General features: G+C 39.5%; 7 protein-coding genes and 2 pseudogenes across 10 annotated transcripts; all 9 read right to left on the reverse strand.

Annotated features, from left to right (window-relative positions):
- Positions 1-911: 911 nt before the first annotated feature.
- Positions 912-1,859, reverse strand: LOC119945131 (olfactory receptor 5K1-like). The gene has a single exon (XM_038766158.1). It carries the CDS (start codon positions 1,857-1,859, stop codon positions 912-914), a length of 948 nt encoding a protein of 315 aa, XP_038622086.1.
- Positions 1,860-10,928: 9,069 nt separating this feature from the next.
- Positions 10,929-11,872, reverse strand: LOC119945132 (annotated as a pseudogene).
- Positions 11,873-21,768: 9,896 nt separating this feature from the next.
- On the reverse strand, positions 21,769-30,448 carry LOC119945203 (olfactory receptor 5K1-like). Of its 2 annotated transcripts, none has more exons than XM_038766271.1 (4): positions 30,417-30,448; positions 25,490-25,608; positions 22,709-23,019; positions 21,769-22,130 (listed from the first exon to the last, which is right to left on the reverse strand). In XM_038766271.1, exons 3-4 carry the CDS (start codon positions 23,000-23,002, stop codon positions 21,993-21,995), a joined length of 432 nt encoding a protein of 143 aa, XP_038622199.1. In that variant the 5' UTR covers positions 23,003-23,019; positions 25,490-25,608; positions 30,417-30,448; the 3' UTR covers positions 21,769-21,992. The 2 variants fall into 2 exon arrangements, with proteins under 2 accessions (XP_038622199.1, XP_038622198.1); XM_038766270.1 differs by having other exon boundaries at positions 25,484-25,608.
- A 986-nt stretch (positions 30,449-31,434) lies between these two features.
- On the reverse strand, positions 31,435-32,382 carry LOC119945133 (olfactory receptor 5K1-like). Its single transcript, XM_038766159.1, has one exon. It carries the CDS (start codon positions 32,380-32,382, stop codon positions 31,435-31,437), a length of 948 nt encoding a protein of 315 aa, XP_038622087.1.
- A 13,056-nt stretch (positions 32,383-45,438) lies between these two features.
- Positions 45,439-46,387, reverse strand: LOC119945202 (annotated as a pseudogene).
- Positions 46,388-59,369: 12,982 nt separating this feature from the next.
- LOC119945201 (olfactory receptor 5K1-like) lies at positions 59,370-60,317 on the reverse strand. The gene has a single exon (XM_038766269.1). It carries the CDS (start codon positions 60,315-60,317, stop codon positions 59,370-59,372), a length of 948 nt encoding a protein of 315 aa, XP_038622197.1.
- A 7,901-nt stretch (positions 60,318-68,218) lies between these two features.
- LOC119945134 (olfactory receptor 5K1-like) lies at positions 68,219-73,730 on the reverse strand. Its single transcript, XM_038766161.1, has 3 exons — positions 72,813-73,730; positions 68,676-68,706; positions 68,219-68,358 (listed from the first exon to the last, which is right to left on the reverse strand). Exons 1-3 carry the CDS (start codon positions 73,728-73,730, stop codon positions 68,219-68,221), a joined length of 1,089 nt encoding a protein of 362 aa, XP_038622089.1.
- Positions 73,731-88,263: 14,533 nt separating this feature from the next.
- Positions 88,264-89,211, reverse strand: LOC119945135 (olfactory receptor 5K1-like). The gene has a single exon (XM_038766162.1). It carries the CDS (start codon positions 89,209-89,211, stop codon positions 88,264-88,266), a length of 948 nt encoding a protein of 315 aa, XP_038622090.1.
- A 13,151-nt stretch (positions 89,212-102,362) lies between these two features.
- LOC119945248 (olfactory receptor 187-like) lies at positions 102,363-110,762 on the reverse strand. 3 transcript variants are annotated; one of them, XM_038766344.1, is made up of 4 exons: positions 110,631-110,762; positions 108,765-108,881; positions 103,553-103,645; positions 102,363-103,003 (listed from the first exon to the last, which is right to left on the reverse strand). In XM_038766344.1, exons 2-4 carry the CDS (start codon positions 108,852-108,854, stop codon positions 102,686-102,688), a joined length of 501 nt encoding a protein of 166 aa, XP_038622272.1. In that variant the 5' UTR covers positions 108,855-108,881; positions 110,631-110,762; the 3' UTR covers positions 102,363-102,685. The 3 variants fall into 3 exon arrangements, with proteins under 3 accessions (XP_038622272.1, XP_038622273.1, XP_038622271.1); XM_038766345.1 differs by having other exon boundaries at positions 103,553-103,642; positions 110,551-110,762; XM_038766343.1 differs by having other exon boundaries at positions 110,551-110,762.
- Between the last annotated feature and the right edge of the window lie 4,928 nt (positions 110,763-115,690).

Consider the following 115,690-nt stretch of genomic DNA (forward strand, 5'->3'; position numbering starts at 1 on the left):
TTTTTATGACCCTTGCTTATGACATACAGCATTCAAGACAAAATGTAAATAACTTTACCAAGTTACAATTAGGAAATTTGAGCAGCAGGATCCTTTGAGGATGAGAGAAAAGAAATGATCTCCCAAGTGTTTGCATGTTTTCCCCCTCTGGATTGTAAGCTCTTATAGGCAGGGATCATGTCTATCAACTCTACTGTACTTTCCCCAGCACTTAGTACAGTGTTTTGCACATAGTAAATGCTCAGAAACAATGGATTTGATGTTGAAGCTTTCTTGCTGGAACCCGCTGGGGGTCTGGCTTGAATCTCTAATGTGGTAATTCTCTTTCCTTTCCAAAGGTCCTGTTCTGTTCTCAGACTGAGCCTGATTGATGTTGCCCACAATACAAACTTATTGCTAGCATCTTTGGCAGGAGCCTCGTTCTTTCCTTTAGGCCAGTCTAAATTAGCTGAAAGGAACCAATCTAGTACGGGGTTCCTGGGAGTCCAGCTCTTTTAAAGGCAAGGGAAAAGTAGTCTGTTTTTATCACAATAAGTACCTAGCAGAACCTTCTTTAAAGATATTTATTATTTTGAAACTTTGCAGATGGTAAAACAACCGAGAATACAATTTTTCAGCTCTTAACACATTATCACAATGTGAATACAGTTTTAATTCAGTGTTAAAGATTCCAAAGAGAGATTACGTTTGGTTATCACAAGAAGTGGACCATTTTGAATACTGGAGGATGTAGTCATATTTTTAAGAAAAAAAGATGACAGTTTCTGAAGTGGTTTAATATGCATCCTGTTTGGTGGCAAAGGAGATAGACTTGAGCACCACTCCAAGCTGAATTCTATCTGAACATAGAAACTGCATAGTTTCTGTCTCTACAGGTCACTTACCCTAGGCTCTTCTTTGCAAGAGTTAAATCAATAATTTTCTTGAAAAAATATTTTCCTCTTCATAATTTTTTTCAGGACACTTATTATCTCCTTGTTTCTTATGCTATAAATAAAAGGGTTCAACAAGGGAATTACTGTTGTGTAAAAAACAGCAACCATTATATCCTTATTCTCTTCCTTAATCGAGCCAGGCCTAATATACGTGAATAGAAGGGAACCATAGAACATAGAAAGAGATAGAAAGTGGGAGGCACAAGTGGAGAAGGCTCTTCCTCTGCCTTCTTTCGATTTAAGGCTCAAAACTGTGAAGAGAATGCGAAGGTAAGAGACCAAAGCTGTGGTTATCGTAAAGACTTGAATTAAGCCCGACAAGATAAAAGTCATCAAAATATTAATGTACGGGTCAGTACACGAAAGTCTGAACAATGGAAGGATATCACAGAAGAAGTGATTGATTACATTCGATCTACAGAAAGTTAACCTAAAGAGGAGACCCACGTGAATGATGGAATGAAGGTTACCGGCTATGAATGCTCCTGTTATCATCTGAATGCAGAGTTTCTTGGGCATCATAACAGTATAGAGCAAGGGGTTAAATATCGCTACATAACGGTCATACGCCATTGCTGCCAGGAGAAAGCAATCTGCAGTTGCAGCCAAACAAAGAAAATAAAACTGTACCTTGCATTCAGAGAAGGAAATGGCTTTGTTTCCAGAGGCAATGTTCATCAGCACTTTGGGGATAATGGAGCAGGAGCAGCAAGCATCCATAAGGCCCAGATTGCCAAGGAAATAGTACATAGGAGTGTGAAGCCGAGGTTCCAGCCAAATTAGCATCACCAGCCCAAGGTTCCCCACAATGGTTATCGTATAGGTCACCAACAACACCACAAACAGGAAGAGCTGCAGTCCTGGCTTATCAGTAAATCCGGTCAAAACAAAGTCCATCTTCAGTGTGTGATTCCCCTCAGCCATATTTGACTTCTGACTTTCTGTTGAAGTAGAAGTTGCAGGTAAACATGGAATCTACATAACATGAAATGTTCCTCAACATCTAAAAATCTCAAAGAGCAGAGAGTGGGTCTCTCTGTGAAAGATAGTCTCTAAAAGCAAGTTTTCATGTGCTAGCTTTTTTACTGTGAAATCCTATTTGGTAAGATGTTTTGCTGGTGGAATGCAGAGTAAAACCAGAAATTCTTTGATGTGATAGAAAATTCAGAAATTGCAACACTTCACTTCAGAATAAGCATGGTCTAGTGGTTAGAACACAGGCCTGGGAGTCAGAAGGTCACAGGTTCTAAGTCTGGCTCTGCCACTTGTCAGCTGTGTGACCTTGGACAAGTCACTTAACTTCTCTGTGCCTCAGTTACCTCACCTGGAAAATGGGGATTGAGATTGTGAGCCCCACTTGGGGCAGGGATTGTGTCCAACCCAATTTGCTTGTGTCCACCCCAGCGCTTAGTAAAGTGCCTGTTCATAGTAAGTGCTTAACAATATACCATGATATACCATGATAAGTATTATTATCAATATTTTTCCTAATGGCCACATTCCCATTACACGTATCTATGTTCTCATCTACATTAAAGTATTTAATCCATACCGTAATTCCAAAATAGAGTCATTTGGAGAGGGGTGGGAGGCGAGCAACAAAGACAATTAAAGAGTTGGAAAAAGCCATGAGAAAAAGCAAGAAGAACGGAAATTCCTTAGGAGAAGCAAAGGCTGAGGGTTGATTTAATAGCATAGGCCAAGTGTATGGTAGGTTATCCACCTGAAAAGAAAACAGGACAAGAAAAGTTGTATTTAAGCTACAATTTAAGAGGTTGAGCAAGACATAAAGATGGCCTTCCCTGGAGATTGGAGTACATTTTCTAAGGAGTTGACAAACTACTTCTCTGATGTCCTTTAAAAGCAGGAGAGGCTGTAATCTATAAGGATTAGTTTAGAGAAGATAGAATTTAGAATTGCCAATGTAAGTGTATGGCAAAAAGCAATCTTTTTGTGCACATAATGAAGAAGATTCTGTCACTCGTGAATTGGTTTTCCCAGTCATAATTACACACACCATTATAAACCGCTGCTTCAGCAGTCCTAAAGCCCAGAGTCAGAACTGTGATGCAAAACAGAATGGATAATAATAATAATGATGACGGTATTTGTTAAGCACTTACTATATGCCAAGCACTGTTCTAAGTGCTAATCATTGAAGGTTTTTGAAGTATGTAGCATTGTAGACAGAATGATGACTTCAGAGGAAAGTACGAATGGGAGAGAATAAAGGCCAGGGAGAAGGATAATACAGGAGTTGTAACTGATCTAACCGTGTGCCTAGATCAGAGTGGTGGCTGCCTGGATGGGGGAAAGGAGCAGATCCAGGAAATATTGCGGAGAAAAAATAGACAGGCTTTAGCAAAAGTTGGAATGCTAGAATTGAAAAAGAGCAAGGAGTCGAGGATAATTCTAAGATTTCAGGCATTGGAGACAGGAGAATAGCTGTCGTCAATTATAATAATAATAATAATAATGATGGCATTTATTAAGCGCTTACTATGTGCAGAACACTGTTCTAAGCGCTGGGGGAATACAAGGTGATCAAGTTGTCCCACGTGGGGCTCACAGTCTTAATCCCTATTTTACAGATGAGGTCACTGAGGCTCAGAGAAGTTAAGTGGCTTGCCCAAGGTCACACAGCAGACATGTGGTGGAGTTGGGATACGAACCCAGGCCCTCTGACTCCAAAGCCCGGGCTCTTTTCCACTGAGCCACGCTGCTATCCCTATATTATGAGGAAAAATCACGGGGAGAAGAGGAATTGGGAGGAAAGATGAGTTGTATTTAAGACATATTAAATTAAAGGTGTCAGTTGGACAGCTGCGGGGACATGTATGACAGTTTAGAGAAAATGTGAGATTGCAGGTCCTTCTGACTTCCAGGCCAATGCTCTATAAGTGATCCCTGATTACTTACCATTCTGTGTATTGGTTTTGATAAAGACGAAGTAGATAGTAGCAGGTCACTAATCAGAAATCTTAATTTTAATTGAGAAGCAGCATGGCTGAGTAGAAAGAGCACAGGATTTGGAGGTAGGAAACCTGGGTTCTAATTTTGGCTCCACTATTTGTTTTGTGTGACCTTGGACAAGTCACTTAACTTCTTTGTGCCTCAGTTTTTTCCCCTGTAAAAAGGGAATAAAGTACCTGCTCTCCCTCCCCCTTAGACCGTGAACCTCTTGTGGGAGTCGGACCATGTCTAATACAATTATATTTAACCAGGGCTTAGTACAGTCCTGTGTACACAGTGATGAACAATTATTATGATTACGATTATTTCACCTCATCAGAGAAGAAAACAAATTCCTCATCTGATAAACGGAAAACATCTCTCTCCCATTTGACCTTATCTTGAACATTTGAAAACTATTTGAAAGAAGAAGGCTAAACAATGTGGAGATAGCATTTTTCCAACACAGTGTATGCTCTGAATAAGGATTCAAACATATGTTGAAGATATTTGGAAGTGGTTACCCTGTCTTTTATTTATAAGGATAATTTCATCAGATTGAGGAAATGCGTTTTAGTTGACTCCCACAGCTCTTTTCCAATTCATATTACACTCTAATCCTTGTCTAATTCATCACCTATCTTAGCTTTCATGCAAAGAACTAGCAAAGAAGTATTTCTGATGGAAGATTAATATCTCTTCACAAAATAAGAAAAAAAATATATTCTCACCCAGCCCTTGGAGGGAAATGGTTGACTGGGGTCAGATTCTGCCCTGCTGGTGATTCTTCTTAAATGCTGATGTTTTCAAGCCATAGAGTGTGAATCTCCTCCTCCTTTTGTTCCCTCTAAAGCACTTTGGGATTATAGCCTGAAGACATAGAAACAGATCAATGAAAATGATCATTTTATTAGTGGAACTAAGTTGAAATTTCCTCAGGTCCTCCAAAGGGATTTCTTTGAGGTACATCATTTTATTTCTCCAGGGTATTAGAGATATGGGGACTTGACCCCCAAGACTTCACAGAAATGGCAAAATGGAATGATTAAATGTGCCCTTTGAGATCCTGGGCTCAAGGTAAATCTCACTGCCAAATGTTGTTTGTAGACCAAGGTAGAGATTCCGACCTCACTTTATTGTCTTTTGCGGAGTCCCATGTGTGTTATACACTGCCCATGTACATGTGCCATGCACGCACAGCTTTCCGTGCATTCTTCTGGGGTTACTAGTCCCCTCAGATGCACTATGCCTTTCATGTGTTTCTTGATAAAGGGATTGAGGGAGTTTGGTGTGCAGAGGGTGGGAATGGCATCCCCTGAATTTTTTCTGAATGCGCTTGTCACCCAGAGTGGTTGTCCCTCCCCTGTGCTTCTCCAAAACGTTTCAAAATCCAGCTTCCTGGTGTACGTTTTCTAGGCCGTTCAGGTGGTTGAAAATTTGGCCTTTCTTCAAGCCTTTCTGGGAGTTGGCCCTCCCAAATGCAACCTCCTCAAGTCTAATTAAAAACAGAATTCAGGGTCCCACATCCCCATAAAATTAGCCATAAATGGAACCAATATATGTTTGTAGATATAGTATTTGGACATTGTGTGTACTGTTTGTGTGATTTATGTGACATTTAGGGAGAACACTTTCCCTAATTTTTGACAAAAAAGTCCAGTTTTCAGATGTTTAGAACCCTATCTATAATAGCTACAGTATCAGTTGCCTTTAGGTTTAGCATTTTTACTTTAAGCATTCAGTATTCTTCAACCTCTGCTCTTTGTGCTGAGTTTTGCAACATGGAACTAGGATCTGTATTCATAAGGACCTGTGAAAGGAATGCAAAGACCCTGAGCAAGTTTTATGGTCAGGGGTCCTTCTGCAGAGCACTCACCCCCTACTTCCAAATCACTTGGTACAGATCCTTATGCTCTGTTTTTCCCCTACCTGTAATTTATTTTAATTTAAATAATTTTAACCTACATGTAATTATTTTAAAATCTGTCTTTCCCACTAGATTGTAAGATCCTTACAATCTATGAATAAACAATCAATTATTAATAAATTAATAATGCATTTATATGTGTTTAATAATTATCAATATTATAAATAATAGATATTGTCATTATTATTATCATTGAGGATAGGGATCATGCCTACCAAAGTGCTTACTACAATGCTTTGCACTCAGAAAGCACTCAGTAAATACGATTGATTGATTGAGAGACTTCATAATGTGGCCTATGACATACTACACTGTGTGTTGGTCCAGTGCTCTGCACACAGTAAGCACTCAATAAATGCGATTGAATGAATGTCTGGCATAATGCATGTGACATCGCCTGTGTCTGGGTGACCAGAGAGCCACTCTGTTGACAGGCTATGTATGCAGCCTCCTATAGGGAGGGGCCTATATTGTGTTTTTGCCCCTTCCCCATTATGACTGCCCAACCGAAATAATAATGTTGCCAATGATGGCAGTAGAATATTTGCTAACAGGAAAGCAACAGGATGGAAGCTGGAGGTGATTTGTTACTGCTTTACCTCACATTGGTGAACTTTGAAGGCACTGCATCTAGTTGAAAGGCTCAGCAGCGTGTTACCATTGCTTTCCTGGCAAAAGCCTTCTCCAACACCACATTTCAAAAGAATCGATGTTCTTTCTATCTTGTTTTTTTTTCCACTGTCCAGCTTTCAGATCCATACATTGTCACTGGAACACCATAGAATAGAATTTTTATGGCAATTGTTACATCACACCATTACCATTACCATCACACCATTACCATTCAAAATACAACTGGCCTCCTATTCTCCATCATTTCATTGTGGTGGAATAACCAGGACATCCTCTTCTGATGGATGCCTCAGGGAAGTTGGGAAACACCTAATATAGGGTAGATTGGAGGGGTTTTTTTGAGGTGTATAGCACCGACACAATACATGACACTCTCACTGCATGACTTTAAAATACTCATTCATTCAATTCAATCGTATTGAGCGCTTACTGTGTGCAGAGCACTATACTAAGCGCTTGGGAAGTACAAGTTGGCAACATATAGAGATGGTTCCTACCCAACAGCGGGTTCACAGTCTACATGCCACTGTTATATGTAGCTTATTTAACCTGTATGTGTTGATCACTACAACTGGTGTGTCTTGGATTCTGACAAACTACTTTGAACATTAACATTCTGATTTAAAGTGATTTTTCTTTGGGGAACTGTGGTAATCAAAAAGGGAAAAGGGATTATGTATAAAATGAAGATCAAGTTCCTCCTGGTATAGTGTAAACTCCTTAAGGTTGGGGATAATGTCTGTCTACTCTTTTGTACTCTCTTTTGTGCTTAGTACAATGCTTTGCAAAGAATAAATGCTCAAAAGATAAGATTGATTGAATAATTGATTGGTAAAATACCTGTAACCCTAAGACTCTGAGCCCTCTATAGGACAAGGACTGTATCCATTCTGATTATCCCGTATCTTGTCCCGGTCCCCAGCAGTGTTGGCACATGGTACACACTTAATAAATGCACCATTATGAGTAATGACAATAATGGTAATTTTGGAATGTTTCAAAAAATATAATCAATTTTCTATAAAGTCTTTATTTCTCAGACTGGGGATGAAGGGGTTTTATATGGGGATTGTAATAGTCTGAAATGAAGAATCTATAGTATCTTTGGTGAATCGATTAGTACTATTTATTGAGGGTAACAATAGATGAAGAGCAAGCATACACAACAGCTAAAATGCCTAGAATTAGGGACTAGGGAATCAGCATAAGATTCCCTTCCATAGTGATGCGATAAAGCACCAGAAACAACAAAAATAAAATCAATCAGTCCCTGGGCTGGGCACTGTATTAGAGATTGTGGGGAATCCCAGAGGAAGGCAGGGCCTCGAGGAGCTTGCGTAGGTAATAATAATGGTATTTTTTTTAAGCGCTTACAAAGTCGATTGTGCTGGACAGCAGCAGCATGGGAAAGAGTCAAAGGCAGATGGTCAAAGACAATGGCAGAGGCTCAAGTTTTTCTGCACGGAAGAAGGCAATGGTAAACCATTTCCGTATCTTGACCAAGAAAACTCTATGGATACACATACCAGAAGGACTTTATGACAGAAGATGGGGCGTTCTGAAGAGGGTGCATCCATGGAGTCTCTATGATTTGGAAACAACTTGACGACATTTGAAGAAGTAGATGTGTCTAGCACTGTTATAAATGCTGAGGTAGATAGAAGTTAATCAGGTCAGACACCACCCCTGTCCTACATGAACAAGTAATTAGGAGGGAGAACAGGTGTTGAAGCCTCATTTTTTGCAGGTGAGGGAACTGAGGCACAGATAGTTTAAGTGACTTGCCCGAAGTCACACAGCTGGCAAGTGGCAGAGCTGGGATTCAAACCCGGCCCTCTGACTCCCAGGCATGTGATTTCTCTGCTAGGCTTGATGTGTGTAGAGGGAGCAAAGGTCCGTAATTGAATTCTCTCAAGGACAATGAGTCTTCACTGATTCCCACATACTTCTTCCAGGTTCAGCTGGGGGATATGCCTGGGTAGCTTTATCTCAGCTGTATCTCTAATTTTGGGACCTTTCAGATCTCCTCTTATTCCCCACAAAGAGCAATTCAAATTACACTTTGCCTCAGGCTAAATGGTGATTTGAACTGGCACAATTTTATATGTGCCTTTTTTTGTACAAAGGAGAAAAAGTTCACAAATTGTATTCTTAGTTTTCCACTGGTATTGTCACTTGTGACACTTGGAAATTTATTTCCTGTTTTAAAAATACACTTTTCATACAAGTGAAATGCAAGCATATTAAAGTTTTATGTATAATTCAAATCATGGTGAGTATTCTGCCAAATTCCACACGTTATATATTGTTTATATTAAGAAAAAATATCAATTTAGTCTAACAGGATTTTCCCAGTCCTTTCAGATCTCCAATTTGTTTTTCATGTAGGTAAGGTGACTTAATTTTGGAAGCTGCCTATCTTAGTTATTTCCTCTACTGAACACTAGAGTGGGTCATAAATGGGTGAGGAGAAAGTGAACTGTAAGAAACTGGAATACGATGGGAAGAGCTGATGTGATCAGAGATAATTTTTGATGTTCCTGCAATGTAAATTCATTTTCACAGAGATCAGTCACTGATATTTATTGAGAGCTTACTGCATGCAGTACTTGGGAGAGTATAGTACAAAAGAGTTGGTAGTCACATTTCCTGCCCACAATGAGCTTGCAGTCTAGGACCCATTCATATCGGTCTCCTGTTTTGTAACATCTCCAGCTGTACTTGGTATTTAATGTCCATAGTTATAGAATTGCCTGATTAGCTTGCCAATATAACCCTTCTATTAGCATCTGTGTAGCAAGAATGATTAGAACCCTCAGTACAAGTGGCTTGAAAGTCATTGGGTGTAAACCAATTTGAGCATAAATCTTCTCTGGCCTCGAATACTCTTCCTCCTCAAATCTGCCAGATAATTACTCTCCCCCCCACAACCCTTCAAAGAATTACTGAAGGCACATCTCCTCCAAGAGGCATTCCCGGACGAAGTCCCACTTTCTTTCATCTCCCAATCCCTTCTGCGTCACCCTGACTGGTTCCCTTTGCTCTTTCACTTCCCTCCTTGCCCCACAGCACTTATGTATATATCTGTAATTTTATTCATTTTTATTGATGTCTGCTCTTCCTGTCTAGACTGTGGGCTTACTGTATGCAGGGATTGTCTCTATTGCTGTATTGAACTTTCCCAAGTACTTAGTACAGTGTTCTGCACATAGTGAGCACTCAATAAATACAATTGAGTGAATGAATTTAATCTTCTCTGGTTCCAAAAAATTGCAATTGAAACTAGAAAACACAAGCAGCAGCGTTTTAAGTAGCCCAGCCAATTTTCCTCAGCCCTTTTCATATTGTCCATATTTCATGTTGTCTCTGATGTCAGGCAGTATGCACAGTTTAAAATACCAGGCAGAAAGTTCTGATCAAAATCCTAATTAAAATCCCCATTTGTCTCTACCTGATTGATTTTATTCTCAGTCTAACACCTGACAATTAAATCTGGGCTGAGCACACCCAGATTTACCTACCTGAAACAAAGGCTGAAGCACACCCAGTTTGGGTTTGTCATGTAGGAGTCACAGCTACTCAGATGAAGGCAATGCATGTTTATGACACTTGCTTATGATGTACAGCATTCAGGGCAAAATGTAAATAACTTTACCAAGTTGCGATTATAAAATTTGAGCAGCAGGATTTTTGTGGATGAGAGAAAGAAAAAGATCTCCCAAGTGTTTGCATGTTTTCCCTCTCTGGATTGTAAGCTCTTGTAGGCAGGGATCATGTCTATCAACTCTACCGTATTTTCCCAAGCACTTAGTACAGTGTTTTGCACATAGTAAATGCTCAGAAACAATGTATTTGACGTTGAAGCTTTCTTACTGGAACCCGCTAGGGGTCTGGCTTGAATCTATAATGAGGTAATTCTCTTTCCTTTCCAAAGGTCCAGTTCTGTGCCCAGACTGAGCCTGATTGATGTTGCCCACAATAGAAACGTCTTTGCCAGCATCTTTGTCAGGAGCCTAGTTCTCTCCTTTAGGCCAGTGTAAATTAGCTGAAAGGAGCCAATCTAGTATGGGGGTCGTGGGAGTCCAGCTCTTATAAAGGCAAGGGAAAAGAAGTCTGTTTTTATCACAATTAGTACCTCGCAGAACATTCTTTAAAGCGATTTATTAAGTATTTTGAAACTTTGCAGATGGTAAAACAACCGAGAATACAATTTTTGAGCTCTTAAAGCATTATCACAATGTGAATACAGTTTTAATTAAGTGTTAAAGATTCCAAAGAGAGATTATGTTTGGTTATCACAAAAAGTGGACCATTTTGAATACTGGAGGATGTACTGTCATATTTTTAAGAAAAAAAGATGACTCCCTTTGTGAAGTGGTTTAATATGCATCCTGTTTGGTGGCAAAGGAATTAGAGTTGAGCACCACTCCAAGCTGAATTCTGTCTGAACATAGAAACTGCATAGTTTCTGTCTCTACAGGTCATTTGAAAAATATTTTCCTCTTCATAATTTTCCTCAGGACACTTATTACCTCCTTGTTTCTTATGCTATAAATAAAAGGGAATTACTTTTATGTAAAACAAGGGAATTACTGTTGTGTAAAAAACAGCAACCAGTATATTTGTATTCTCTTCTTTAATCACGCCAGGCCTAATATACGTGAATAGAAGGGAACCATAGAACATAGAAAGAGATAGAAAGTGGGAGGCACAAGTGGATAAGGCTTTTCCTCTTCCTTCTTTTGATTTAATGGTCAAAACTGTGAAGAGAATGCAAAGGTAAGAGACCAAAGCTATGATTATCGAAAAGACTTGAACTGAGCCCGAGAGGATAAAAATCATCAAAACATTAATGTACGGGTCAGTACAGGAAAGTCTGAACAGTGGAACGATATCACAAAAGAAGTGATGGATTACATTAGATCTACAGAAAGTTAATCTAAAGAGGAGACCCACCTGAATGAAGGTTACCAGCTATTACTGCCCCCGTTATCATCTGAATGCAAAGTTTCTTGGGCATCATGACAGGATAGAGCAAGGGGTTAAATATCGCTACATAACGGTCATACGCCATTGCTGCCAGGAGAAAACAATCTACAGTTTCAGCCATACAAAGAAAATAAAACTGTACCTTGCATTCAGAGAAGGAAATGGCTTTGTTTCCAGAGGCAATGTTCATCAGCACTTTGGGGATAATGGAGCAGGAGCAGCAAGCGTCCGTAAGGCCCAGATTGCCAAGGAAATAGTACATGGGAGTGTGAAGCCGAGGTTCCAGCCAAATTAGCGTCACCAGCCCAAGGTTCCCCATAATGGTTATCATATAGATTACCAACAACACCACAAACAGGAAGAGCTGCAGTCCTGGCTTATCAGTAAATCCGGTCAAAACAAAGTCCATCTTCAGTGTGTGATTCCCCTCAGCCATATCTGACTTATGACTTTCTGTTGAAAGCAGAGGTTGCAGGTAAATACGGAGTCTACATAACATGAAATGTTCCTCAGCATCTAAAAATCTCAAAAGTCATGTAGAGGGTCTCTCTGTGAAAGATATTCTTTAAAAGCAAGTTTTCATGTGCTAAATTCTTTACTCTGAAATCCTATTTGGTAAGATGTTTTGCTGGTGGAATGCAGAGTAAAACCAGACATTCTTAGATAGAAATAGAAATTCAGAATAGAATTTTCTGCTAGAAAATTCAGAAATTGCTACACTTCACTTCAGAATAAGCATGGCCTAGTGGATAGAACACAGACCTGGGAGTCAGAAGGTCACAGGTTCTATGTCTGGCCCTTCCACCTGTCAGCTGTGTGACCTTGGGCAAGTCACTTAACTTCTCTGTACCTCAGTTACCTCGTCTGGAAAATGGGAATTGAGTTTTTGAGTCCCACTTCGGGCAGGGACTGTGTCCAACCCAATTTGCTTCCATCCACCCAGGCGCTTAGTACAGTGCCTGCACATAGTAAGTGCTTACCAAATACCATAATTATTGTTATCAGTATTTTTCCTAACATTGTACTTATCCATTGTCTCATCTCCATTAAAGTATTTAATCCAGACCAGAACTCCAAAATAGAGTCATTTGGAATAGGGGTGGGGGGAGAGCAACGAAGACAATTAAACAATTGGAAAAGAGCCATGAGAAAAAGCAAGAAGAACTGAAATTCCTTAGGAGATGCAAAGGCTGAGGGTTGATTTAATAGCATAGTTCAAGTGTGTGGTAGGTTATCTATCTCAAAAGAAGGCAGGACAAGAAAAGCTGTATTTAAGCTACAGTTTAAGAGGTTGAGCAAGACATAAAAATGGACTTCCCTGGACATTGGAATATGCTTTCTAAGGAGTTGTCAAACTTCTTCTCTGGTGTCCTTTAAAAGCAGCAGAGATTGCAATCTATAAGGGTTGGTTTAGAGGAGATAGAATTTAGAATTGCCAATGTAACAGTCTGGCAAAAAGCAATCTTTTTGTGAACATAATGAAGAAGTTCTGTCACTCGTGAATTGGTTTTCCCAGTCATAATTACACACACCATTATAAACCCCCACTTCAGCAACCCTAAAGCCCAGAGTCAGAACTGTGATGCAAAACAGAATGGATAATAATAACGATAATGGTATTTGTTAAGCGCTTACTATGTGCTGGGCACTGTTCTAAGTGCTAATCATTGAAGGTTTTTGAAGTATGTAGCATTGTAGGAAGAATGACTTCAGAGGCAAGTATGAATGAGAGAGATTATAGGCTAGGGAGAAGGATAATACAGCAGTTGTAACTGATCTAACTACATGCCTAGATCTGAGGGGTGGCTGCTTGTATGAGGGAAAGAAGCAGATCCAGAAAATACTGCTGAGAAAAAATTGACAGGATTTAGCAAAAGTCAGAATGCTAGAATTGAAAAAGAGCAAAGAGTCGAGAATAATTCGAAGATTTCAGGCATTGGAGACAGCAGAATAGCTGTCTTGTCAATTATAAGGAAAAATCATGGGGAGAAGAGGAATTGGGAGGAAAGATGAGTTCTATTTAAGACATATTGAATTAAAGGTGTCAGTTGGACAGCTGCGTGGACATGTTCTACAGATAAGAGAAAATGTGAGATTGCAGGTCCTTCTGCCTTCCGGGCCCATCCTCTATAAGTGATCCCAGATTACTTACCATTCTGTTTATTGGTTTTGTTAAAGTGGACGTACAGAGTAGCTGGTCACTAATCAGAAATCTGAATTTTAATTGAGAAGCAGCATGGCTGAGTAGAAAGAGCACAGGATTTGGAGGTAGGAAACCTGGGTTCTAATTCTGGCTCTGCTGTTTTTTTGGTTTGACCTTGCACAAGTCACTTAACTTCTTTGTGCCTCAGTTTCTTCCCTTGTAAAATGGGGATATACTACCTGCTCTCCCTCCCCTTTAGACTGTGAACCTCTTGTGGGAGTGGGACCATGTCTAATATGATTGTATTTAAGCAGGGCTTAGCACAGTGCTGTGTACATAGTGATTTCCAATTATTAAAATTAAGAGATTAAGATTATTTCACCTCATCAGAGAAGAAAACAAATTCCTCATCTGATAAATGGAAAACATCTCTCTCCCTTTTGACCTTATCTTGAGCATTTGAAAACTATTTGAAAGAAGTCTATGAAAATATAGAGATAGCATTTTTTTACCCCAGCATATGCTCTGAGTAATGATTCAAACAAATTTTGAAGATATTTGGAAGGGAAGTGGTTACCCTTCCATTTATTTATAAGGAGAATTACATCAGATTGGGGAAATGCATTTTAGTTGACTCCCACAGCTCTTTTATAATTCATATTACCCTTTTAATCCTTGTCTAATTCATCACCTATCTTAGCTTTCATGCAGAGAACTAGCAAAGAAGTATTTCTGATGGAAGATTAATATCTCTTCACAAAATAAGAAAAAAAAATTCTCACCCAGACCTTGGAGGGAAAAGGCTCACTGGAGGTCAGATTCTGTCCTGCTGGTGATTCTTCTTAAATGCTGATTGTTTTGAACCATAGAGGTGAATCTCCTCCTCCTTTTGTTCCCGCTTAAAGCACTTTGGGATTAAAGCATGAAGAGATAGAAACAGATCAATGAAAATGATCATTTTATTAGTGGAACTAAGTTGAAATTCCCTCAGGTCCTCCAAAGGGATTTCTTTGAGGTAACATCATTTTATTTCTCCAGGGTGTTAGAGATATGGGGACTTGACCCCCAAGACTTCACAGAAATGGCAAAATGGAATAATTAAATGTGCCCTTTGAGATCCTGGGCTCAAGGTAAATCTCACTACTAAAAGTTGTTTGTAGACCAAGGTAGAGATTCCAACCTCACTTTATTGTCTTTTGCGAAGTCCCATGTGTGTTATACACTGCCCATGTACGTGTGCCAAGCATGCACAGCTTTCCTTGCATTCTTCTGGGGCTACTAGTCCCCTCAGATGCACTAAGCCTTCCATGTGTTTCTTGATAAAGGGATTGAGTGGGTTTGGTGTGCAAAGGGTGGGAATGGCATCCCCTGATTTTTTCTGAATGCGCTTGTCACCCGGAGTGGTTGTCCCTCCCCTTTCTTCTCCAACACTTTTCAAAATCCCACTTCCTGTTGGACGTTTTCTAGGCCGTTCGGGTGGTTGAAAATGTGGCCTTTCTTCAAGCCTCTCTGGGAGTTGGCCATCCCAAATGCATCCTCCTCAAGTCTAATTAAACACAAAATCCAGGGTCCCACATCCCCATAAAATTAACCATATATAGAACCAATATATGTGTGCAGATATAGTATTTGGACGTTGTGTGTACTGTTTATGTGATTTATGTGACATTTAGGGAAAACACCTTCCCAAATCTTTGAGAGAAATGTCCTGTTTTCAGATGGTTAGAACCCTATCTATAATAGGTACAGTATCAGTTGCCTTTAAGTTTAGTATTTTTACCTTAAGCACTCAGTGTTCTTCAACCTCAGGTCTTGGTGCTGAGTTTTACAGCATGGAACATGATCTGTGTTCATAAGGACTTGTGAAAGGAATGCAAAGACCCTGAGCAAGTTTTATGGCCAAGGGGTCCTTCTGTAGAACGCTCACCCCCTACTTCCAAATCACTTGGTACAGATCCTTATGCTCTGTTCTTCCCCTACCTGTAATTTATTTTAATTTAAATAATTTTAACCTACATGTACTTATTTTAAAGTCTGTCTTTCCCACTAGATTGTAAGATCCTTACAATCTATAAGTAAATAATTAATAAATTTTTAATGAATAATAAATTAATAATACATGTATGTTTAATTAATTAGTATTAACATAATAAATGGTAAATTCCATTATTATTATTATTATCCTTGAGGCTAGGGATCATACCTACCAAAGTGCTTAGTACAATGCTTTGCACTCAAAATGTACTCAGTAAATATGATTGATTGAGAGACTTCATAATGTAGCCTATGACGTTCTACACTGTGTGTGTCTGGCATAATGCATGTGACATCGCCTGTGTCTGGGTGACCGGAGAGCCATTCTGATGACAGGCTAAATATGCAGCCTCCTATAGGGAGGGGCCTATATTGTGTTTCTGCCCCTTCCCCATTATGACTGCCCAACAGAAATAATAATGTTGCCAATGATGGCAGTAGAATATTTCCTAACAGGAAAACAACAGGAAGGAAGCTGGAGGTGATTTGTTGTTGCTTTATCTCACACTGGTGAACTTTGAAGTTACTGCATCTAGTTGAAAGGCTCAGCAGCGTGTTACCATTGCTTTCCTGGAAATACTTTTACCCGGTTTCTTTATCTTGATAATGTCTTCTTCAATATTATACGACCATTTGACCATTCTCATTTCATATAGGGGATGTTTTCATTCTTAACAACTCCCTCTGGGTTCCCTAATGATGCCCTTTGTGAATTATTTGCAAGTCCCAGGAACTTATTTACCATTACAGAGAGTATTCAATTGCTAATCTCTAGGCACCAAACTTTCAAAAAAGTCACTAGAAGTTTCACAGTCACCACTAATAAGTTTTTATTGGTTGTTATTAATTACATATGGGTTATTCAAGTTGACAGATGATGAAAGTGACAATGTCCAAACTTGAGTATTTCTTGGTGGTTGTATCTTCTTTTTCCAAGATAGATATCCCAGGGAAGTTTGAATAGTTGGGAATCTTATATCTCTTGATAAATAAAATGAAAAAAGAGCTCAACTTAGTTTTTCCTAGGAAAAGATCTGTAATGATTAGTGAATGTCAAGATTACCTTCTCATGAGAGTCTACTATTTGAAACACTGATTTCCTGTCAGAATAATTTTAGTTTTTGTTCTACATTATAGCAAAGAAAATACATTCTCCCATCATTCTGAAAGTGTGACAAGTTTCAACTGTGGGTGTGTGTGTGGGTGGGGGGCAACTGTATCATAAATTAGAATATAGAGATGATCTTAAGCCATGCCAACTCACAAAAGTAAACTAAAATCTCCTTCACACTACAGCAGAACTGAGTTCACTGCTAATTCTGGTGCTAAATAAAATGAAACAGCAGGTGATAAGCATACGATACTCATTTTTGTGGACATTTTAAGGGAGAAAATATCAGTAGATTGTGAGGGTAAATCCTTTAGTGAGAGATTCATGTTGATGAGAAAAGTTAGGGATGTAAGGAGGCACATAGCCATCACACTGTTCCTTCAAGGGGATTGATGCCAAAGACAGAATACTGGGCAGGATGGATCATGCTTCTGACCTAGGACTAGATATTTTGAAGAACTGATAACAAGTGGTTTGTCATAAACACCTATCTCTAGGACACTTTTTCAGCTCTACCACTATCCCTTCCATGTTGTGTGGATTTTGGGGTTGGGGAAGCAACACAAGCAGTATGGGCTTGGCAGAAGAACAGTGTGAATAGATGTAGTGGTGGGTTGTTAAAGCTATAATGGTAAATTGCTGGCAACCTTATGTGTCATTGGCAACCAACCACCTGCTCAAAATAAAGCTTCAATTTTTGCCTCCTAGGTATCCGGAATCCATGACACTTCAGGCAGTGAACTGTGTTTTTTTCCTACCATCGGTTCAGGTGAGTACATTGATTTAACATTTATGTTAATCAGTCATATTCATTGAGCACTTACTGAGTGCAGAGCAGTGCTTGGGAGAGTACTATATAACCAACACATTCCCTGCCCACAGTGATCTTACAGTCTAGAGGGGAAGACACACATCAATATAAATAATTTATGAATATGTACATAATTGCTGTGGGGCTGGGAGGAAGGTTGAATAAGTAAGCAAGTCAGGGCAACACAGAAGGGAGTGGAAGGAAAGGAAAGGAGGGCTTTAGTAGGGAAAGCCTCTTGCAGGAGACGTGCCTTTAATAAGACTTTGATTTGGGGGGAGAGTAATTGTGTGTCGGGGGGAGAGTAATTGTGTGTCGGTTATGAGGAGGAGAGCATTCTAGGCCAGCTACAGGATGTGAGTGAGAGGTTGGTGGTGTGATGACACAGTAAGTGCTCAATAAGTTTGACTGAATGAATCGACGAAATCTAGTTATAGTGAGTAGATTGGCATTAGGGAAGCGAAATGTGTTTGCTGGCTTATACTAGGAGATTAGCGAGGCGAGGTAGAAGGGGGCAAGGTGATTGAGAGCTTTAAAGCCAATGGTGCCACTGTTATATGTAGCTTATTTAGCTTAGCTTATGTAGCTGTATGTGTTGATCACTACAACTGGTGTGTCTTGGATTCTGACAAACTACTTTGAACATTAACATTCTGATTTAAAGTGATTTTTGTTTGGGGAGGTGTGGTAATGGAAAAGGGAAAAGGGATTATGTATAAAATGAAGATCAAGTTCCTCCGGGTATAGTGTAAACTCCTTAAGGTTGGGGATAATGTCTGCCTACTCTTTTATACTCTCTCAAGTGCTTAGTACAATGCTTTGCAAAGAATAAATGCTCAAAAAATAAGATTGATTGAGTAATTGATTGGTAAAATACCTGTAACCCTAAGACTCTGAGCCCTCTATAGGACAAGGACTGTATCCATTCTGATTATCCCATATCTTGTCCCGGTCCCCAGCGGTGTTGGCACATGGTACACACTTAATAAATGCACCGTTATTAGTAATGATAATAATGGTAATTTTGGAGTGTTTCAAAAAATATGATCAATTTTCTATAAAGTCTTTATTTCTCAGACTGGGGATGAAGGGGTTTTCTATGGGGATTGTAATAGTCTGAAATGAAGAATCCATAGTATCTTTGGTGAATCAATTAGTACTATTTATTGAGAGTAACAATAGATGAAGATGAAGCATATACAAAAGCTAGAATGCCTAGAATTAGGGACTAGGGAATCAGCACAAGATTCCCTTCCATGGTGATGCGATAAAGCACCAGAAACAACAAAAATAAAATCAGTCAATCCCTGGGCTGGGCACCATATTAGAGATTGTGGGGAATCCCAGAGGAAGGCAGGGCCTTGAGGAGCTTGCGCAGGTAATAATAATGGTATTTTTTTTAAGCACTTACAAAGTCCATTGTGCTGGGCAGCAGCAGCATGGGAAAGAGTCAAAGGCAGGTGGTCAAAGACAATGGCAGAGACTCAAGTTTTTCCTGCACGGAAGAAGGCAATGGTAAACCATTTCCGTATCTTGACCAAGGAAACTCTATGGATCCACCTACCAGAAGGACTTTATGACAGAATATGGGGCGTTCTGAAGAGGGTGTGCCCATGGAGTCACTGTGATTTGGAAACGACTCGACGACATTTGAAGAAGTAGATGTGTCTAGCACTGTTATAAATGCTGAGGTAGATAGAAGTTAATGAGGTCAGACACCACCCCTGTCCTACATGGACAAGTCTAATTAGGAGGGAGAACGGGTATTGAAGCCTCATTTTTTGCAGGTGAGGGAACTGAGGCACAGATAGTTTAAGTGACTTGCCCGAAGTCACACAGCTGGCAAGTGGCAGAGCTGGGATTCAAACCCGGCCCTCTGACTCCCAGGCCTGTGATTTCTCTGCTAGGCTTGATGTGTGTAGAGGGAGCAAATGTCCATAATTGAATTCTCTCAAGGACAATAAGTCTTCACTGATTCCCACATACTTCTTCCAGGTTCAGCCGGGGGATATGCCTGGGTAGCTTTATCTCAGCTGTATCTCTAATTTTGGGACCTTTCAGATCTCCTCTTCTTCCCCACAAAGAACAATTCAAATTACACTTTGCCTCTTATGCTAAGTGGTGATTTGAACTGGCACAATTTTATATGTGCCTTTTTTTCTACAAAGGAGAAAAAGTTCACAAATTGTATTCTTAGTTTTCCACTGGTATTGTCACTTGTGACACTTGGAAATTTATTTCCTGTTTTAAAAATACACTTTTCATACAAGTGAAATGCAAGCATATTAAAGTTTTATGTATAATTCAAATCATGGTGAGTATTCTGCCAAATTCCACACGTTATGTATTGTTTACATTAAGAAAAAATATCAATTTAGTCTAACAGGATTTTCCCAGTCCTTTCAGATCTCCAGTTTGTTTTTCATGTAGGTAAGGTGCCTTAATATTGGAAGCTTCCTATCTTAATTGTTTCCTCTACTGAACACTAGAGCGGGTCACAAACGGATGAGGAGAAAGTGAACTGTAAGAAACTGAAATATAATGGGAAGAGCTGATGTGATCAGAGATAATTTTTGATGTTCCTGCAACGTAAATTCATTTTCTCAGAGATCAGTCAATGATATTTATTGAGTGCTTAACTACGTTCAGTACTTGGGAGAGTATAGTACGAAAGAGTTGGTAGTCACATTTCCTGCCCACAATGAGCTTGCAGTCTAGGATCCATTGATATCAGTCTCCTGTTTTGTAACATCTCCAGCTATAGTTGGTATTTAATGTCCATAGTTACAGAATTGCCTGATTAGCTTGCCAATATAACCCTTTTATTATCACCTGTGTAGGAAGAATGATTAGAACCCTCAGTACAAGTGGCTAGAAAGTCATTGGGTGTAAACCAATTTGAGCATAAATCTTCTCTGGCCTGGAATGCTCTTCCTCCTCAAATCTGCCAGATAATTACTCTCTCCCCACCTCCCACAACCCTTCAAAGAATTATTGACGGCACATCTCCTCCAAGAGGCCTTCCCGGACGAAGACCCACTTTCTTTCATCTCCCAATCCCTTCTGCGTCACCCTGACTGGTTCCCTTTGCTCTTCCACTTCCCTCCCTGCCCCACAGCACTTATGTATATATCTGGAACTTTATTCATTTTTATTGATGTCAGTCTCTTCCTCTCTAGACTGTGAGCTCACTGTAGGCAGGGATTATCTCTATTGCTGTATTGAACTTTCCCAAGTACTTAGTACAGTGCTCTGCACATAGTGAGCACTCAATAAATACAATTGAGTGAATGAATTTAATCTTCTCTGGTTCCAAAAAATTGCAATTGAAACTAGAAAACACAAGCAGCAGCATTTTAAGTAGCCCAGCCAATTTTCCTCAGCCCTTTTCATATTGTCCATATTTCATGTTGTCTCTGATGTCAGGCAGTATGCACAGTTTAAAATGCCAGGCTGAAAGTTCTGATCAAAATCCTAATTAAAATCCCCATTTGTCTCAACCTGATTTCTTTTATTCTCAGTCTAACACCTGACAATTAAATCTGGACTGAGCACACCAAGATTTACCTACCTGAAACAAAGGCTGAAGCACACCCAGATTTAGATTTGTCATGTCGGAGTCACAGCTACTCAGATGAAGGCAGTGCATGTTTATGACACTTGCTTATGCTGTATAGCATTCAGGGCAAAATGTAAATAACTTTACCAAGTTGCGATTATAAAATTTGAGCAGCAGGATTTTTGTGGATGAGAGAAAGAAAAAGATCTCCCAAGTGTTTGCATGTTTTCCCTCTCTGGATTTTAAACTCTTGTAGGCAGGGATCATGTCTATCAACTCTACCATATTTTCCCAACTTAGTTCAGTGTTTTGCACATAGTAAATGCTCAGAAACAATGGATTTGATGTTGAAGCTTTCTTGCTGGAACCCGCTGGGGGTCTGGCTTGAATCTCTAACGTGGTAATTCTCTTTCCTTTCCAAAGTTCATGTTCCGTTCCCAGACTGATCCTGACTCATGTTGCCCACAATACAAACTTCGTGACCAGCGTCTTTGGCAGGGGCCTCGTACTCTCCTTTAGGCCAGTGTAAATTAGCTGAAAGGAGCCAATCTAGTATGGGGGTCGTGGGAGTCCAGCTCTTATAAAGGCAAGGGAAAAGAAATCTGTTTTTATCACAATTGGTACCTCACAGAACATTCTTTAAAGGGATTTATTAAATATTTTGAAACTTTGCAGATGGTAAAACAACCGAGAATACAATTTTTGAGCTCTTAACGCATTATCACAATGTGAATACAGTTTTTATTCAGTGTTAAAGATTCCAAAGAGAGATTATGCTTGGTTATCACAAGAAGTGGACCATTTTGAATACTGGAGGATGTACTGTCATATTTTTAAGAACAAAAGAGGATGACTCCCTTCTGAAGTGGTTTAATATGCATCCTGTTTGGTGGTAAAGGAATTAGAGTTGAGCACCACTCCAAGCTGAATTCTGTCTGAACATAGAAACTGCATAGTTTCTGTCTCTACAGGTCACTTGAAAAATATTTTCCTCTTCATAATTTTCCTCAGGACACTTATTACTTCCTTGTTTCTTATGCTATAAATAAAAGGGTTCAACAAGGGAATTACTGTTGTGTAAAAAACAGCAACCAGTATATCCGTATTCTCTTCTTTAATCGAACCAGGCCTAATATACGTGAATAGAAGGGAACCATAGAACATAGAAAGAGATAGAAAGTGGGAGGCACAAGTGGAAAAGGCTTTTCCTCTTCCTTCTTTTGACTTAATATTCAAAACTGTAAAGAGAATGCAAAGGTAAGAGACCAAAGCTATGATTACTGTAAAGACTAGAACTGAGCCCGAGAATATAAAAATAATCACAATATTAATGTACGGGTCAGTACAGGAAAGTCTGAACAGTGGAACGATATCACAGAAGAAGTGATGGATTACGTTAGATCTACAGAAAGTTAATCTAAAGAGGAGGCCCATGTGAATGATGGGATTAAGGTTACCAGCTATGAATGCTCCTGTTATCATCTGAATGCAGAGTTTCTTGGGCATCATGACAGGATAGAGCAAGGGGTTAAATATCGCTATGTAACGGTCATATGCCATTGCTGCCAGGAGAAAGCAATCTACAGTTTCAGCCATACAAAGAAAATAAAACTGTACCTTGCATTCAGAGAAGGAAATGACTTTGTTTCCAGTGGCAATGTTCATCAGCACTTTGGGCATAATGGAGCAGGAGCAGCAAGCGTCCGTAAGGCCCAGATTGCCAAGGAAATAGTACATGGGAGTGTGAAGCCGAGGTTCCAGCCAAATCAGCGTCACCAGCCCAAGGTTCCCCATAATGGTTATCGTATAGATTACCAACAACACCACAAACAGGAAGAGCTGCAGTCCTGGCTTATCAGTAAATCCGGTCAAAACAAAGTCCATCTTCAGTGTGTGATTCCCCTCAGCCATATCTGACTTCGGACTTTCTGTTGAAGCAGAGGTTGCAGGTAAACATGGAGTCTACATAGCATGAAATGTTCCTCATCATCTGAAAATCTCAAAGTGCAGAGAGTGGGTCTCTCTGTGAAAGATATTCTTTAAAAGCAAGTTTTCATGTGCTAAATTTTTTTACTCTGAAATCCTATTTGGTAAGATGTTTTGCTGGTGGAATGCAGAGTACAACTAGACGTTCTTAGATGTGATAGAAAACTCAGAAATTGCTACACTTCACTTCAGAATAAGCATGGCCTAATGGATAGAACACAGGCCTGGGAGTCAGAAGGTCACAGGTTCTATGTCTGGCCCTTCCACCTGTCAGCTGTGTGACCTTGGGCAAGTCACTTAACTTCTCTGTACCTCAGTTACCTCATCTGGAAAATGGGAATTGAGTTTTTGAGTCCCACTTGGGACAGGGACTGTGTCCAACCCAATTTGCTTCCATGTACCCCAGTGCTTAGTACAGTGCCTGCACATAGTAAGTGTTTACCAAATACCATAATTACTGTTATTATCAATATTTTTCCTAATAGCCACATTCCCCTTATACTTATCCGTTGTCTCATCTTCATTAAAGTATTTAATCCAGACCAGAACTCCAAAATAGAGTCATTTGGAGAGGGGTGGGAGGAGAGCAACAAAGACAATTAAACAGTTGGAAAAGAGCCATGAGAAAAAGCAAGAAGAACTGAAATTCCCTGGTCAGGAGAAGCAAACGATGAGGGTTGATTTAATAGCATAGTTCAAGTGTGTGGTAGGTTATCTATCTCAAAAGAAGGCAGGACAAGAAAAGTTGTATTTAAGGTACAGTTAAGAGGTTGAGCAAGACTTAAAAATGGACTTCCCTGGACACTGGAATATGTTTTCTAAGGAGTTGTCAAACTTCTTTTCTGATGTCCTTTAAAAGCAGTAGAGATTGTAATCTATGAGGGTTGGTTTAGAGGAGATAGAATTTAGAATTGCCAATGTAACAGTCTGGCAAAAAGCAATCTTTTTGTGAACATAATGAAGAAGTTCTGTCACTCGTGAATTGGTTTTCCCAGTCATAATTACACACACCATTATAAACCCCCACTTCAGCAACCCTAAAGCCCGGAGTCAGAACTGTGATGCAAAACAGAATGGATAATAATAATGATAATGGTATTTGTTAAGCGCTTACTATGTGCTGGGCACTGTTCTAAGTGCTAATCATTGAAGGTTTTTGAAGTATGTAGCATTGTAGGAAGAATGATGACTTCAGAGGAAAGTATGAAAGAGAGAGATTAAAGACTATGGAGAAGGATAATGCCGCAGTTGTAACTGATCTAACCACATGCCTAGATCAGAGGGGTGGCTGCTTGCATGAGGGAAAGGAGCAGATCCAGAAAATACTGCTGAGAAAAAATTGACAGGATTTAGCAAAAGTCGGAATGTTAGCATTGAAAAAGAGCAAAGAGTCGAGGATAATTGGAAGATTTCAGGCATTGGAGACAGCAGAATAGCTGTCTTGTCAATTATAAGGAAAAATCACGGGGAGAAGAGGAATTGGGAGGAAAGATTTGTTCTATTTAAGACATATTGAATTAAAGCTGTCAGTTGGACAGCTGCGTGGACATGTTCTACAGATAGGAGAAAATGTGAGATTGCAGGTCCTTCTGCCTTCCGGGCCCATCCTCTATAAGTGATCCCTGATTACTTACCATTCTGTTTATTGGTTTTGATAAAGTGGAAGTAGATAGTAGCTGGTCACTGATCAGAAATCTGAATTTTAATTGAGAAGCAGCATGGCTGAGTAGAAAGAGCACAGGATTTGGAGGTAGGAAAGCTGGGTTCTAATTCTGGCTCTGCTATTTTTTTGGTGTGACCTTGGACAAGTCACTTAACTTCTTTGTGCCTCAGTTTCTTCCCTTGTAAAATGGGGATATACTCCCTGCTCTCCCTGCCCCTTAGACTGTGAACCTCTTGTGGGAGTGGGACCATGTCTAATATGATTGTATTTAAGCAGGGCTTAGCACAGTGCTGTGTACATAGTGATTTCCAATCATTAAGATTAAGAGATTAAGATTATTTCACCTCATCAGAGAAGGAAACAAATTCCTCATCTGATAAACGGAATACATCTCTCTCCCTTTTGACCTTATCTTGAGCATTTGAAAACTATTTGAAAGAAGTCTATGAAAATATAGAGATAGCATTTTTTACCACAGCATATGCTCTGAGTAATGATTCAAACAAATTTTGAAGATATTTGGAAGGGAAGTGGTTACCCTTCCTTTTATTTATAAGGAGAATTACATCAGATTGAGGAAATGCATTTTAATTGACTCCCACTGCTCTTTTATAATTCATATTACCCTTTTAATCCTTGTCTAATTTATCACCTATTTTAGCTTTCATGCAAAGAACGAGCAAAGAAGTATTTCTGGTGGAAGATTAATATCTCTTCACAAAATAAGAAAAAAAAATTCTCACCCAGACCTTGGAGGGAAAAGGCTCACTGGAGGTCAGATTCTGCCCTGCTGGTGATTCTTCTTAAATGCTGATCGTTTTGAACCATAGAGGTGAATCTCCTCCTCCTTTTGTTCCCGCTTAAAGCACTTTGGGATTAAAGCATGAAGACAGAAACAGATCAATGAAAATGATCATTTTATTAGTGGAACTAAGTTGAAATTCCCTCAGGTCCTCCAAAGGGATTTCTTTGAGGTAACATCATTTTATTTCTCCAGGGTGTTAGAGATATGGGGACTTGACCCCCAAGACTTCACAGAAATGGCAAAATGGAATAATTAAATATGCCCTTTGAGATCCTGGGCTCAAGGTAAATCTCACTGCTAAAAGTTGTTTGTAGACCAAGGTAGAGATTCCAACCTCACTTTATTGTCTTTTGCGGAGTCCCATGTGTATTATACACTGCCCATGTATATGTGCCATGCATGCACAGCTTTCCTTGCATTCTTCTGGGGCTACTAGTCCCCTCAGATGCACTGTGCCTTCCATGTGTTCTTTGATAAAGGGATTGAGGGGGTCTGGTGTGCAAAGGGTGGGAATGGCATCCCCTGATTTTTTCTGAATGCGCTTGTCACCGAAGTGGTGGTCCCTCCCCTTTCTTCTCCAACACTTTTCAAAATCCCACTTCCTGGTGTACGTTTTCTAGGCCGTTCGGGTGGTTGAAAATGTGGCCTTTCTTCAAGCCTCTCTGGGAGTTGGCCATCCCAAATATATCCTCCTCAAGTCTAATTAAAAACAGAATTCAGGGTCCCACATCCCCATAAAATTAGTCATAAATGGAACCAATATATGTGTGTAGATATAGTATTTGGACATTGTGTGTACTGTTTGTGTGATTTATGTGACATTTAGGGAGAATACCTTCCCTAATTTTAGGCAGAAATGTCCTGTTTTCAGATGATTGGAACCCTATCTATAATAGGTACAGTATCAATTGCCTTTAGGTTTAGTATTTTTACTTTAAGCACTCAGTGTTCTTCAACCTCAGGTCTTGGTGCTGAGTTTTGCAGCATGGAACTAGGATCTGTGTTCATCAGGACTTGTGAAAGGAATGCAAAGACCCTGAGCAAGTTTTATGGCTAAGTGGTCCTTCTGCAGAACACTCACCTCCTACTTCCAAATCACTTGGTACAGATTCCTATGCTCTGTTCTTCTCCTACCTGTAATTTATTTTAATTTAAATGATTTTAACCTACATGTAATTATTTTAAAGTCTGTCTTTCCCATTAGATTGTAAGATCCTTACAATCTATAAGTAATTAATCAATACATAATTAATAAATTAATAATACATGTGCATTTAATTAATTAGTATTAGCATAATAAATAATAAATTCCGTTATTATTATTATCCTTGAGGCTAGGGATCATACCTACCAAAGTGTTTAGTACAATGCTTTGCACTTAAAAAGCACTCAGTAAATACGATTGAGAGACTTCATAATGTGGCCTATGACATTCTACACTGTGTGTGTCTGGCATAATGCATGTGACATCGCTTGTGTCTGAGTGACCAGAGAGCCACTCTGATGACAGGCTAAGTATGCAGCCTCCTATAGGGAGGGACCTATATTGTGTTTCTGCCCCTTCCCCATTATGACTGCCCAACAGAAATAATAATGTTGCCAATGATGGCAGTAGAATATTTGCTAACAGGAAAACAACAGGAAGGAAGCTGGAGGTGATTTGTTACTGCTTTATCTCACATTGATGAACTTTGAAGTTACTGCATCTAGTTGAAAGGCTCAGCAATGTGTTTCCATTTCTTTCCTTGAAATAATTTTACCCGGTTTCTTTATCTTGATAATGTCTTTTTCAATATTATACAACCATTTGACCATTCTCATTTCATATAGGGGATTTTTTCATTCTTAACTCCCTCTAGGTTCCCTAATGATGCCCTTTGTGAATTATTTGCATGTTGCAGGAACTTATTTACCATTACAGAGAGTACACAATTGCGAGTCTCTAGGAACCAAACTTTCAAAAAAGTCACTAGAAGTTTCACAATCACCACTAATAAGTTTTATTGATCGTTATTAATTACATATGGGTCATTCAGGTTGACTGATGATGAAAGTGAGAATATCCAAACTTGAGTATTTCTTGGTGGTTGTATCTTCTTTTTCCAAGATAGATATCCCAGGGAAGTTTGTATAGTTGGTAATCTTGTATCTCTTGTGAAATAAAATGAAAAAAGAGCTCAACTTTGGTTTTCCTAGGAAAAGATCTGTAATGATCAGTGTAAAGATTACCTCCTCATGCTAGAGAGTCTATTATTTGAAACACTTTCATTTCCTTTCAGAATAATTTTAGTTTTTATTTTACATTATGGAAAAGAAAATACATTCTCCTATCATTCTGAAAGTGTGAAAAGTTTCAACTGTGGGTTTGGGGGAGGCAAATGTATCATAAATTAGAATATAGAGATGATTTTAAGCCATGCCAACTCACAGAACTAAACTAAAATCTCCTTTACACTTCAGGAGAACTGAAATCACTGCTGAATCTGGTGCTAAATAAAATGAAACAGCAGGTGATAGGCATACGATACTCTTTTTCATGGACAGTTTAAGGGAGAAAATATCAATAGATTTAACAAAGGTAAGGATAAATCCTTTAGTGAGAGATTCATGTTGAGGAGAAAATTTAGGGATGTAAGGAGGCACATCATATGTTAAGGGTAGCCATCACACTGTTCCTTCAAAGGGGATTGCCATCGAAGACAGAATACTGGGCGGGATGGATCATTCTTCTGACCAAGGACTAGATATTTTGAAGAACTAATAACAAGTGGTTTGTCATAAACATCTACCTTTAGGACACTTTTCCAGCTCTACCACTATCCCTTCCATTTTGTGTGGATTTTGGAGTTGGGGAAGCAACACAAGCAGTATGGGCTTGGCAGAAAAACAATGCTGTCGTGGGTTGGTAAAGCCATAATGGTAAATTGCTGGCAACCTAGCATTAATGTCTTCTCCAGAGAATTAGCCCTCCTGAATACGTGTCCAAAATATGCTAATCTAAGTCAAGTCATTTGGCCTTCCAAAGAGCACTTTGGCTTAATTTTCTCCCAAATCCATTTGTCCGTTTTTCAGGCAGTCCATGGTATTTGCAAAAGCCTTCTCCAACACCACATTTCAAAAGAATAGATGCTCTTTCTATCCTGTTTTCTTTTCCAGTGTCCAGCTTGCAGATCCATACATTGTCACTGGAACACCATAGAGCTGACAATTTGTATTTTTGTGGTAATGGTTACATCAGACCATTACCATTCAAAATACAACTGCCCTGCTATTCTGCATCATTTCATTGTGGTGGAATAACCAGGACATCCTCTTTTGATGGATGCTTCAGGGAAGCTGGGAAACAACTAATGTAGGGTAGATTTGAGGGGTTTTTTTGAGGTCTATTGCACCAACACAATACGTGACACTCTCACTGCGTGACTTTAAAATACTCTACATGCCACTGTTATATGTAGCTTATTTAACATGTATGTGTTGATCACTACAACTGGTGTGTCTTGGATTCTGACAAAATACTTTGAATATTAACATTCTGATTTAAAGTGCTACGCATCAGGCAAAAATTCCTCACTCTCGGCTTCAAGGCTTTCCATCACCTCACCCCCTCCTACCTCACCTCCCTTCTTTCCCTCTTCAGCCCAGCCCGCACCCTCCGCTCCTCTGCCGCTAACCTCCTCACTGTGCCTCGTTCTCGCCTGTCCCGCCGTCAACCCCCGGCCCACATCCTCCCCCTGGCCTGGAATGCCTTCCCTCCGCACATCCGCCAAGCTACCTCTCTTCCTCCCTACAAAGCCCTACTGAGAGCTCACCTCCTCCAGGAGGCCTTCTCAGACTGAGTCCCCTCCTTCCTCTCCTCCTCCTCCCCCTCCCCAACCCCCCGCCTTACCTCCTTCCCCTCCCCACAGCACCTGCATATGTGTATATGTGTTTGTACATATTTATTACTGTATTTATTTATTTTACTTGTACATATTTATTCTATTTATTTTATTTTGTTAATATGTTTTGTTTTGTTGTCCATCTCCCCATTCTAGACTGTGAGTCCGCTGTTGGGTATGGACTGTCTCTATACGTTGCCAACTTGTACTTCCCAAGCACTTAGTACAGTGCTCTGCACACAGTAAGCACTCAATAAATACGATTGAAAGAATAATCAAAAAGGGAAAAGGGATTACCTATAAAATGAAGATCATGTTCCTCCTGGTAGATTGTAAACTCCTTCAGATTGAGGATAATATCTACCTACTCTTTTGTACTCTCTCAAGTGCTTAGTATAATGCTTTGCACAGAATAAATGCTCAAAAAATATGATTGATTAAATAATTGATTGGTAAAATACCTGTAACCCTAAGACTCTGAGCCCTCTATAGGACAAGGACTGGATCCATTCTGATTACCCCGTATCTTGTCCCAGTGCCCAGCAGTGTTGGCACATGGTACACACTTAATAAATGCATTGTTATTAGTAATGATAATAATAATAATTTTGGAATGTTTCAAAAAATATAATCAATTTTCTATAAAGTCTTTATTTCTCAGGCTGGGGGTGATGGAGTTTTATATGGGGCTTGTAAAAGTCTGAAATGAAGAATCCATACTATCTTTGGTGAATTGATTACTAATATTTATTGAGAGTAACAATAGATGAAGAGCAAGCATAGACAAAACCTAAAATCCCTAGAACTAGGGACTAGGGATTCAGCACAACATACCCCTCCACAGTGATAAAGCACCAGAAACAACAAAAATACAATCAATCAATCCCTGGGCTGGGCACTGTATTAGAGATTGTGGGGAATCCCAGAAGAAGGCAGGGCTTTGAGGAGCTTGTGTAGGAAATAATAATGGTATTTTTATTAAGCACTTACTAAGTCGATTGTGCTGGGCAGCAGCAGCAGCAAGGGAAAGAGTCAAAGGCGGATGATCAAGCGATCAAAACTCTGATCAAAGACAACGGCAGAGACTCAAGTTTTTGCTGCGAGGAGGAAGGCAATGGTAAACCAGTTCCGTATCTTGACCAAGAAAACTCTATGGATCCACATACCAGAAGGACTTTATGACAGAAGATGGGGTGTTCTGAAGAGGGTGTGTCCACGGAGTCACTACGAGTTGGAAACAACTCGACGACATTTGAAGAAGAAGATGTGTCAAGCACTGTTATAAATGCTGAGGTAGACACAAGTTAATCGGGTCGAACTCTGCCCCTGTCCAACATGGTTGATTTGATGTTGACGCTTTCTTGCTGGAACTGCTGGGGTTCTGGCTTGAATTTATAATGAGGCAATTCTCTTTCTTTTCCAAAGGTCCTGTTCTGTTCCCAGATTGAGCCTGATTGATGTTGCCCAAAAAAGAAACTTCTTTGCCAGTATCTTTGGCAGGAGACTTGTTCTCTTCTTTTGGCCAGTGTAAAGTAGCTGAAAGGAACCAATCTAGTATGGGGGACTTGGGAGCCCAGCTCTTGTAAAGACAAGGCAAACGAAGTCTGTGTTCATCAAAATCAGTACCTAGCAGAACTTTCTTTAAAGAGATTTATTAAGTATTTTGAAACTTAGCAGATGGTAAAACAACCGAGAAAATAATTTTTGAGCTCTTAATGCATTATTACAATGAGAATACAGTTTTAATTCAGTGGAAAAGATTCCAAAGACAGATTATGTTTGGTTATCACAAAAGTGGACCATTTTGAATACTGGAGGATGTACTGTCATATTTTTAAGAAAAAAGAAGATGACTCCCTTTCTGAAGTAGTTTAATATGCATCCTGTTTGGTGGCAAAGGAGATAGACTGGAGCACCACTCTAAGCTGAATTCTGTGTGAACATAGAAACTGCATATTTTCTATCTCTACAGGTCACTTTCTCTAGGCTCTTCTTTGCAAGAGTTAAATCAAGAAATGTCTTGAAAAAATATTTTCCTCTTCATAATTTTCCTCAGGACACTTATTACCTCCTTGTTTCTTATGCTGTAAATAAAAGGGTTCAACAAGGGAATTACTATTGTATAAAGAACAGCAATCAGTATATCTTTATTCTCTTCTTTAATCGAGCCAGGCCAAACATACATGAATAGAATGGAACCGTAGAACAAGGAGACAGAAAGAAAGTGGGAGGCACAAGTGGAGAAGGCTCTTCCTCTGCCTTCTTTCGATTTAATGGTCAAAATTGTGAAGAGAATGCGAAGGTAAGAGACCAAGACTGTGGTTATCGTAAAGACTTGAATTGAACCCGAGAGGATAAAAATCATCAAAATATTAACGTAGGGATCAGTACAGGAAATTCTGTATAGTGGAAGGATATCACAGAAGAAGTGATTGATCATTTTAGAACTACAGAAAGTTAATCTAAAGAGGAGACCCACGTGAATAATGGAATGCACGCTACCAGCTATCAATGCTCCTGTTATCATCTGAATGCAGAGTTTCTTGGGCATCATGACAGGATAGAGCAAGGGGTTAAATATCGCTACGTAACGGTCATACGCCATTGCTGCCAAGAGAAAGCAATCTGCAGTTTCAGCAAAACAAAGGAAATAAAACTGTACCATGCATTCAGAAAAGGAAATGGCTTTGTTTCCAGAGGCAATGTTCATCAGCACTTTGGGGATAATGGAGCAGGAACAGCAAGCATCCATAAGGCCCAGATTGCCAAGGAAAAAGTACATAGGGGTGTGAAGCTGAGGTTCCAGCCAAATTAGCATCACTAGCCCAAGGTTCCCTACAATGGTTATCGTATAGGTTACCAACAACACCACAAACAGGAAGAGCTGCAGTCCTGGCTTATCAGTAAATCCGGACAAAACAAACTCCATCTTCAGTGTGTGATTCCTCTCAGCCATATCTGACTTCTGACTTTCTGTTGAAGCAGAAGTTGCAGGTAAACATGGAATCTACATAACATGAAATTTTCCTCAACATCTAAACATCTCAAAGGGCAGAGAGTGGGTCTCTCTGTTAAAAGCAAGTTTTCATGTGGTAACTTTTTGACTGTGAGATCCTATTTGGTAAGATGTTTTGCTGGTGGAGTGCAGAGTAAAACCAGAAATTCTTCGATGTGATAGAAAATTCAGAAATTGCAACACTTTACTTCAGAATAAGCATGGCCTAGTGGTTAGAACAAAGGCCTGGGAATCAGAAGGTCACAGGTTCTAGGTCTGGCCCTGCCACTTGTCAGCTGTATGACCTTGGGCAAGTCACTTAACTTCTCTGTGCCTCAGTTACCTCATCTGGAAAATGGGGATTGAGATTGTGAGACTCACCTGGGGCAGGGATTGTATCCAACCCATATGCTTGTGTCCACCGCAGCGTTTAGTAAAGTGCTTGCTCATAGTAAGTGCTTAACAATATACCATGATAATTATTATTATCGATATTTTTCCTAATATCCACATTCCCATTATACTTATCCATGTTCTCATCTTCATTAAAGTATTTTATCCATACCAGAATTCCAAAATAGAGTCATTTGGAGAGGGGTGGGAGGAGAGCAACAAAGACAATTAAAGAGTTGGAAAAAGCCATGAGAAAAAGCAAGAAGAACTGAAATTCCTTTGGAGAAGCAAAGGCTGAGGGTTGATTTAATAGCATAGTTCAAGTATGTGGTAGGTTATTCATCTCAAAAGAAGACAGGACAGAAAAGTTGTATTTAAGCTACAATTTAAGAGGTTGAGCAAGACATAAAGATGGACTTCCATGGACATTGGAATATGCTTTCTAAGGAGTTGTCAAACTTCTTCTTTCATGTCCTTTAAAAGCAGGAGAGATTGTAATCTGTGAGGGTTAGTTTTGAGGAGATAGAATTTAGAACTACCAATGTAACAGTATGGCACAAAGCAATCTTTATGCGAAAATAATGAAGAAGATTCAGTCACTAGTGAATTGGTTTTCCCAGTAATAATTACACACACCATTATAAACCCCTGCTTCAGCAGCCCAAAAGCCCAGCATCAGAGCTGTGATTCAAAACAGAATGGATAATATTAACAATAATAATGATAATAATGGTATTTAAGTGCCTACTATGTGCCAAACATGGTTCTAAGTGCTAATCATTGAAGGTTTTTGAAGTATGTAGCATTGTAGGCGGAATGATGATTTAAGAGGAAAGTATGAATGGGAGAGAGTGCAGGCCAGGGAGACGGCTAATACAGCAGTTGTAACTGATCTAACCATGTGCCTAGATCAGAGGGGTGGCTGCTTGGATGGGGGAAAGGAGCAGATCCAGGAAATACTGCGGAGAAATAATAGACAGGATTTAGCAAAAGGCGGAATGTTAGAATTGAAAAAGAGCAAGGAGTCGAGGATAATTCTAAGTTTCAGGCATTGGAGACAGGAGAATATCTGTCTTGTCAATTATGAGTAGAAATCACAGGGAGAAGAGGAATTTGGAGGAAAGATGAGTTCTGTTTAAGACATATTAAATTAAAGGTGTCAGTTGGACAGCTGCGTGGACATGTTCTTCAGATAGGAGAAAATGTGAGATTGCAGGTCCTTCTGCCTTCCGGGCCCATCCTCTATAAGTGATCCCTGATTACTTACCATTCTATATATTTGTTTTGATAAAGAGGAAGTAGTAGCTGGACACTAATCAGAAATCTAAATTTTAATTGAGGAGCAGCGTGGCTGAACAGAAAGAGCACAGGATATGGAGGTAGGAAACCTGGGTTCTGATTCTGGCTCTGCTATTTGTTTTGTTTTTACAGACGAGGTAACAGAGAAGTTAAGTGACTTGCCCAAAGTCACACAGCTAAAATTGGCGGAGTCAGAATTTGAACCCATGACCTATGACTCCAAAGCCCGTGCTCTCTCCACTGAGCCACGCTGTTTCTGTAATATTAGTGACCAGGTAGTAGCTGGTCACTAATCAGAAACCTTAATTTTAATTGAGAAGCAGCATGGCTGAGTAGAAAGAACACAGGATTTGGAGGTAGGAAACCTGGATTCTGATTCTGGCTCCGCTATTTTTTTGTGTGTGACCTTGGACAAGTCACTTAACTTCTTTGCACCTCAGTTTTTTCCCCTGTAAAATGGGGATAAACTACCTGCTTCCCCTCCCCCTTAGACTGTGCACCTCTTGTGGGAGTGGAACCATATCTAACATGATTGTATTTAGCCAGGCTTAGCACAGTGCTGTGTACATAGTGATTAACAATTATTATGATTATGATTAACCTCATCAGAGAAGAAAGCACATTCCTCATCTGATAAAATGAAAACACCTCTATCTCTTTTGACCTTATCTTCATTCATTCATTCAATCGTATTTATTGAGCATTTACTGTGTGCAGAGCACTGTACTAAGCACTTGGGAAGTACAAGTGGGCAACATATAGAGATGGTCCCTATCCAACAACGGGTTCACAGTCTAGAACATTTAATAATAATAATAATAATAATAATAATAATAATAATAATTTTGGTATTTGTTAAACACTTACTATGTTCCAAGCACTCTTCTAAGCTCTTGAAATCTATTTGAAAGATGTCTATTAAAATAGAGAGATACCATTTTTCACCACAGCATATGCTCAGAATAAGGATTCAAACAAATATTGAAGATATTTGGAAGTGAGGTGGTTACCCTACCTTTTATTTACAAGGAGAATTTCATCAGATTGAGGAAATGCATTTTAGTTGACTCCCACAGCTATTTTCTCATTCATATTACCCTCTTAATCCTTGTCTAATTCATCACTTATATTAGCTTTTATGTTAAAAAACTAGCAAAGAAGAATTTCTGATGGAAGATTAATATCTCTTCACAAAAATTAGAAAAAAATGTATATTCTCACCCAGACCTTGTAGGGAAAATGTTCTCTGGAGGTCTGATTCTGCCCTGCTGTTGACCCTTCTTAAATGCTGATTGCTTTGAACCATTCTCCCCATAGAGTGTGAATCTCCTCCTCCCTTTGTTCCCTCTAAAGCTCTTTGGGATTAAAGCATGAAGACATAGAAACCAGATCAATGAAAATGATAATCTTACTAGTGGAACTAAGTTGAAATTTCCTCAGGTTCTTGAATGGGATTTCTTTGAGGTAACATCACTTTATTTCTCCAGTGTGCTAGAGATATGGGGACTTGACCCCCTAGACTTCACATAAATGGAAAAATGAGATCCTGGGCTCGAGTTAAATCAAGGTGGTTGAAAATTTGGCTTTTCTTCAAGCCTCTCTGGGAGTTGGCCATCCCAAATGCATCCTCCTCAAGCCTAATTAAAAGCTGAATTCAGGGTCCCACATCCCCATAAAATTTGCCATAAATAGAACCAATATATGTATGTAAAGATAGTATTTGGACATTGTGTGAACTGTTTGTGTGATTTATGTGACATTTAGGGAGAACATCTCCCTAATTTTTGACAAAAAGTCTTGTTTTCAGATGATTAGAACCCTGTCTGTAATAGCTACAGCATCAGTTGCCTTTAGGTTTAGTATTTTTACTTTAAGCACTCAGTGTTATTCACCCTCAGCTTTTGATGCTGAGTTTTGCAGCATGGAACTATGATCTGTGCTCATAAGGACCTGTGAAAGGAATTCAAAGGCCCTGAGCAAGTTTTATGGTCAGGGGGCCTTCTGCAGAACACTCACCCCGTACTTCTAAATCACTTGCATATGGATCCTTATGCTCTGTTCCTCCCCTACCTGTAATTTATTTTAATTTAAATAATTTTAACTTACGTGTAATTTTTTTAAAATCTGTTTTTCCCACTAGATTGTAAGATCCTTGAGGATAGGGATCATGCCTACCAAAGTGCTTAGCACAAGGCTTTGCAGTGAAAAAGCACTCAGTAAAAACCATTAATTGATTGAGACACTTAATAATGTGGGGTATGACGTACTACACTGTGTATCTGGCATAATGCATGTGCCATTGCCTGTATCTGGGTGACCAGAGAGCCACTCTAATTATCTTTGTGCAGAAAAACTCTGGGCATGTTACTCCCCTCCTCAAAAATCTCCAGTGGCTGCCAATCAACCTATGCATCAGGCAAAAACTCCTCACCCTTGGCTTCAAGGCTCTCCACCATCCACACATCCACCAAGCTAGCTCTCTTCCTCCCTTCAAAGCCCTAATGAGAACTCACCTCCTCCAGGAGGCCTTCCCAGACTGAACCCCCTCCTGCCTCTTCCCCTACTCCCCCTCCCCATTTCCCCTTCCTTACCTCCTTCCCCTCCCCACAGCACCTGTATATATGTATATATGTTTGTGCATATTTATTACTCTATTTTACTTGCACATATTTATTCTATTTATTTTATTTGGTGTATATGTTTTGTTTTGTTTTCTGTCTCCCCCTTCTAAACTGTGAGCCCGCTGTTGGGTAGGGGCCGTCTCTATATGTTGCAAACTTGTACTTCCCAAGCGCTTAGTACAGTGCTCAGCACACAGTAAGTGCTCAATAAATACGATTGAATGAATGAATATAGGTGATGTTTTCATTCTTAACAACTCCCTCTAGGTTCCCTAATGACGTCCTTTGTGAATTATTTGCAAGTTACAGGAACTTATTTACCATTACAGAGAGTACTCAATTGATAGTCTCTAGGCACCAAACTTTCAAAAAAGTCACTAGAGGTTTCACAATCACCAATAATAAGTTCTTGTTGGTTGTTATTAATTACATATGGGTTATTCAGTTTGACTGATGATGAAAGTGAGAATGTCCAAACTTGAGTATTTCTTGGTGGTTGTATCTTCTTTTTCCAAGGTAGATATCCCAGGGAAGTTTGAATAGTTGAGAATCTTGTATCTCTGAGAAATAAAATGAAAAAAAAGCTCACCTTGAATTTTCATAGGAAAAGATCACTAATGATCAGTGAATGTCATGATTACCCCCTCATGCTAGAGTCTACTATTTGGAACACATTGATCTCCTGTCAGAATAATTTTAGCTTTTGTTTTACATTATAACAAAGAAAATACATTCTCCCGTCATTCTGAGAGGGTGAAAAGTTTCAACTGTGGGTGTTGGGGGTGGGGGGCAATGGTATCACAAATTAGAATACAGAGATGATTTTAAGCCATGCCAACTCACAGAACTTAACTAAAATCTCCTTCACACTACAGGAGAACTGAGGTCACTGCTAAATCTGGTGCTAAATAAAATGAAACAGCAGGTTATAAGCATATGATACTCATTTCCATGAACTAATAACAAGTGGTTTGTCATAAACACCTATCTCTAGGACACTCTTCCAACTCTACCACTATCCCTTCCATGTTGTGTGGATTTTGGAGTTAGGGAAGCAACACAAGCAGTATGGACTTGGCAGAAGAACAGTGTGAATTGATGCTGTGCTGGGTTGGTAAAGATATACTGGTAAATTGCTGGCAACCTCGTATGTCATTGGCAACCAACCACCTGCTCAAAATAAAACTTCAATTTTTGCCTCCTAGGTATCCGGGATCCACTGACAATTCAGGAAATGAACCATGTTTTTCTTCCCACCATCAGTTCGGGTGAGTACATTGATTTTACATTTATGTTAATCGTATTTGTTGAGCACTTACTGAGTGCAGAGCAGTGCACAAAGTGCTTGGGAGAGTACAATATAACCAACACATTCCCTGCCCACAGCGATCTTACAGTCTAGAGGGGAAGACACACATCAGTATAAGTAAATTATGAATATGTTCCTAATTTTCCTGGGGCTGAGAGGAAGGATGAATAAGTAAGCAAGTCAGAGTGACACAGAAAGGAGTGGAAGAAAAGGAAAAGAGGGCTTAGTAGCGAAAGCCTCTTGGAGGAGACTTGCCTTCAATAAGACACTGAGTTGAGTTGAGTGTCAAATATGAGGAGGGAGGGCATTCCAGGCCAGCTACAGGACATGAGTGAGAGGCTCGTGGTGTGATGACACTGTAAGTGCTCAATAGGTTTGATTTAATGAATAGACCAAATCTAGGTACAGTGGGTAGGTTGGCATTAGGGAAGCAAAATGTGTGAGCTGGGTTAGAGTAGGAGACTAGCGAGGTGAGGTAGGAGGGGGCAAGGTGAGTGAGAGCTTTAAAGCCAATGGTAAGGAGTTTCTGTTTGATATGGAGTTGGCTGGGCAACCACTGGAGGTTCTTGAGAGGAGGAGAGACGTAGACTGAATTTTTTTTAAAAAATTAGAGACAGGAGGCAGGAGGCAGGGACGTCATTAAGGAGGCTGATACAATAATCAAGGTTGGTTAAGATAAATACTTGAATTAACGTGGTTTCAGTTTGGATGGAGAGGAAAAGTGCATTTTAACAATGTTGTGAAGGTTGAACCAACAGGATGTAGTGATAGATTGAATTTGTGGGTTGAAAGAGAGTCAAGAATAACAGTAAAATTACGGGCTTGTGAAACAGGAAGGATTCAGTGTACCAGAATAGCAAAATCAACTTATTTCAAAAAATACCTAATTTATTTCCATAACTCTTGAGATGTTAAGTTTTTCTCAGGGATGTATTCCTATAGGAAAATCCCCAAGAAATCACCTTAACTTTGCAAGGAAGGGTAAAGCCCCTTGTTCCTCCCAACCCCTTCCCTCCCCTCACCTCAGACTCCCTGCCCTTCATAGAAACAGAGTACTGTAAGAGACTTGTTTCACTGTATCTGGAAAAAACTGTTTTCAGGAAACACTAGGACTCACCCCTGAGAAGGGATGGATTGATTGATGTTCTCAAGGAAAAATAGAATATGTGGGGCCTGTAAACCCTTTCCACCCTTATCGTGGCAAGCTTAAGTTTTGTTTGTGATTTCATCTATGATCTGTGATTCAGCTGAGCAACAGTCATTCCTAATGAATACATCCATTTGCCCATTGGTTCTTTTTCTTGTGTGCTGAGATGAAAGCAGATCTTCAGTGAATGTTACCAAAATACATGCTTCATTTTTCCTGTGTGGACAGGGTTTAAACAAGATTAACAAACCTAATCTGGCACTTGTCATGGCAGATGTGTTTTTAGGAGGAAAATAACCTTGAACATTTAGATTTAAACACATACATGCACATAGATATGCCAAATTTGCTTGAACTATCTGGGTGATTTGAGTCTAGCATGTCTTGGGAGTCTGAATTATTTAGAAAATTGCTAATGTAGATATATCTTATGATTGAGTTCAGGATTAAAAGAACATAAAGTCACATTGGGGTGTGGCAGCAAATGATGTATGGAGGAACATGGTAATGATTGCCTTCTTTGCCATCCATTCTAATAGAGAAGTTTCTTTTCCATTGGATTAACTTCTTATCTTGCCTTCTCTTTGTTGACTGTGGATATAAATATCAAAGAAAAAACATTTATTTCCAAAAAAGAAAGACCTTTCCATAAGTGGAAAAGAAACAGAATTCCTCTACCTACTAAGCTTTCCTTTTTTATTAAATAGTGGTTCACCTATGTGGGAATGGAGACTTGATTGCTAAGGTTTCTCAGATTACTACAGATATAGCAATTTAAAAAACTGCAATTTGTCATCAGGGGGTCACTGGAGATGCAGATTTATGAATAATCATCACTGAAGCTGTAATTAGAATCCAAAGAAATGGATTCTAATCTTTATTTCAGAAAGATCCTCCGTGTAATCCCTTGATCTAGAAAATCCCTTGTTTCCTGATGTCTGGAGCAAGACAAGAAGTTTGCGTTGGTTTAACTGCTCCTCAGGAATAGCTGGTAAAGATCAGGAAATGTGTAAAGTTTAAAAATCAGTTTATTTTCTAAATTTTCAAAGTATAGCATGCAAATCTGCCCTTAATCAATGCTATCCTATCCTATGTCTATCCAGCTCTGCCCGGTTAGGTTAATCTGACTCATTTTGGCAATAGCATTTTGATTACTGGAGAACTGTAGCAGCAAAAAGCCTAGTTTTTTCCAAATACAGCTTGAAAGGGACTGGGTAAGATATCAAATCCTGGCAACTCCTTCCCCACCCCTTCTGGTGTAATGATTTAATTAGGAAAATGATCTACTCAAATCTTCAAACCCACAAATAACACCCATATTGACAATGTTATAATGTTATAAGAGCCCGGGCTTTGGAGTCAGAGGTCATGGGTTCGTATCCCGACTCCACCACATGTCTCCTGTGTGACCTTGGACAAGTCACTTAACTTCTCTGAGCCTCAGTTACCTCATCTGTAAAATGGGGATAGACTGTGAGCCCCACGTGGGACAACTTGATCACCTTGTATCCCCCCAGCGCTTAGAACAGTGCTCTGCACATAGTAATCGCTTAATAAATGCCGTAATTATTATTATTATTATTAGGTGCCATTGAGTCCTTTCCGATTCATAGAGACTCTATGGATAGATTTTCTCCAGATGGTCCTGTCTTCTGCCATAATCCATATTCTTTCTGATGTTTCTTATGTTATTGTTGTTATGGTCTTTATCCAGCTAGCTCCTGATCTGCCCCTTCCAAGTTTTCCCTGGACTTTTCTTGGCATTAGTGTCTTCTCCAAAGACTTAGTCCTCCTGAATATGTGTCCAAAATATGCTAATCTAAGTCAAGTCATTTGGCCTTCCAAAGACCACTTTGGCTTAATTTGCTCCCAAATCCATTTGTTTGTTTTTCAGGCAGTCCATGGTATTGGCAAAAGCCTTCTCCAACACCACATTTCAAAAGAATTGATGCTCTTTCTATCATTTTTTTTCCACTGTCCAGCTTTCAGATCCATACATTGTCAATGGAACACCATAGAATTGACAATTTGTATTTTTGTGACAACTGTTATATCAGCACATTACCATTCAAAATACAACTGCCCTCCTATTCTCCATCATTTCATTGTGGTGGAATAACCAGGACATCCTCTTCTGATGGATGCTTCAGGGAAGCAGGGAAACACCTAATGTAGGGTGGATTAGCGGGGGTTTTTTTGAGGTCTAAGGCACTGACACACTACGTGACACTCTCACTGCATGACTTTAAAATACTCTACATGCCACTGTTATATGTAGCTTATATAACATGTACGTGTTGATCACCACAACTGGTGTGTCTTGGATTCTGACAAACTACTTTGAATAACATTCTGATTTAAAGTGATTTTTATTTGGGAAAGTGTGGTAATCAAAAAGGGAAAAGGGATTACGTATCAAATGAAGATCAAGTACTTCCTGGTAGATTGTAAACTCCTTCAGGTTGGGGATAATGTCTGCCTTCTCTTTTTTACTCCCTAAAGTGCTTAGTACAATGCTTTGCAAAGAATAAATGCTCAAAAAATATGATTGAATAATTGATTGGTAAAATACCTGTAACCCTGAGACTCTGAGCCCTCTACAGGACAAGGAATGTATTCAGTCTGATTATCTCGTATCTTGTACCAGTCCCCCACAGTGTTGGCACATGGTACACACTTAATAAATGCACTGTTATTAGTATGATAATAATAATAATTTTGTAATGTTTCAAAAAATATAATCAATTTTCTATAAAGTCTTTATTTCTCAGACTGGGGATGAAGGGGTTTTATATGGGGATTGTAATAGTCTGAAATGAAGACTCCATAGTATCTTCAGTGAATCAATTAGTACAATTTATTGAGAGTAACAATAGATGAAGAGCAAGCATAGACAAAAGCTAAAATGCCTAGAACTAAGGACTGGGAATCAGCACAAGATTCCCCTCCACAGTGATGTGATAAAGCACCATAAACAGCAAAAATAAAATCAATCAATCCCTGGGCTGGGCACTGTATTAATGATTGTGGGGCATCCCAGAAGAAGGCAGGGCCTTGAGGAGCTTGCATAGATAATAATAATGGTATTTTTATTAAGCGCTTACAAAGTCGATTGTGCTGGGCAGCAGCAGCATGGGAAAGAGTCAAAGGCAGATGGTCAAAGACAATGGCAGAGACTCAAGTTTTTACTGCACGGAAGAAGGCAATGGTAAACCACTTCCGTATCTTTACCAAGAGAACTCTGTGGATCCACTTACCAGAAGGACTTTATGACAGAAGATGGGGCGTTCTGAAGAGGGTATGCCCATGGAGTCACTATGAATTGGAAACGACTCGACGACATATGTAGAAGAAGATGTGTCAAGCACTGTTATAAATGCTGAGATGGATACAAGTTAATCAGGTCGGACACTGCCCCTGTCGTACGTGGGGCTCACAGTCTAATTAGGAGGGAGAACAGGTATTGAAGCCTCATTTTTTTGCATGTAAGGGAACTGAGGCACAGATAGTTTAAGTGACTTGCCCGAAGTCACACAGCTAGCAGGTGGCGGAGCTGGGATTGAAACCCAGGCCCCCTGACTCCCAGGCCTGAGATTTTTCTGCTAGGCCTAATGTGTGTAGAGTGAGAAAAGGTCCATAATTGAATTCTGTCAAGGACAATAAGTCTTCACTGATTCCCACATACTTCTTCAGGGTTCAGCTGTGGGATATGCCTGGGCAGCTTTATCTCTGCTGTATCTCTAACGCTGGGACCTTTCATATCTCCTCTAATTCCCCACAAAGAACAATTCAAATTACACTTTGCCTCTTAGGCTAAAGGGTAATTTGAACTGGCACAATTTTATATGTGCCTTTTTATCTACAAAGGAGAAAAAGTTCACAAATTGTATTCTTAATCTTCCACTGGTATTGTCACTTGTGACACTTGGAAATTTATTTCCTGTTTTAAAAATGCACTTTTTGTACAAGTGAAATGAAAGCTTATTAAAGTTCCATGTGTAATTCAAATCATGGTGAATATTCTGCCAAATTCCACACATTATATATAATTTACATTAAGAAAAAACATTAATTTAGTCCAGGAAGATTTTCCAGTCCTTTCAGATCTCCAATTTAATTTTCATGTAGGTAAGGTGACTTAATATTGGAAGCTTCCTATCTTAATTATTTCTTCTCCTGAACACTAGAGCAGGTCACAAATGGATGAGGAGAAAGTGAGCTGTAAGAAACTGGAATAAGATTGGAAGAGCTGATGTGATCAGAGATAATTTTTGATCTTCCTGCAACATAAATGCATTTTCACAGATCAGTCAATGCTATTTGAGTGCTTACTGTGTGCAGTACTTGGAAGAGTATAGTACAAAAGAGTTGGTAGTCACATTTCCTGCCCACAATGAGTTTACAGTCTATCAGTTATCAGTCTCCTATTTTATAACATCGCCAGCTGTAGTTGGTATTTAATGTCCATAGTTATGGAATTGCCTGATTAGCCTGCCAATATAACCCTTCTATTAGCACCTGTGTAGCAAGAATGATTAGAACCCTCAGCACAAGTGGCTAAAAGGTTAGTGGGTGTAAACCAATTTGAGCATAAATCTTCTCTGGCCTGGAATGCTCTTCCTCCTCAAATGTGCCACACAATTACTCTTCCATTGCAACCCTTCAAAGCCTTATTGAAGGCACATCTCCTCCAAGAGGCCTTCCCAGATGAAGTCCCACTTTCCTTCATCTCCCAATCCCTTCTGTGTCACCCTGAATGGTTCCCTTTGCTCTTCCCCCTCCCTCCCTGCCCCACAGCACTTTATGTTTATATTTGTAATTTAATTCATTTTTGTTGATGTTTGTCTCTCCCTCTCTAGACTTTGAGCTCACTGTAGGCAGGGATTGTCTCTCTTTATAGCTGTATTGAACTTTCCCAAGCACTTAGTACAGTTGCACATGGTGAGCACTCAATAAATACAATTGAATGAATAAATTTAATCTTCTCTGATTGCAAAAGGCTTAAAATTCAAATTAGAAAACACAAACAGCAGCCTTTTAAGTAGCACAGCAAATTTTCCTCAGCCCTTTTCATATTGTCTATATTTCATGTTGTCTCTGATGTCAGGTAGTATGCACAGTTTTAAATGCCAGGCTGGAAGTTCTGATCAAAATCCTAATTAAAATCCCCATTTGTCTCAACCTGATTTCTTTTATCCTCAGTCTAATACTTGACAATTAAATCTGGACAGAGCACACCCAGATTTACCTACCTGAAACGAAGGCTGAAGCACATCCAGATTTAGATTTGTCATGTAGGAGTCACAGCTACTCAGATGAAGGCAGTGCATGTTTATGACCCTTGCTTATGACATACAGCATTCAGGACAAAATGTAAATAACTTTACCAAGTTGCAATTAGAAAATTTGAGCAGCAGGATCCTTTGAGGATGAGAGGATAAAAAAAAAGATCTCCCAAGTGTTTGCATGTTCTCCCTCTCTGATTTGTAAGCTCTTATAGGCAGGTATCATGTCGATCAACTCTACGGTACTTTCCCAAACACTTAGTATGGTGTTTTGCACATAGTAAGTGCTCAGAAACAATTGATTTGATGTTAACGCTTTCTTGCTGGAATCTGCTGGGGGTCTGGCTTGAATGTGTAATGAGGTAATTCTCTTTCCTTTCCAAAGGTCCTGTTCTGTTCCCAGACTGAGCCTGATTGTTGTTGCCCAAAAAAGAAACCTCTTTGTCAGCATCTTTGGCAGGAGCCTCATTCTCTCCTTTCGGCCAGTGTAAAGTAGCTGAAAGGAACCAATGGGGGTCCTGGGGTTCCAGCTTTTGTAAAGACGAGGGAAAAGAAGTCTATTTTTATCAAAATAAGTACCTAGCAGAACATTCTTTAAAGAGATTTATTGAGGATTTTGAAACTTTGAAGATGGTAAAACAACTGAGAATACAATTTTTGAGCTTTTAACGTGTTATTACAATGTGACTACAGTTTTAATTCAGTGTTAAAGATTTCAAGAACAGATTATGTTTGGTTATCTGAAAAAGTGGACCATTTTGAATACTGGAGGATGTACTGTCATATTTTTAAGACAAAAAGAAGATGACTCCCTTTCTGAAGTGGTTTAATATGCATCCTGTTTGGTTGCAAAGGAGATAGCCTTGAGCACCACTCTAGGCTGAATTATGTCTGAACATAGAAACTGCATATTTTCTATCTCTACAGGTCACTTTCCCTAGGCTCTTCTTTGCAAGAGTTTAATCAAGAATTTTCTTGAAAAAATATTTTCCTCTTCATAATTTTCCTCAGGACACTTATTACCTCCTTGTTTCTTATGCTATAAATAAAAGGGTTCAACAAGGGAATTACTATTGTGTAAAAAGCAGCAACCAGTATATCCTTATTCTCTTCTTTCATTGAGCCAGGCCAAACATATGTAAATAGAAGGGAACCATAGAACAAGGAGACAGATAGAAAGTGGGAGGCACAAGTGGAGAAGGCTCTTCCTCTGCCTTCTTTTGATTTAATGGTCAGAATTGTGAAGAGAATGCGAATGTAAGAGACCAAGACTGTGGTTATTGTAAAGACTTGAATTGAACCCGAGAGGATAAAAAGCATCAAAATATTAACGTAGGGATCAGTACAGGAAATTCTGTACAGTGGAAGGATATCACAGAAGAAGTGATTGATCATTTTAGACCTACAGAAAGTTAATCTAAAGAGGAAACCCACGTGAATGATGGAATGAAAGTTACCGGCTATGAATGCCCCTGTTATCATCTGAATGCAGAGTTTCTTGGGCATCATGACAGGATAGAGCAAGGGGTTAAATATCGCTACGTAACGGTCATACGACATTGCTCCCAGGAGAAAGCAATCTGCAGTTGCAGCCAAACAAAAAAAAATAAAACTGTACCTTGCATTCAGAGAAGGAAATGGCTTTGTTTCCAGAGGCAATGTTCATCAGCACTTTGGGGATAATGGAGCAGGAGCAGCAAGCATCCATAAGGCCCAGATTGCCAAGGAAAAAGTACATAGGAGTGTGAAGCCGAGGTTCCAGCCAAATTAGTATCACCAGTCCAAGGTTCCCCATAATGGTTATCATATAGATTACCAACAACACCACAAACAGGAAGAGCTGCAGTCCTGGCTTATCAGTAAATCCGGACAGAACAAAGTCCATCTTCAGTGTGTGATTCCCCTCAGCCATATCTGACTTCTGACCTTCTGTTGAAGCAGAGGTTGCAGGTAAACATGGAGTCTACATAACATGAAATGTTCCTAAGCAACTAAAAACCTCAAAGGTCAGGTAGAGGGTCTCTCTGTAAAAGATATTCTTTAAATGTAAGTTTTCATGTGCTAGCTTTTTTACTCTGAAATCCTATTTGGTAAGATGTTTTGCTGGTAGAATGCAGAGTAAAACCAGACATTCTTAGATGTGTTAGAAAATTCAGGAATTGCAACACGTCACTTCAGAATAAGCCTCATGGATAGAACACAGGCCTGGGAGTAAGAAGGTCACAGGTTCTAAGTCTGGCCCTGCCACTTGTCAGCTGTGTGACCTTGGACAAGTCATTTAACTTCTCTGTGCCTCAGTTACCTCACCTGGAACATGGGTATTGAGATTTTTGAGTCCCACTTGGGACAGGGATTGTGTCCAACCCAATTTGCTTGTATCCACCCCAGCGCTTAGTACAGTGCCTGCACATAGTAAGTGCTTAACAAATATCATACTTATTGTTAATATCAATATTTTCCCCAATAACCTCATTCCCATTATACTTATCCATGTTCTCATCTTCATTAAAGTATTTTATCCATACCAGAATTCCAAAATAGTCATTTGGAGAGGGGTGGGAGGAGAGCAACAAAGACAATTAAACAGTTGGAAAAGAGCCATGAGAAAAAGCAAGAAGAACTGAAATTCCTTAGTCAGGAGAAACAAAGGCTGAGGGTTGATTTAATTAGCATAGTCCAAGTGTGTTTGTAGGTTATCTATCTGAAAAGAAAGCAAGATAAGTAAAGTTGTATTTAAGCTACAGTTTAAGAGGTTGAGCAAGACATAAAGATGGACTTCCCTGGACATTGGAATACGCTTTTTAAGGAGTTGACAAACTTCTTCTCTGATGTCCTTTAAAAGCAGGAGAGATTGTAATTTATGAGTGTTGGTTTAGAGGCGATAGAATTTAGAATTGCCAATGTAACAGTCTGGCAAAATGCAGTCTTTTTGTTCACATAATGAAGAAGATTCTGTCACTCATGAATTGGTTTTCCCAGTCATAATTACACACACCATTATAAACCCCCACTTCAGCTGCCCTAAAGCCCAGAGTCAGAACTGTGATGCAAAACAGAATGGATAATAATAATAATAATAATCATATTTGTTAAGCGCTTACTATGTACCAAGCACTGTTCTACGTGCTAATCATTGAAGGTTTTTGAAGTGTGTAGCATTGTGGGCAGAATGATGACTTCAGAGAAAAGTATGAATGGGATAGAGAAAAGGCCAGGGAGAAGGATAATACAGCGGTTGTAACTGATCTAACCATGTGCCTAGATCAGAGTGGTGGCTGCTTGGATGAGGGAAAGGAGCAGATCCAGGAAATATTGTGGAGAAAAATTAGACAGGATTTAGCAAAAGTCGGAATGTTAGAATTGAAAAAGAGCAAAGAGTCGAGGATCATTCTAAGATTTCAGGCATTGGAGACAGGAGAATCGCTGTCTTGTCAATTATGAGGAAAAATCACGGGGAGAAGAGGAATTGGGAGGAAAGATGAGTTCTGTTTAAGACAGATTAAAGGTATCATTTGGACAGCCGTGTGGACATGTTCTTACAGAAAAGAGAAAATGTGAGATTACAGGTCCTTCTGACTTCCAAGCCCGTGCTCTATAAGTGATCCCTGATTACTTACCATTCTATTTATTGGTTTTGATAAAGAGGAAGTAGCAGGTCACTAATCAGAAATCTTAATTTTAATTGAGAAGCAGCATGGCTGAGTAGAAAGAGCACGGGATTTGGAGGTAGGAAACCTGGGTTCTAATTTTGGCTCCGCTATTTTTTTTGTGTGACCTTGGACAAGTCACTTAACTTCTTTGTGCCTCAGTTTTTTCCTCTGTAAAATGGGGATGAACTACCTGCTCTCCCTCCCTCTTCGACTGTGACCTCTTGTGAGAGTGCGACCATGTCTATGTGATTGTATTTAACCAGGGCTTAGCACAGTGCTGTGTATATATTGATTAATAATTATTATGAGTATGATTATTTCACCTCAGAGAAAAAAACACATTCCTCATCTGATTAAAGGAAAACCTCTCTCTCCCTTTTGACCTTATCTTGAATATTTAATAATAATAATAATTTTTGGAATTTGTTAAGTGTTTACTCTGTGCCAAGCACTGTTCTAAGTGCTTGAAAACTATTTGAAAGAAGATGTCTATTAAAATATAGAGATAGCATTTTTCACCACAGCATATGCCCTGAATAAGGTTTCAAACCCATTTTGAGGATATTTGGAAGGGAAGTGGTTACCCTGCCTTTTATATACAAAGAAAATTTCATCAGATTGAGGAAATACATTTTAGTTGACTCCCACAGTTATTTTTAATTCATATTACCCTCTTAATCCTTGTCTAATTCATCAGCTGTCTTAGTTTTCATGTAAAAAAACTAGCAAGGAAGTATTTCTGATGGAAGATTAATATCTCTTCACAAAATAAGAAAAAATATATATTCTCACCCAGATCTTGGAGGGAAAAGGTTCTCTGGAGGTCAGATTCTGCCCTGCTGTTGATCCTTCTGAAATGCTGATGGTTTTGAACCATAGAGCGTGAATCTCCTCCTCCTTTTGTTCCCTGTAAAGCACTTTGGGATTCAAGCATGAAGACATAGAAACCAGATCAATGAAAATGATCATCTTATTAGTGGAACTAAGTTGTAATTTCCTCAGGTCCTCCAAAGGGATTTCTTTGAGGTAACATCATTTTGTTTCTCTAGAGTGTTAGAGATATGGGGACTTGACCCCCAAGACTTCATAGAAATGGTAAAATGGAATAATTAAATGTGCCCTTTGAGATCCTGGGCCCAAGGTAAATCTCACTACTAAAAGTTGTTTGTAGACCAAGGAAGGGATTCCAACCCCACTTTATTGTCTTTTGCGGAGTCCCATGTGTGTTATACACTGCCCATGTATATGTGCCTGCATGCACAGATTTCCCTGCAGTCTTCTGGGGCTACTAGTCCCCTCAGATGCACTAAGCCTTACATGTGTTCCTTAATAAAGGGATTGAGGGAGTTTGGTGTGCAGAGGGTGGGAATGACATCCCTTGATTTTTTCTGAATGCGCTTGTCACCCGGTGTGGTTGTTCCTCCCCTTTGCTTCTCCAACACTTTTCAAAATCCCACTTCCTGGTGGACGTTTTCTAGGCCGTTCGGGTGGTTGAAAATTTGGCCTTTCTTCAAGCCTCTCTGGGAATTGGGCATCCCAAATGCAACTTCCTCAAGTCTAATTCAAAACAGAATTCAGGGTCCCACATCCCCATAAAATTAGCCATAAATGGAAACAATATATTCATTCATTCATTCAATTGTATTTATTGAGTGCTTACTGTGTGCAGAGCACTGTACTAAGAACTTGGGAAGTACAAGTTGGCAGCATATGGAGACGGTCCCTACCCAACAATGGGCTCAAAGTCTCGAAGGGGGAGACAGACAACAAAACAGAACATGTAGACAGGTGTCAAAGTTGTCAGAACAAATAGAATTATATGTGTGCAGATATAGTCTTTGGACATTGTGTAAACTGTTTGTGTGATTTATGTGACATTTAAGGAGAACATCTCCCTAATTTTTGAGAAAATAATCCTGTTTTCAGAGGGTTAGAACCCTATCTATAAAAGTATCAGTTCCTACAGTATCAGTTGCCTTTAGGTTTAGTCTTTTTACTTTAAGCACTCAGTGTTCTTCAACCTCAGGTCTTTGTGCTGAGTTTTGCAGCATGGAACTATGATCTGTGTTCATATGGACCTGTGAAAGGAATGCAAAGGCCCTGAGCAAGTTTTGTGGTCGGGGTCCTGCTGCAGAACACTCACCCCCTACTTCTAAATCACTTGCATACAGATCCTTATTCTCTGTTCTTCCCCTACCTGTAATTTATTTTAATTTAAATAATTTTAACCTACATGTAATTTTTTTTAATCTGTTTTTCCCACTAGATTGTAAGATCCTTGAGGATAGGGATCATGCCTACCAAAGTGCTTAGTACAAGTCTTTGCATTCAAAAAGCACTCAGTAAATACCATTAATTGATTGATTGGGAGGCTTCATAATGTGGCCTATAACATACTACACTGTGTGTGTCTGGCATAATGTTTGTGACATCGCATGTGTCTGGGTGACCGGAGAGCCATTCTGATGACAGGCTAAGTATACAGCCTTCTTTAGGGAGGGGCCTATATTGTGTTTCTGCCCCTTCCACATTATAACTGCTCAACAGAAACAGTAATCTTGGCAATGATGGCAGTAGCATATTTGCTAACATGAAAACAACAGGAAGGAAGCTGGAAGTGTTTTGTTACTGCTGTATCTCACTGGTGAACTTTGAAGTTACTGCATCAAGTTGAAAGGCTCAGCAACGTGTTACCATTTCTTTCCTGGAAATAATTTTGCCAGGTTTTATCTTGATAATGCCCTTTTCAATATTATACAACCATTTGACCATTCTCATTTCATATAGGGGATGTTTTCATTCTTAACAACTCCCTCTAGGTTCCCTAATGATTTCCTTTGTGAATTATTTTCAAGTCACAGGAACTTATTTACCATTACAGAGAGTACTCAATTGCTAGTGTCTAAAGAACCAAACTTTCAAAAAAGTCACTAGAAGTTTCACAATCACCAATAAAAAGTTTTTATTGGTTGTTATTAATTACATATGGGTTATTTAAGTTGACTGATGATGAAAGTGAGAATGCCCAAACTTGAGTATTTCTTGGTGGTTGTATCTTCTTTTTCCAAACTTTCCAGGGAAGTTTGAATAGTTGGGAATCTCGTATCTCTTGAGAAATAAAATGAAAAAAGAACTCAACTTTGGTTTTCCTAGGAAAAGATCCCTAATGATCAGTGAATGTAAAGATTACCTCCTCATGCTAGAGAGTCTACTATTTGGAACAGTTAGATTTCCTGACAGAATAATTTTAGTTTTTGTTTTACATTATGGCAAAGAAAATACCTTCTCCCATCATTCTGAAAGTGTGAAAGGTTTCAACTTTGGTGGGGTGGGGGGGAATGGTATCATAAATTAGAATATAGAGATGATTTTAAGCCATGCCAGCTCACAAAACTAAACAAAAATAACCTTCACACTACAGGAGAACTTTGGTAATTGCTAAATCTGGTGCTAAATAAAATGAAATAGGTGATAAGCATACGATACTTATTTTCGTGGACAGTTTATGGGAGAAAATACCAATAGATTTAACAAAGGTGAGGATAAATCCTCTAGTGAGAGATTCATGTGGAGGAGAAAAATTAGTGATGTAAGGAGGTACATCATAGACGTTAAGGATAGACATCACACTGTTCCTTCAAAGGGATTGCCATCTAAGAGAGAATACTGGGCAGGATGGATCATTCTTCTGACCCAGGACTAGACATTATGAAGAACTAGTAACAAGTGGTTTGTCATAAACACCTATCTCTAGGACACTTTTCCAACTCTACCACTATCCCTTCCATGTTGTGTGGATTTTGGAGTTGGAGAAACGACACAAGCAGTATGGATTTGGCAGAAGAACAGTGTGAATTGATGCTGTGGTGGGTTGGTAAAGATATACTGGTAAATTGCTGGCAACCTTATATGTCATTGGCAACCAACCACCTGCTCAAAATAAAACTTCAATTTTTGCCTCCTAGGTATCCGGGTTCCATTACACTTCAGGAAATGAACCGTGTTTTTCTTCCCACCGTAAGTTCAGGTGAGTACATTGATTTTACATTTATATTAATCGTATTTGTTGAGCACTTACTGAGTGCAGAGCAGTGCACTAAGTTAAGTGCTTGGAAGAGTACAATATAACCAACACATTCCCTGCCCACAGCGATCTTAAAGTCTAGAGGGGAAGACACACATCAGTATAAATAAGTAAATTATGAATATGTTCCTAATTGTCCTGGAGCTGAGAGGAAGGATGAATAAGTAAGCAAGTCAGAGCGACGCAGAAAGGAGTGGAAGAAAAGGAAAAGAGGGCTTAGTAGCGAAAGCCTCTTGGAGGAGACTTGCCTTCAATAAGACACTGAGTTGAGGGGAGAGTAATTGAGTGTCAAATATGAGGAGGGAGGGCATTCCAGGCCAGCTACAGGGCATGAGTGAGAGGTTTGTGGTGTGATGACACTGTAAGTGCTCAATAGGTTTGATTGAATGAATAGACCAAATCTAGGTACAGTGGGTACGTTGGCATTAGGGAAGCAAAATGTGTGAGCTGGGTTAGAGTAGGAGACTAGCGAGGTGAGGTAGGAGGGGGCAAGGTGAGTGAGAGCTTTAAAGCCAACGGTAAGGAGTTTCTGTTTGATATGGAGGTGGCTGGGCAACCACTGGAGGTTCTTGAGAGGAGGAGAGACGTAGACTGAATTTTTTAAAAAAAATTAGAGACAGGAGGCAGGAGGCAGGGAGGTCAGCAAGGAGGCTGATACAATAATCCAGATTGGTTAAGATAAATACGTGAATTAACGTGGTTTCAGTTTGGATGGAGAGGAAAGAGTGCATTTTAACAGTGTTGTGAAGGTTGAACCAACAGGATGTAGTGATAGATTGAATTTGTGGGTTGAAAGAGAGTCAAGAATAACAGTAAAATTACGGGCTTGTGAAACAGGAAGGATTCTGTGTACCCGAACAGCAAAATCAACTTGTTTCAAAAAATACCTAATTTATTTCCATAACTCTTGAGATGTTAAGTTTTTCTCAGGGATGTATTTCTATAGGAAAATCCCCAAGAAATCACCTTAACTTTGCAAGGAAGGGTAAAGCCCCTTGTTCCTCCCAACCCCTTCCCTCCCCTCACCTCAGACTCCCTGCCCTTCATAGAAATAGAGTGCTGTAAGACACTTGTTTCACTGGATCTGGAAAAAACTGTTTTCAGGAAACACTGGGACTCACCCCTGAGAAGGGATGGATTGATTGATGTTCTCAAGGAAAAATAGAATATGTGGGGCCTGTAAACCCTTTCCACCCTTATCGTGGCAAGCTTCAGTTTTGTTTGTGATCTCATCTATGATCTGTGATTCAGCTGAGCAACAGTCATTCCTAATGAATACATCCATTTGCCCATTGGTTCTTTTTCTTGTGTGCTGAGATGAAAGCAGATCTTCAGTGAATGTTACCAAAATACATGCTTCATTTTTCCTGTGTGGACAGGGTTTAAACAAGATTAACAAACCTAATCTGGCACTTGTAATGGCAGATGTGTTTTTAGGAGGAAAATAACCTTGAACATTTAGATTTAAATACATACATGCACATAGATATGCCAAATTTGCTTGAACTATCTGGGTGATTTGAGTCTAGCATGTCTTGGGAGTCTGAATTATTTAGAAAATTGCTAATGTAGATATATCTTATGATTGAGTTCAGGATTAAAAGAACATAAAGTCACATTGGGGTGTGGCAGCAAATGATGTATGGAGGAACATGGTAATGGTTGCCTTCTTTGCCATCCATTCTAATAGAGAAGTTTCCTTTCCATTTGATTAACTTCTTATCTTGCCTTCTCTTTGTTGACTGTGGACATAAATATCAAAGAAAAAATATTTATTTCCAAAAACGAAAGACCTTTCCATAAGTGAAAAAGAAACAGAATTCCTCTGCCTCCTAAGCTTTCCTTTTTTATTAAATAGTGGTTCACCTATGTGGGAATGGAGACTTGATTGCTAAGGTTTCTCAGATTACTACAGTTATAGCAATTTAAAAACCTGCAATTTGTCATCAGGGGTCACTGGAGATGCAGATTTATGAATAATCATCACTGAAGCAGTAATTAGAATCCAAAGAAATGGATTCTAATCTTTATTTCAGAAAGATCCTCAGTGTAATCCCTTGATCTAGAAAATCCCTTGTTTCCTGACATCTGGAGCAAGACAAGAAGTTTGTGTTGGTTTATCTGCTCCTTAGGAATAGCTGGTAAAGATCAGGAAATGTGTAAAGTTTAAAAATCAGTTTTTTTTCTAAATTTTCAAAGTATAGCATGCAAATCTGCCCTTAATCAATGCTATCCTATCTGATGGCTATCCAACTCTGCCAGGTTAGGTTAATCCGTCTTATTTTGTCAATAGCATTTTGATTACTGGGGAACTGTAGCAGCAAAAAGCCTAGTTTTTTCCAAATACAGCTTGAAAGGGACTGGGTAAGATATCAAATCCTGGCAACTCCTTTCCCACCCCTTCTGGTGCAATGATTTAATTAGGAAAATGATCTACTCAAATCTTCAAACCCACAAAAAACACCCATATTGACCATGTTATAATTATTATTAGGTGCCGGTGAGTCCTTTCCGATTCATAGAGACTCTATGGATAGATTTTCTCCAGATGGTCCTGTCTTCTGCCATAATCTGTATTCTTTCTGATGTTTCTTCTGTTATCGTTGTTATGGTCTTTATCCAGCTAACTCCTGATCTGCCCCTTCCAAGTTTTCCCTGGACTTTTCTTGGCATTAGTGTCTTCTCCAAAGACTTAGTCCTCCTGAATATGTGTCCAAAATATGCTAATCTAAGTCAAGTCATTTGGCCTTCCAAAGACCACTTTGGCTTAATTTGCTCCCAAATCCATTTGTTTGTTTTTCAGGCAGTATTGGCAAAAGCCTTCTCCAACACCACATTTCAAAAGAATTGATGATCTTTCTATCATTTTTTTTCCACTGTCCAGCTTTCAGATCCATACATTGTCAATGGAACACCATAGAATTGACAATTTGTATTTTTGTGGCAATCGTTATATCAGCACATTACCATTCAAAATACAACTGCCCTCCTATTCTCCATCATTTCATTGTGGTGGAATAACCAAGACATCCTCTTCTGATGGATGCTTCAGGGAAGCAGGGAAACACCTAATGTAGGGTGGATTAGAGGGGTTTTTTTTTGAGGTCTAAGGCACTGACACACTACGTGACACTCTTACTGCATGACTTTAAAATACTCTAAATGCCACTGTTATGTGTAGCATACGTAACATGTGCGTGTTGATCACCACAACTGGTGTGTCTTGGATTCTGCCAAACTACTTTGAATATTAACATTCTGATTTAAAGTGATTTTTATTTGGGGAAGTGTGGTAATCAAAAAGGGAAAAGGGATTACGTATCAAAGGAAGATCAAGTACCTCCTGGTAGATTGTAAACTCCTTCAGGTTGGGGATAATGTCTGCCTACTCTTTTTTACTCCCTAAAGTGCTTAGTACAATGCTTTGCACAGAATAAATGCTCCAAAAATATGAGTGATTGAATAATTGATTGGTAAAATACCTGTAACCCTGAGACTCTGAACCCTCTACAGGACAAGGACTGTATTCAGTCTGATTAGGCTGTATCTTGTCCCAGTCCCCAGCAGTGTTGGCACATGGTACACACTTAATAAATGCACTGTTATTAGTATGATAGTAATAAAAATTTTGGAATGTTTCAAAAAATATAATCAATTTTCTATAAAGTCTTTATTTCTCAGACTGGGGATGAAGGGGTTCTATACAGGGATTGTAATAGTCTGAAATGAAGAATCCATAGTATCTTCAGTGAATCAATTGGTACAATTTATTGAGAGTAACAATAGATGAAGAGCAAGCATAGACAAAAGCTAAAATGCCTAGAACTAGGGACTAGGGAATCAGCACAAGATTCCCCTCCACAGTGATGTGATAAAGCACCATAAACAGCAAAAATAAAATCAATCAATCCCTGGGCTGGGCACTGTATTAATGATTGTGGGGCATCCCAGAAGAAGGCAGGGCCTTGAGGAGCTTGCATAGATAATAATAATGGTATTTTTATTAAGCGCTTACAAAGTCAATTGTGCTGGGCAGCTTCAGCATGGGAAAGAGTCAAAGGCAGATGGTCAAAGACAATGGCAGAGACTCAAGTTTTTACTGCACGGAAGAAGGCAATGGTAAACCACTTCCTTATCTTGACCAAGAGAACTCTGTGGATCCACATACCAGAAGGACTTTATGAGAGAAGATGGGGCGTTCTGAAGAGGGTATGCCCATGGAGTCACTATGAATTGGAAACGACTCGACGACATATGTAGAAGAAGATGTGTCAAGCACTGTTATAAATGCTGAGATGGATACAAGTTAATCGGGTCGGACACTGCCCCTGTCGTACGTGGGGCTCACAGTCTAATTAGGAGGGAGAACAGGTATTGAAGCCTCATTTTTTTGCAAGTAAGGGAACTGAGGCACAGATAGTTTAAGTGACTTGCCCGAAGTCACACAGCTAGCAGGTGGTGGAGCTGGGATTGAAACCCAGGCCCCCTGACTCCCAGGCCTGAGATTTTTCTGCTAGGCCTAATGTGTGTAGAGTGACCAAAGGTCCATAATTGAATTCTGTCAAGGACAATAAGTCTTCACTGATTCCCACATACTTCTTCAGGGTTCAGCTGTGGGATATGCCTGGGCAGCTTTATCTCTGCTGTATCTCTAACGCTGGGACCTTTCATATCTCCTCTAATTCCCCACAAAGAACAATTCAAATTACACTTTGCCTCTTAGGCTAAAGGGTGATTTGAACTGGCACAATTTTATATGTGCCTTTTTATCTACAAAGGAGAAAAAGTTCACAAATTGTATTCTTAATCTTCCACTGGTATTGTCACTTGTGACACTTGGAAATTTATTTCCTGTTTTAAAAATACACTTTTTGTACAAGTGAAATGAAAGCTTATTAAAGTTCCATGTGTAATTCAAATCATGGTGAATATTCTGCCAAATTCCACACATTATATATAATTTACATTAAGAAAAAACATTAATTTAGTCCAGGAAGATTTTCCAGTCCTTTCAGATCTCCAATTTGATTTTCATGTAGGTAAGGTGACTTAATATTGGAAGCTTCCTATCTTAATTATTTCCTCTCCTGAATGCTAGAGCAGGTCACAATGGATGAGGAGAAAGTGAGCTGTAAGAAACTGGAATAAGATTGGAAGAGCTGATGTGATCAGAGATGATTTTTGATCTTCCTACAACATAAATGCATTTTCACAGATCAGTCAATGCTATTTGAGTGCTTACTGTGTGCAGTACTTGGAAGAGTATAGTACAAAAGAGTTGGTAGTCACATTTCCTGCCCACAATGAGTTTACAGTCTATCAGTTATCAGTCTCCTATTTTATAACATCGCCAGCTGTAGTTGGTATTTAATGTCCATAGTTATGGAACTGCCTGATTAGCCTGCCAATATAACCCTTCTATTAGCACCTGTGTAGCAAGAATGATTAGAACCCTCAGCACAAGTGGCTAAAAGGTCAGTGGGTGTAAACCAATTTGAGCATAAATCTTCTCTGGCCTGGAATGCGCTTCCTCCTCAAATCTGCCACACAATTACCCTTCCATTGCAACCCTTCAAAGCCTTATTGAAGGCACATCTCCTCCAAGAGGCCTTCCCAGATGAAGTCCCACTTTCCTTCATCTCCCAATCCCTTCTGTGTCACCCTGAATGGTTCCCTTTGCTCTTCCCCCTCCCTCCGTGCCCCACAGCACTTTATGTATATATTTGTAATTTAATTCATTTTTGTTGATGTTTGTCTCTCCCTCTCTAGACTTTGAGCTCACTGTAGGCAGGGATTGTCTCTCTTTATAGCTGTATTGAACTTTCCCAAGTACTTAGTACAGTTGCACATGGTGAGCACTCAATAATAAATACAATTGAATGAATAAATTGAATCTTCTCTGATTGCAAAAGGCTTACAATCCAAATTAGAAAACACAAACAGCAGCGTTTTAAGTAGCACAGCAAATTTTCCTCAGCCCTTTTCATATTGTCTATATTTCATGTTGTCTCTGATGTCAGGTAGTATGCACAGTTTTAAATGCCAGGCTGGAAGTTCTGATCAAAATCCTAATTAAAATCCCCATTTGTCTCAACCTGATTTCTTTTATCCTCAGTCTAATACTTGACAATTAAATCTGGACAGAGCACACCCAGATTTACCTACCTGAAACGAAGGCTGAAGCACATCCAGATTTAGATTTGTCATGTAGGAGTCACAGCTACTCAGATGAAGGCAGTGCATGTTTATGACCCTTGCTTATGATATACAGCATTCAGGACAAAATGTAAATAACTTTACCAAGTTGCAATTAGAAAATTTGAGCAGCAGGATCCTTTGAGGATGAGAGGAAAAAAAAAAGATCTCCCAAGTGTTTGCACGTTCTCCCTCTCTGGTTTGTAAGCTCTTATAGGCAGGAATCATGTCGATCAACTCTACGGTACTTTCCCAAACACTTAGTATGGTGTTTTGCACATAGTAAGTGCTCAGAAACAATTGATTTGATGTTAACGCTTTCTTGCTGGAATCCGCTGGGGGTCTGGCTTGAATGTGTAATGAGGTAATTCTCTTTCCTTTCCAAAGGTCCTGTTCTGTTCCCAGACTGAGCCTGATTGTTGTTGCCCAAAAAAGAAACCTCTTTGCCAGCATCTTTGGCAGGAGCCTCGTTCTCTCCTTTCGGCCAGTGTAAAGTAGGTGAAAGGAACCAATGGGGGTCCTGGGGTTCCAGCTCTTGTAAAGACAAGGGAAAAGAAGTCTATTTTTATCAAAATAAGTACCTAGCAGAACCTTCTTTAAAGAGATTTATTAAGGATTTTGAAACTTTGAAGATGGTAAAACAACTGAGAATACAATTTTTGAGCTTTTAACGTGTTATTACAATGTGACTACAGTTTTAATTCAGTGTTAAAGATATCAAGAACAGATTATGTTTGGTTATCTGAAAAAGTGGACCATTTTGAATACTGGAGGATGTACTGTCATATTTTTAAGACAAAAAGAAGATGACTCCCTTTCTGAAGTTGTTTAATATGCATCCTGTTTGGTTGCAAAGGAGATAGCCTTGAGCACCACTCTAGGCTGAATTATGTCTGAACATAGAAACTGCATATTTTCTATCTCTACAGGTCACTTTCCCTAGGCTCTTCTTTGCAAGAGTTTAATTAAGAATTTTCTTGAAAAAATATTTTCCTCTTCATAATTTTCCTCAGGACACTTATTACCTCCTTGTTTCTTATGCTATAAATAAAAGGGTTCAACAAGGGAATTACTATTGTGTAAAAAGCAGCAACCAGTATATCCTTATTCTCTTCTTTCATTGAGCCAGGCCAAACATACGTAAATAGAAGGGAACCATAGAACAAGGAGACAGATAGAAAGTGGGAGGCACAAGTGGAGAAGGCTCTTCCTCTGCCTTCTTTTGATTTAATGGTCAAAATTGTGAAGAGAATGCGAATGTAAGAGACCAAGACTGTGGTTATTGTAAAGACTTGAATTGAACCCGAGAGGATAAAAAGCATCAAAATATTAACGTAGGGATCAGTACAGGAAAGTCTGAGCAGTGGAAGGATATCACAGAAGAAGTGATTGATCATTTTAGACCTACAGAAAGTTAATCTAAAGAGGAAACCCACGTGAATGATGGAATGAAGGTTACCGGCTATGAATGCCCCTGTTATCATCTGAATGCAGAGTTTCTTGGGCATCATGACAGGATAGAGCAAGGGGTTAAATATCGCTACGTAACGGTCATACGACATTGCTGCCAGGAGAAAGCAATCTGCAGTTGCAGCCAAACAAAAAAAATAAAGCTGTGCCTTGCATTCAGAGAAGGAAATGGCTTTGTTTCCAGAGGCAATGTTCATCAGCACTTTGGGGATAATGGAGCAGGAGCAGCAAGCATCCATAAGGCCCAGATTGCCAAGGAAAAAGTACATAGGAGTGTGAAGCCGAGGTTCCAGCCAAATTAGTATCACCAGTCCAAGGTTCCCCATAATGGTTATCGTATAGATTACCAAGAACACCACAAACAGGAAGAGCTGCAGTCCTGGCTTATCAGTAAATCCGGACAGAACAAAGTCCATCTTCAGTGTGTGATTCCCCTCAGCCATATCTGACTTCTGACCTTCTGTTGAAGCAGAGGTTGCAGGTAAACATGGAGTCTACATAACATGAAATGTTCCTAAGCAACTAAAAACCTCAAAGGTCAGGTAGAGGGTCTCTCTGTAAAAGATATTCTTTAAATGTAAGTTTTCATGTGCTAGCTTTTTTACTCTGAAATCCTATTTGGTAAGATGTTTTGCTGGTAGAATGCAGAGTAAAACCAGACATTCTTAGATGTGTTAGAAAATTCAGGAATTGCAGCACGTCACTTCAGAATAAGCCTCATGGATAGAACACAGGCCTGGGAGTCAGAAGGTCACAGGTTCTAAGTCTGGCCCTGCCACTTGTCAGCTGTGTGACCTTGGACAAGTCATTTAACTTCTCTGTGCCTCAGTTACCTCACCTGGAACATGGGTATTGAGATTTTTGAGTCCCACTTGGGACAGGGATTGTGTCCAACCCAATTTGCTTGTATCCACCCCAGTGCTTAGTAGAGTGCCTGCACATAGTAAGTGCTTAACAAATATCATGCTTATTGCTAATATCAATATTTTCCCCAATAACCTCATTCCCATTATACTTATCCATGTTCTCATCTTCATTAAAGTATTTTATCCATACCAGAATTCCAAAATAGTCATTTGGAGAGGGGTGGGAGGAGAGCAACAAAGACAATTAAACAGTTGGAAAAGAGCCATGAGAAAAAGCAAGAAGAACTGAAATTCCTTAGTCAGGAGAAACAAAGGCTGAGGGTTGATTTAATTAGCATAGTCCAAGTGTGTTTGTAGGTTATCTATCTGAAAAGAAAGCAAGATAAGTAAAGTTGTATTTAAGCTACAGTTTAAGAGGTTGAGCAAGACATAAAGATGGACTTCCCTGGACATTGGAATACGCTTTTTAAGGAGTTGACAAACTTCTTCTCTGATGTCCTTTAAAAGCAGGAGAGATTGTAATTTATGAGTGTTGGTTTAGAGGCGATAGAATTTAGAATTGCCAATGTAACAGTCTGGCAAAATGCAGTCTTTTTGTTCACATAATGAAGAAGATTCTGTCACTCATGAATTGGTTTTCCCAGTCATAATTACACACACCATTATAAACCCCCACTTCAGCTGCCCTAAAGCCCAGAGTCAGAACTGTGATGCAAAACAGAATGGATAATAATAATAATAATGATAATCATATTTGTTAAGCGCTTACTATGTACCAAGCACTGTTCTACGTGCTAATCATTGAAGGTTTTTGAAGTGTGTAGCATTGTGGGCAGAATGATGACTTCAGAGAAAAGTATGAATGGGAGAGAGAAAAGGCCAGGGAGAAGGCTAATACAGCGGTTGTAACTGATCTAACCATGTGCCTAGATCAGAGTGGTGGCTGCTTGGATGAGGGAAAGGAGCAGATCCAGGAAATATTGTGGAGAAAAATTAGACAGGATTTAGCAAAAGTCGGAATGTTAGAATTGAAAAAGAGCAGAGTCGAGGATCATTCTAAGATTTCAGGCATTGGAGACAGGAGAATAGCTGTCTTGACAATTATGAGGAAAAATCACGGGGAGAAGAGGAATTGGGAGGAAAGATGAGTTCTGTTTAAGACAGATTAAAGGTATCCTTTGGACAGCCGTGTGGACATGTTCGACAGAAAAGAGAAAATGTGAGAGTACAGGTTCTTCTGACTTCCAAGCCCGTGCTCTATAAGTGATCCCTGATTACTTACCATTGTATTTATTGGTTTTGATAAAGAGGAAGTAGCAGGTCACTAATCGGAAATCGTAATTTTAATTGAGAAGCAGCATGGCTGAATAGAAAGAGCACGGGATTTGGAGGTAGGAAACCTGGGTTCTAATTTTGGCTCCGCTAATTTTTTTGTGTGACCTTGGACAAGTCACTTAACTTCTTTGTGCCTCAGTTTTTTCCCCTGTAAAATGGGGATAAACTACCTGCTCTCCCTCCCTCTTCGACTGTGACCTCTTGTGAGAGTGCGACCATGTCTCATGTGATTGTATTTAACCAGGGCTTAGCACAGTGCTGTGTATATATTGATTAATAATTATTATGAGTATGATTATTTCACCTCAGAGGAAAAAACACATTCCTCATCTGATTAAAGGAAAACCTCTCTCTCCCTTTTGACCTTATCTTGAATATTTAATAATAATAATAATTTTTGGAATTTGTTAAGTGTTTACTCTGTGCCAAGCACTGTTCTAAGCGCTTGAAAACTATTTGAAAGAAGATGTCTATTAAAATATAGAGATAGCATTTTTCACCACAGCATATGCCCTGAATAAGGTTTCAAACCCATTTTGAAGATATTTGGAAGGGAAGTGGTTACTCTGCCTTTTATATACAAAGAAAATTTCATCAGATTGAGGAAATGCATTTTAGTTGACTCCCACAGTTATTTTTAATTCATATTACCCTCTTAATCCTTGTCTAATTCATCAGCTATCTTAGTTTTCATGTAAAAAACTAGCAAGGAAGTATTTCTGATGGAAGATTAATATCTCTTCACAAAATAAGAAAAAATATATATTCTCACCCAGATCTTGGAGGGAAAAGGTTCTCTGGAGGTCAGATTCTGCCCTGCTGTTGATCCTTCTGAAATGCTGATGGTTTTGAACCATAGAGCGTGAATCTCCTCCTCCTTTTGTTCCCTCTAAAGCACTTTGGGATTCAAGCATGAAGACATAGAAACCAGATCAATGAAAATGATCATCTTATTAGTGGAACTAAGTTGAAATTTCCTCAGGTCCTCCAAAGGGATTTCTTTGAGGTAACATCATTTTGTTTCTCTAGAGTGTTAGAGATATGGGGACTTGACCCCCAAGACTTCATAGAAATGGTAAAATGGAATAATTAAATGTGCCCTTTGAGATCCTGGGCCCAAGGTAAATCTCACTACTAAAAGTTGTTTGTAGACCAAGGTAGGGATTCCAACCTCACTTTATTGTCTTTTGTGGAGTCCCATGTGTGTTATACACTGCCCATGTATATGTGCCTGCATGCACAGGTTTCCCTGCAGTCTTCTGGGGCTACTAGTCCCCTCAGATGCACTAAGCCTTCCATGTGTTCCTTAATAAAGGGATTGAGGGAGTTTGGTGTGCAGAGGGTGGGAATGACATCCCTTGACTTTTTTCTGAATGCGCTTGTCACCCGGTGTGGTTGTTCCTCCCCTTTGCTTCTCCAACACTTTTCAAAATCCCACTTCCTGGTGGACGTTTTCTAGACCGTTCGGGTGGTTGAAAATTTGGCCTTTCTTCAAGCCTCTCTGGGAATTGGGCATCCCAAATGCAACTTCCTCAAGTCTAATTAAAAACAGAAATCAGGGTCCCACATCCCCGTAAAATTAGCCATAAATGGAAACAATATATTCATTCATTCATTCAATTGTATTTATTGAGTGCTTACTGTGTGCAGAGCACTGTACTAAGAACTTGGGAAGTACAAGTTGGCAGCATATGGAGACGGTCCCTACCCAACAATGGGCTCAAAGTCTCGAAGGGGGAGACAGACAACAAAACAGAACATGTAGACAGGTGTCAAAGTTGTCAGAACAAATAGAATTATATGTGTGCAGATATAGTCTTTGGACATTGTGTAAACTGTTTGTGTGATTTATGTGACATTTAAGGAGAACATCTCCCTAATTTTTGAGAAAATAATCCTGTTTTCAGAGGGTTAGAACCCTATCTAAAAAAGTATCAGTTCCTACAGTATCAGTTGCCTTTAAGTTTAGTCTTTTTACTTTAAGCACTCATTGTTCTTCAACGTCAGGTCTTTGTGCTGAGTTTTGCAGCATGGAACTATGATCTGTGTTCATAAGGACCTGTGAAAGGAATGCAAAGGCCCTGAGCAAGTTTTATGGTCGGGGTCCTTCTGCAGAACACTCACCCCCTACTTCTAAATCACTTGCATATAGATCCTTATGCTCTGTTCTTCCCCTACCTGTAATTTATTTTTATTTAAATAATTTTAACCTACATGTAATTTTTTTCAATCTGTTTTTCCCACTAGATTGTAAGATCCTTGAGGATAGGGATCATGCCTACCAAAGTGCTTAGTACAAAGGCTTTGCATTCAAAACGCACTCAGTAAATACCATTAATTGATTGATTGGGAGGCTTCATAATGTGGCCTAAGACATACTACACTGTGTGTGTCTGGCATAATGCTTGTGACATCACATGTGTCTGGGTGACCGGAGAGCCATTCTGATGACAGGCCAAGTATACAGCCTTCTTTAGGGAGGGGCCTATATTGTGTTTCTGCTTGTGACATCACATGTGTCTGGGTGACCGGAGAGCCATTCTGATGACAGGCCAAGTATACAGCCTTCTTTAGGGAGGGGCCTATATTGTGTTTCTGCCCCTTCTACATTATGACTGCTCAACAGAAATAGTAATCTTGGCAATGATGGCAGTATCATATTTGCTAACTTGATAACAACAGGAAGGAAGCTGGAGGTGTTTTGTTACTGCTGTATCTCACTGGTGAACTTTGAAGTTACTACATCAAGTTGAAAGGCTCAGCAAGGTGTTACCATTTCTTTCCTGGCAATAATTTTACCAGGTTTTATCTTGATAATGCCTTTACCAATATTATACAACCATTTGACCATTCTCATTTCATATAGGGGATGTTTTCATTCTTAACAACTCCTCTAGGTTCCCTAATGATGCCCTTTGTGAATTATTTGCAAGTTACAGGAACTTATTTACCATTACAGAGAGTACTCAATTGCTAGTCTCTAAAGAACCAAACTTTCAAAAAAGTCACTAGAAGTTTCACAATCACCAATAATAAGTTTTTATTGGTTGTTATTAATTACATATGGGTTATTTAAGTTGACTGATGATGAAAGTGAGAATGCCCAAACTTGAGTATTTCTTGGTGGTTGTATCTTCTTTTTCCAAACTTTCCAGGGAAGTTTGAATAGTTGGGAATCTCGTATCTCTTGAGAAATAAAATGAAAAAAGAACTCAACTTTGGTTTTCCTAGGAAAAGATCCCTAATGATCAGTGAATGTCAAGATTCCCTCCTCATGCTAGAGAGTCTACTATTTGGAACAGTTAGATTTCCTGACAGAATAGTTTTAGTTTTTGTTTTACATTATGGCAAAGAAAATACATTCTCCCATCATTCTGAAAGTGTGCAAAGTTTCAACTTTGGGGGCGCAGGGGGCAATGGTATCATAAATTAGAATATCGAGATGATTTTAAGCCATGCCAGCTCACAAACCTAAACTAAAATATCCTTCACACTACAGGAGAACTGAGGTAATTGCTAAATCTGGTGCTAAATAAAATGAAATAGGTGATAAGCATACGATACTTATTTTCGTGGACAGTTTAAGGGAGAAAATACCAATAGATTTAACATAGGTGAGGATAAATCCTCTAGTGAGAGATTCACGTGGAGGAGAAAAATTAGTGATGTAAGGAGGTACATCGTAGACGTTGAGGATAGCCATCACACTGTTCCTTCAAGGGGATTGCCATCTAAGAGGGAATACTGGACAGGATGGATCATTCTTCTGACCCAGGACTAGACATTATGAAGAACTAGTAACAAGTGGTTTGTCATAAACACCTATCTCTAGGACACTTTTCCAACTCTACCACTATCCCTTCCATGTTGTGTGGATTTTGGAGTTGGGGAAACGACACAAGCAATATGGATTTGGCAGAAGAACAGTGTGAATTGATGCTGTGGTGGGTTGGTAAAGATATACTGGTAAATTGCTGGCAACCTTATATGTCATTGGCAACCAACCACCTGCTCAAAATAAAACTTCAATTTTTGCCTCCTAGGTATCCGGGTTCCATTACACTTCAGGAAATGAACCGTGTTTTTCTTCCCACCATAAGTTCAGGTGAGTACATTGATTTTACATATATGTCAATCGTATTTGTTGAGCACTTACTGAGTGCAGAGCAGTGCACTAAGTGCTTGGAAGAGTACAATATAACCAACACATTTCCTGCCCACAGCAATCTTACAGTCTAGAGGGGAAGACACACATCAGTATAAATAAGTAAATTATGAATATGTTCCTAATTGTCCAGGCTGAGAGGAAGGATGAATAAGTAAGCAAGTCAGAGCGACACAGAAAGGAGTGGAAGAAAAGGAAAAGAGGGCTTAGTAGCGAAAGCCTCTTGGAGGAGACTTGCCTTCAATAAGACACTGAGTTGAGGGGAGAGTAATTGAGTGTCAAATATGAGGAGGGAGGGCATTCCAGGCCAGCTAAAGGACATGAGTGAGAGGCTCGTGGTGTGATGACACTGTAAGTGCTCAATAGGTTTGATTGAATGAATAGACCAAATCTAGGTAGAGTGGGTAGGTTGGCATTAGGGAAGCAAAATGTGTGAGCTGGGTTAGAGTAGGAGACTAGCGAGGTGAGGTAGGAGGGGGCAAGGTGAGTGAGAGCTTTAAAGCCAACGGTAAGGAGTTTCTGTTTGATATGGAGGTGGCTGGGCAACCACTGGAGGTTCTTGAGAGGAGGAGAGACGTAGACTGAATTTTTTAAAAAAAATTAGAGGCAGGAGGCAGGGACGTCATTAAGGAGGCTGATACAATAATCAAGGTTGGTTAAGATAAATACTTGAATTAATGTGGTTTCAGTTTGGATGGAGAGGAAAGAGTGCATTTTAACAGTGTTGTGAAGGTTGAACCAACAGGATGTAGTGATAGATTGAATTTGTGGGTTGAAAGAGAGTCAAGAATAACAGTAAAATTACGGGCTTGTGAAACAGGAAGGATTCTGTGTACCAGAACATCAAAATCAACTTGTTTCAAAAAATACCTAATTTATTTCCATAACTCTTGAGATGTTAAGTTTTTCTCAGGGATGTATTTCTATAGGAAAATCCCCGAGAAATCACCTTAACTTTGCAAGGAAGGGTAAAGCCCCTTGTTCCTCCCAACCCCTTCCCTCCCCTCACCTCAGACTCCCTGCCCTTCATAGAAACAGAGTACTGTAAGAGACTTGTTTCACTGTATCTGGAAAAAACTGTTTTCAGGAAACACTGGGACTCACCCCTGAGAAGGGATGGATTGATTGATGTTCTCAAGGAAAAATAGAATGTGTGGGGCCTGTAAACCCTTTCCACCCTTATCATGGCAAGCTTCAGTTTTGTTTGTGATCTCATCTATGATCTGTGATTCAGCTGAGCAACAGTCATTCCTAATGAATACATCCATTTGCCCATTGGTTCTTTTTCTTGTGTGCTGAGATGAAAGCAGATCTTCAGTGAATGTTACCAAAATACATGCTTCATTTTTCCTGTGTGGACAGGGTTTAAACAAGATTAACAAACCTAATCTGGCACTTGTAATGGCAGATGTGTTTTTAGGAGGAAAATAACCTTGAACATTTAGATTTAAATACATACATGCACATAGATATGCCAAATTTGCTTGAACTATCTGGGTGATTTGAGTCTAGCATGTCTTGGGAGTCTGAATTATTTAGAAAATTGCTAATGTAGATATATCTTATGATTGAGTTCAGGATTAAAAGAACATAAAGTCACATTGGGGTGTGGCAGCAAATGATGTATGGAGGAACATGGTAATGGTTGCCTTTGCCATCCATTCTAATAGAGAAGTTTCTTTTCCATTTGATTAACTTCTTATCTTGCCTTCTCTTTGTTGACTGTGGACATAAATATCAAAGAAAAAATATTTATTTCCAAAAAAGAAAGACCTTTCCATAAGTGGAAAAGAAACAGAATTCCTCTGCCTCCTAAGCTTTCCTTTTTTATTAAATAGTGGTTCACCTATGTGGGAATGGAGACTTGACTGCTAAGGTTTCTCAGATTACTACAGATATAGCAATTTAAAAGCCTGCAATTTGTCATCAGGGGTCACTGGAGATGCAGATTTATGAATAATCATCACTGAAGCAGTAATTAGAATCCAAAGAAATGGATTCTAATCTTTATTTCAGAAAGATCCTCAGTGTAATCCCTTGATCTAGAAAATCCCTTGTTTCCTGACGTCTGGAGCAAGACAAGAAGTTTGTGTTGGTTTATCTGCTCCTTAGGAATAGCTGGTAAAGATCAGGAAATGTGTGAAGTTTAAAAATCAGTTTATTTTCTAAATTTTCAAAGTATAGCATGCAAATCTGCCCTTAATCAATGCTATCCTATCTGATGGCTATCCAACTCTGCCAGGTTAGGTTAATCCGTCTTATTTTGTCAATAGCATTTTGATTACTGGGGAACTGTAGCAGCAAAAAGCCTAGTTTTTTCCAAATACAGCTTGAAAGGGACTGGGTAAAATATCAAATCCTGGCAACTCCTTTCCCACCCCTTCTGGTGTAATGATTTAATTAGGAAAATGATCTACTCAAATCTTCAAACCCACAAAAAACACCCATATTGACAATGTTATAATTATTATTAGGTGCCGTTGAGTCCTTTCCGATTCATAGAGACTCTATGGATAGATTTCTCCAGATGGTCCTGTCTTCTGCCATAATCTGTATTCTTTCTGATGTTTCTTCTGTTATCGTTGTTATGGTCTTTATCCAGCTAACTCCTGATCTGCCCCTTCCAAGTTTTCCCTGGACTTTTCTTGGCATTAGTGTCTTCTCCAAAGACTTAGTCCTCCTGAATATGTGTCCAAAATATGCTAATCTAAGTCAAGTCATTTGGCCTTCCAAAGACCACTTTGACTTAATTTGCTCCCAAATCCATTTGTTTGTTTTTCAGGCAGTATTGGCAAAAGCCTTCTCCAACACCACATTTCAAAAGAATTGATGCTCTTTCTATCATTTTTTTTCCACTGTCCAGCTTTCAGATCCATACATTGTCAATGGAACACCATAGAATTGACAATTTGTATTTTTGTGGCAATCGTTATATCAGCACATTACCATTCAAAATATAACTGCCCTCCTATTCTCCATCATTTCATTGTGGTGGAATAACCAGGACATCCTCTTCTGATGGATGCTTCAGGGAAGCTGGGAAACACGTAATGTAGGGTGGATTAGAGGGGTTTTTTTTTGAGGTCTAAGGCACTGACACACTACGTGACACTCTTACTGCATGACTTTAAAATACTCTAAATGCCACTGTTATGTGTAGCATACGTAACATGTGCATGTTGATCACCACAACTGGTGTGTCTTGGATTCTGCCAAACTACTTTGAATATTAACATTCTGATTTAAAGTGATTTTTATTTGGGGAAGTGTGGTAATCAAAAAGGGAAAAGGGATTACGTATCAAAGGAAGATCAAGTACCTCCTGGTAGATTGTAAACTCCTTCAGGTTGGGGATAATGTCTGCCTACTCTTTTTTACTCCCTAAAGTGCTTAGTACAATGCTTTGCACAGAATAAATGCTCAAAAAATATGATTGAATAATCGATTTGTAAAATACCTGTAACCCTGAGACTCTGAGCCCTCTACAGGACAAGGAATGTATTCAGTCTGATTATCCCGTATCTTGTCCCGGTCCCCAGCAGTGTTGGCACGTGGTACACACTTAATAAATGCACTGTTATTAATATGATAGTAATAATAATTTTGGAATGTTTCAAAAAATATAATCAATTTTCTATAAAGTCTTCATTTCTCAGACTGGGGATGAAGGGGTTTTATATGGGGATTGTAATAGTCTGAAATGAAGAATCCATAGTATCTTCAGTGAATCAATTAGTACAATTTATTGAGAGTAACAATAGATGAAGAGCAAGCATAGACAAAAGCTAAAATGCCTAGAACTAGGGACTAGGGAATCAGCACAAGATTCCCCTCCACAGTGATGTGATAAAGCACCATAAACAGCAAAAATAAAATCAATCAATCCCTGGGCTGGGCACTGTGTTAATGATTGTGGGGAATCCCAGAAGAAGGCAGGGCCTTGAGGAGCTTGCATAGATAACAATAATGGTATTTTTATTAAGCGCTTACAAAGTCGATTGTGCTGGGCAGCAGCAGCATGGGAAAGAGTCAAAGGCAGATGGTCAAAGGCAATGGCAGAGACTCAAGTTTTTACTGCACGGAAGAAGGCAATGGTAAACCACTTCCTTATCTTGACCAAGAAAACTCTGTGGACCAGAAGGACTTTATGACAGAAGATGGGGCGTTCTGAAGAGGGTGTGCCCATGGAGTCACTATGAGTTGGAAACGACTCGATGAAATATGAAGAAGATGATGTGTCAAGCACTGTTATACATGCTAAGGTGGATACAAGTTAATCAGGTCGAACACTGCCCCTGTCGTACATGGGGCTCACAGTCTAATTAGGAGGGAGAACAGGTATTGAAGCCTCATTTTTTTACACGTGAGGGAACTGAGGCACAGATAGTTTAAGTGACTTGCCTGAAATCACACAACTGGCCGGTGGCAGAGCTGGGATTGAAACCCAAGCCCTCTGACTCCCAGGCCTGTGATTTTTCTGCTAGGCCTGATGTGTTTAGAAGGAGCAAAGGTCCATAATTGAATTCTGTCAAGGACAATAAGTCTTCACTGATTCCCACATACTTCTTCAGGGTTCAGCTGTGGGATATGCCTGGGCAGCTTTATCTCTGCTGTATCTCTAATGCTAGGACCTTTCATATCTCTTCTAATTCCCCACAAAGAACAATTCAAATTACACTTTGCCTCTTAGGCTAAATGGTGATTTGAACTGGCACATCTCCTCCAAGAGGCCTTCCCAGATGAAGTCCCTCTTTCCTTCATCTCCCAATCCCTTCTGTGTTGCCCTGATTGGTTCCCTTTGCTCTTTCCCCTCTCTTCCTGCCCCATAGCACTTTATCAGTGTGGCTCAGTGGAAAGAGCATGGGCTTTGGAGTCAGAAGTCATGGGTTCAAATCCTGGCTCTGCCAATTGTCAGCTGTGTGACTTGGGGCAAGTCACTTAACTTCTCTGGGCCTCAGTTGCCTCATCTGTAAAATGGGGATTAAGACTGTGAGCCCCCCGTGGAACAACCTGATCAGCTTGTATCCTCCCCAGCACTTAGAACAGTGCTTTGCACATAATAAGCACTTAAAAAATGCCATTATAATTATTATTATTATTTGTAATTTTCTTCATTTTTATTGATGTCTGTCTCTCCCTCTCTAGACTGTGAGCTCACTGTAGGCAGGGATTTTCTCTCTTTATAGCTGTATTGAACTTTCCCAAGAACTTGGTTCAGTGCTCTGCACAAGGTGAACACTCAGTAAATACAATTGAATGAATGAACTGAATCTACTCTGTTTGCAAAAAGCTTGCAATTGAAATTAGAAAACACAAACAGCAACATTTTAAGTAGCCCAGCAAATTTTCCTCAGCCATTTCCATATTGTCCATATTCCATGTTGTCTCTGATGTCAGGTAGTATTCACAGTTTAAAATGCCAGGCCGGAAGTTCTAATCAAAATCCTAATTAAAATCCCCATTTGTCTCAAACTGATTTCTTTTATCCCCAGTCTAATACCTGACAATTAAATCTGGACTGAGCATACCCAGATTTACCTACCTGAAATGAAGGCTGAAGCACACCCAGATTTAGATTTGTCATGTAGGAGTCACAGCTACAAAGATGAAGGCCATACATGTCTATGACCCTTGCTTATGACACACAGCATTCAGGACAAAAATGTAAATAACTTTACCAAGTTGCAATTAGAAAATTTGAGCATCAGGATCCTTTGGAGATGAGAGAAATAAAAAAGATCTCTCAAGTGTTTGCATGTTCTCCCTCTCTGGAGTGTAAGCTACTCTAGGCAGGGATCGTGTCTATCAACTCTACCTTATTTTCCCAAGCACTGAGTACAGTGTTTTGCGCATAGTAAATGCTCAAAAACAATTGATTTGATGTAGAATCTTTCTTGCTGGAACCCACTGGGGGTCTAGCTTTAATTTATATTGAGGTAATTCTCTTTCCTTTCCAAAGGTCCTGTTCTGTTCCCAGACTGAGCCTGATTGATGTTGCCCCAAAAATAAACTTCTTTGCCAGCATCTTTGGCAGAAGCCTTGTTCTCTTCTTTCGGCCAATGTAAAGTAGCTGAAAGGAACCAATCTAGTATGGGGGGTCGTGGGAGCCCAGCTCTTGTAAAGTACAAGGCAAAAGAAGTCTGTTTTTAATCAAAATCAGTACCTAGCAGAACCTTCTTTTAAGAGATTTATTAAGTATATTGTAACTTAACAGGTGGTAAAACAACCGAGAAAATAATTTTTGAGCTCTTAATGCATTATTACAATGAGAATACAGTTTTAATTCAGTGTTAAAGATTCCAAAGAAAGATTATGTTTGGTTATCACAAAAGTGGACCATTTTGAATACTGGAGGATGTACTGTCATATTTTTAAGAAAAAAGATGACTGCCTTTCTGAAGTAGTTTAATATGCATCCTGTTTGGTGGCAAAGGAGATAGACTGGAGCACCACTCTAAGCTGAATTCTGTCTGAACATAGAAACTGCATATTTTCTGTCTCTACAGGACACTTTCTCTAGGCTCTTCTTTGCATGAGTTAAATCAAGAAATGCCTTAAAAAAATATTTTCCTCTTCATAATTTTCCTCAGGACACTTATTACCTCCTTGTTTCTTATGCTGTAAATAAAAGGGTTCAGCAAGGGAATTACTATTGTATAAAGAACAGCAATCAGTATATCCTTATTCTCTTCTTTAATCGAGCCAGGCCAAACATACATGAATAGAAGGGAACCATAGAACAAGGAGACAGAAACAAAGTGGGAGGCACATGTGGAGAAGGCTCTTCCTCTGCCTTCTTTCGATTTAATGGTCAAAATTGTGAAGAGAATGCGAAGGTAAGAGACCAAGACTGTGGTTATTGTAAAGACTTGAACTGAGCCCGAGAAGATAAAAATCATCAAAACGTTAATGTAGGGATCAGTACAGGAAATTCTGTACAGTGGAAGGATATCACAGAAGAAGTGATTGATCATTTTAGACCTACAGAAAGTTAATCTAAAGAGGAAACCCACGTGAATGATGGAATGCACGCTACCAGCTATCAATGCTCCTGTTATCATCTGAATGCAGAGTTTCTTGGGCATCATGACAGGATAGAGCAAGGGGTTAAATATTGCTACGTAACGGTCATACGCCATTGCTGCCAGGAGAAAGCAATCTGCAGTTTCAGCAAAACAAAGAAAATAAAACTGTGCCATGCATTCAGAGAAGGAAATGGTTTTGTTTCCAGAGGCAATGTTCAACAGCACTTTGGGGATAATGGAGCAGGAGCAGCAAGCATCCATAAGGCCCAGATTGCCAAGGAAAAAGTACATAGGAGTGTGAAGCCGAGGTTCCAGCCAAATCAGTATCACCAGCCCAAGGTTCCCCATAATGGTTATCATGTAGGTTACCAACAACACCACAAACAGGAAGAGCTGCAGTCCTGGCTTGTCAGTAAATCCGGACAAAACAAAGTCCATCTTCAGTGTGTGATTCCCCTCAGCCATATCTGACTTCGGACTTTCTGTTGAAGCAGAGGTTGCAGGTAAACATGAAATATACATGAAATGTCCCTCAACATCTAAAAATCTCAAAGGGCAGACAGAGGGTCTGTCTGTGAAAGATAGTCTTTAAAAGCAAGTTTTCATGTGCTAGCTTTTTTACTGTGAAATCCTATTTGGTAAGATGTTTTGCTGGTGGAATGCGGAGTAAAACCATAAATTCTTCGATGTGATAGAAAATACAGAAATTGCAACACTTTACTTCAGAATAAGCATGGCCTAGTGGTTAGAACACAGGCCTGGGAGTCAGAAGGTCACAGGTTCTAAGTCTGGCTCTGCCACTTGTCAGCTGTGTGACCTTAGGCAAGTCACTTAACTTCTCTGTGCCTCAGTTACCTCATCTGGAAAATGGGGATTGAGATTGTAAGACCCACCTGGGGCAGGGATTGTGTCCAACCTAATTTGCTTGTGTCCATCCCAGCGTTTAGTAAAAGTGCCTGCTCATAGTAAATGCTTAACAATATATCATAATAATTGTTATTATCGGTATTTTTCCTAATGGCCACATTCCCATTATACTTATCTATGTTCTCATCTACATTAAAGTATTTAACCCATACCGTAATTCCAAAATAGAGTCATTTGGAGAGGGGTGGGAGGAGAGCAACAAAGACAATTAAAGAGTTGGAAAAGAGCCATGAGAAAAAGCAAGAAGAATTGAAATTCCTTAGTCAGGAGAAGCAAAGGCTGAAGGTTGAATTAATAGCATAGGCCAAGTGTGTGGTAAGTTATCTATCTCAAAAGAAGGCAGGACAAAAGAAGTTGTATTTAAGCTACAGTTTAAGAGGTTGAGCAAGACATAGTAAGTGCTTAACAAATGCCATAATTACTATTATTATTATTATTATTATTATTATCATTATCATTATTATTATTATTAAATGACTTAGACATGAGGCAGAAAGGCAAAACCATTCATTTCTGCATTGTCGTATTTACTGAGAGATTTACCTACTCATCAGGCAAAAACTCCTGACCCTCGGCTTCAAGGCTGTCCATCACCTCGCCCCCCCACCTCACCTCCCTTCTCTCTTTCTCCAGCCCAGCCCGCACCCTCCGCTCCTCTGCCGCTAATCTCCTCACCGTTAGGCCTCGTTCTTGCCTGTCCCGCCGTCGACCCCCGGCCCACATCATCCCCCTGGCCTGGAATGGCCTCCCTCCACACATCTGCCAAGCTAGCTCTCTTCCTCCCTTCAAAGCCCTACTGAGAGCTCACCTCCTCCAGGAGGCCTTCCCACACTGAGACCCCTCTTTCCTCTTCCCCTGCTCCCCCTCCCTTTCCCCTCGCCTTACCTCCTTCCCCTCTCCACAGCACCTGTATATATGTATATATGTTTGTACGTATTTATTACTCTATTTTATTTGTACATATCTATTCTATTTATTTTATTTTGTTAATATGTTTTGTTTTGTTGTCTGTCTCCCCCTTCTAGACTGTGAGCCCACTGTTGGGTAGGGACCGTCTCTATATGTTGCCAACTTGTACTTCCCAAGTGCTTAGTACAGTGCTCTGCACATAGTAAGCGCTCAATAAAATACGATTGAATGAATGAATAAAGATGGACTTCCCTGGAAATTGGAATACGCTTTCTAAGGAGTTGGTAAACTACTTCTCTGAAGTCCTTTAAAAGCAGGAGAGATTGTAATCTATGAGGGTTGGCTTAGAGGAGATAGAATTTACAATTGCCAGTGTAACAGCATGGCAAAAAGCAATCTTTTTGTGAACATAATGAAGAAGATTCTGTCACTAGTGAATTGGTTTTCCCAGTTACAATTACACACACCATTATAAACCCCTGCTTCAGCAGCCCTAAAGCCCAGAGTCAGAACTGTGATGTAAAGCAGAATGGATAATAATAATAATATAGTAGTGATAATAATGGTATTTGTTAAGCGCTTACTATATGCCAAGCACTGTTCTAAGTGCTAATCATTGAAGGTTTTTGAAGTGTGTAGCACTGTGGGTAGAATGATGACTTCTGAGGAAAGTATGAATGGGAGAGAATAAAGTCCAGGGAGAAGGCTAATACAGCAGTTGTAACTGATCTAACCATGTGCCTAGATCGGAGGGGTGGCTGCTTGGATGGGGGACGGGAGCAGATCCAGGAAATATTGCAGAGAAAAAATAGACAGGATTTAGCAAAAGTTGGAATGTTAGAATTGAAAAAGAATAAGGAGTTGAGGATAATTCTAAGATTTCAGGTATTGGAGACAGGAAAATAGCTGTCGTCAATTATGATGAAAAAATCTCAGGGAGAAGAAGAATTGGGAAGAAAGATGAGTTCTGTTTAAGACATATTGAATTAAAGGTGTCGGACAGCTGTGTGGACGTGTTCTACAGATAAGAGAAAATTTGAGATTGCAGGTCCTTCTGACTTTCAGGCCCATCCTCTGTAAGTGATCCCTGATTACTTACCATTCTGTTTATTGGTTTTGATGAAGAGGAAATAATAGCTGGTTGCTAATCAGAAATTTTAATTTTAATTGAGAAGCAGCATGGCTGAATAGAAAGAGCACAGGATTTGGAGGTAGGAAACCTGGGTTCTAATTCTGGCTCCACTATTTATTTTGGGTGACCTTGGACAAGTCACTTAACTTGTTTGCACCTCAGGTTTTTCCCCTGTAAAATGGGGATAAACTACCTGCTCTCCCTCCCCCTTAGACTGTGAACATCTTGTTGGAGTGGGACCATGTCTAATTTGATTGTATTTAACCAGGGCTTAGCACAGTGCTGTGTACATAATGATTAACAATTATTACGATTATGATTATTTCACCTCATCAGAGAAGAAAACACATTCCTCATCTGATAAAAGGAAAACATATCTCTTCCTTTTGACCTTATCTTGAACATTTAATAATAATAATAATTTTGGTATTTGTTACGCACTTACTATGTGCCAAGCACTGTCCTAGGCACTTGAAAACTGAAAGAGGATGTCTAATAAAATATAGAGATAGCATTTTTCACCACAGTATATTATCTGACTAAGGATTCAAAGAAATTTTGAAGATATTTGGAAGTGAGGTGTTTACCCCACCTTTTATTTACAAGGAGAATTTCATCAAATTGAGGAAATAAATGCATTTTAGTTGACTCCCACAGCTATTTTGTAATTCATAGTACCCTCTTAATCCTTGTCTAATTCATCAGCTATCTTAGCTTTTATGTCAAAAACTAGCAAAGAAGTATTTCTGATGGAAGATTAATATCTCTTCACAAAATGAGAAAAAATATATATATTCTCACCCAGACCTTGGAGGGAAAAGGTTCTCTGGAGGTCTGATTATGCCCTGCTGTTGATCCTTCTTAAATGCTGATGGCTTTGAAACCTTCTCCCCAGAGAGTGTGAATCTCCTCCTCCTTTTGTTCCCTGTAAAGCACTTTGGGATTAAAGCATGAAGACACAGAAACCAGATCAATGAAAATGATCATCTTATTAGTGGAACTAAGTTAAAATTTCCTCAGGTTCTTGAAAGGGATTTCTTTGCAGTAACATCATTTCATTTCTCCAGGGTGTTAGAGATATGAGGACTTGACTCCCTAGGCTTCACAGAAATAGTAAAATGAGATCCTGGGCTCAAGGTAAATCAAGGTGTTTGAAAATTTGGCCTTTCTTTAAGCCTCTCTGGGAGTTGGCCATACCAAATGCATCCTCCTCAAGTCTAATTAAAAATAGAATTCAGGGTCCCACATCCCCATAATATTTGCTATAAGTAGAACCAATATATGCATGCAAATATAGTATTTGGACATTGTGTGAACTGTTTGTGTGATTTATGTGACATTTAGGGAGAACATCTCCCTAATATTTGACAAAAAGTCCTGTTTTCAGGTGGTTAGAACCCTATCTATAATAGCTACAGTTTCAGTTGCCTTTAGGTTTAGTATTTTTACTTTAAGCACTCAGTATTCTTCAACTTCAGCTCTTGTTGCTGAGTTTTGCAGCATGGAACTATGATCTGTGTTCATAAGAACCTGTGAAAGGAATGCAAAGGCCCTGAGTAAATTTTATGGTCAGGGGTCCCTTCATCCTTCTGCAGAACACTTACCCCCTACTTCCAAATCACGTGCGTACAGATCCTTATGCTCTGTTCTTCCCCTACCTGTAATTTATTTTAATTTAAATAATTTTAACATATGTGTAATTATTTTAAAATCTGTTTTTCCCACTAGATTGTATGATCCGTGAGGATAGGGATCATGCCTACCAAAGTGCTTAGTACAAGGCTTTGCAGTCAAAAAGCACTCAGTAAATACCATTAATTGATTGATTGAGAGACTTCATAATGTGGCCTATGACATACTACACTGTGTGTCTGGCATAATGCATGTGACACCGCCTGTGTCTGGGTGACCAGAGAGCCACTCTAATGACAGGCTAAGTACGCAGACTCCTATAAGACGGGGCCTATATTGTGTTTCTGCCCCTTCCAGATTATGACTGCTCAACAGAAATAATAATGTTGCCAATGATGGCAGTAGTATATTTGCCAACAGGAAAACAACAGGAAGGAGGCTGGTGGTGATTTGTTACTGCTTTATCTCCAATTGGTGAGCTTTGTAGTTACTGCATCTAGTTGAAAGGCTCAGCAACATGTTACCATTTCTTTCCTTGGAATAATTTTACCAGATTTCTTTATCTTGATAATGTCTTTTTCAATATTATACAACCATTTGACCATTCTCATTTCTTATAGGGGTTGTTTTCATTCTTAACAACTCCCACTAGGTTCCCTAATGATGCCCTTAGTGAATTATTTGCAAGTTACAGGAACTTATTTACCATTACAGAGAGTAGTCAGTTGCTAGTCTCTAGGCACCAAACTTTCAAAAAAGTCACTAGAGGTTTGACAATCACCAATAATAAGTTTTTATTGGTTGTTATTAATTACATATGGGTTATTCAAGTTGACTGATGATGAAAGTGAGAATGTCCAAACTTGAATATTTCTTGGTGTCTGTATCTTCTTTTTCCAAGGTAGATATCCCAGGCCTCCAGAAGGCCTTCACAGACTGAGCCCCCACCTTCCTCTCCCTCTCCTCCCCCTCCCCATCCTCCCCGCCTTACCTCCTTCCCCTCCCCACAGCACCTGTATATATGTATATATGTTTGTACATACTTATTACTCTATTTATTTTACTTGTACATATTTATTCTATTTATTTTATTTTGTTAATATGTTTTGTTTTGTTATCTGTCTCCCCCTTCTAGACTGTGAGCCCGCTGTTGGGTAGGGACCGTCTCTATATGTTGCCAACTTGTACTTCCCAAGCGCTTAGTACAGTGCTCTGCACACAGTAAGTGCTCAATAAATAGGATTGAATGAGTGAATGAATGAATGAATGAAAGGGAAGTTTGAATAGTTGGGAATCTTGTATCTCCTGAGAAATCAAATGAAAAAAGAGCTCACCTTCAATTTTCCTAGGAAAAGATCACTAATGATCAGTGAATGTCAAGATTACCCCCTCATGCTGGAGTCTACTATTTGAAACACTTTGATTTCCTGTCAGAATAATTTTAGTTTTTGTTTTACATTATGGCAAAGAAAATACATTCTCCCATCATTCTGAAAGTGTGAAAAGTTTCAACTGTGGGTGGGGCGGGGGCAAATATATCATAAATTAGAATATAGAGATGATTTTGAGAGCATGGGCTTTGGAGTCAGAGGTCATGGGTTCAAATCCTGGCACCACCAACTGTCAGCTCTGTGACTTTGGGCAAGTCCCTTAACTTCTCTGTGCCTCAGTTCCTGCATCTGTAAAATGTAGATTATAACTGTGAACCCCCCGTGGGACAATCTGATCACCTTGTAACCTCCCCAGTGCTTAGAACAGTGCTTTGCACATAGTAAGCGCTTAATGAATGGTATCATTATTATTATTATTATTAAAAATCTTCACACTACAGAAGAACTGAGGTCACTGCTAAATCTGGTGCTAAATAAAATGAAACAGCAGGTGATAAGCATATGATACTCATTTGTGTGGACAGTTTGAGACAAAATATCAATAGATTTAACAAAGGTGAGATAAATGCTCTAGTGAGAGATTCATGTTAAGGAGAAAAGTTAGGAATGTAAGGAGGCACATTGTAGATGTTAAAGGTAGCCATGACACTGTTCCTTCAAGGGGATTGCCATCAAAGAGAGAATACTGGGCAGGATGGATCATTCTTCTGACCCAGGACTAGACATTTTGAAGAAATAGTAACAAGTGGTTTGTCATAAACTCCTATCTCTAGGACACTTTTCCAACTCTACCACTATCCCTTTCATGTTGTGTGGATTTGGGGGTTGGGGAAGCAACACAAGCAGTACGGGCTTGGCAGAAGAACAGTGTGAATAGTAGCTGTGCTGAGTTGGTAAAGATATACTGGTAAATTGCTGGCAACCTTATGTGGCATTGGCAACCAACCACCTGCTCAAAATAAAACTTCAATTTTTGCCTCCTAGGTATCCGGGTTCCATAACACTTCAGGAAATGAGCCGTGTTTTTCTTCCCACCATACGTTCAGGTAAGTACATTAATTTTACATTTATGTTAATCGTATTCATTGAGCACTTAGTGCGGAGCAGTGCACAAAGTGCTTGGGAGAGTACAATATAACCAGCACATTCCCTGCCCACAGTGATCTAACAGTCTAGAGGGGAAGACACACATCAATATAAATAAGTAAATTATGAATATGTACATAATTGCTGTGGGGCTGGGAGGAAGGATGAATAAGGAACAGGGACCATCTCTATATGTTGCCAACTTGTATTTGTACTTCCCAAGCACTTAGTACAGTGCTCTGCACACAGTAAGCGCTCAGTAAATGTGATTGAATGAATGAATGGAAAAGTAAGCAAGTCAGGGGGACGCAGAAGGGAGTGGAAGAAAAGGAAAAGAGGGCTTAGTAGGGAAAGACTCTTGGAGGAGATGTGCCTTCAGTAAGGCTTTGAGTGGGGGAGACGGTAATTGTCTGTCGTATATGAGGAGGGAGGGCATTCCAGGCCAGCTACAGGACGTGAGTGAGAGGCTCGTGGTGTGATGACACAGTAAGTGCTCAATAGGTTTGATTGAATGAATAGACAAAATCTAGGTTCAGTGAGTAGGTTGGCATTAGGGAAGCAAAATGTGTGAGCTGGGTTAGAGTAGGAGATTAGCGAGGGGCGGTAGGAGGGGGCAAGGTGATTGAGAACTTTAAAGCCAATGGTAAGGAGTTTCTATTTGATATGGAGGTGGCTGGGCAACCACTGGAGGTTCTTGAGAGGAGGAGAAACATAGACTGAATTTTTTAAAAAAAATTAGAGACAGGAGGCAGGAGGCAGGGAGGTCAGCAAGGAGGCTGATACAATAATCAAGGTTGGTTAAGATAAATACTTGAATTAACGTGGTTTCAGTTTGGATGGAGAGGAAAGAGTGCATTTTAGCAGTGTTGTGAAGGTTGAACCAACAGGATGTAGTGATAGATTGAATTTGTGGGTTGAAAGAGAGAAAGGAATCAAGGATCAATCAATCAATCATATTTATTGAGCGCTTACTGTGTGCACAGCACTGTACTAAGCACTTGGGAAGTACAAGGATAACAGTAAGATTACGGGCTTGTGAAACAGGAAGGACTCACTGTACCAGAATAGTAAAATCAGCTTGTTTCAAATAAATACCTAATGTATTTCCATAACTCTTGAGATGTTGTTTTTCTCAGTGATGTAGTTCTGTAGGAAAATCCCCAAGAAATCACCTTAACTTTACAAGGAAAGGTAAATCCCCTTGATCCTCCCAACCCCTTCCCTCTCCTCACCTCAGACTCCCTGTCCTTCATGGAAACAGAGTACTGTAAGAGACTTGTTTCACTGGATCTGGAAAAAACTGTTTTCAGGAAACACTGGGACTCACCCCTGAGAATAGAGTGATTGAAGTTCTCAAGGAAAAACAGAATGTGTGGGTTGTAAACCCTTTCCAACCATATCATGGCAAGCTTCAGATTTGTTTGTGATCTCATCTATGATCTGTGATTCTGTTGAGCGACAGCCATTCCTGATGAATGTATCCAGTTGCCCATTGGTTCTTTTTCTTGTGTGCTGAGATGAAAACAGATCTTCAGTGAATTTTACCAAAATACATGCTTCATTTTTCCTGTATGGACAGGGTTTAAACAAGATTAACAAACCTAATCTGGCATTTATAAAGGCAGATGTGTTTTTGGAGGAAAATAACCTTGAACATTTAGATTTAAATATGTACATGCACATAGATATGCCAGATTTGCTTGAACTATCTGGGTGATATGAGTTTAGAGCGTCATGGGAGTCTGAATTATTTAGAAAATTGCTAATGTAGATATATCTTATGATTGAGTTCAAGATTAAAAGAACATAAAGTCACATTGAGGTGTGGCAGCAAATGATGTATGGAGGAACATGGTAACGGTTGCCTTCTTTGCCATCCATTCTAATAGAGAAGTTTTCTTTCCATTTGATGAACTTCTTATCTTGCCTTCTCTTTGTTGGATGTGGATATGAATATCAAAGAAAAAATATTTATTTCCAAAACAGAAAAGACCTTTCTATGGGTGGAAAAGAAACTGCATTCCTCTACCACCCAAGCATTCCCTTTTTTGTTAAATAGTGGTTCACCTATGTGGGAATAGAGACTTGAGTGCTGAAGTTTCTCAGATTACCACAGATATAGTAATTTAAAAAAAAACTGCAGTTTGTCTTCAGGGGGTCACTGGAGATGCAGATTTATGAATAATCATCACTGAAGCTGTAATTAGAATCCAAAGGAATGGATTCTAATTTTCATTACAGAAAGATCCTCAGTGTAACCCCTTGATCTAGAAAATCCCTTGTTTCCTGATGTCTGGAGCAAGACAAGAAGTTTGTGTTGGTTTAACTGCCCCTTAGCAATAGCTGGTAAAGATCAGGAAGTGTGTAAAGTTTAAAAATCAGTTTATTTTCTAAATTTTCTAAGTATAGCATGCAAATCTGCCCTTAATCAGTGCTATCCTATCCGATGGCTAGCAGGGGTAGGTTAATCTGACTCATTTTGGCAATAACATTTTGATTACAGGAGAACTGTAGCAACATAGAGCCTAGTTTTTTCCAAATACAGCTTGAAAGGGACTGGGTAAAATATCAAATCCAGGCAACTCCTTTCCCTTCTTTCTCTACATTAGAGCACTGCCCCTTCTGATGTAATGACTTAATTAGGAAAATGATCTACTCAAATCTTCAAACCCATATTGACAAAGTTATCATTGTTATTAAATGCTGTCGAGTCCTTTCCGCTTCATAGCGACTCGTTGAATAGATTTTTTGCAGACATCCTGTCTTCTGCCATAATCCATATCTTTTCTAATGTTTCTTCTGTTATCGTTGTTATGGTCTCTATCCAGCTAGCTGCTGATCTGCCCCTTCCAAGTTTTCCCTGGACTTTTCCTAGCATTAGAGTCTTCTCCAGAAAATTTGTCCTCCTGAATACGTGTCCAAAATATGCTAATCTAAGTCAAGTCATTTGGCCTTCCAAGGATCACTTTGGCATAATTTGCTCCAAAATCCATTTGTTTGTTTTTCAGGCAGTACATGGTATTGGCAAAAGCTTTCTCCAAAACTACATTTTTCAAGAATCGATGCTCTTTCTATCCTGTTTTTTTTTTCCACTGTCCAGCTTTCAGATCCATACATTATCAATGGAACACCGTAGAATTTACAATTTGTATGTTTGTTGCAATTGTCACATCAGCCCATTACCATTCAAAATACAACTTCCTTCCTATTCTCTATCATTTCATTGGAATAACCATCCATTGGTGGAATAACCAGGACATCTTCTTCTGATGGATGCTTCAGGGAAGCTGGGAAACACCTAATGTAGGGTAGATTTGAGGAGGTTTTTTGAGGTCTATGACACCGACACAATACGTGACACTCTCACTGCATGACTTTAAAATACTCTACGTGCCACTTTTATATGAAGCTTATTTAACACGTATGTGTTGATAACTACAACTGGTGTATCTTGGATTCTGACAAACTTCTTTGAATAGTAACATTCTGATTTAAAGTGATTTTTATTTGGGGAAGTGTGGTAATCAAAAAGGGAAAAGAGATTACCTATAAAATGAAGATCAAGTTCCTCCTGGTAGATTGTAAACTCCTTCAGGTTGGAGATAATGTCTGCCTACTCTTTTTTACTCCCTCAAGTGCTTAGTACAAAGCTTTGCACAGAATAAATGCTCAAAAAATATGATTGATTGAATAATTGGTAAAATACCTGTAACCCTAAGACTCTGAGCCCTCTATAGAACAAGGACTGTACCCATTCTGATTATCCCGTATCTTGTCCCAGTGCCCAGCAGTGTTGGCACATGGTACACACTTAATAAATGCATTGTTATTAGTAATGATAATAATAATAATTTTGGAATATTTCAAAAAATATAATCAATTTTCTCTAAAGTCTTTATTTCTCAGACTGGGGATGAAGGAGTTTTATATGGGGATTGTAATAGTCTGAAATGAAGAATCCATAGTGTCTTTGGTGAATCGATTAGTGATATTTATTGAGAGTAACAATAGATGAAGAGCAAGCATAGACAAAAGCTAAAATGCCTAGAACTAGGGACTAGGGAATCAGCACAAGATTCCTCTCCACAGTGATGTGATAAAGCACCAGAAACAACAAAAATACAATCAATCAATCCCTGGGCTGGGCACTGTATTAGAGATTGTGGGGAATCCTAGAAGAAGGCAGGACCTTGCGTAGGTAATAATAATGGTACTTTTATTAAGTGCTTACAAAGTCAGTTGTGCAGGGCAGCAGCAGCATGGGAAAGAGTCAGAGGCGGATGATCAAGCGATCAAAACTCTGATCAAAGACAACGGCAGAGACTCAAGTTTTTACTGCACAGAAGAAGGCAATGGTAATACCACTTCCATATCTTGACCAAGAAAACTCTATGGATACACATACCAGAAGGACTTTATGACAGAAGATGGGGCGTTCTGAAGAGGGTGTGTCCATGGAGTCACTATAAGTTGGAAATGACTAGATGACATTTGTAGAAGATGTGTCATTCATTCATTCATTCAATCGTATTTATTGAGCGCTTACTGTGTGCAGAGCACTGTACTAAGCACTTGGGAAGTACAAGTTGGCAACATATAGAGACAGTCCCTACGCAACAGTGGGCTCACAGTCTAGAAGGGGGAGACAGAGAACAAAACAAAACATATTAACAAAATAAAATAAATAGAATAAATAGTACAAATAAAATAAATAAATACGTAGAGTAATAAATACGTACAAACATATATACATATATACAGGTGCTGTGGGGAGGGGAAGGAGGTAAGGTGGGGGTATGGGGAGGGGGAGAAGGAGGAGAGGAAGCAGGGGGCTCAGTCTGGGAAGGCCTCCTGGAGGAGGTGAGCTCTACTGTTATAAATGCTGAGGTAGATAGAAATTAATCAGGTCAGACACAGTCCCTATCCTACATGGGGCTCACAGTCTAAGAGGGAGTACAGATATTGAAGCCTCATTTTTTGCAAGTGAGGGAACTTAGGCACAGTTATACTGTTCTCTGTCTCCCCCTTTTAGACTGTGAGCCCACTATCGGGTAGGGACTGTCTCTATGTGATGCCAATTTGTACTTCCCAAGCGCTTAGTACAGTGCTCTGCACATAGTAAGCGCTCAATAAATACGATTGATTGATTGATTGATTGATTGATTAAGTGACTTGCCCGAAGTCACACAGCTGGCAAGTGGCAGAGCTGGGATTAATACCCAGGCCCTCTGACTCCCAAGCCCGTGATTTTTCTGTTAGGCCTGATGTGTGTAGAGGGAGCAAAGGTCTGTAATTGAATTCTCTCAAGGACAATACGTCTTCACTTATTCCTGCATACTTTTTCAGGGTTTAGCTGGGTGATATGACTGGGAAGCTTTATCTCTACCTATATCTCTAACGCTGGGACCTTTCATATCTCCTCTAATTCCCCACAAAGAACAATTGAAATTATGCTTTGCCTCTTAGGCTATATGGTGATTTGAACTGGCACAATTCTATATGTGCCTTTTTATCAGCAAAGGAGAAAAAGTTCACAAATTATATTCTTAATCTTCCACTGGTATTGTCACTTGTGACACTTGGAACTTTATTACCTGTTTTAAAAATACACTTTTTGTACAAGTGAAATGCCAGCATATTAAAGTTTCATCTATAATTCAAATCATGGTGAATATTCTTCCAAGTCCCCATGTTATATATTATTTACATGAAGAAAAAATATCAATTTAGTCTGGCAGGATTTTCCCAGTCCTTTCAGATCTCCAATTTGTTTTTCAAATTGAGGTAGGTAAGGTAGGTAAGGTGACTTAGTATTGGAAGCTTCTTATCTTAATTATTTCCTCTCCTGAACACTGGAATGGGTCACAAATGGATGAGGAGAAAGTGAGCTGTAAGAAACTGGAATAAGCTTGGAAGAGCTGATGTTATCAGAGATAATTTTTGGTTTTCCTGCAACATAAATTTATTTTCACAGAGATCAGTCAATGATATTTGAGTACTTACTGTGTGCAGTACTTGGGAGAGTATAATACAAAAGAGTTGGTAGTCACATTTCCTGCCCACAGTGCGCTTACAGTCTAGGATCCATTCATATCAGTCTCCTGTTTTATATCATCTCCAGCTGTACTTGGTATTTAATGCCTATAGTTATGGAATTGCCTGATTAGCCTGCCAATATAACCCTTCTATTAGCACCTTTGTAGCAAGAATGATTAGAACCCTCAGCACAAGTGGCTAGAAAGTCAGTGGGTGTAAACCAATTTGAACATAAATCTTCTCTGTCCTGGAATGCTCTTCCTCCTCACATCTGCCACACAATTACTCTCCCCCCGAACCCTTCAAAGCCTTATTGAAGGGACATCTCCTCCAAGAGGCCTTCCCAGATGAAGTCCCACTTTCCTTCATCTCCCAATCCCTTCTGTGTCACCCTGACTGGTTCCCTTTGCTCTTCCCCCTCCCTCTTCGCCCCACTGCACTTTATGTATATATCTGTAATTTTATTTATTTTTATTGATGTCTGTTTCTCCCTTTCTAGACTTTGAGCTCACTGTAGGCAGGGATTGTCTCTATAGCTGTATCGAACTTTCCAAAGCACTTAGTACAGTTGCACGTAGTGAGCACTCAATATATGCAATTGAATGAATGAATTGAATCTTCTCTGATTGCAAAAAGCATAAAATTGAAATTAGAAAACACAAAGAGCAGAGTTTTAAGTAGCCCAGCAACTTTTCCTAAGCCCTTTTCTTATTGTCCATATTTCATGTTGTCTCTGATGACAGGCATTATGCAAAGTTTAAAATGCCAGTCTGGAAGTTCTGATCAAAAACCTAATTAAAATTCCCATTTGTCTCAACCTGATTTCTTTTATCCTCATTCTAATACTTGACAATTAAATCTGGACTGAGCACATCCAGATTTACCTACCTGAAACGAAGGCTGAATCACACCCAGATGTAGATTTGTCATGTAGGAGTCACAGCTACTCATATGAAGGCAGTGCATGTTTATGACCCTTGCTTATGACATACAGCATTCAAGACAAAATGTAAATAACTTTACCAAGTTGCAATTAGAAAATTTGAGCAGCAGGATCCTTTGAGGATGAGAGGAAAAAAAAAAAGGATCTCCCAAGTGTTTGCATGTTCTCCCTCTCTGGTTTGTAAGCTCTTATAGGCAGGAATTATGTCGATCAACTCTACGGTACTTTCCCAAACACTTAGTATGGTGTTTTGCACATAGTAAGTGCTCAGAAACAATTGATTTGATGTTAACGCTTTCTTGCTGGAATCCGCTGGGGGTCTGGCTTGAATGTGTAATGAGGTAATTCTCTTTCCTTTCCAAAGGTCCTGTTCTGTTCCCAGACTGAGCCTGATTGTTGTTGCCCAAAAAAGAAACCTCTTTGCCAGCATCTTTGGCAGGAGCCTCATTCTCTCCTTTCGGCCAGTGTAAAGTAGCTGAAGGGAACCAATGGGGGTCCTGGGGTTCCAGCTCTTGTAAAGACGAGGGAAAAGAAGTCTATTTTTATCAAAAGAAGTACCTAGCAGAACATTCTTTAAAGAGATTTATTAAGGATTTTGAAACTTTGAAGATGGTAAAACAACTGAGAATACAATTTTTGAGCTTTTAACGTGTTATTACAATGTGACTACAGTTTTAATTCAGTGTTAAAGATTTCAAGAACAGATTATGTTTGGTTATCTGAAAAAGTGGACCATTTTGAATACTGGAGGATGTACTGTCATATTTTTAAGACAAAAAGAAGATGACTCCCTTTCTGAAGTGGTTTAATATGCATCCTGTTTGGTTGCAAAGGAGATAGCCTTGAGCACCACTCTAAGCCAAATTATGTCTGAACAAAGAAACTGCATATTTTCTATCTCTACAGGTCACTTTCCCTAGGCTCTTCTTTGCAAGAGTTAAATCAAGAATTTTCTTGAAAAAATATTTTCCTCTTCATAATTTTCCTGAGGACGGTTATTACCTCCTTGTTTCTTATGCTATAAATAAAAGGGTTCAACAAGGGAATTACTGTTGTGTAAAAAACAGCAACCAGTATATCCTTATTCTCTCCTTTCATCGAGCCAGGCCAAACATACATAAATAGAAGGGAACCATAGAACAAGGAGACAGATAGAAAGTGGGAGGCACAAGTGGAAAAGGCTCTTCCTCTGCCTTCTTTTGATTTAATGGTCAAAATTGTGAAGAGAATGCAAATGTAAGAGACCAAGACTGTGGTTATTGTAAAGACTTGAACTGAGCCTGAGAAGATAAAAATCATCAAAATATTAATGTACGGGTCAGTACAGGAAAGTCTGAGCAGTGGAAGGATATCACAGTAGAAGAGATTGATTACATTAGATCTACAGAACGTTAATCTAAAGAGGAAACCCACGTGAATGATGGAATGAAGGTTACCTGCTATGAATGCTCCTGTTATCATCTGAATGCAGAGTTTCTTGGGCATCATGACAGGATAGAGCAAGGGGTTAAATATCGCTATGTAACGGTCGTATGCCATTGCTGCCAGGAGAAAGCAATCTGCAGTTTCAGCCAAACAAAAAAAATAAAACTGTACCTTGCATTCAGAGAAAGAAATGGCTTTGTTTCCAGAGGCAATGTTCATCAGCACTTTGGGGATAATGGAGCAGGAGCAGCAAGCGTCCATAAGGCCCAGATTGCCAAGGAAAAAGTACATAGGAGTGTGAAGCCGAGGTTCCAGCCAAATTAGTATCGCCAGCCCAAGGTTCCCCATAATGGTTATCATATAGGTTACCAAGAACACCACAAACAGGAAGAGCTGCAGTCCTGGCTTATCAGTAAATCCGGACAAAACAAAGTCCATCTTCAGTGTGTGATTCCCCTCAGCCATATCTGACTTCTGACTTTCTGTTGAAGCAGAGGTTGCAGGTAAACATGGAGTCTACATAACATGAAATGTTCCTAAGCAACTAAAAACCTCAAAGGTCAGGTAGAGGGTCTCTCTGTAAAAGCTATTCTTTAAAAGTAAGTTTTCATGTGCTAGCTTTTTTACTCTGAAATCCTATTTGGTAAGATGTTTTGCTGGTGAAATGCAGAGTAAAACCAGAAATTCCTAGATGTGTTAGAAAATTCCGAAATTGCAACACTTCACTTCAGAATAAGCATGGCCTAATGGATAGAACACAGGCCTGGGAGTCAGAAGGTCACAGGTTCTAAGTCTGGCCCTGCCACTTGTCAGCTGTGTGACCTTGGACAAGTCACTTAACTTCTGTGTGCCTCAGTTACCTCACCTGGAACATGGGTATTGAGATTTTGAGTCCCACTTGGGACAGGGATTGTGTCCGACCCAATTTGCTTGTATCCACCCCAGTGCTTAGTACAGTGCCTGCACATAGTAAGTGCTTAACAAATACCATACTTACTGTTATTATCAATATTTTTCCCAACAGCCTCATTCCCATTATATTTATCCATGTTCTCATCTTCATTAAAGTATTTTATCCATACCAGAATTCCAAAACAGAGTCATTTGGAGAGGGGTGGGAGGAGAGCAACAAAGACAATTAAACAGTTGGAAAAGAGCCATGAGAAAAAGAAAGTAGAACTGAAATTCCTTAGGAGAAGCAAAGGCTGAGGGTTGACTTAATAGCATAGTCCAAGTGTGTTTGTAGGTTATCCGTCTGAAAAGAAAGCAGGATAAGTAAAGTTGTATTTAAGCTACAGTTTAAGAGGTTGAGCAAGACATAAAGATGGACTTCCCTGGACATTGGAATACTCTTTTTAAGGAGTTGATAAATTTCTTCTCTGATGTCCTTTAAAAGCAGGAGAGATTGTAATTTATGAGGGTTGGTTTAGAGGTGATAGAATTTAGAATTGCCAATGTAACAGTATGGCAAACTGCAGTCTTTTTGTGCACTTAATGAAGAAGATTCTGTCACTCATGAATTGGTTTTCCCAGTCATAATTACGCACACCATTATAAACCCCCGCTTCAGCTGCCCTAAAGCCGAGAGTCAGAACTGTGATGCAAAACAGAATGGATAATAATAATAATATTTGTTAAGCGCTTACTATGTACCAAGCACGGTTCTAAGTGCTAATCATTGAAGGTTTTTGAAGTGTGTAGCATTGTGGGCAGAATGATGACTTCAGAGAAAAGTATGAATGGGAGAGAGAAAAGGCCAGGGAGAAGGATAATACAGCGGTTGTAACTGATCTAACCATGTGCCTAGATCAGAGTGGTGGCTGCTTGGATGAGGGAAAGGAGCAGATCCAGGAAATATTGTGGAGAAAAATTAGACAGGATTTAGCAAAAGTCGGAATGTTAGAATTGAAAAAGAGCAAAGAGTCGAGGATCATTCTAAGGTTTCAGGCATTGGAGACAGGAGAATAGCTGTCTTGACAATTATGAGGAAAAATCACAGGGAGAAGAGGAATTGGGAGGAAAGATGAGTTCTGTTTGACAGATTAAATGAAAGGTGTCAGTTGGACAGCTGTGTGGACATGTTCTACAGATAAGAGAAAATGTGAGATTGCAGGTCCTTCTGACTTCCAGGGCCATCCTCTATAAATGATCCCTGATTACTTACCATTCTTTTTATTGGTTTGATAAAGAGGAAGTAGATAGTAGCTGGTCACTAATCAGAAATCTGAATTTTAATTGAGAAGGAGCATGGCTGAGTAGAAAGAGCACAGAATTTGGAGGTAGGAAACCTGGATTCTAATTTTGGCTCCGCTATTTTTTTTGTGTGACCTTGGACAAGTCACTTAACTTCTTTGTGCCTCAGTTTTTTCCCCTGTAAAATGGGGATAAACTACCCCCATGCTCTCCCTCCCTCTTAGACTGTGACCTCTTGTGAGAGTGGGACCATGTCTAATGTGGTTGTATTTAACCAGGTCTTAGCACAGTGCTGTGTATATACTGATTAACAATTATTATGAGTATGATTATTTCACCTCAGAGAAAAAAACACATTCCTCATCTGATTAAAGGAAAACCTCTCTCTCCCTTTTGACCTTATCTTGAACATTTAATAATAATAATAATTTTTGGTATTTGTTAAGTGTTTACTCTGTGCCAAGCACTGTTCTAAGCGCTTGAAAACTATTTGAAAGAAGATGTCTATTAAAATATAGAGGTAGCATTTTTCACCACAGCATATGCCCTGAATAAGGTTTCAAACACATTTTGAAGATATTTGGAAGGGAAGTGGTTACCCTGCCTTTTATATACAAAGAAAATTTCATCAGATTGAGGAAATGCATTTTAGTTGACTCCCACAGTTATTTTTAATTCATATTACCCTCTTAATCCTTGTCTAATTCATCAGCTATCTTAGTTTTCATGTAAAAAACTAGCAAAGAAGTATTTCTGATGGAAGATTAATATCTCTTCACAAAATAAGAAAAAATATATATTCTCACCCAGATCTTGGAGGGAAAAGGTTCTCTGGAGGTCAGATTCTGCCCTGCTGTTGATCCTTCTGAAATGCTGATGGTTTTGAACCATAGAGTGTGAATCTCCTCCTCCTTTTGTTCCCTCTAAAGCACTTTGGGATTAAAGCATGAAGACATAGAAACCAGATCAATGAAAATGATCATCTTATTAGTGGAACTAAGTTGAAATTTCCTCAGGTCCTCCAAAGGGATTTCTTTGAGGTAACATCATTTTATTTCTCCAGGGTGTTAGAGATATGGGGACTTGACCCCCAAGACTTATGGCAAAATGGAATAATTAAATGTGCCCTTTGAGATCCTGGGCCCAAGGTAAATCTCACTACTAAAAGTTGTTTGTAGACCAAGGTAGAGATTCCAACCTCACTTTATTGTCTTTTGCGGAGTCCCATGTGTGTTATACACTGCCCATGTATATGTGCCATGCATGCACAGATTTCCCTGCATTCTTCTGGGGCTACTAGTCCCCTCAGATGCACTATGACTTCCATGTGTTTCTTGATAAAGGGATTGAGGGAGTTTGGTGTGCAGAGGGTGGGAATGGCATCCCTTGATTTTTTCTGAATGTGCTTGTCACCCGGAGTGTTTGTTCCTCCCCTTTGCTTCTCCAACACTTTTCAAAATCCCACTTCCTGTTGGACGTTTTCTAGGCTGTTAGGGTGGTTGAAAATTTGGCCTTTCTTCAAGCCTCTCTGGGAATTGGGCATCCCAAAAGCAACTTCCTCAAGTCTAATTAAAAACAGAATTCAGGGTCCCACATCCCCGTAAAATTAGCCATAAATGGAAAGAATACATTCATTCATTCGAGTGCTTACTGTGCGCAAAGCACTGTACTAAGAGCTTGGGAAGTACAAATTGGCAACATATGGAGACGGTCCCTACCCAACAATGGGCTCACAGTCTCGAAGGGGGAGACAGACAACAAAACAGAACATGTAGACAGGTGTCAAAGTTGTCAGAACAAATAGAATTATATGTGTGCAGATATAGTCTTTGGACATTGTGTAAACTGTTTGTGTGATTTATGTGACATTTAAGGAGAACATCTCCCTAATTTTTGAGAAAATAATCCTGTTTTCAGAGGGTTAGAACCCTATCTATAAAAGTATCAGTTCCTACAGTATCAGTTGCCTTTAAGTTTAGTCTTTTTACTTTAAGCACTCAGTGTTCTTCAACCTCAGGTCTTTGTGCTGAGTTTTGCAGCATGGAACTGTGATCTGTGTTCATAAGGACCTGTGAAAGGAATGCAAAGGCCCTGAGCAAGTTTTATGGTCAGGGGTCCTTCTGCAGAACACTCACCCCCTACTTCTAAATCACTTGCATATAGATCCTTATGCTCTGTTCTTCCCCTACCTGTAATTTATTTTAATTTAAATAATTTTAACCTACGTGTAATTTTTTTTAATCTGTTTTTCCCACTAGATTGTAAGATCCTTGAGGATAGGGATCATGCCTACCAAAGTGCTTAGTACAAGGCTTTGCATTCAAAAAGCACTCAGTAAATACCATTAATTGATTGATTGGGAGACTTCATAATGTGGCCTAAGACATACTACACTGTGTGTGTCTGGCATAATGCTTGTGACATCACATGTGTCTGGGTGACTGGAGAGCCATTCTGATGACAGGCCAAGTATACAGCCTTCTTTAGGGAGGGGCCTATATTGTGTTTCTGCCCCTTCCACATTATGACTGCTCAACAGAAATAGTAATCTTGGCAATGATGGCAGTATCATAATTGCTAACTTGAAAACAACAGGAAGGAAGCTGGAGGTGTTTTGTTACTGCTGTATCTCACTGGTGAACTTTGAAGTTATTGCATCAAGTTGAAAGGCTCAGCAAGGTGTTACCATTTCTTTCCTGGCAATAATTTTACCAGGTTTTATCTTGATAATGCCTTTTTCAATGTTATACAACCATTTGACCATTCTCATTTCATATAGGGGATGTTTTCATTCTTAACAACTCCGTCTAGGTTCCCTAATGATTCCCTTTGTGAATTATTTTCAAGTCACAAGAACTTATTTACCATTACAGAGAGTACTCAGTTGCTAGTCTCTAAAGAACCAAACTTTCAAAAAAGTCACTAGAAGTTTCACAATCACCAATAATAAGTTTTTATTGGTTGTTATTAATTACATATGGGTTATTGAAGTTGACTGATGATGGAAGTGAGAATGCCCAAACTTGAGTATTTCTTGGTGGTTGTATCTTTTTCCAAACTTTCCAGGGAAGTTTGAAAAGTTGGGAATCTCGTATCTCTTGAGAAATAAAATGAAAAAAGAACTCAACTTTGGTTTTCCTAGGAAAAGATCCCTAATGATCAGTGAATGTAAAGATTACCTCCTCATGCTAGAGAGTCTACTATTTGGAACACTTAGATTTCCTGACAGAATAATTTTAGTTTTTGTTTTACATTATGGCAAAGAAAATACATTCTCCCATCATTCTGAAAGTGTGAAAAGTTTCAACTTTGGGGGCACGGGGGGGAATGGTATCATAAATTAGAATATCGAGATGATTTTAAGCCATGCCAGCTCACAAAACTAAACTAAAATATCCTTCACACTACAGGAGAACTGAGGTAATTGCTAAATCTGGTGCTAAATAAAATGAAATAGGTGATAAGCGTACGATACTTATTTTCGTGGACAGTTTATGGGAGAAAATACCAATAGATTTAACAAAGGTGAGGATAAATCCTCTAGTGAGAGATTCATGTGGAGGAGAAAAATTAGTGATGTAAGGAGGTACATCGTAGACGTTAAGGATAGCCATCACACTGTTCCTTCAAGGGGATTGCCATCTAAGAGAGAATACTGGGCAGGATGGATCATTCTTCTGACCCAGGACTAGACATTATGAAGAACTAGTAACAAGTGGTTTGTCATAAACACCTATCTCTAGGACACTTTTCTAACTCTACCACTATCCCTTCCATGTTGTGTGGATTTTGGAGTTGGGGAAGCAACACAAGCAATGTGGACTTGGCAGAAGAACACTGTGAATTGATGCTGTGGTGGGTTGGTAAAGATACACTGGTAAATTGCTGGCAACCTTATATGTCATTGGCAACCAACCACCTGCTCAAAATAAAACTTCAATTTTTGCCTCCTAGGTATCCGGGTTCCATTACACTTCAGGAAATGAACCGTGTTTTTCTTCCCACCGTAAGTTCAGGTGAGTACATTGATTTTACATTTATGTCAGTCGTATTTGTTGAGCACTTAGTGCAGAGCAGTGCACTAAGTGCTTGGAAGAGTACAATATAACCAACACATTCCCTGCCCACAGTGATCTTAAAGTCTAGAGGGGAAGACACACATCAATATAAATATGGAAGTTATGAATATGTACATAATTGCTGTGGGGCTGGGAGGAAGCAAGTAAGTAAGCAAGCAAGTCAGGGCGATGCAGAAGGGAGTGGAAGACAAGGAAAAGAGGGCTTAGTAGGGAAAGCCTCTTGGAGGAGACGTACCTTCAATAAGACTTTGAGTGGGGGAAAGAGTAATTGCCTGCTGCTTATGAGGAGGGAAGGCATTCCAGGCCAGCTACAGGACATGAGTGAGAGGCTCATGGTGTGATGACACGGTAAGTGGTCAATAAGTTTGATTGAATGAATCGACGGAATCTAGGTACAGTGAGTATGTTGGCATTAGGGAAGAGAAATGTGTGAGCTGGGTTAGAGTATGAGATTAGCGGGGTGAAGTAGGAGGGGGCAAGGTGACTGAGAGCTTTAAAGCCAATGGTAAGGAGTTTCTTTTGATATGGAGGTGGATGAGCAACCACTGGAGGTTCTTGAGATGAGAAGAAGTGTAGACTGGATTTTTTTTTTAATTAGAGACAGGAGGCAGGAGACAGGGAGGTCAGCAGGGAGGCTGATACAATAATCAATGTTAGTTAAGATAAATACTTGAATTAACGTGGTTTCAGTTTGGATGGAGAGGAAAGAGTGCATTTTAGCAGTGTTGTGAAGGTTGAACCAACATCATGTAGTGATATATTGAATTTGTGGGTTGAATGAGAGAAAGGAGTCAAGGATAACAGTAAAATTACGGGCTTGTAAAACAGGAAGGATTCCATGTACCAGAACAGCAAAATCAACTTGTTTCAAATAAATACCTAATGTATTTCCATAACTCTTGAGATGTTGTTTTTCTCAGTGATGTAGTTCTTTAGTAAAATCCCCAAGAAATCACCTTAACTTTACAAGGAAAGGTAAAGCCCCTTGTTCCTCCCAACCCCTTCCCTCCCCTCACCTCAGACTCCCTGCCCTTGATGGAAACAGAGTACTGTAAGAGACTTGTTTCACTGGATCTGGGAAAAACTGTTTTCAGGAAACACTGGGATTCACCACTGAGAATGGATTGATTGATGTTCTCAAGGAAAAACAGAATGTGTGGGGCCTGTAAACCCTTTCCACCCATATCATGACAAGCTTCAGATTTGTTTGTGATTTCATCTATGATGCTGCTGAGCGACAGTCATTCCTGATGAATGTATCCATTTGCCCATTGGTTCTTTTTCTTGTGTGCTGAGATGAAAACAGATCTTCAGCAAATTTTACCAAAATACATCCTTCATTTTTCCTGTGTGGACAGGGTTTAGACAAGATTAACAAACCTAATCAGGCACTTATAAAGGCAGGTGTGTTTTTTGGAGGAAAATAACCTTGAACATTTAGATTTAAATATGTACATGCACGTAGATATGCCAGATTTGCTTCAACTGGGTGATATGAGTTTAGAGTGTCTTGGGAGTCTGAAGTATTTAGAAAATTGCTAATGTAGATATATCTTATGATTGAGTTCAGGATTAAAAGAACATAAAGTCACACTGGGATGTGGCAGCAAATGATGTATGGAGGAACATGGTAATGGTTGCCTTCTTTGCCATCCATTCTAATAGAGAAGTTTTCTTTCCATTTGATTAACTTCTTATCTTGTCTTCTCTTTGATGACTGTGGATATGAATATCAAAGAAAAAATATTTATTTCCACAACAGAAAGACCATTCTGTAGGTGGAAAAGAAATGGAATTCCTCTACCTCCTAAACTTTCCCTTTTTGTTAAATAGTGGTTCACCTATGTGGGAATGGAGACTTGATCGCTAAAGTTTCTCAGATTACCACAGATATAGCAATTAGCAGATTTATGAGTAATCATCACTGAAGCTGTAATTAGAATCCAAAGGAATCTGATTCTAATTTTTATTCCAGAAAGATCCTCAGCATAACCCCTTGATCTAGAAAATCCCTTGTTTCCTGATATCTGGAGCAAGACAAGAAGTTTGTGTTGGTTTAACTTCTCCTTAGCAGTAGCTGGTAAAGATCAGGAAACGTGTAAAGTTTAAAAATCAGTTTATTTTCTAAATTTTTAATTTATAGCATGCAAATCTACCCTTAATCAATGCTATCCTATCGGATGGCTAGCCAGCTCTGCCGGGTTAGGTTAATCTGACTCATTCTGGCAATAACGTTTTGATTACTGGAGAACTGTAGCAACAAAGAGCCTAGTTTTTATCAAATACAGCTTGAAAGGGACTGGGTAAGATATCAAATCCTGGCAACTCCTATCCCTTTTTTCTCTACATTCCAGCACTGCCCCTTCTGGTGTAATGATTTAATTAGGGAAATGATCTACTCAAATCTTCAAATGCTACCAATAGCACCCATATTGACAAAGTTATAATGATTATTAGGTGCCGTCGAGACATTTCCGATTCATAGCAACTCTATGGATAGATATTCTCCAGAACATCCTGTCTTCTGCCATAATCCGTATCCTTTCTAATACTTCTTATCATTGTTATGGTCTCTATCCAGCTAGCTCCTGATCTGCCCCTTCCAAGTTTTCCCTGGACTTTTCCTAGCATTAGTGTCTTCTCCAGAGAATTAGTCCTCCTGAACACGTGACCAAAATATGCTAATCTAAGTCAAGTCATTTGGCCTTCCAAAGACCACTTTGGCTTAATTTGCTCCTAAATCCATTCGTTTGTTTTTCAAGCAGTCCGTGGTATTCGCAAAAGCCTTCTCCAACACCATATTTCAAAAGAATCGATGCTCTTTCTATCCTGTTTTGTTTCCACTGTGCATCTTTCAGATCCATATATTGTCACTGGAACACCATAGAATTGACAATTTGTATTTTTGTGGCAATTGTTATATCAGCACTTTACCACTCAAAATACAACTGCCCTCCTATTCTCCATCATTTCATTGTGGCAGAATAAACAGGACATCCTCTTCTGATGGATGCTTCAGGGAAGCTGGGAAACACCTAATGTAGGGTAGATTTGAGGGGGGGTTTTGAGGTCTATGGCACTGACACAATATGTGATACTCTCACTGCATGAATTTAAAATACTGTACATGCCACTGTTATATGTAACTTATTTAACATGTATGTGTTGATCACTACAACTGGTGTGTCTTGGATTCTGACAGACTACTTTGAACATTAACATTCTGATTTCAAGTGATTTTTATTGGGGGAAGTATGGTAATCAAAAAGGGAAAAGGGATTACGTATAAAATGAATGCCAATTTGGCACTTCCATCTAAAACAAGATGTCAAAAACTTGGAGAGAAAGAGATTAATGGGCTGAAAATATTTTTTGTAGTAAAGTTGAAAGAATTTGAGGTTATGTTTTTTATTGTCTCTTGGTTAATTGCAATCCTGCCAGAAGGCAGGGGTATGGAACAGATAGCCTAAGGGCACTAACATTTATGAAATTAGATAATTTGTATATATTACAAAACTCAAGGCAAAGGTGGATTTGAATATTGTAGATTTGGGGCTTGTCTCTTATTCCTACTTGGGAAAATTAATGCATTAATTTGGGCAGTAATTTCAAGAATTGATGAAAGTATTACCTTAATGATTATTTTGTATGTGCTTACCTTTTCCTCCATTGATCAGTTTCCTTTAAAAGCTATAATTGCATACATATACATATATGTTTAATGTATACATACACACTCACACATATATAGTTTGAAAAGAACCATTCCTTTCTTGATTGCAGTGTATTGTGCTGATCTTTCTCAGCAGGCATCTCCCAGTTTTCAGATAGGATACAGCATTGTCTGAGGCTTTGTTTTACCGTGTGTTAAAAATGTTTCCTCTGCCCTTCTTGCTTTTTTTTTCCCAATTTCTGCTCTCCACACAGCAGTTGAGTGTCTTGTTGTGGCTCATTCTCTTCATATGTCCCACCTAGCATACTTTTGTTAAGGTGAGCATAGCTTTGAGGCTGAGATTGAGATGTTCCAGAACTTCATTGGTCGTTATTCCTCTGCCAAAAAACTTGAATTATTATAATGAAAGAGTGGGTTTTATCATTAAGTGGGCAAAGAATTGGGAAAAAATTAATAAAAATCATGCTTTCTCACCTCCCGAAAGAAATTTCAGACATTCAGGAATTAGTATAAATGAAGATGTCCTTAGGCGGTGTAGATTTTTCCTTTCCTAACCCTGGTTTGAAGGAGCAGAGATTGGAATTTATTTCCAGTTGCTTCCAACCTATCAGCCTACTTGGGGAATAAATTGAAATTCCCTCAAGGATTCCCTTTTGGCTGAAGCCGGAGTTGTTGTTCTGGGCTTGTGGCTTTAGAGACCCATTCTCCAAAGTATCCCTGGCACTCCCAGGTGTAGTAATTAAAATTGCACTTCATGTCATCAGGATTCCTTGCTTATACAACTTCATAAACAATTAAGGGGCACAGCTTTGGTGTCTGCAGTTGATTTTTTTAAAAGGCATGATTAGAAGTCAGTACCAATTGGATGATACCATCCATTTTCTAGAACAATCCTCATCGTCCCCTCTTTATATCAAAGCCTTCTGTTTCCTAATAACTGGAATAACATCCAAGGAATTTGCTGTAGTTTAGTTTTTCAAGGACTTCATTCAGTGTCAGGAAAATGGGTATCTTCCCAGATCTATGATATTTTATAAAAGTGAAAATCAACATCTGATTATTTTCTAACCATATCAGAAGGAATAGGATCAGTAAGTTCACCAAGGAATGGTGGTGATCATAAACTAATATTGTAAATATGGTCCTGGGAGTAAAAGGGCAAATTGGTAGCATCATGGGAGTTAAAGAGCAGATCATTAGAACTCATGATGTTGAGATGCTCTCCAGACACTCAGCCACAGAAGTCCTGTTTGAATCAAGGGCCAAGATAAAGTAATTGGGATGGCTTGAGTGCAGTTCAGGCCTGGAATTAGATGACTACACTATGTCAGTCTTGTAAATAAGCACTTGAGGTTTTCAACTTGCGTGCAAATTTGAGATTTAGTCCCTGTCTCTGACATTAGAGTACAAGCTCCCTCTGCTTATTGACAAGGAACATAATTGTGCACTGCACTGAAATTACACTGGAGAGAAATGGGATACTGTTTTATCTTCTGGACATACACTGTTATTTTCCCTGAGAGAGTAGGAGAGTGTCTATTTCCAAGGCTTTGGAATTTAATTTTTTTCTTCAATCAGTTGTAGAGATTAATTAATCTCTGCTTAATGCTTCTGGTTTGGTTGACTGATGAAAGCAAAATTCTTCTCTTTAGAGTAGGTTGCATGAAATAGCATAAAACATTACCAAAACAAAGGTAAGTTGGGTTTTTTTTTAGTGATATTTGTTAAGCACTTATTATGTGCCAGGCACGGTACTAAATACTAGGGCAAATACAAACTAATCAGTCCACCCACATGAGGCTCACATAATTCACCCCCATTTTATAGATGAGGTAACTGAGACAGAGAGAAGTTGTGTCCCAAAGTGATTCTAACCGTGACTGTAGCAAGCTTACAAAATTAGCATTGTCTAAACGTTGAGCTCAAAAAATCTCACAGCTGAAGAATCTTTAAGAGCTCTTTTCTGAGCTCAACATTCACATTGGCTGTCTTCTGAAGCTAAAAGTTGAAGGTCCAGAATGCATGATTTTGGGGCTCTTCATCCAAGTCATTTGTGATGAAACATTGCAGATTTACAGCAGAGGTTGATAATGCATCCGTCTCCTGTTTGCATGAGTCAAAAGAAGAATGGTTTTGACCAAGAAACTGCTTTGTTTTCTCTGAACTCTGAGACTGACAAGGTGAAGAGCATGGAAGTCAGTGTATATTTTGATTTCTAATCAAGCCCTAGTAATCAGGTTGCTTTTGTGCAAGAAAAAGTCAAATGTTCTGAACAACTGAACAACTGAGGAGCCCGCAAAAGAGACTGAGAATGAATGGCCGGTGAGATAAGAGGAGAACCAGGAGAGGACAGAGTCTGTGAAGCCAAGGTTGGATAGTGTGTTGAGGAGAAGGGGGTGGTCCACAGTGTCGAAGGCAGCTGAGAGGTCGAGGAGGATTAGTTTAGAGTAGGAGCCATTGGATTTGGCAAGCAGGAGGTCACTGGTGACCTTTGAGAGGGCAGTTTTGGTGGAATGTAGGGGACGGAAGCCAGATTGGAGGGGGTCAAGGAGAGAGTTGGCGTTGAGGAATTCGAGGAAGCGGGTGTAGATGACTCGTTCAAGGAGTTTGGAAAGTAATGGTAGGAGGGAGATAGAGCGATAACTAGAAGGGGAGGTGGGGTCAAGAGAGGGTTTTTTTAGGATGGCGGAGACGTGGGCATGTTTGAAGGAAGAATTTTCTGCAGAAAATTCCTTTAAAAAATATGTGTATTCTGTTTAGACAAAGCTTTAGTTTTAGTACCTTTACAAGCCTCAAGAGACTTGTGATGCTTAGTTGAGGACCTGGTCCTTGGATACTTTGTAAATCAGGTCAATCGATCAATAGTATTTATTGAGTAAGTATCTATACTCACTGTATACAGAAACTATATTAACAGCATGGGAGAGTACAGTATAACAGAATTGGTAGAAAATTTCCCTGTCCACAAGGAGCTTGCAGTCTAAAAGGAGAGACAGACATTAATATAAATGAGTTACGGATATGTTCATTAAGTGCTGTGGGGCTGAGGGTGGGATGAATAATGAGTGCAAATCCAAGTGCAAGGGCAGTGCAGAAGGGGAAAAAAATATGCAATGCCTGGGAATGGATCACGGATCTCTCACTTGGAAGGCAAGAATTCTACCCCTGGATTATTAAAGCTCATAAATAAATATATAAATCCATGAGGCGTATATGGGATGGTCATTTGGAATATAGTGGAAGTTGTCTCATGGAATTCTTCAGAAAAGTAGTGCTCTTAAAATTAGGGGTGATTCACGATATTAAAAGTAGTACGAAGAGCGTATTCTACAACTCAATAACAGTAAGAATGACTGCCATTTTCATTTTGCGCACACGCTAAAGAAAAGCCTCTTAAAAATTGGAATCATGTTATAATTGATTGCTATTGTCTCTCTCTTGGTCTTTGGTATAAGAGAAAGGAATGTTTAAGGAAGGTGGCTATTGAGATGTTTCTACTTTTATGAGGAGCTACGGAAGAGAGATAAGAGTACTGTGCTTTGGAAAAAGGTGTGTGTTTATGGATCAGAGAGAGAAGAGCTTGTGTTTGAGCAATAGTGGGCAATGTGGTTGAGTTCAAGAATGTGTGATGCCACAAAAATGATCAGTATAAAAAGTTCCCACCTGGCATTTTATTTTGAACCTTTTTCATAATGGTGGTGTACAGCATCAACAACAGGGCAAATTTTAAATGTATTCCCCATTCATATTAATGTCTCAAGGACTATGAAAAGAGATATTTAAGTGGTTAACAAGACAACTATATCAATTACATTGGAATTTTTTTTCACCTGAATGCATTCTAATTTCTTTAACATCCACAGTTCTATTTACATACTGAAGCAGATGCTCACCATGTTTTAACTGTGATTTTCTTTCTCTTCGTTTACTTTTTGCACCATTTTATGGAGAATGTAAATACACAAAAAATGGAAAGGGACTAATAGAGATGATTTCACTCAGAAAATATTTGCCTTCTTATCACTTTTCTCAAGATCCCTATGACCTCCTTGTTTCTCAAGCTATAGATGAAAGGGTTTAGCATAGGGATTATAATAGTGTAAAACAGAGAATCCATCATGTCCTGATCCTCTGCTTCAGTGGAGCCTGGCCGTACATACATGAAGAGAAGGGAGCCAAAGAATAAGGTGACGGAAAGTAGATGGGCACCACAGGTAGAGAAGGTTCTGTGTTTTCCCTTTGCAGATTTCATTCGCAGGATGGTGCAGAGGATATAGGAATAAGAGATGGTGATAGTCAGAATGGTGAAGACCTGAATTGAACCAGAGAAAATGATAACCAATAGTTCATTGAGGGTTGGGTCTGTGCAGGAGACTTTAAAAAGCGGTATGATGTCACAAAAGAAGTGATGGATTACATTGGGCCCACAGAAGGATAATCTAAAAAGAAAACCCACATGCAGAGAAGAATGTAGGACCCCACCAACATAAGCACCAATTATCAACCTGATGCAGAGCTTCTGGGACATCTTGACGGTGTAAAGCAGAGGGTTGCATATTGCTATGTACCGGTCATATGCCATCGATGCCAGGAAGAAGCACTGCGTGGTAGCACAGGCTGAAAAAAGCCCTAACTGCCCCACACACCCAAAGAAAGGAATCGTTTTTTTCTCAGATAATAAATTTGCTATCATGTTAGGGGCAACATCGGAGGAACAACAGGCATCCACTAATGCTAAATTCCCAAGGAAGAAATACATGGGAGTATGAAGATGAGAGTCAGTCCAAATTAACATAATGAGTCCAAAATTCCCCAACATGGTGATGAGATAGATGACGGAGAACAGCACAAACAAGAGGACCTGCAACTCGGGATGTTCTGTTAGTCCCGATAGAACAAACGTAGCCATGGAGGTGTTAGTCCCCTCAGCCATTTCTCCACATTGGCCTCTCTGCTGGAAGAAGAAGGTCATTCATTAAAATCCATTTTGAAATAACCTTGGATTGACCTAACACGGTGCATCATCTCCCTTTGGTATTGATCACAGGCAATCATGGACTCTAGTTTCTAGATTTGGGGCTGCGCTGTGAACCTTATCCATGTGTAAATCTTCTCTTGAAGGTCAGAGCCTACTCTTTAAATGTTCTGTACTAGCCCACAGTACTCATTATTGCTCATATTCATGGACTAATTTTTTTTCCATTCATTTACTTTCAGAAAAACCTGTGTGTTTGAGATTGAGAGAGTTTGCTTTAGAAATTTTAAGAAACAAAACCAAATACAACCCTACCCCAAAACGCTTTAGAATTTTATATTATTTTTTGCCTGGATTTATGCTTTTATTACTCTGTTTTGAGAGTGCTCATCTCCTGCAAAAGGCCTAATCTACTTCTGAAAGACAAAACCTTCCTGCAGAATCACCCATATTATTTTACTGTTTTTTTCCCAATAGGGTCATCTGTAGTAAAATATAATTATGTATTACATTTCTGTGTCCTTTAATCACCAGCTCCCTCTCCTCAAATCAAACAATTGTATTTAACAATAAGTCAAATTGATTGAGTAGTTATTGTGTGCAGTGCACTGTACTAAGTGATTTAGAGAGTACAATATTAACAGAATTGGTAGGCATGTTTCCTCCTTACGGGCCAAAGGATGAGCTTACGGTCTAAAAGATGAGATTAAAAACCTCTGAAAGGATTGTAGTTTTTTTGAGAACTCACCTAATTTAAGATACTCTTACACTGAATGGAAATAAGCACTTTCACTGTGGAATTCCTTACTGCTATTTCTTCAGAAGACACCTAGGATTTAAAATGGTGTAACTTTTATTTTTCTTTGGCACATCAAATTAGAAATGAACTATCTAGGAATCATTAAATATGTGACTTCACAATTTATTACATTTCTCATCACTTTAATGTTAGAGAGATTGGTGATGATCTTTGGAAACAAAATAGAACCATAATATTTCATTCTGAATATTAGGTTGGATGTTCTTCATCAGTTTCTAGTAATATTTTTTAAAATGGTGCATTTTAATTCCATTTATTCACTCTGCATATGAAGACTGAGGTTGGATCAAACACTCATATATTCATCTGAAGTACCTAGATAACTGAGATGAATGTGTAATTTAAGGACCTCAGTTATTCAGATAATTTAATGGTGCAGAACCCAAATTCAGCCTCCATTTCCTTATAATTTAGTAGAAATGCACAGAAACAAATGACTTCCAAAGAAGTTCTAGAAAGCCCTCCTAATTTCCTTTTCATTTAGAATGATTTGGGAATGTGCACCAGACTGTTAACCATCATAAGTTTTATCTGTGGATCCTTAAAAGATCATAATGTTAAAGTCAGAATAACCTGGGAAGAAGGAGATTATTTTAGTACCCAAAATGTGTTCCTTTTTTTTGCCTTTCCAATTATTCAGCATCTGGGGCGATCTGGACAATTCATTCAATGTGCCTTTAATCAGTTGGGGAATTAATCTGATCTGACTTTGATTTGAATTTAAAAGACCAAAGTTTAAAGCTACAGGGATACCGAAACTGTGCTACTCATCCTTACCACTACAGGTTCTCAGGACTAGATCCAAACATGAAAAACCAGAATAAGGCAGAAATGACTCGATTTTGTCAGAATTAGTCAGAAGTCCTGATTCAGAGATTGATGGTGAATTTTGATTTGGAAAATAAAGACACTACTGGGTTTTTTTTTTAAAGATAGTCATGGCTACCCTCATAATACTTAATTTGCAGAGACCGGTGTTCTCTGAGAACTCTAAAGTTGAACATGAGGTTATTTACGTTGCGCTTGTTCTTCCCAGAAGTAATGTTGGCAACTGCTTCCTGAACTACAGAAAATCTGTTAATTTTAAAAAATCCCACAAATTTACTATAGCAGCCTGATTGCTAAGATTTTCCACTTAACACTCAATTAAATAGACAGTATCTGGAATCTCATGTATCTCACCCTATTGAAAAAATGTCAGGAGAGACTGGAGATGAAATGCTTTGTCATCACTTACCCTGATTTGTAGCATTGGATGGAACCAATTGAAATGCCATTGTTTCCAAATGAGAGCATGAAAGAATTGCTTTTATCACCTTGGAGCTAAATCTCAGGGATCAAATCTGCCTGTGAGGCAAAATCCCAGTTTCCTCAGTGATTGGTGGTGATTTCCCTGAAGGTTAAATTCAAGTTTTTCTACTGGGCTTTTCATTTTACCCAGACCCAGAAGAATCAATTAAAACAGCATTCTGAGGCTATGGGGTCTAATCCAGCTGCAGCCTTCCTGATTAGTTCCTAGCACCCCAACTTTTAGAATCCCATCAGACATAACCCTACTAAAGGGCATAAACAAATTTCAGATCCCTCCATATTAGTATATTGTCGCTGATGATCCTGATTCTCCCTCCATGCAACCCCCGCCCTGCCCAATGGAAATGCTCCCCAGCTGCTACTCTGTTAGATGGTAAACTCCTTGAGGACAGAGTCCAGGGCTGTTCAACTTTCTTTATACAATGACTAGAAAACTCTCCCTGCTTTGGATGATGATGACGATGATGATGATAACATGTTTCCTTCATTCAGTATCCCATAGTTCATCAAACATGACTGATTGAGATCTATATTTCAGTCACTCAAGAAAGTATTGCTGCAGAATATATCCAGTAGTCAGGCTGCAGACCTCTCTTTGTCACTGCACGCACACCCTCACACAGTCATTCTTCCCCACTTTGCATTCATACCTTATGCTCTTCCTTGAAGTGTTCCCCTGGTGTGAAACTCCTTCTCCACTCCTAAAGTCCTCCTAAAACCCCATCTCCCCCACCAAGCCATCTTCCTCCATTAGTTCCCAGTATGCCAAATCTTATAAACCAAGCCTTCAAGCATCTTTAGCATTCATGAAATTATATAAACTCATCCTTAGCATTCTTGAAGTACATTTATTTAATTGTCCATGCTATTATTTACCATAACTACTCAAATGTTAAGTTTTTTCATGCTTGTCTCCCCTGATATAGTGTAAGCTCCATGTGTGTAGGGAACATGTCACCACTTTTCAAGTGCTTAGTACAGTGCATTGCTCCAAGAGAGTGTTCAGACCAATACTACTAATACTACTATTTTATGCTGTCTGGTTTTGATTGACTGCCTTAGATACAATTTCTTCGAGGGGCTTGACATTCTTGATCTTTTTTAGTATCTAGCCGTGTGACAGGGATTCTGTGGGAAACCAAAGGCATAAAAATAGTTTCTATTACTAGGGGAATTTCTATGACATAGATTGTTAGTCTTGCGTGGTTTCTAAAATACTTTCCGAGTCCAGTACCGAATTATGTTGCACTCCTCCACGTGGATAGTTCAGTGATTCACATTCAGTAGGTGCTCAATAAATGCTCTGGTAATGATGAGGCTGGCACACTGTCACAACCTCAGTGGGAAGTGGCGTGATCCTGAATCCAGGCTTTGACTGTGGAGTTTGAATAAAATGTCCACTCTAAGAGATCTATGGAGGAGGACCCAGCTAAACCCAGCCACAGGTACAATGTAAGGAAAGAACAATGAAAAACAAAATATGACTCCAGGTTCTACCCTGCTGAACTTAATACTAGACTCCTCCGGCATTAGACAGACAGGCTTCTACCCCCTCTTTTATTCATTCAATCAATCAATCATATTTATTTAGTGCTTACTGTGTGCAGTACTGTCCCTTCTAGACTGTGAGCCCGTTGTTGGGTAGGGACCATCTCTATATGTTGTCAACTTGTACTTCCCAAGCGCTTAGTACAGTGCTCTGCACACAGTAAGCGCTCAATAAAAACGATTGAATGAATGAAACGAATGAATGCTTACACCACTTTTCACCTATATTTTGGGTCCCAGAAACTATAACTATATGATCACCATAGCTGCGGTTGTGACTTTTAGACTTTGAGCCTTGAAGAACCCAAGCAACAGTTCCTCCTAGACACAGTACCTAACTGCTTTTGTTCTGTTTTACTCTGTGTGTGCATTTGTCCTTGTCTCCCTCCTCTAGACTGTAAGCCTGTTGTGGGCAGGTATTGTTTCTCTTTATTGCTGTTTTATACTTTCCAAACACCTAGTACAGTGCTGTGCACACAGTAAGCGCTCAATAAATAAGATTGAACGAATGAATAGTATTTTTATTGTTTCACCTCTCTTTGTGTGTCTGAAGGCAGTCCTCCTGCTTTATTACACTTATCTTGTGAGCCTTTTGAGGGTCAGGTACCCTGTCTAATTCCTTCCTGTGTATTATTTCCCATTATTTAATATAGTGCTTCATAAATAAATAAGTACTTAATAGATATTATTACTGCTACTTCTGTAATAGTCATAAATCATACTTCTGTAGAAGTCATTCCATAATCTTCCTGATCCTAGATGTTCAATGTCTGCCAAATCATGAGTGGAAAAAGAAGGTTGTAGTCAAGGCACAGGTGCATTAAAAAGAGCTTCAAGTTAGGAAAATTAATCAGGAAATAGAGGCACTGTAAAGATTCATCTGATAACAGCTTCTGAGTTCATTTTCTAGCCACTCAACTGAAACTACCAACTCATTTCCTATGTTTTAAACTGGAGTGAAGACTGTTGGGGAGGAGGGGCTTATAAGGGAGAGGAGTGGAAAATAGGAATTTATTTTGGTCAAGAACATCTTTGAATTGGCATTTGTTAAAGTGGAAAGTGTTGTGGCCTTCCCAAGGCCAAAGCTAACTATTACTGTGAGTAATTTGTATCTAGATTTAGTGTATCTCAAGCTAACCCTAAGCTCATTTAGTAGAAATGATGTTATTCCACCCGACCTGCATGCCAACTTCCTAATGATGCCCACTGCTCATTGTTTATGAGCTATGGAAACTTATTTACACTATAAGTTATGTAATTGCCACTCGCCAAACTTTTACAAGTGTCCCTTGGGTGCATTTTTCAGAGTTGCATATAATTACTATTCTCATGGGATCTTATTAATTTTTTCCAAATGAGCAAAGCAGATCAGTGCAAAACCAATCAGAGGGCTTTTAGCGTAGATGCCGGTTTACTTACCTCAGTTGTGATTGAGAAAGAAAGAACTTGGTAGAAAGATGAATCGTTCCAACTATAGCATTGTGACTGCCTCAAGGAAGGGAGTTTCATTCACGCATTGTCAAAGTGTATTCTTCCTTTAAACGTGAGAGAATAATCAGTGAATCCACCTTAGTGATTTTGCTCCCTAACTCCTGCCCTTATTTCGAATATGAGTTAAATGAAATTATCTATTCTATTTATTTTATTTTGTTAGTATGTTTGGTTTTGTTCTCTGTCCCCCTTTTAGACTGTGAGCCCACTGTTGGGTAGGGACTGTCTCTATATGTTGCCAACTTGTACTTCCCAAGTGCTTAGTACAGTGCTCTGCACACAGTAAGCGCTCAATAAATACGATTGATTGATTGATTGAGTATTCTGGAACACAGAAAAGAGGTAAATAGAAACTTAAAGAAAGAATAGTAAACAATGACTTCCATTCGTTGATGAATTAATCTTCAGTAATACAACAAAGCTCTTTAAAATTAAATCAAATGTACAATTTGCGGATACTTTGCTATTGGGATTTCTATAAATGAGATCCTTTATGTATGTATTTATGTATGTTAAATTACATCGGGTCCCTGGGTCTAATGGAAAACTTGAGTGTATTGAGGTTTTTGTTATAAATGTTCTTGCTAGAAAGAGGTAAAATGTCAAATGAATCATCATTCAGTGGTATTCATTGGGTACTTTCTGGGTGCAGAGCACTGTACACAGCACTTTTGAACATACAGAACACCAGAGCTTATAATTCCCCCATAGTAGTAAGCTCCTCTCTGAACTTTGAGCTTCTTGTCTACTAACTCTTATACTTTCCCAAGAGCTTAATGCAGGGCTCCACACTCAAGAAATACCAGTTATGATGATAATGATGATAACAGTAAGTGTTCAAATATGTAATGTTGACTACTGATTGATTGAGTTTTTGCTTCCCCCTTTTTGGCAAAAGATAAACTCAGCTATAGGCTGAATTAAGTCCTGTTACAGCCCAGGAGCCCTAAGAGTTCTGATCCTAGGGGGTCACAGATAACAGCATCCTCACCTCTGTTATACAGAAGCTGTGTGCGGAATGGTGTATGTCAGACCTGGGAACCTGAGGGCCCATCAGTGATAATGAACTTGATGGCAAATCTAAGAGGTTCCCAGATACTGCTTATTTCTAATGGCATCTGTAAGACCTGAATCATTAACAAGCTAATAAGAGGAAGCGTGGTAACTATGATTCTTCATGATGAAGTTGGTAGGACACTGTCAAAGCTCAAATATACGACGATGGGATACCTTGGGTTTACTTATATAGCAATCAAAGGAATTTATTGATCATTTACTCTGTGGAAACTTCTATACTAAGTGCTTAGGAGAGTACAGTAGAGGTTCAATGAGTTTACCGTTCAATTAGGTAGACAGACACTAGATTACACTACAGTTAGGGGACAGCAACAGAGTTTAAAACTATGGACATAAGTGGAGGTGGGGGTGTGGAGGGTGAGTGCCCAAAGGCTTAGGTGACTCAGAAGTGCTGAAGTGGCAGAGGGGAGGGGAGGGAAGAGGGTGGAGGGTTGAGAGATTAATGAGGGAAGACCTCCTGGAGGAGGAGCAATATCAGAAAGATTTTGAAGACAGAGAGAGCAGTGATCTGTTGGAAGTGAAGTGATAGGGAATTCCAGGCAGAAAGGTGAAAAAGTGGTGTTGCTGACCCTGAGTTACATTTTCTGCTTCCAGTCAGGCTGGCTCTGGGGATTCCATTACAGTTAACCAGGATTACCATGGGATATAGTTGTAGAAAAGCCTAAAATGCTTTCGTTCAATAAGGAAGATGTGGATCCTGAGGTGAAACTAGCTTGCCTGGCGCTACAAAGTTGATTTTGTCTGCAGGCCTCGTCCTCTTCTTTCGCAGAAGCTTAGCAGGAGGTGCTTTTCTTCTGCCATTTGGTTTATGTTTGTCTTTTCCCAGGACAGGATGGTTTAGGATGACTTCTTGTGGATGGGAATGAGGATCCCATCTCTCATCCTGTAGTCCCATCCTGTGGCCACGGGCCATTATTGCATCATGATAATTTATTCAGAACGCCGGGCATTGTCTTGACCTAGCTGGAGATATCATTTTCTTTTTTAAAAAAAAATAGTATTTGTTAGGTGCTTACTATGTGTCAGACACCATTTTAAGCCCTGGAATAGGTACAAGTTAATTAGGCTGGACACAGTTCCAGTCCCGCACGGGGCTCACAGTCCAAGTAGGAGGTGAACAGGTATTTAATCCCCAATTTAAGGTTGAGGAAACTGATGCACAGAGAAGTTAAGCGGCTTACCCAAGGTCACACAGCAAGCAACTGGCTGAGCTGGGATTAGAACCCAGGTCCTTCTGACTCTTTCCATTATAATAATAATAATATAATAATAGTAATGGCATTTATTAAGCGTTTACTATGTGCAAAGCACTGTTCTAAGCGCTGGGGAGGTTACAAGGTGATCAGGTTGTCCCACGGGGGGCTCACAGTCAATCTTCATTTTACAGATGAGGTAACTGAGGCACAGAGAAGTTAAGTGACTTGCCCAAAGTCACACAGCTGACAATTGGCGGAGCCAGGATTTGAACCCACGGCCTCTGACTCCAAAGCCCGGGCTTTTTCCACTGAGCCACGCTGCTTCTGCTGTTCTTTGCCAGGTGAAAAAACGAAGCCATCTTTTCATCTTTGAATCCTAAACTCCTTTCCCAGGAAAGGAGAAGTTGGTCTGTGTGCCCACGATGTTGCTATCATTGATCTTTTAAAAAGAATTACTTCTGCTGGGCACCATTCTCATCTCCATATATCTGAGCCCCCAGATGGCCACAATACAGAGGATATGTCCACCCAGACAAAATGAAGTGAGGAATTTAAGAATCCTCTACAGCGTAGTTGTCAGTCAGGTTTGTCAGCCAGGTTTGAACTCTTGGAATTATTTCAAAGCTCTGGACAGGTTTTTATCTTCATTATGGCAGACAATGGGGACAGATAATGGTAACTATTTGGAGATATACAGGGGCTGTTTGTTTTGTCATGGACTCTACAGCTTTTGGATGTGGTGGGGAGGAGGTATATGTCAAGGGGAAGGGCTGCAAGGCGAAACCTTGAGTCTACAGGAGTAGAGTTTTATAAAAAAAAGGATTGGAAACCCCTCCACAACTTCCAGTATTAACAAATTCAGTGTCCTAACATAAACACTGACTTGAAATTCTTCCTTTTGGTTCACATAATTTGAACCTGACATATTCCAGGCTCCAGTATTTGCCTCTTCAGCCTGGTTTGGTGGATTTAGAGGATATCTACACTTTCAGGAATGGCAAGTGTGATGAGAAGAGGCTTATGGCTGCTTGAGAAGCAGCGTGGCTCAGTGGAAAGAGCACGGGCTTTGGAGTCAGAGGCCATGAGTCACATCCCGGCTCCGCCATTTGTCAGCTGTGTGACTTTGGGCAAGTCACTTAACTTCTCTGTGCCTCAGTTACCTCATCTTTAAAATGGGGATTAAGACTGTGAGCCCCCCGTGGGACAACCTGATCACCTTGTAACCTCCCCAGTGCTCCCCAGCACTGTTCTAAGGAACAGTGTTTTGCACATAGTAAGTGCTTAATAGATGCCATTATTATTATTATTATGGGATAAAAGGAAATCCTTCATTCCTTGCTTCAGAAAAACTCCCTTTAAAGTAGCCTTTCTTTCGATCCCCTAGAGACAGACAGCTATTGATAAGTTGTTTTCCTACTAAATTTCCTTCCAACAGGATTTGGGTTTTCTGATCTGTTCAGGTTGGGTACATTCTACTCTCTTCTACCCTCTCCTATCTCTGCTTCCCTAAGGATTACACCTAACACAAACTGTTCATAGTATATTTCAAAATAGATGAGAGTTAAAACGTGAACCTATTGGAAAGTAAAAGTCAAATGTGCCTAGAACTGAGATCCCACAATGAATACCTAGGAAGCTGTTTGTTCCACTATCTAAGGTACACTGACCAGAACCAATTATTTTCTCATCCGGTTGTTTTCGACATCCAGTGTTAAATAATTTTTGATAAATTTGGAATAAGATGAAACCATGGAATCTTATGTTATGAAATCAAGGAAAAAGACAGAAGCCTTCAGGACTGAAGCATTCTTAGGAAAATTAGTATTTAATTAAGGGAGGTCAGAAATTATCAGTGCAAAGTCAATGCTTTCTGTGTGCCCGGTGCAGTGCTAAGCGCTTGGGAGAGTACAGTACAATAAAGTTAGTAGACATGGCCCCTACTTTCAAGGAGCTCCATTATTGTGAACAGAATCCACTTTCTGAAGACAGAGAAAGTAACAGAGAAAGTAGGTCAATGAAGGGAAGCCTTCTAGAAGAAATTCTAAGATGTTCCTAAACCCAGAGATTTTGTTCACAGACATAAATCAAAATAGATGACAGTTAAAGTGTAAACATCTTGATATGGATCAGGTATATTTGTGTCCGCAACTGAGACCTAAGAATTACTAGCTACGGGGTTGTGTGGAGTCATCCATGACCACATCCTTCCCCACAGGTGAGCACAGAGTTCATTTTTTAGTAACAACAGAGTCAGATTTCTGCTGCATGGGACCCCATGTTTATTTTCACTTCCTTGTGTCCTACTTCAAATAGGTTCCTTTCAGAAAGCAGCTGTGGCATCTCTCACTTCTATCACATTTCGGCTCTCGGGTAATTAGGGACCAAAGTGGTAGATGGCTCTGAGTTTAAAGGAATAACCCTCACCACAAACCCTAGACAGCACACTGGCATCATCCTCCCAGTCAACGCAATAATGCAAAGCCCTTACCAGAGCTACTGCTCTGCAGTCTCTTACAAAGAAGATTTTGAAGTGTGAACTCCAGAAACAAAGAACAGAGATTATTGCCTTGGTCCACTTCCTTCAAAACAGAGAAGAATGCCCCACAAACATTTCACGTGAGTAATCTGTAAATAATTCCATGGGTATCTCTTTTTTTGCCAGAAAATGAACTGAAAATCCACTGATAATTAAGGAACATAAAATGTAATAGGCAGAGAATGGGAGCATCAAATGCATAGTTTTCTTTGAAATAGCTGGAAGTTAATGAAATGAAAAGGGATCCTGCTGCATCATGACTCTGTGACAGCATAAATAGCCGTGTAGACTCCCTCCTCACGTGTGTGCCCCTGCGCAGCTGGGGCATTTCTATTTTGTTGTGCCTACTGATAACGTCATACTGGGTCTTCTCTTTGTTCTTAAAATCAGTATTCTGGGGAGAAACAGAGCCCTAGGACAAATATGGAGAGAAGCCCTGACCACATTTTCTTCTAGGGCCTCCACCCTACAGAAAGGGGAAGCCACAAAATGACATCTGCATCTGATGAATGTGTCTGTTTATTGTTATACACGTACTCTCCCAAGTGCTTAGTACAGCATGGCTCAGAGGAAAGAGCACAGGCTTTGGAATCAGAGTTCAAGGGCTCAGATCCCGGCTCCGCCACTTGTCAGCTGTGTGACTTTGGGCAAGTCACTTAACTTCTTTGTGCCTCAGTTACCTCATCTGTAAAATGGGGATTAAGACTGTGAGCCCCACGTGGGACAACCTGATCACCATGTAACCTTCCCAGCGCTTAGAACGGTGCTTTGGAATGTTGTACAAATGCACAGCCCAGCCTGCACCCTCCGCTTCTCTGCCGGTAACCTCCTCACTGTGCCTCATTCTCGCCTGTCCCGCCGTCGACCCCCTGCCCACGTCCTCCCCCTGGCCTGCTGAGAGCTCAAGGCCCTGCTGAGAGCTCACCTCCTCCAGGAGGCCTTCCCAGATTGAGCCCCTTCTTTCCTCTCCCCCTCGTCCCCCTCTCCATCCCCCCGCCTTACCGCCTTCCCCTCCCCACAGCACCTGTATATATGTATATATGGTTGTACATATTTATTACTCTGTTTATTTATTTATTTATTTATTTTACTTGTACATTTCTATCCTACTTATTTTATTTTGTTGGTATGTTTGGTTCTGTTCTCTGTCTCCCCCTTTTAGACTGTGAGCCCACTATCGGGTAGGGACTGTCTCTATGTGATGCCAATTTGTACTTCCCAAGCGCTTAGTACAGTGCTCTGCACATAGTAAGCGCTCAATAAATACGATTGATTGATTGATTGATTGATTGGAATGCCCTCCTTCTGCCCATCCGCCAAGTTAGCTCTCTTCCTCCCTTCAAAGCCCTACTGAGAGCTCACCTCCTCCAGGAGGCCTTCCCAGACTCAGCCCCCTCTTTCCTCTCCCCCTCCCCATCCCCCCGTCCTACCTCCTTCCCCTCCCCACAGCACCTGTATATATGTTTGTACAGATTTATTACTCTGTTTATTTTACTTGTACATACTATTCTATTTATTTTGTTAATGATATTCATCTAGCTTTACTTCTATTTATTCTGTCCACATGTTTTGTTTTGGTGTCTGTCTCCCCCTTCTAGACTGTGAGCCCGTTGTTGGGTGGGGACCGTCTCTATATGTTGGCAACTTGTACTTCCCAAGCGCTTAGTACAGTGCTCTGCACACAGTAAGCGCTCAATAAATACGATTGATGATGAAGATGGGGACCGCCTCTATATGTTGGCAACTTGTGCTTCCCAAGTGCTTAGTACAGTGCTCTGCGCACAGTAAGTGCTCAATAAATACAATGGAATGAATGAATAGTAAGCGCTTAATGAATGCCATTATTATTAAGCACTTAGTACAGTGCTCTGCATACAGTAAGCGCCCAGTAAATACGATTGAGTGAACACGGTAAGCCCTCAGTAAATATGATTGGATGAATGCATGAATGAATGTTTCGCTTTCCCAATCAGTCCAGCTTTGATCGGGCTCTATCTGGTGAAGTTGGTAGCTCAGGAGCCACGTTCTGATCTGAAACCAGTGTC

This window comes from Tachyglossus aculeatus, chromosome 24 (genome assembly GCF_015852505.1).
Source record: "Tachyglossus aculeatus isolate mTacAcu1 chromosome 24, mTacAcu1.pri, whole genome shotgun sequence".
Classification (NCBI taxonomy): domain Eukaryota; kingdom Metazoa; phylum Chordata; class Mammalia; order Monotremata; family Tachyglossidae; genus Tachyglossus; species Tachyglossus aculeatus.

Bases quoted from the DNA above. Each gene is read 5' to 3' on its own strand.
- LOC119945131 (XM_038766158.1), bottom strand. From the start codon at position 1,859: ATGGCTGAGGGGAATCACACACTGAAGATGGACTTTGTTTTGACCGGA.
- LOC119945203 (XM_038766271.1), bottom strand. From the start codon at position 23,002: ATGGCTGAGGGGAATCACACACTGAAGATGGACTTTGTTTTGACCGGA. The intron at 22,131-22,708 runs GTACAGTTTTAT...TTTTATTTATAG, and splicing joins TTTCCTTCTCTGAATGCAAG to CATAAGAAACAAGGAAGTAA.
- LOC119945133 (XM_038766159.1), bottom strand. From the start codon at position 32,382: ATGGCTGAGAGGAATCACACACTGAAGATGGAGTTTGTTTTGTCCGGA.
- LOC119945201 (XM_038766269.1), bottom strand. From the start codon at position 60,317: ATGGCTGAGGGGAATCACACACTGAAGATGGACTTTGTTCTGTCCGGA.
- LOC119945134 (XM_038766161.1), bottom strand. From the start codon at position 73,730: ATGGCTGAGGGGAATCACACACTGAAGATGGACTTTGTTTTGTCCGGA. The intron at 68,707-72,812 runs AGGAAAATATTT...GCACCTAATAAT, and splicing joins TCCTGAGGAAAATTATGAAG to AATTATAACATTGTCAATAT. The intron at 68,359-68,675 runs GTGGGTTTGAAG...GATCTTTACCAG, and splicing joins TGTCAATATGGGTGTTTTTT to CTATTCCTAAGGAGCAGATA.
- LOC119945135 (XM_038766162.1), bottom strand. From the start codon at position 89,211: ATGGCTGAGGGGAATCACACACTGAAGATGGACTTTGTTTTGTCCGGA.
- LOC119945248 (XM_038766344.1), bottom strand. From the start codon at position 108,854: ATGAAACTCCCTTCCTTGAGGCAGTCACAATGCTATAGTTGGAACGAT. The intron at 103,646-108,764 runs GTAAGTAAACCG...TTCTTCTTCCAG, and splicing joins CTTTCTCAATCACAACTGAG to CAGAGAGGCCAATGTGGAGA. The intron at 103,004-103,552 runs GTCCTCTTGTTT...GGTTCAATTCAG, and splicing joins CAGAACATCCCGAGTTGCAG to GTCTTCACCATTCTGACTAT.